We start from the raw sequence: 144,179 nt of genomic DNA, 5'->3' as shown, positions 1-144,179 counted from the left end.
CTCCCCCAAGGCCCCTCCTCCAACACTAAGAATTATAATTCAACTAGAGATTTGGGTGGGGACACAGAGCCAAGCCATATCAGACTGTGTGGTCATTTTAATGGTATTAATTGTTCTGATACATGAGCAAAGGGCGTATTTCTATTTGTCTGTGTCATCTTTAATTTCTTTGTTCACTCACTCATTATCACAAGAAAAGCAAGGAAGAAATCTGTCCCCATGATTCAATCACATCCCACAAGGCCCCTCCTCCAAAACTAAGAATTACAATTCAACATGAGATTTCGGTGGGGACACAGAGCCAAACCGTTTCAGGCTGTGTAGTCATTTTCATGGTATTAATTGTTCTGATACATGAGCAAAGGGTATATTTCTATTTGTTTGTGTCATCTTCAATTTTCTTGTTCAATGTTTAGTAATTTTTTTCTTAAAAAGATCTTTCACCTTCTTGGTTAAGTTTATTCCTGGATATCTCAGTTATCATGTAGCTGTTTTAAGTGGGATTGCCTTCTTTTTTTCTTTTTAGATGGTCCACTATTGATGCATGGAAATATTAAATAATTTTCTATGTTAATGGTATATCCAGAAATTTACTGAATTTATTTATCAGATAATTGAGTTTTCTGTTGCATTCTTTAGATATTTGTAGATATAAGATCATATTATCAGCAAAAAGAAAAATTTGACTTCCTGTTTTCTAATTTGGATGTCTGTCATTTCCTCCACTTGCCTGATTGCTCTGGCTAAAACTTAAAATACTATGTTTTATAGGAGTGCTGATAATGAGCATTCTTGTCTTGATACTGGGCATTCTTGTCTTGTTCCAGTTTTTAAAAGAAAGAATTTCAGCTTTTACCCATTCATTATGATATTTTTATGGGCTTGTCATATATGGCTTTTATTATGTTGTTATATATTCCCTTTAGTCATAATTTATTGAGTTTTTATCAGAAAAAGATGTTCAATTTTAACATTTTTTTCTGCATTTATTAAAATAATGATGTGGTTTTTCTTTTTCATTCTCTAGATGTGACATATCACATGTACTGATTTGCATATATTGAACCACCCTTGAATACCTGGGATGCATCCGACTGGATCATGATGTATAAATTTTTGATGTGCAGTTGTTTGGTTTGCTGCCATTTTATTGAGAACTTTCTTATCTATATTTATCAGGAATATTGACCTGTAGTTTCCTTTTTTTTTGGTTCGGTTTTTGCATAAATTCAGTGTCAGAATAATGCTGTCCTGACAGAATGAGTTATGGAAATTTTTCATCTCTTAAACTTTTTCAAATATTTTGATCTATTCATATTTCTTTTAAATCTTGGTAAATTGGCAGTAAAGCCATTCAGTCCTAAACTTTTGTTTGTTGGAATATTTTTTTATTGAGTCAATTTCATTACTCATTATTGTTCTGTTCAGATTTTATATTTCTTCTTAATTCAGTATTGATAGTTTTTAAATGTCCAGAAACATATCCATTTTCTTAAGGTTCTCTAGTTTGTTGATGTATTATTGTTGTTCATTATAGTCTCTAATAATCTTTTGCATTTCTCTGTCCTCAGTTGCAATTCTCCTTTTTAACTTCTGGTTCATTTAGTTGGGTCTTCTTACATTTCCTGATTAGTTTAGTAAGTGGTTTGTTAAGTTTAATTTTTCAAAACTTCAAATTCTCATATTATTGATTTTTTAATTGTTAAAGTCTCCATTTTTTTAGTACTGTCCTGATCTTTGTTACATGTTTCCTGCTACCTATTTGTGATTGGTTTGTTCTTGCTCTTCTAGTATTTTGATGTGCATAATTAGATTTTTATATTAAATGTTTTTAGCTTTTTGATGGAGGCATTTATTGCTAAGGATTTGTCTTTTTTTTTTTTTTAGTTTATAATGTTTTACTATGATTTAGGGATTATTTTTTCCCAAAAAGAACAAAAATTATAAGCATAAAAACTCAGGTATCAGAAAGACTCAAAAGGCCGTTTTTCAATTTGTTCAGAGTTTGTTTCCAGGCATTAAGGGTGTCTTACAGTTGCTGCCACTGCTGTTTTCCAAATGTCCGATGTATGCCATGACTGACAACTACTTTTTTCTGATCAATTTTTCAGTAGATTATTTTAGTTCTTACTGTGTCAGTAGCAAATGCTTCAACATCATCAGCTCCAACTTAAAGTTCTTTCTGCATTGTATCAAAAGAAATTTCTTCATTTTCCACTGCCAGGAGTAATCTGGTGGGGGCTGGGCTCTCAAATTACACTATTCTATAGCTGCTTAAGGCTCAGCAGTAGATGGTATTCTGTGTGAGCAATTTTTCTGTAACAATGCCTTCACATGATCTCCAGGCAGCTTGCTATGTTAGTCTCAGGACCTGCAGGGTTCTAGGAGCTCTCTTAAGGCTCAGAAGGTAGGAGTCTGTGGTGGGAATATGGACCACTCTCACTTACCTTTTTTCTGCTTTAGATAGCTCTCTAAATTGTCAGCCAATTCTAACTCAGCAAGCTGCCTTGATTTCCTTTTCTTCCTTGCTTTTATTGCTTTCCATCCTCTGTTGAATTTTAGTGCTCTTTCTTAGATGATCTGATCAAAGTGTGTTTACTGACTTGCTCTGTTTGCTCTTTTACATGGAAGAAGAGAGTATCATATGCATCTACTATATGAAACAATGTCATCTGGAAATAGAAAAAAATACTTCTTTTTTCTGATTCGGATGCCTTTTATTTATTTATTCTTGCCTATTAGCACCAAAACTTCTATCAGTACGTCAAATAAAAGTGGTTATAACGAACATTCTTGTCTTATTCCTGATGATACAGAAAAAGCTTTTGCCTTTTAACGATTGGTTATGAATTAGCTGTGTGATTTTTATATATGGCCTTTATTTTATTGAGTTACATTCTTCTTATAAGTAACTTGTTGAAAGCTTTTATCATGAAAGATTTTGAATTGTGCCATTTGTTTTTTTTTCTGCATTTATGGAGATAATCATATACATTTTATTATTCATTCTATTAATTTGCCTCCTTATTAATATTGAATTGCATATCTTTAAATATCCCTTAATCTCAGAGATATATCTAAGTTGGCCAGAGTATATGATCTTATTTTTGTGCTGTTAAATTTGGTTTGCTGGTTTTTTGTAAAGAATTTTATATCTATGCTCATCAGGAATATTAAACTGTACCTTTATTTTATTATACCATTATAATCTGGATTAGTATAAGGCTAATGCTGCCTTCATTGAGTTTGGAAGCATTTACTTGTCTCCAATATTTGAAAGAGCTTGAGAATTATTTGTATTAGTTTTTCCTTAAAAGTTTGGTAGATTTCTGCCATGAAACCAGCAGGCCCTGGGCTTTTCTTTGATGGAATATTTTTGTTCATTGATTCAATCTTCTTTCTCATTACTGTTCTATACAGATTTTCTGTTTCTTCATATTTCAGATGCTTCAGTTGTGTGTTTCTAAACATTTATTAATTCATTCTTTCTTTTTCAATTTTTTGCCATATATTTGCTCATAGTAGTCTTTTATGACCCTATGTACTTCTGTGGTATCAGTTGTATTCTATCCACTTTTATTTATAATTTTATTAATTTGAGGTTCCTTTCATTTTACTTGGTTAGTCTAGTTAAAGGCTTTTTAAACATTTTTTATTTTGTCAAATAATCAATCAAGCCTCAGTTTTGTCAATTTTTTAAATTATCTTTCTAGTCTCAATTTTATTTGTTTCTTCTCTAATATTTTTTTCTCTCTTTTGCAAAATTGGGGTTTTGTTCTTTTTTATTTTGTTTTTTTCTTGGTTTGTTACTTCTCCTTGATGTGTAAAAATTTTTTATGTTGAGTTTTTAAAAATATAGGTATTTATTATAATAAGCTTCTTTCTTTGTAATGCTTCTGCTTAATACCATACACAGTATTTAAAAAAAATATTATTTGTCTCAAGAAACTTTTTTGTTTTCAGTTTGATTTTGTTTTTACCCATTAATTGTTCAGTAGAGGGTAGTTTAATTTTCATATATTGGTGAATTTTCCAGAATTTCTTCTTTTTCTAGTTTTATACCATTGTTGTTTGAAAATATGTTTGATAAGATATCAATCTTTAATTTGTCAAGACTTGTTATGTGGCCAAACATATGACCCATACTGAACAATGTTGTGTGTGCACTGAGAAAAAGACATGTATTCTTTTGCTATAGTGTTTTATCAAGTTTTTCTTTTGCTTATTGATTTTGTCTGAATGATTTAACCATTTTTGTTAGCAATGTATTAAAATCCCCTATCATAATTTTATTGATGTCTATTTCTTTCTTCATTTCTGTTAAAATTTGTTTCATATATTTCCCTGCCTCAATATTGGGTGAATATAGATTTACAACTATTATATCTTCTTGGTGGATTAACCAGTTTATCATTATATAGTGACTTTTTTCTCTTCTGTAAAATATTTTGCCTAAATTTTTTATTTTTCTGATATAAATAGTCACCTGCTCCCTTTGGGTTACCATTTTCATGTTATGATTTTCCCATTCTTTTACTTTATGTGTGTCCTTAAGGCTAATCTGAGTCTCTTATGGTAGTATTTTATTGGATCTTTTTTAAAAATCTGCTCAAGCACTCTGTGTCTTCTGGTAAAAATTTTAATTAATTTATATTTAAAGCAATTATTTATAGGTAAGAGCATACTATTTCCATTTTGTTCATTGTTTTTTGACTGTTTTGCTTTTTTTGTTTGCTTAAGTCTTGCTGTCTTTTTTTTTTTTTTGATTTGTTGGTTTTTTGTAGTGGTATTATTTGATTCATTTGCCTTTACTTTTTGTGTATTTACTATAAGTTTTAAATTTGTCTATACCATGAGGCTTACATAAAACATTTTATAGTTTTTTTCCAATATAGCAAATTGAAGGCATTGCTAGCATTATCTCTCCTAATTGGAAGGACAAAATACTGTGTATAGGTTCACATTGTACACTTTTTTAAAGAAGTAACACGGTGACTCAACCAAAAAAACAGAAGGAACCTATGGACTCTTTGAAGGAAGCAGGGGGAGGCAGCATACACTATGAGTCAGGCAAAGTCCCCCAGTTGTGAGAGGGGGAGAGTTTGCCCCTGGGATATACACCCTCACTGTGGAACCAGAATATCCTGGACACAGGGAAAGGCCCTAATCCCACTCAACTCAGTAATGGGCTTGGGGAAGGCCATGGAATATAAAAATAGGAGCAGCAGTGTGAAGACCCTTACATGCACTCCCAGATTCCAATGTGGACTGAGGGCAACAATTTATTACTCTTCCTCATGGGAGACTCTCTCTAGGAAAGCCAAAAAGTTCAGGCACTGGTCAGAGGTTGAAAGAAGCTCTCAGTGGGGTTTCACAATATAACCTCAGGTAGGGATGAAGTCTCTTGGGCAGGGCTAGGGCACAAGGGAGTGAAAAGAGGGCTGTGAGTACAGGAGTTATGAATGCAGGAATTGTAAAAGCAGGATCCATGGGTGCAGGAGCCAGGTGCCTGGCTTTGCAGTGGACAGGGAGAAGTATAGCTTGAAAGCTGAGGTTGCAGTCTTCATGGGAATAGCTCATGACTCCAGGCAGTGATGTGATCTGATTACAGGCTGACTGGAACTCAGTTTTCTGCTGCCAGTGGAACACTGTGGAAATAGATCTTCCTTTCCAAGTGCATGGAAACTGTGAGGCTTACCACCACCTGGTACCCCCACTCCCTGCACAAACTCTTCTGCACAGCAGAGGCATCAATTCTCCTCTCTGGAACATCAACCTGGTGGCCTGAGACCTGCTTCCATCCTCCAACACCCACAGAGGCTGCTCTGCACATGGTGATACAGAAGGCAAACCTACCCTACTGAGCCTCACTCTGATTGATAGCTTAACACAAGGAACAGAATCTCTTGGGAGCTACACAGACCTACCATTGCCTGAGAAACCAGAGTAAGCCCTATAGGCAGCATAAGGCAAACAAAATCCCACTGCTAATTCAGCTCACACTCTTTTGCAAGTGCCACATCCTAGCTAAAAGCCAACCACCATGGTCCATTACAGTATCTCCTAGTAGAATAATACTGTACCCAGGAAGGAAAAAATGACTATGCGATCTCAGCTACACAACGGCCTGCATGAATCTGGCTAACCAGGAGGTCTTGAGTCTGTTCATGTGACCAGCTCATTATTACTAACACTGGCATTCAAGAAAGCCAACACAATAAAGCTATCAATAACCAAAAGATTTCACAGAGTCTATATCACTCCCTTGCCACCCCCATTAGAGTTTGTGTTGCTACCCACTGCTGGGAAACTTGAGGACAGCTCACATCACCAGATCATTTTCAGAAATTGCCCAACACCAGCCTGGATTGTGGCACCTTCAATGGGCAGCTAGACACAGAGGAGCAACAACACTCACAGTTGCCTAGCTCTCACAGACTCCCACTCCTAAAGAAAGAGGGAGTGCACCACATTAAGGGAACACCCTGTGGGACAAAAGGAACCCGATGAGAGGCCCTGAGCACCAGATCCTACCACTTGAGGAAAGCCTCCTTCAGCAGAGGCACAGTTTAAGTGCTAAGCTCACCAAGGAATGTCTTCAGTTATCTTCCAGCCGTCAAACAGCCCTGGTGCATGTGAAGGGCCTTGGAAAAGAGGAAGTCTTTCCCTACTTATCCACCAAAATAAGCACAGCTGTGGCTTCTCCCATGGGAGTGTGACTTGGGTGCAAATATAAACAGACTTTCTGGAACACATCAGGATGACTGCATCTTCAAAGAAGAAGCACCTTCCTGTTTCAGGTTTGCATGAGATACAGAGTCACAATTCCTCTCTATGTAGAACATTCCTATAGATGAAAAGAGGTGCTTGTCTAATTAGAATAGTCATAGCATTGTGACAGAAGCATGTCTGAGAGATGAATACATTTACTGCTGAGCTGGCAAAGGTGCTGAGCTGGCTCCAGAGCTTTTCCATGATAAGACCTTGGTGCAACTCCCTGAGAGTTCCTCCAGCCACTCTTTCAGGTCTAAGACTTCATTTACCCACATGCTAAGCCACAACCAGTTTCTATATGGGGACACCACCCCTACTGTCCTTAAGCCTAAACTATCAAACCAGTAAATACTGGGAGTAAATGAATAAAATAAAAAAGTGCACACCACAGGGGAATGAGTTAAGCTTTAAGGTGTCTCTATAATTCAAATTCCATAGGAAATAGTGAACTTGTTCATCCACCAAGCGCATTGACACTACAACCAGTATGTGAGAAAGCCATTATACAAAAACTCTCAATAAGCAAGGAACTCTTACAGAGTCTTCACCACTGAAAGCACCAAGAACCAAATTAGGGTAAAATTAACTATAGGCATTAAAGTATAATTTTTAAGGAGGAAATAAAAAAATTAAAATCAAACACACAAAAGAAACAGTCAAATCAAACATAAATTAAAAAATAATTAGAAGAAATAGTCTATCCAAATGAGAAGAAAGCAGAAAAATAACTTTGGTAATGTGACAAAACAGGGTGCTCTACCACCCCCAAAAGATCACACTGGCTCTCCAGCAATGGACCCAAACCCAGAATAAAACTGTGAAATACTGATAAGAAATTCAGAAGTTTGATTATTAAGCTACTCAAGTAGATACCAGAGAACGATAAAAACCATCACAAAGAAATTTTAAAAAGAAGTTCAGAATATGAACGAGAAAGTTTTAGAGAGATACAATCAAGGAAAAACAATGAGAACTTATGGATATGAAAGACATACTGAAAGAATTAGAAAATTGAGTGGAAAGTTCTAACAATGGGCTAGAACAAGTAGAAGAAATAATTTTAGAGTTTGAAGACAAGTCGTTTAAATTAACCAAATCAGACAAAAATAAAGAAATATCAAAAGAAATAGACAAGCTATCTAAGAAATATGGGATTGTGCAAAGCAGCCAAATCTAAGAAAAATTGGCATTCCTGAAGAAGAGAAAATAATAAGTCTGGAACACTTATTTGAGGGAATAATTGATATCTTTTCTATCCGGGCTCAAGATCTACATATCCAAATCCAAGAAGCTCAAAGAACTCCTGGGAAATGTATTGCAAAAAGAAATTTCACCAAAACATATAATCATCAGGCTATCTAAATTCAACATGAAGGCAAGAATTCTAAGAGCAGTGAGACAAAAGCATCAGGAAACCTACAAGGAAAATCCTATCAGACTCACAGCAGGCTTCTCAGAAGAAACTTTACAAGCCAGAAGGGATTGGAGTCCTATCTTCAACCTCCTTAAACAGAGAAAATATCAGCTAATAATTTTGTATCTTACAAAATTAAGTTTCATAAATGAAGGAGAAATATAGTCATTTTCAGACAAACAAATGCTGAAGGCATTTGTCACAACCAAACCAGCACTACAGGAAATGCTAAAAGGAGTTCTAAGCCCTTAAACAAAGCTTGATATGCACCAAATTAAAACTTCTTGAAAGCTTAAATCTCACAAAGCCTATAAAACAATAACACAGTTAGAAAAAAAAATCTAGGTTACAATTAACATGATGAAGAGAAGAGTACCTCATGTCTCAATATTAACATTAAATATAAATGGCCTAAATGTTCCACTTAAAAGATATGGAATGGCAGAGTAGACTTAAAAAAAAGAAAACCATCAACGAAATATCTGCTCTCTTCAAGAGACCATGTAATATAGAAAGATTCATGTTAACTCAAGTTAAAAGGGTGAAAAAAGATATTCCACAATAATGGAAACCAAAAGCTAGCAGGAGAAGTTATTCTTATGCAAAATATACTTCAAAGCAACAACAGTAAATAAAAAAGACTAAGATGCTCACTATATAATGATAAAGGAATCAATTCAACAAGAAGACATTACAATCTTAAATTTATGTCCACCAAATGCTAGAGGTCCTAGATCCATAAAACAATTAATACTAAACCTAAGAAATGAGATAGACAGCAAAACAATAATAGTGGGAGACATCAATACACCACTGACAGCACCAGATAGATCGTCAAGACTGAAACTCAACAGAGAAACAATGAACATACATGACATGCTAGAATAAATAAACTTAATTGATATTTACAGAACATTCTAACCAAGATCTGTGAAATATACATTCTTCTCATCAGTACATGGAATATTCTCCATGATAGACCATATGATAGGCCACAAAACAAATCTCAATAAATTTCAAAATATTGAAATCACAAGTATCATTCCAGAACAGAGTGAAAACAAACTAGAAATCAACTTCTAAAGGAACCCTCAAAATGATAAAAAAAGGGAAATTAAATGATCTGCTAAATTATATCCTGGTTAACAATGAAATTACGATGAAAATTTTAAAGTTCTTTGAATTGGATGATAATAATGAGACAAGTTATCAAAACTGCTGCAACACAGCAAAAGCAGTCCTAAGAGGAAAACTTACAGCACTAATCACCTGCATCAAAAAGTCTGAAAGAACACAAATTGGCAACCTAATGTCACACTTCAAGGAACTGAAAAAACAAGAACAAACTAAACCTGAAGCTAGAAGAAGAAAGTAAATAATAGAATCAGAGCAGAGAAACATGAAATTCAAAAAAAAATTTTTTTAAACTTAATTTTAAAAATATTGTTTAAGAGTAATGGCAAAAATTTTTACTTTTAAGAGTAAGCAAAAAACGTTTACTTTTAAGAGTAATGGCAAAAACTACAATGACTTTTGCAATTACTTTTGCACGAGCCTAATAGAAAAAAAAATGAATAAAAGTGATAGACCATTAGCTATATTAATCCAAAAAGAAGAGTGAAGACCCAGATAAGCTCAATTAGAAATAAAAATGGAGACATTACAACCTACACCACAGAAATACAAAATATCATTTGAGAAAACTATGAAAATCTTTACGTGCACAAACTAGAAAACCTAGACAAAATGGACAAATTCCTAGTAACATACAATCCTCCTAGATTAAATTAGGAAGATACAGAAATCTTGAACAGATCAATAACAAGCAGCAACATTAAATCAGTGAATTAAAAATTGCCAAGAAAAAGAATTCCAGGACCAGATGGATGAACAGCTGAATTCTACCAGATATTCAAAAATGAATTGGCACTAATCCTTCTAAAACTACTCCGAAAAATTGAGAAAGAAGAAATTCTTCCTAAATCATTCCATGACGCTAGTATCACACTGATACCAAAGTCAGGAAAGGACAAAACTACAACACCACAAAACTACAAATAGATTTCTCTGATGAACATTTATGCAAAAATCCACACAAAAAAATTAGCTAACTGAATCCAACAGCACTTTACCAGAATTTAAATTTTACTACAAGGCTATAATTACCGCTATAGCATGGTACTGGTATAAAAGTAGGCACACAGACCAATAAAATAGAATAGAGAACCTAGAAATAAAGTCAAATACATACAGCCAACCGATTTTCAACAAAGCATACAAAAACATAAATTGGGGAATGGTCGCTCTATTTAATAAATGGTCCTGGGAAAACTGGCAAGCCACAGCTAGAAGAATGAAACTGGATCCCTATCTCTCACCATATGCAAAAATCAACTCAAATGAATCCAAGACTTAAATATAATCTCAAATCATAAAAATTCTAGAAGACAATATTGAAAAAAATTTTCTAGACATTGACTTAGGCACAGAATTCATGACTAAGACCTCAAAAACAAATGCATCAAAAACAAAAATAAATAAATGGGACCTAATTAAACTAAAAAGCTTCTGCACAATAATAGGTATAATTAACAGAGTAAACAGACAGCCCACAGAATGGAAGAAAATATTTACAAACTATGCATCCAATAAAAGATTAGTATCCAAAATCTATAAGCAACCACAACAAATTAGGAAGATAAAACCAAATAATCCCATTAAGAAGTGGGCAAAGGACATGAGTAGACATTTCTCAAAAGAACATATACAAATGGCCAACAAACCTATGAATAAATAGTCAACATCACTAATCACCAGGGAAGTACAAATTAAAACCAAAATGTGATGCCACCTTACTCCTTCAAGAGCCATTATTAAGAAGTAAAAAAGTAAAATAAAATAAAAGATGTTGTTGTGGCTGTGGGTAACAGACAATGCTGATACACTGCTGGTGGAAATGTAAATTAGTACATCTTCTGTAGAAAACAGTATGGAAATTCCTTAAAGAGCTAAAAGTAAGTGTACCATTTGATCCATCAATCTCACTACTGAGTATCTACCCAAAGGAAAGAAGTCATTACACGAAGAAGACAATTGCACAGGTATGTTGGTAGCAGCACAATTCACAGTTGCAAAGATGTGGAATCAACCTATATACCCATTAATTAATGAGTGGATAAAAAATGTGGTATATATACACCATGAAATACTAATCAGCCATTAAAAGGAACAAAATAATGTCTTTTGCAGCAACTTGGATAGAGCTGGAGGCCATTATTCTAAGTGAAGTAACATAGGAGTGGGAAACCAAAATTCATCTGTTCTCTTATAAGTGAGAGCTAAGCTATGAGTACACAGAAGCATACAGAGTGATATAATGGGCTTTAGAGACTCAGAAGAGGTAGAGTGAGAAGGAGGCCAGAGATTTAAAAATGCAATTTAGGTACAATATACACTACTCTGGTGATAAGTGCACTAAAAGTCTCAGAATTCACCACTATATAATTCATTCATGTAACCAAAAATGACTTGTACCCCAAAAGCTGTTGAAATAGAAAAATAAACAGGCTTAAAAAAAAGTAATAAAAAAGAAATAAAACAACTTATAGCAGTGAATTTAAGCTCATAACAATTTAACTTCAATTACGTACAAAATTCTACATTTGTATTTCTCGCCCAAGCATTTTATGCTATTGATTTCACACTTTACATAATTTTATACTGTGTTTCCATTAACACAATATTATAGTTACAGTTAATTTTAATGTTGTTGCCCTTTTACTTTTTTTTTTTTTTTGAGATGGAGTCTCGCTCTGTTGCCCAGACTGGAGTGCAGCGGTGCGATCTTGGCTCACTGCAACCTCTGCCTCCCAGGTTCAAGAAATTCTCCTGCCTCAGCCTCCCTAGTAGCTGGAATTAAGGCGCCCACCACTATGCCCGACTAATCTTTGTATTTTTAGTAGAGACGGGGTTTCACCATATTGGCCAGGCTGGTCTCGAACACCTGACCTAGTGATCCACCCACCTCGGCCTCCCAAAGTGCTGGGATTACAGGGGTGAGTCACCATGCCTGGCCTGTCCTTTTACTTTCATATTAGAGTTAAAAGTGATTTACACACCACCATTAGAGTATTAGGGTATTCTGAATTTGACCATACATTTACTTTTAAGGGTGGGTTTTATAATTTTATATGTTTTCATTTTGTTACTTAATGTGCTTCTGTTTCAATTTCAATGACTATAGCATTTATTGTAAGGAAGGTGTATATAGTGATAATAAACTCTGTCATGTTTTGTTTGTCTCCTTAGTTTCTGAAGTACTGATATGTCAGGTATGGTGTTCTCAGTTGGATTTTTCCTTTATTTAGCATTTTAAAAATATTTTTCCACTTCCTCCTGGCCTGCAAAGTTTCTGCTGAGAAGTCTGCTGATAGCCTTATGGGAGTTCACTTATAAGCGATAAATCACTTTTCCCTTGATGCTTTGAAGAGTACCTCTTTGTCTTCAACTTTTGATAATTTTATTTTAAAATGTTTCAGGTTATTCTTCTTTAAATTGTTTTTACTTGAGATCTGCTGAGCTCCATTAATATAAATGTCTATATCACTTTAAAGATTTTCATATTTTCAGTCATTATTTCTTTAAATAATTTGTCTGCTCCTTTTTCTTCTTTTTGGACTCATCATATTTGCTTGATGGTTTCCCAGGGGCCCCTTATCTTTACTTGAGTCGTTTTCATCTTTATTGCTTTTCGTTCCTGTCATTGGCTAATTTCAAATAACCTGTCTTAAATTTGCTAATTCTTCCTCATGATTGAGTCTTCTGTTGAAGTTCATCTATTTGTAAATATTAGTGTTCATAAATGCTTGGAATATACTTATTGAATTTTAAAAATGCAAAAACAGTGTTACTTATGTTTCCCATCACATCCCCCCGTACACAAAACTTATGCAAATGCTTTTTATTAGTGTACTTACATTATGTTCAAAGCAACTTCTTGCTTAAATATGACTTAAAAATTATTAAAGACAAAATATAATTTTAAAAGAGTAGATAGATTTTATGGTGATTCTAGAACAGAAAATTTATTGTGTTTCCTTAAGTCATTTTGACATTGCCATAGTAATAAATTCATTTAAGGCATGTTAGTATCATTAATTGTGGTGATAATTGTCATTGAGAAAACATCACCTAATTCTTATGGCAAAATGTTGTCAGTTCGTGTCTCAGAAAATCATACTGCAATAATATCATTTCCTTCTGAGCGTTCATGTAAATAAGTTTTCCAGCATCAAACAGTTACTAATTATGTATATACTGATAGCTCAAGTACAAGTTGTATAAGCACAGCTGATTTTCATAAAATTGGTAAATGATTAGAGGAAAGTTTGGTCTCCTGATCTATCTTTGCAGCCTCAATCGTAATGGCTGCAGAGTGGGCTATGCTGTATTTCATGTAAAATACTTTGTGTTCTGGGTAGGATATTGTTTCAGATGAGAAGCAATTTAGGAGCCAAAAGTTTCAAATAGGGTTCATGTTAAAGTGAAGGAAGTTCTATCTAGGTAAAAATATTCTAAGAGGCATGTTTTTAGGTCAGTAGAAAATATAGGTACTTATTTTAATAAGGTTTCAAACTTTGCCAAATTCTAAGACAACATGTAAATTGAATAAAATTTAATCTAATGTCTAAATATCATAAAAACTAAAGAAATACCTCATCCATTTCAAATGAATTCTAAAAGCATAAGGAAAGGACTATTATTACATCAAAATTTTCACAAAATACAATAAAAAACGCTTAGGGTCAGAAAGATGTAAAATGTAGATTATTGTTGGATTTTTAAAACTTTACAGAGTATATATTGTATATTACTTAACTTCTCCACTGAGATCTGTTGCAAAATTCTATAATCAAAATGCATAAATATTTATCCAAGCTCATTAATATATTTAATAAAAATTAATGGCAACTTATGTTAGATTTTGCTACCAAATCAATTTTTTATTCACACTTATTAAAACAAAGAAAATCCAAATTTTTGTTTTCAGAGTATTTTTGGTTACAGAATTGAGAACAAAGGGCTGGAGACCTGTATATACTTTAATAATGAAGATGTCCTTGCAACCTCCACCAACTACGAATACAGGTTCTTTATCTTAGAGGGAAGAAAAGCAGTGGGGGAGAGAGTATGGAAAAAAGATCAGGAATCCACATTATATATAATACATTTTTATATATTTTTGGTTTTTAAACTCTGATAATGGGAAATATACTTGTTATGATTATTGCTACACTTTTTGTTGCCTTTTTATTCCATAAATTTGCATTTCTAAATAGTTTCTTCTAGGGTTTTTGCATAGTCATTTTACAATAAGGATTGTGATAAACAGAAATATCTGTGCTATGTTGAAATCTGCAATGAGATGCATTCTCAATCATTTGGCTCTGCATATGTCTTCAATATTTTTGTATGATTTATACATAAAAGTGACAAAGTCATTAATAGACTTATTCAGACACATTCTGGAGGAGAAATTACCAATATCCCAGCTTAAGACATTAAGGTGAACAACCACTAAGCATAACAGGGTTTCTTTACTGACCAATTATTAAAAAAAAAAAAATAAGTGAAAGTACCTCTCTCAATGTAGCTACAAGTGGGCTCCAAAAAATCATCCATGGTGGAATAGGATGTAGACATCACTAGCCTTCAAAAATATTTTTAAATTAGGAAACCGTCTTGGTTAATTCCACCCCTCCGCTTTTTCATCATTCTTATGATTTTTGGGCCATTGAAAAACTCTGTTCTGTTAAATGTATGTAAACTGATTAATACTAAACTCATATTTGAAATTTATGTAAAACATAAGATTTATATAAAGGGGGCATTTTCAACTCTTCATGGGGTGAGTTAGTTGAAGGTAAATTCAAGTTACAAAAATACATTTTTGAAGACAATCTAACAGTTAATGAAAATATGTCTATGAAATAAAGGAAATCTGAATTAAATATTTATATAGTTTAATAGAAAATATTCAATAAATGCCATGTGATGAGCCATGGGCTAGTTGCTAAGATATAAATTAGTTCAGTATTTAGAAAAAAAAAACTTAAAATGTTTGTAGGTGCATTAGTTCTGAAACCAGAGAAAAACCGAGTAATGTATGGGTGTTTCACCCTATTTACTAAAACTACTTTCATGATAAACCACAATTAAACCATTAATAGCAAACCTCACAATTTTTTACCACATGAAATGGAAATTCTATTTTTTGAAATGCTTCACCTAACTTCTATTTCAACTCCGACACATGAAGAGTTTGTAAATTTGTAAGTTGTCACTTCTGTTTTTATAATAAATAGTGGGACAAACTGAAAAGTGACAACATGTTTTGAACCACCAGACAACTGAGGTCATAGGGAAAACCACTACCTTGAGATTTGGAGAGGGAGGCACATCGAAAGATATGTATAAATTGAAATCGGCTTATCTAAATCAGAAACCACTACAGCCATAAACAAGTAGAATTACTTAAATAGTGTGATGGTTAATACTGTGTCAACTTGATTGGATTGAAGGATGCAAAGTATTGATACTGGGTGTGTCTGTGAGGGTGTTGCCAAAGGAGATTAACATTTGAGTCAGTGGGCTGGGGAAGACAGACCCACCCTTAATCTGATGGGCACAATCAAATCAGCTGACAACGAATATAAAGCAAGCAGAAAAACGTGAAAAGGCCAGACTGGCCTAGCCTCCCAGTCTACATCTTTCTCCCATGCTGGATGCTTCCTGCCCTCAAACATCAAACTCCAAGTTCTTCAGTTTTCAGACTCAAACTGGCTCACCTTCCTCCGCAAGCTTGCAGACAGCCTATTGCAGGACCTTGTGATCGTGTAAGTTAATACTTAACAAACTCCCCTTTATATATATATCCTTTTAGTTATGTCTATATATATCCTTTTAGTTATGTCTCTCTATGGAAACCTGACTAATACAAAGTGTGATCTTGATGAGTTACTGGAGGTTAAACATAGACTGGCTTGAGAGTTGAAAAAAAAAAAAAAAACAACTAGGGTGGCAGTCTTGGGAGGGCAAAATTTGGTCAGCATTTTTTCCATAGAAACCTGTCTTAATTTGTTTTGTGTTTTTATAACAGAATTCTGTAGACAGAGTAATTTATAATAAACAGAAATTTACTGGCTCAAAGTTATAGAGGCTGGAAAGTGTAAAATCAAGGTGCCAGCATCTGCCAATGGCCTTCATATTGTCATAACGTGGCAAAAGATATCACATGGCAGAAAGCAAACAGAGGATGAGAGAGAGAAAACAAGAGGGGTCAAACTTACTTGCTCAATAAAGGCATTAATCCACTTATAAGTGTGATGCCCTCAAGACCTAAATACCTCTTAAAGGTTCCACTTCTTCATAGTGTTGAAATGGCAATTACATTTCAACATGAGGTTTTGAGGGGACAAACATTTATGTAATACCAGGGCATTCCATCCCCTGATCCGCCATAACGTGTGTTCTTCTCAAGTACAAAATATTACATCCTGTCTCAATAGCTCCAAAAGTCTCATTCTATCATCAACTCCAAAGTCTAAAGTCTCATGTAAATTGGATATGGATGAAAATCAAGGCATAAGTCATCCTAAGGCAAGCTTCTCTCTAGCTGTGAACCTGGAAAATTAAAACAAAATGCTTTTATTTTACATGCTTCCAAAATACAATGGTGGGACAAGCATAGGATAGACATTTCTATTCAAAAAAAAAAAAAAAAAAAAAAAAAAGAGGCAAGGAAAAAGGAGCAATGGGTCCCAAGAAAGTCCAAAACCCAAATTGAAAAACAACACTAAACCCTAAGGCTTGCAAATCTTATTTGAGTTCAAGTTCCACCTTATAAACACATAATGAGCCTCACTTTAAAGTGTTGAAAATAACTTGGATTTTAAAGTTTAATATCCATTAAAATTTTAATGGATATTAAAAATTCTAGTGCAACCACTAAGAAAAGTAATTTTAAAGGAAGTATGATTTATTTGTTAAGAGAGGAGAGAAAATAAAAGCACGTAATGTTTTCAATTTTACCCAGAAAAGAGTGAAATGAGTAGAAGGGAAAAAAAAAGAAACAAAAAACAAAGGCACAAAATCGAAAACAGTAAGAAATATGACAGACTATAATACATTGATAATCAAGAATCACTTTAAGTGTAAATGGTCTAAATACAACAATAAAGAGACAGACTGTCAGAGTAGATAAAAACAGGATAACATTCTGTGTTGTGTACAAAACCTCAAAATATAAAGGCACAGGCAGATTAAATGTGAAGATATGGAGACATACATACTATGCTAACCCTAATAAGAAAAGAGTGAAAGTGGCTATATTGGTTTAAAACAGAGCATTGTTCAGATAAGAAAATTTATCAGAGATAAATTGGGGTATAAAATAATTATTTGAAAGGTCAGTTCTACAAGAAGACATAACACTTCTAAACGTGAATGCACCTAATAGGGGAGCATCAGTATATATGAAGCAAAATGTGGTATAACTCAAAGGAGAAATAGACATATTCACTAATCTAGTTAGAGGCTTCAGTACCCCTTTTTAAGTAATTAACAGATCCAACAGGCAGAAAATCAGTAAGAAACAATTGAATTCAAGTGCAGCATCCATTCAATTGGACATAATTTACATTTGTGGAATCCTTCAGTGGAAAAAAAAACAGAATACTTATTTTTGCTAGCACATGAGGAATGTTTAGCAAGACAAATCATACTTTAGGACACAAAATACACCTTAAGAAATATAAAACAATAGAAATCACACAAACTAGACTCTCACACCATGATAGAATTAAACTACAAACCAATAAGATAAAAATTCCTGGAAAATTCCTAAGTACTTGGAGAGTTAACACACTTTTAAGTAATACAGGGGTCAAATAATACATCTCAAAAGATATTGTAAAATATATTCAATAAAACAAATATAAATGAAACTTATTAAAATTTGCAGAATGAGTAAAAGAAGGGCTTAAACAAGACTTATACCATTGAATGCATGTAATAGAAAATAAGACAGATCCGAAATCAATAATCTAAGCTTCCATTTAAAAAACTAGAAAAAAGAGAACACATTAAATCCATTAAAAACTGGAGCAGAATTACTAACATTGAAAATAGGAAATCAAGAGAATTAAAATTAATAAAGACAAAAGATGGTTCTTTGACAACATCTATAAAATTTGTAAACTAGCCAGACTAATTAATAAAGAGGAGACACAAATTACTAATATTAAGAATAAAAGATAGTTTATCACTACTAATCATAAAAAACATAATAAAGAAACATTGTGAACAATTCTATGCCCACAAATTCAATAACCTATGTAAAATGGATCAATTCTTTTTTTTTTCTTTTTTTTTTAAATTATACTATAAGTTTTAGGGTACATGTGCACATTGTGCAGGTTAGTTACATATGTATACATGTGCCATGCTGGTGCGCTGCACCCACTAACTCGTCATCTAGCCTTAGGTATATCTCCCAATGCTATCCCTCCCCGCTCCCCCCACCCCACCACAGTCCCCAGAGTGTGATATACCCCTTCATGTGTCCATGTGATCTCATTGTTCAATTCCCACCTATGAGTGAGAATATGCGGTGTTTGGTTTTTTGTTCTAGCGATAGTTTACTGAGAATGATGATTTCCAATTTCATCCATGTCCCTACAAAGGACATGAACTCATCATTTTTTATGGCTGCATAGTATTCCATGGTGTATATGTGCCACATTTTCTTAATCCAGTCTATCATTGTTGGACATTTGGGTTGGTTCCAAGTCTTTGCTATTGTGAATAATGCCGCAATAAACATACGTGTGCATGTGTCTTTATAGCAGCATGATTTATAGTCATTTGGGTATATACCCAGTAATGGGATGGCTGGGGCAAATGGTATTTCTAGTTCTAGATCCCTGAGGAATTGCCACACTGACTTCCACAATGGTTGAACTAGTTTACAGTCCCACCAACAGTGTAAAAGTGTTCCTATTTCTCCACATCCTCTCCAGCACCTGTTGTTTCCTGACTTTTTAATGATTGCCATTCTAACTGGTGTGAGATGATATCTCATAGTGGTTTTGATTTGCATTTCTCTGATGGCCAGTGATGATGAGCATTTTTTCATGTGTTTTTTGGCTGCATAAATGTCTTCTTTTGAGAAGTGTCTGTTCATGTCCTTTGCCCACTTTTTGATGTGGTTGTTTGTTTTTTTCTTGTAAATTTGTTTGAGTTCATTGTAGATTCTGGATATTAGCCCTTTGTCAGATGAGTAGGTTGCGAAAATTTTCTCCCATGTTGTAGGTTGCCTGTTCACTCTGATGGTAGTTTCTTTTGCTGTGCAGAAGCTCTTTAGTTTAATTAGATCCCATTTGTCAATTTTGGCTTTTGTTGCCATTGCTTTTGGTGTTTTGGACATGAAGTCCTTTCCCATGCCTATGTCCTGAATGGTAATGCCTAGGTTTTCTTCTAGGGTTTTTATGGTTTTAGGTCTAACGTTTAAATCTTTAATCCATCTTGAATTGATTTTTGTATAAGATGTAAGGAAGGGATCCAGTTTCAGCTTTCTACATATGGCTAGCCAGTTTTCCCAGCACCATTTATTAAATAGGGAATCCTTTCCCCATTGCTTGTTTTTCTCAGGTTTGTCAAAGATCAGATAGTTGTAGGTATGCAGCGTTATTTCTGAGGGCTCTGTTCTGTTCCATTGATCTATATCTCTGTTTTGGTACCAGTAACATGCTGTTTTGGTTACTGTAGCCTCGTAGTATAGTTTGAAGTCAGGTAGTGTGATGCCTCCAGCTTTGTTCTTTTGGCTTAGGATTGACTTGGCTATGCGGGCTCTTTTTTGGTTCCATATGAACTTTAAAGTAGTTTTTTCCAATTCTGTGAAGAAAGTCATTGGTAGCTTGATGGGGATGGCATTGAATCTGTAAATTACCTTGGGCAGTATGGCCATTTTCACGATATTGATTCTTCCTACCCATGAGCATGGAATGTTCTTCCATTTGTTTGTATCCTCTTTTATTTCATTGAGCAGTGGTTTGTAGTTCTCCTTGAAGAGGTCCTTCACATCCCTTGTAAGTTGGATTCCTAGGTATTTTATTCTCTTTGAAGCAATTGTGAATGGGAGTTCACTCATGATTTGGCTCTCTGTTTGTCTGTTGTTGGTGTATAAGAATGCTTGTGATTTTTGTACATTGATTTTGTATCCTGAGACTTTGCTGAAGTTGCTTATCAGCTTAAGGAGATTTTGGGCTGAGACGATGGGGTTTTCTAGATAAACAATCATGTCGTCTGCAAACAGGGACAATTTGACTTCCTCTTTTCCTAATTGAATACCCTTTATTTCCTTCTCCTGCCTGATTGCCCTGGCCAGAACTTCCAACACTATGTTGAATAGGAGCGGTGAGATAGGGCATCCCTGTCTTGTGCCAGTTTTCAAAGGGAATGCTTCCAGTTTTTGCCCATTCAGTATGATATTGGCTGTGGGTTTGTCATAGATAGCTCTTATTATTTTGAAATACGTCCCATCAATACCTAATTTATTGAGAGTTTTTAGCATGAAGGGTTGTTGAATTTTGTCAAAGGCTTTTTCTGCATCTATTGAGATAATCATGTGGTTTTTGTCTTTGGCTCTGCTTATATGCTGGATTACATTTATTGATTTGCATATATTGAACCAGTCTTGCATCCAAGGGATGAAGCCCACTTGATCATGGTGGATAAGTTTTTTTATGTGCTGCTGGACTCGTTTTGCCAGTATTTTATTGAGGATTTTTGCATCAATGTTCATCAAGGATATTGGTCTAAAATTCTCTTTTTTGGTTGTGTCTCTGCCTGGCTTTGGTATCAGAATGATGCTGGCCTCATAAAATGAGTTAGGGAGGATTCCCTCTTTTTCTATTGATTGGAATAGTTTCAGAAGGAATGGTACCAGTTCCTCCTTGTACCTCTGGTAGAATTCGGCTGTGAATCCATCTGGTCCTGGACTCTTTTTGGTTGGTAAACTATTGATTATTGCCCCAATTTCAGCTCCTGTTATTGGTCTATTCAGAGATTCAACTTCTTCCTGGTTTAGTCTTGGGAGAGTGTATGTGTCGAGGAATGTAAAAATGGATCAATTCTTTGAAAGAAGCAATCTACTAAGATTCAAAAAAAATAAAAAGATAATCTGAACAGACCTATATCTATTAAATAATTTAAATCCATAATTAATAACCTTCTAAAACAGAAAGCACTAGACCCACATTGATTCACTGGTAAATTCTAATAAACATTTAAGGAAGAATAAACACTAATTTTCTACAATATCTTCCAGAAAGTAAAAAGAGCAAAGAGAATACTTCCTAACTCATTCAATGAAGCTAGCATTACTTGAATACCTAGACCAGACAATGACATTACAAGAAAAATAAACTACAGATCAATATCTCTTATGAATATGAATGCAAATATTCTCAACTAAATACCAGTAATTGAAATTTAACCACATATAAAAAGAATTATACACAATAACCAAGTGAGATTTATTCCAGGTATGCAAATATTGTTCAACATTCGAAATCAATTAATATAATCTATCACATCAATAAACTAAAGAAGAAAAATCACAAGATCATATCAATAGATGCAGAGAAAGCATTTGATAAAATACATCACTCCTTCATGATAACTAGAAATAAAGCAAATTAGAAATAAAGGGGAACAATTTCAACACGAAGGAACATCTGGAAAACCTAGAGAGTACATCAGATTTATTGTTGAAACTCTCATCTTATTGAATTAGCTAGGAGTTCCAGTACAATTATGAGTATGAATGGTGAGAGGGGATATCATTGGCTTGTCCTGATCTTAGTGGGAAAGCCTTTAATTTCAAAATTAAGAGATATAGATGATGTTGTGCTCAGCAATGACTTTTTAGATAGAGCTCTAAAAGTACGATATGTGAAAGAGAATATTAGTAAGTTGGACTTAATTAAGATTAAAAACTTCTGCTCTTCAAAATGCACTATTAAGAGAATGCAACAATAGGATACACACTGGGACAAATATTTGTAAAAATCATATCTGATAAAGGATGGGTACTCAAAATATACAAAGAAATTTTAAACCTCAACATTAAGAAAAAAATCAACCCAATTTAAAAACAGACATCTCACCAAGGAAAATACAGAGACAACAAGTAAATATAAAAATGCTCCATATAATATGTCATTAGAGGACTGCGATTTGAAAAAATGAGATACCGCTACACACCAAGTAGCTAAAAGCTAAAACACTGACAACACCAAATGGTGCAACATTTGGAAGATGTGGAACAACAGAAACACTTATTCACTGTCAGTAGAAATATAAAATAATGCAGCAACAATGAAAGACAGTTAGGCATCCTTTTACAAAACTAAATATACTCTTATAATATGGTCTAACAATCATGTTTTTTGGTGTTTACCCGAATGATTGAAAAGTCATACCCATAGATAGACCTGCACATGAATACTTACAGTGGCCAAAACTTGGAAGCAAGCAAGATGTTATTCCATAGGGGTATGGATAAACAAACTGTGGTATATTCATACAATAGAATATTATTTATGTATAAAAATAAGTGAATTATCGAAACACAAAATGCATAGCAGTAACTTAAATACACATTGTTGAATGAAAAAAAGCCAACCTGCAAAGGGCACATTCTATATGATATCATCTCTATGACATTCCAGAAAAGGCAAATCACAAAGAAAGTAAAATGACCAGTGATTACCAGGGGTTAAAGGGTGGGGTGCCGGATGAATAGGTGGAACATGAGGGATTTTTAGCGCAGTGACACTATTCTGTATAACATTGTAATGGTGAATAAATGTGATTATACATTTGTGAAAACCTGCAGAATGTACAGCAACAAGAGTGAACCCTACTGGAAAGTATGGACTTCAGTAATAATTATAGTGTATCAATATTGGTTCATTAATTGTAACAAATGTACTACCCTAAGGAAAGATATCATAAGTAGAAAAAATTATTAGTGTTGACGGTGATGGTGACAGGGTATATAAACCGTTTGAATTTTCAGCTCAATTTTTCTGTAAACCTAAAACTGCTCTAAAAATGCTACTAATTTAAAAAGGATATATTCGTAAAAAGGATTTAGAAATCAATTACCTAAGCTTCCATCTCAGGAAACTACAAGAAGAACAAATGAAACCTAAAGCGAGCTGAAAAAAAAATTTACTACAAATTCAAGCAGAAATCCATAAAATAAAAACTAGGAAACAATAGAAAAGCCAGTAAAACCAAAGGCTTGTTCTTTGAAAAAGAATGACAAAAGTTGCAAATTTCTAACCAGTTAACCAAGAAAAAGAGAGAGAAGACATAAATTATCAAAATCAATAATCAAAGAAAGGTCATCACTATTAATTACGTTGACATTAAATGGATATTAAAGAAGTACTCTGAACAACTCTATATTCACAATTCGATGATGGTACAACGGACATTTTTTAGGCTACAATAGAATATTATCAACTATAGTCCTCATGCTATGCATTAGAGCTCTAGTCTTATCCTATGTAACCATAACTTTGTACCCTTTGACCTACTTTTCATTCCCCCCACCATCCCTAACTCTTGTAATCACCTTTGTACTCTCAGTTTCTATGAATTTGTTTATTTTATTGGATTTCACAAATAAGTGAGATAATTATTTTTCTCTTTCTCTCTGTCTTATTTCGTTTAGCATATCCTCTGGTTTCAGCAATATTGTTGCAGGTGTCAGGATCTTATTTTTTTAAGACTGAATATAGGTATTTCATTGTATTATTGCATATTTTATATATATTTTATTGTATATATATATATTCTCCTTCAGCTATTTATCTGTTGACAGACACTTAGGTTGTATTCATATCTTGGCTATTATGAATAATACTGCATCAAACATGGGAGTTGCAGATCTTTATAAGGTTCTGACTTCAGTTTTTCAAGTGTATACTCAGAAGAGGAAGTGCTGGCCATATGGTAATTCTAATTGAGGTTCTTAAGGAACCTCCATATTGTTTTCTGTATTGACTATATTAATTACATTTCCACCAATAATAATAAGATTACCTCTTCTCCACATCCTCGCTAACACTCGTTATCTTTGGCATTTTTAATAGTAGCCATTCTAATGTTTGTGAGGTGATATCTAATTGTGGTTTTGATTTGCATTTCCCTGAAGATTAGTGATATTGAGCAGCTTGCATATACATCTGCTGGATATTTTAACATTGTCTTTGGATAAATAAATAACGTATTTTGAAAATTATTACCTGCAGTATTATATTAAGAATTCTGGTGCGTCGTGGGCAAGATGGCTGAATAGGAACAGCTCAGGTCTGCAGCTCCCAGCGAGATCAATGCAGAAGGGGGGTGATTTTTGCATTTCCAACTGAGGTACCCAGCTAATCTCACTGGGACTGGTTAGACTGTGGGTGTAGCCCATGGAGGGCGAGTTGAAGCAGCCTGAGGCATTGCCTCACCCAGGAAAGGCAAGGGGTTGGGGAACTCTCTCCCTTAGCCAAGGGAAGCCATGATGGACTATGACATGAGGAATGGTGCACTCTGGCCCAGGTACTACACTTTTCCCACAGTCTTCACAACCTGCAGACCAGGAGATTCCCTCGGATGCCTATGCCACCAGGGCCCTGGATTTCAAGCACAAAAGTGGGGGGCCATTTGGGCAGACACTGAGCTAGCTGCAGGAGTTTTTCTACATACCCTAGTGGTGCCTGGAATGCCAGCGAGACAGAACCATTCACTCCCCTGGAAAAGGGGCTGAAGCCAGGGAGCCAAGTGGTCTAGCTCAGGGGATCCCAACCCCATGGAGCCCAGCAAGATAAGATCCACTGGCTTGAAATTCTTGCTGCCAGTAAAGTAGTCTGAAGTCAACCTGGGACACTTGAGCTTGGTAGGGGGAGGGGCATCCACCATTATTGAGGCTTGAGTAGGCTGTTTTCCCATCATAGTGTAAACAAAGCCACCAGGAAGTTCAAACTGGGCAGAGCCCACAACAGCTCAGCAAAGCTGCTGTAGCCAGACTGCATTTCTAGATTGCTCCTCTCTGGGCAAGACATCTCTGAAAGAAAGGCGGCATCCCTAGTCAGGAGCTTATAGAAAAAACTCCCATCTCCATGGGACAGAGCACCTAGAGGAAGGGGTGGATGAGGGCACAGCTTCAGCAGACTTAAATATTCCTACCTGCCACTTCTGAAGAGAGCAACAGATCCCCCAGCACAGTGTTCAAGATCTGCTAAGGGACAGACTGCCTCCTCAAGTGGGTCCCTGACCAGATGGATTCACAGCCAAATTCTAACAGAAACACAAAGAGGAGCTGGTACCATTCCTTCTGAAACTATTCCAGACAATAGAAAAAGAGGGAATCCTCCCTAACTCATTTTATGAGTCCAGCAACAACCTGATACCAAAACCTAGCAGAGACACACACAAAAAAGAAAATTTGAGTCCAATATCCCTGATGAACATCAATGTGAAAATCCTCAATTAAACACTGGCAAGTCGAAGCCAGCAGCACATCAAAAACCTTGTCCACCATGATCAAGTCAGTTTCATCCCTGGGATGCAAGGCTGGTTCAACATACCCAAATCAATAAACACAATCCATCACATAAACAGAACCAATGACAAAAACCACATGATTATCTCAATAGATGAAGAAAAGGCCTTCAACAAAATTCAACAGCCCTTCATGCTAAAAACTCTCAATAAACTAGGTATTGATGGAATGTATCTCAAAATAATAAGAGGTATTTATGAAAAAATCACAGCCAAAATCATACTGAATGGGCAAAAACTGGAAACATTCCCTTTGAAAACTGGCACAAGAAAAGGATGCCCTCTCTCACCACTCCTATTCAACACAGTGTTGAAAGTTCTGACCAGGGCAATCAGGCAAGAGAAAGAAATAAAGGGTATTCAAATAGGAAAAGAGGAAGTCAAATTGTCCCTGTTTGTAGATGACATGATTGTATATTTAGAAAACCCCATCGACTCAGCCCAAAATCTCCTTAAGCTGATAAGCAACTTCAGCAAAGTCTCAGGATACAAAATCAATGTGCAAAAATCACAAGCATTCCTATACACCAATAACAGACAAAAAAAGAGCCAAATCATGAGTGAACTGCCATTCACAATTGCTACAAAGAGAATAAAATACCTAGGAATACAACTTATGAGGGATGTAAAGAAACTCCTCTATGAGAACTACAAACCACTGCTCATGGAAATAAAAGAGGACACAAAGAAATGGAAGAACATTCCATGCTCATGGATAGGAACAATCAATATCAGGAAAATGGCCATACTGCCCAAAGTAATTTATAGATTCAAGGCTATCCCCATCAAAATACCATTGACTTTCTTCACAGAATTGGAAAAATCTACTTTAAAGTTAATATGGAACCAATAAAGAGCCCACAAACCCAAGACAATCTTAAGCAAGAAGAACAAAGCTGGAGGCATCACACTACCTGACTTCAAACTATATTACAAGGCTATGGTAACCAAAAAAGCATGGTACTGGTACCAAAACAGATATATAGACCAAAGGAACAGAACAGAGGCCTCAGAAATAAAACCTCTCATCTTTGACCACCTGATCTTTGACAAACCTGACAACAACAAGAAATGGGAAAAGGATTCCCTATTTAATAAATGGTGTAGGGAAAAACTGGCTAACCATAAGCAGAAAGCTGAAACTGGATCCCTTCCTTACACCTTATACAAAAATTAATTCAAGATGGATTAAAGACTTAAATGTTAGACTGAAAACCATAAAAACCCTAGAAGAAAGCCTAGGCAATACCATTAAGGACATAGGCATGGGCAAGGACTTCATGACTATAACACCAAAAGCAATGGCAACAAAAGCCAAAATTGACAAATGGGATCTAATTAAACTAAAGAGCTTCTGCACAGCAAAAGAAACTACCATCAGAGTGAACAGGCAACCTACAGAATGGGAGAAAATTTTTGCAATCTACTCATCTGACAAAGGGCTAATATCCAGAATCTACAAAGAACTCAAACAAATTTACAAGAAAAAAAAACAAACAACACCATCAACAAGTGGGCAAAGGATATGAACAGACACTTCTCAAAAGAAGACATTTAGGTAGCCAAAAGACACATGAAAAAATGCTCATCATCACTGGCCATCAGAGAAATGCAAATCAAAACCACAATGAGATATCATCTCACACCAGTTAGAATGGCGATCATTAAAAAGTCAGGAAACAACAGGTGCTGGAGAGGATGTGGAGAAATAGGAACACTTTTTCACTGCTGGTGGGACTGTAAACTAGTTCAACCATTGTGGAAGAGAGTGTAGTGATTCCTCAGGGATCTAAACAAGAAATACCATTTGCCCCAGCCATCCCATTACTGGGTATATACCCAAAGGACTATAAATCATGCTGCTATAAAGACACATGCCTACGTATGCTTATTGCGGCACTACTCACAATAGCAAAGACTTGGAACCAACCCAAATGTCCAACCATGATAGACTGGATTAAGACAATGTGGCACATATACACCATGGAATACTATGCAGCCATAAAAAATGATGAGTTCGTGTCCTTTGTAAGGACATGGATGAAGCTGGAAACCATCATTCTCAGCAAACTATTGCAAGGACAAAAAACCAAACACCACATGTTCTCACTCATAGGTGGGAATTGAACAATGAGAACACGTGGACACTGGAAGGGGAACATCACATACCGGGGCCTGTTGTGGGGTGGGGGGAGCGGGGAGGGATAGCATTAGGAGATATACCTAATGTAAATGACGACTTAATGGGTGCAGCACACCAACATGGCACATTTATAGATATGTAACAAACCTGCACATGGTGCACATGTACCCTAGAACTTAAAGTATAATAAAAAATTTTAAAAAAGAAAAAATAATAAAAAAGAAAGTTTAATCCAATTTAAAAATTAACTTGTGTACTATAGTTACATATTTAGAGAATTTATTAAGTAAAAATGCCTCTCTTAGTCCAGTTAGTCTTTGTATGGAGAAACACCTGTAGTATAGCTGGATAGTTTATAAAGAAAAGTGGTTTATTTCTCTCATGATTCTGCTGGCTGGAAGACTGGACATATGTTGAAAGCCTCAGGCTGTTTCCACTTATGGTGGAAGATGAAAGGAAGCAGGCATATGCAGAGATCACGTGGCTAGAGAGAATATAAAAGAGAGAGTAGGTTCCAGCCTGCTTTTAATAACCAGACCTCATCGGAGATAACAGAGTGAGAACTCACCCCCACCTGGGGAAGGCATTATTTATTCATGAGGGATCCGTTCCCTTGACCCAACCTCCCCCCAATAAATCCCATCTTTAACATCAGGTGTCTAATTTCAACATGATGTTTGCAGGGGACAAACACACTAACTATAGCATTCCATCCCTGGGTCCCCAAATATCATGATCTTCTCATATAGCAAAATACAATCATCCATTTTCAATAGTCCCCAAAAGTCTTGTTTTAACATCAACTGAAAAGTCCAAAATCCAAAGTCTCATCTGAAACTGAAAGTATGTTTCTTTCAGCTATAAACCTGTAAGTCAGGGACCAACTGTACAGTCAAGTTGTTTTTCTTCAAATCACAATCACTATTTAATTTTAAAGAAAAAAGTCTGAAAGTATCCATAGCTGAATAATTTTTTAGTTGTTATATCGAGCAGAAATGATATTCAAAACAAAAAGGTGGCTATCTCCACTTTCAGTTGAGTTTCACAAGTCCTCTTCCTTGAGTTGGGCGTGGTACTTCCTTAGGCAGTAGCAATGCTTTGTGTGTACTTGCCGTTTCATTACATAGGATACTAAATACATATTTTTAAAAATTGGGGTGGAAGAAAATTGACATTTTTTGTTGTTCATCAAGAATATTCTTAAATGAATCTGCCTTTTAATTTTTCTGAGACTGTTTAGAGGTGGAAAATATGACTACTAGGACAATTTAATGTCACTGCCTAGGTTTGTCTTGAGGTCATCTGCAAATGTCACCACAATGAAAAAAACAATTATCTTAATATTACTATGAAATTAGGTTTGACCTTGCAGAGTACGTAGAAGTACCAGGAATACCCAGTGTACCTGGTCCAAACTTTGAGAACTTCCACTCTAGAGAAGTGCTTCTTAAAGATTAATGTGCATAAAATCACCCGGTGTCATGTTAAAATTCAACGTGTGATTCAATAGGTCTGGAATGGGGCCTGCAATTCTGAGTCTCTAATAAGTTTCCAGATAATGGCATACTACTGGTCACTGACCACAGTTTGTGTAGCAGGGCTCAAGAGTACCCGCCATTAACTATTTCAAAAGTAACTCCAATTTAGACATTTTATTTATTCCTGTGATCAAGTAGATTTAGTATTATTTTGGTGCTTGTACTGATAGTAAATCTATTCATATAGACAAAATTATACAAAAATATAAGACCCTGTTAATAATGTTGAAAATCATTTTAATAAAAATCCATTATTTTTAACTTTATATTTTCTTTAACTTGACCAAACTTTTAAATATTTTATTAATGCATTTATGTAATAATAAGTAACAATAACCATGAAAACACATTTGAGGTGTGAGTGATACTTTTGCTTTTTTTTTTTTTTTTTTTTTGAGATGGGATCTCACTCTGTCATCCAGGCTCAGTTGCAGTGGTATAATCATGACTCAAAGCAGCCTTGATTTCCTGAACCCAAGCAATCCTCTCACAACAGCCTCACAAGTAGCTGGGACTATAGGTGCACACCACAACATCTGGCTGACTTTTTCTTTCTGTGGAGATGAGGTCTTTCTATTTATCCCATATTGGTATGTAACTCCTGAGCACAAGTGATCCTCCTGCCTCAGCCTCCCAAAGTTCTGGGATTACCAACACAAATCACTGTACCCAGCCTTTTTTTTTCTAATACACATTAAATGCTTAATTGTTTAACAAACAAAACGTTGCTCAGGTATCTTCTAAAAATCATCTGTCTTACCAACAGTGGTAGACTTACCAAGTTTTGGGAACATTGAAGTATTTATTCAAGATTGTACTAAAATGTAATAAGTAAAACACAAAAAAAACTCCAATTCTATAATAAAAATCATTAGACTAAATTTGGATGAGAATTTACACTTCTGAGATAGCAGCATTTTCTAGCTAAAATCTCTTCCCATTCAAAGTGTCTACTAGTCCTATGAAAATTTATAAAATGAATGAATATTTATTTTCAATGAATGGGTCCTCTCACTACTCATTTGTCAGGTAAAAATGACAGCAAACTTTCCTCAAACCCCAGCATAAAGAATTGCCAGCCACATTATTGTGGAAAGAGGTGTGATCACTGAAATAGATTGCATTGAGACAAAACACATGGCCTGGCACCTCTCAGTGTATTAGTCCATTCTCACTCTACTATAAAGAAATCCCTGAGACCGGGTAATTTATTAAAAAAAAAATAGAGATTTGATTGGCTCATGGTTCTTTCTGCTGTATAGGAAGCATTGTGTCTTCTGCTTCTGGGGAAGGCCACAGGAAACTTCCTATCATGGCAGAAGGCAAAGGGGGAGCAAGTTACTTCACATGGCCAGAGCAGGAGGAAGTGGGAGGGAGTGGTGTTACACAATTTTAAACAACTATATCTCACAATAACTCACTCACTATCATGAGTACAGCATCAATGAGATGCTGCTAACCATTCATGAAGGACCACCCGCATGATCTAGTCACCTCCCAGTAGGCCCCACCTCCAACATTGGTGACTACAATTGAATATGAGATTTGGGTAGGGACACAAATCCAAAGTGTGTCTTACCACCACTTACCCCTCCCAAATCTCATATCCTTCTCACTTTGCAAAATATAATCATGCTTTCCAAACAGTCCACCAAAGTCTTAACTCATTTGAGCATTAACTTAAAAGTCCAAATTCCAAAGTCTCAGCTGAGACAAGGCTAGTCCCTTTCAACTATGAGCCTATAAAATCAAAAGCAAGATAGTTACTTCCAGGATACAATGGGAGTATAAGCATTGGGTAAAGACTCTTATTCTAAAAGGGATAAATCAGCCAAAAGAAAGGTGCTACAGGTCTCATAAAAGTCTGAAACCCAGCAGGGCAGCCATTAAATCTTAAAGCTCCAAATTAATCTCCTTCGAATCTGTGTCCCACATCCAGGGCACACTGATGCAACAAGTGGGCTCCCAAGACCTTGGGAAGCTCAATTTCTGTGGCTTTATAGGGTTCAACCTCTGTGGCTGTTCTCATGGGTTGGCATTGAGTGCTCATGTCTTTTCCAAGCACAAGGTGCAAGTTTCTGGTGGATCTGTCAATCTGAAGTTTGGAGGACGGTGGCCCTCTTCTCACAGGTCCATTAGGAAGTGCCAGAGTTGGGACTCTGTGTGGGGGTTCCAACCCCACATTGCCCCTCTACATTGCTCTAGTAGATGTTCTCCTTGAAGGCTCCACCCCTGCAACAGGCTTCTGCCTAGACATCAGACTTTTCCATACATCCTCTGAAATCTAGGTAGATGCTCCCAAGCTTCAACTCTTGCGTTCTGCTGTGGGAGCACCCGCAAGCTTAACACCACTTGGAAGCTTCCAAGGCTTATGACTTGTATCCTCTGAAGTAGTGGTCCAAGCTGTACCTAGGCCCCTTTGAGCCATGGGTAGAACTAGAAAGGCTGGGATGCAGGGAGTAGTGCCCAAGGCTGTGCAGGGCAGTGGGTCCCTGAGCCTGGCCCATGAAACTATTCTTCTCTCCTAGGCCTCTGGATGTGTGATGGGAGGGGCTGCCACAAAGTTCTATGAAATACCTTTGAGGCCTTTGTCACATAGTCTTGGTTATCAGCACTTGACTCCTTCTTACTTACGCAAATTTCTGCAGCCTGCTTAAAATCCTCCCCGGACAATGGGCTTTTCTTTTCTACCACAGAGCCAGGCTGCAAATTTTCCAAAATTTTACACTCTACTTCCCTTTTAAATATAAGTTCTGACTTCAGATTATTTCTTTGCTGCTTCGAAATTCCTTCCAGCAGATACTCTACCTAAATAATCTCTCAGGTTGTAAGTACCACAGATCCCTAGGGGAGGAGCATAATCTAACCAAGCTCTTTGCCAAGGTGTAACAAATATGACCATTGGTCTAGCTCCCAATAAGTTACTCATCTCCTTCTGAGACCTCATCAGCCTGGACGTCTCCAACCATATCACTATCAGCATTTTGGTCACAACCCTTCAACAAGTCTCTAGGAAGTTCCAAATTTCCCCTCTTCTTCCTGTCTTCTTCTGAGCCCTCCAAACTCTTCCAACCCCTGTACATCATCAAGTTCCAAAACTGCTTCCAAATCATCAGGTATCTTTATAGCAATGTCCCAGTCGTTGGTACCAATTTTCTGCATTAGTCCATTCTAGCATTGCTATAAAAAGATGCCTGAGACTGGATAATTTATAAAGAGGCTTAATTGGCTCTTGATTCTGCAGGCTGTACAAGAAGCATTGTGGCTCCTGCTTCTGGGGAGGCCTCAGAAAACTTCTAATCATGGAATAAAGCAAAGGGGGAGCAAGTCACTTCACATGGCTGGAGCAGGAGGAAGAGAGGAGGGGATGTGCTAGAGACAAATAACTGGATCTCAGAATAACTCATTCACTATCATGAGAACAGCACCAAGGAGATGGTGCCAAACCATTCATGAAGGACCACCCTCATGATCCAATCACCTCTTATCTGGCCTTACCTCCAACATTAGGGATAATAATTCAACATTTGATTTGAGTGGGGACTCAAATCCACACCATATCAGCCCCCATCAGATGTTTTTTAGTATCCCCACCACTGTTAAACGTCAGGATATCAACAGCTGAATACACTTGTCTGGGATTAAACCTGTTTCTTATGAGTCCCTGCAGGTGTCAGAGGAGGAGACCATAAGCTATACCTGTAAACCTCTGAAAGCCCTCACTACCTATTTAAAAGAATCAACAGTCAGCAAAAAGAGGTAACTTGATACTGCAGGTGGGCATAAGAACATTATTTTTCTTTTCTTACTGATTATGATATGTGTTTTCTGTTGCTTTAGCTAACCACCTCCTCCTAGGAAACATTTACTTTCTCCTTGTTGGGTATAAAGGTCACTCTAAGGCCAATACAGACACCATGCTGCCTCTGTTAATTATGTTTGCTCTCTCAATTAACCTAATCCTGTATGGCTAGGAACAAAGCTCTGCAGTCTGGATCTGTCATCAACATCCCCAGGATGGATAGTTTCATCTTCTGGCACATTCAGAGAATCTCATGGTCATGTTCCCAAACCTCCTAGTTAACCATAGCAATCCCAAAGTACCCAGACCCCTACTTATTATGTGGAAATCTTCCCCACTTAATCGATTCTACCTAACTTCCCCTGCCAGTGTTATCTGGACATGGGAGGTTGGGAACTTGTACCTCCATTGCATTCATGACACTATTATTTGCACCCATTGTTTTGTTAATGATGCAGAAATGGAAGTTTCCTTGAGATGCTCTGATGCAAACCTAGTGGCCATGTTCCCAAAGCTGTGGTGAGGTAAATGGGATCCCACTTGTCAGCAAGGAAACCTTACATAGTGCCTCCTCCAAAGGAATACATGCAAGGGAGAAACAACTGCCTGATCTGGGAAGGTGGAATGACTGTATCCTTCTGGAAAATAAGGGCTGTTCAATCACCCTCATTGGAGTTTGGAAAAAAATATCTCTATAAGTCCCAGATGGCAGTAGAGAATACACATCATACCCCAAGGAGCCTCCATTTGTGCCTCAAATGGACTCATTTTTGTCTATAGCCATGAGTAGGAAGAAGTTCCACCCAGTGACCACTCCTGACTCCTTGGGTAGCCCTCTATTCTTTTAGGAGTAGCTTTCCTTTTTATATCAAAAACATGGAGCAGGAGTGAATGTACATTGGCCACCATTGCTCCTCTGGGGGTCACTGTCTACAACCCCATAATAACTGAAAATACCAGAAATCAATGAGCAATAGGATTAATTCTGGTAGAAATCAAAGCAATAATAGGACTAATGGTCCCTTTGGGTGGCTTTGCCTGCCACTAGTCAACCCCAAGGAATTTGACTTAAGCCCTAGAATCATTGACCACTAACACAGGACAGGGACTAAATGGAATTCAAGAGTCCCTAGACACTTTGGCAAATATAGTCCTTGACAACAGACTAGCATTAGATTATTTGCTGGCTATTCAAGGTAGAGTTTATGTAGTTATTAATAAGATACGCTACACATATATTAAAACTCTGGAAAAGTTGAGATTAACATTCAAAAAATAATTCAACAAGCTACCTGGTTCCACAGATGTAGCCAGGGTTCTGACCCCAACTATATCTGACTATCAAAAGTGCCCTCCAAAGTCTCACCTGTTTTTTTTTTTTTTTTTTTTACCTTCCTAAGATCTTTAACAGCTATCCGGTTACTACTAATTTGAGGCCTCTGCTTATTTAAACTCCTTGTAAATTTTGTGTCTCCTAGAATGCAAAGTTCCATGTCAATATAATGCTAGTAGAAGGCTTCCAACCATCTTGCTTTCTGACCCAGAAAATGAAAACATCCTGCCTTTGAGCCCCTTAGATCAGGTACCCAGAGATTTTTACTCCTCCAATACTCACCAGAGCCAACATCCATAAAATCAGCAAAAAACAGCTACAGAAGCTAGACCTCCATGTTTCTACAATCCCTTAAGATCATGGAGGAATATATAATGTCAGAGGAGGTGATAAGACAGAAATTTGGCATGACTTGTTTCTCAAGACACAGGTCACAAAAACCCCACTGATAAAATAAAATGCAGTAAAGATGCTGGCCAAAACCAGCCAGAATCAAGACAACAATAAAAGCAACCTCTTCTTCTTACTGCTCATTATATGCTAATTATAATGCATTAGCATGCTAAAAGAAACTCATGCTAGTGTCATGACTGTTTATAAATGCCATGGTAATGTCCAGAAGTTACCCCATATGGTCTAAAAGGGGAAGCAACTCTCGGTTCTGGGAATTCCCTGCCCAATTCCTGGAAAACTCAAGAATAATCCACCCCATATTTAGCATGTAATCACATAATAACTATAAATATGGCTTGCCAGCAGCTCAGATGTCACTACTTTGGATGCACTGCCTATGGGTTAGCCCTGCTTCATGAGGTGCAGTCATTCTAGTGTACACTGCTGCTTCAGTAAATCTGCTTTCTTCCACCAGCAGCTCACTCTTGCATTGTTTTCTGAGTGAAGCCAAGAGCCTTCCTGGGCTGAGGCCCAATTTGGGGACTTGCCTGTCCTGTCTCAAAATTATAAGTAGCAGCTTCTTGTAATCATTGGTTGACACACTGTTCTCCTGTGTAACTCCTATGAAGAGAGAAGGATATTCTTTTACCTAGTTCATGGAAGATGAAGGTAGAAAGTCTTAAAAGTACAAGCAACCAAATCAGTAGTTAAGAAGCACAATTGATGTGAGAAGCTTTGATATTACCTTATCTTTAGAGGAAATATTTTACTTCCGTTATCCTTTTTTAATAGGAAAAAGGGCATACAAATGTATTTAACATGTGTACACGGTAGCCTTCAGAATGAAGACTCAACTTCCCAATGATTGAGAGAAACCTATATAATTTTGAGGTTACAGAAAGAATGGGGGCTTAGATTTTAATAAAGTAGGCTATGGGCAGGGGAGAAGAGGCTTGGCAAGCAGCGGTGGTCTTGTTATATTGATGAAGCCACCCTTAGAAAGAATAGATGGTAAATGTCTATTTTTAGACTTTTAAAGGTGTCAGACTCTCAATCTCTTCTGGATCTGGCATAGAAAGGGGAGAGGGCATGGCTGCATTAATGGAAATTCTCTACAGATGCAAATTGTTCCCACTTATGACAGCTTTGCAAGGCCACTTCTGTTAGGACGGCCAAGTGGCATTTTCAAATGCATCAGATGAATATATTTCAGAGATAAAATATTTTAATTTCCCTCAGTCCCTACCCACTTTGAAAGTTAAAATAAGTTTCACATATTAAAATCCAAGTTAACAGCCTTGGAGAGATTTGGGTTAGAGGTTGTCAGATAGAGATAAAGTATTTGAAAGACAAATTTGGGATAAATAGAAAAAAGCAATTTAAATATACAATTTCACATATTCTTTAGTCGATTTCTTATTCCTGAGAGTAGATCAGTTTAGTGAAACAGCAATGTCCAATTCCAGGAGGTGGCATGACAGATTGGCTAGGCCTCTACATACGATGCCAGCAATCAGACCTCTAATGAAATGAGTTTCTATAGAAACAGAAGAAGGACAAAGGTTAATGTTGGAGGATTCAGTCCATTTATAAACTACTTTTTCTAGAGTGTCTGAGACATCTTCATATTGCAGTGGCAATCTGACAGATTCTTTTGGATTTTAGTTGGACCAGGCATTCAAGTGAATTTTCTGAGAAGTCCATACATCAGCAGGCAAGCAGAAAAGTTTATAAGTCATTGTTATTTCCTCCTGAAGTTTAAGTTATCTAACTAGCCTGTAAGACTTTAAGAAAAGCATAGTTTTAATTTCTAGTGACTTCAAGTCAGAAAAATGGGAGGATGATAAAAATTAAAAATCCTTGTTTATGGACTTGTAGTCAGAAAAAAACTTCAGGATTAAGTCCAAATAGTAGAAAATAATAAAAACAAGAAAAAAAGGCTAGAATTTAATAAGAGTTATACCATAGTTTCTTTTGAAACATATTTTTTCTGTCTCAAATTTTCCAATTTTATTAAAGACAAACTCACAGCAGGACCAATTTATATGTAAAATAAGTTTAGTCTTATTGATGGCCTGATTACATGCATAAAGTGAAGTAAGAATAATTATTTGCCATATAGGCTCCTTTTTAAATTGGCTTTGCTACAACATATTTTGTCATAAGGAATCTCAGATTAGACATCTTAAAACCTCAAGCCCAGACAAGGACTTATCTGTGACTGCAGATATTGGTATAAATTGGGTAAAATTCCTCACTTGAGTTTCCCAAATAACTTAGGGTTCCTGGACCTGTCAGCAAGTGACATTCTCTACTTATCCAAGGTCAGAAATCTGTAAAAGAAAGAAAAGGAACCTGTAAAGTAATTGCATGGACAAGGTATGAATCCAGTTTTTTTTAAAGGTCTGTTAGCTTTATAAAGTCAATTTCAATTACTCAAAAATATCCTATTCCAGTCAAAGCCTTGGTGAAATTACCACTGTCTCCAGTTGTGTCCAGTTAGGAAAGAAAGATTTTCTTGAATTTATGCAAATGACTACATTGCCATAAATTAAGAATGCTCATGAATAGTTTCCAAATTCTAGAGAAATCAGGTTGAGAGAAAGAAACATGCTTCAAATTTTGTTCACAGGAATATAGTTTACTCAAGTGTTAAAAGCTGTTAATAGCTAAAAAGAAAAATAAAACTTTCTTAACTGTGAGAAACAGAATCAGCAACATTTTATAATTGAATAAATAAATGTTTTTATTAAAGGGTAAGTAGTTTTGTCTAGGGTTTTTTAGGATTGTTTTAAGTTAAAACCTAAGTTTTGTCCTATCTTACTTTTAACTTAAAACAATCCTAAAAAACATCTAGACCAAATTACTTACCTTTTAATAGAAACCACTGTCCCATAGCTTTTTATAATTTTTAACAAAAAATACATATTTATATACTTTGTATGTATCTAGTAGTTTTAATTATATACATTAATTGTAATGTTAATGCTTAGTAACTTATTTTTAGTGAAAAACTTAGGAGATAAGCAATTATAATCATATACCAGATGCATAGAATAGGACAGAGGATAATGTCTGGGTCTAGGCATTTTCATACACTAAAATTTCAAATTGAAAGACATATGAATTTACAGACAAGCAAATACCAGAAGCAAAGTTTCATATCTTAAAACATTTAGCAGAAACAGTGATGAATTTGGACCAAATGTCTAAATTCAAAATATGTTTTAATTTTATTTTAAAATAATTTTTAATTTAGCTTTATTTACCAAATATTACTAAAGTCATGTGACCTAAAAGGCAATAAAATTGCAACTTTTCTTGCAAAGTATTTGATTTAGGGGCTTGTTTTCTAGGCCAATTAATTAAAGCACTTTCATATATTTTGGTAGTGAAACATCATACACACATCATGTATAAATATACAGACAGACATATAGAAGCAGATCTGATAGTTAGGTGTAAGATTCTTCATTTGAGAATTTTAAAGTTTTTCTTCTCCATTTTAGAACATCATTCTCTCAACTACCCATTCCCTGACTTAAATAATTGTCAGCTAGGCAACCCTAAATTTGCATTTTTAAAAGGACAATTCTTAGCTATAACATGATAAAAAAGTGATATTGTACTCAAAGGAAAAATTGTGTGAGTAAAAGTTTAGTTAAAATGGCCAAGAAAAGCAAACACTCTTACATGTTGATATTTCCTTGAAGATAGATAGTTTCTTTAAATTGGATTACTGGATTTAGAGTGAAGCCTTTAAGAAACAGTGCCAAGAAAGCATGCAGCTTCTAGAGACTAATAAGCAGGCACAGCTGGAAGGAAGACCAGATTCCCAGAAATCAAGGATTTATTTTTACTCTAAATCCTGGGTCCCTAAAAAAAGTAAAACACAATGAGAGTTGACAGTGCTGTGTTTCTACCCTGAATTTCACTTCAAGGACCTTCACAAGAGGCTGGTGGCCAACCCAAAGCCAATTGTCCCATTCTGTATTCAGCCCATCTCTTAACCACTATACAAATCAAAGTTAAACTTCTTCATGATATAAAGTAAATTTTGGTACGCCCAAAAGCCAAAATGTCAGGTAATGAAACACAAAAGAGTGCAGAGATTTAGACCTGAAAAGAATCCACCCATAACTATTGAAACTCCACAAAGAAAACAGAAAAAACCCAAAAATGCATAAGTGGTGTCTATTCTGAGTTCTTTAAGGAGTATAAGTCATTAGAAACCTAGTCTTTTTTTTTAACTTGATACTGAAGATAGCAAAGAGGAAGGAGGAATAGGGTGGAGGATAAGTAAATGAAATAACAATTTTTAAGAAAGGAAGCAAACAGAGAAATCAAGCACATTTTTTTAAAGGTTTCACTCAATTGAAAGAAATTCCCCAAAGCAGAGCTCCAAAAGAGAAAAAGCAGAAAGTCCTTTCAAATATATATGTAGCATGCATATAAGCTTTCAATTAAGCTTACTTTTCACCATAGAGCACTTTACAAAAATCCTTTTGAATATCTTACCAAAGACAACCTCCCAAGTGAAACCAATAAGACTTAACTAAGGTTATGACTTAACCATGGAGGCACAAGGTGTCTCCAAAGTGAAAAATTCATCACAGAAAATAAGAAGCTGTACATGGAAGAAAAAAATATTAATAAATGGATCAAGCCAGAAAGAACTCATTCCTTACCCAGGAATCAAACTTAGGCCACCAAGATACAAGGGCAGGACCTTAGCTATTATAGCTTGCAATAAAATGTTGGTTTAATTTTGTCAAGAGAATTCTTAAGACTAGTTATGACATTATTATATGCTCTTTTAAAAATCTGACTTTCCTATCAGTTGTTTAGAATAAGATCTCTCTAAAATCCTTCCTATTTATCTTTCGGCTACTGAAAATTAGAATTTTCACTGGTGTACTTTATTCCAATAGAGATTCAATCCAAAAGCCTCTTTAAAGCCAAGGTGCCTAGAGAATACATAGAAGAGGTAACCTCATGATCCCCAAAGTTCACTATCAGAAATAGACTTAACATAAACAAAAGATGATAAGACCTTTTAAGATTTAAATCTCCTTAAGAGTTTGACACATTCAGTACAAAAAATGTGCTGCTTAAAAATCTAATGTGTCTCAGACTACCAGTCTTTTCGGACTGGCCAGCTGATGTGAATCCAAAAATTCATGCCATTGGGATGGCAAAGACTAAGAGAGTACCCCCACTTATTCACAAAATCAAGCTTCAAGGATATAAGAAAATACAAGGGGGAAAACTTTATCCAGTTGTTTTTTTTTTTTTTTTTTTTTTTTCAGTTACCTGCAGCAACATTTGTCTTAAGAGAAACTGCTATAGCCAGAATTGCAAAAACTAACAAATCTGCAGGGTCAGCTTGAACAACAGGCTTATAGGTGTTTTAGGCCCATGTTTCACCCTATATTACCTATATTTACAACAGAACAGAGAAAGACAAAGAAAATGGAGCAAAAGACTGCCATTTCAAAGAGGAAAAGATGTCAACAATATGAATTTGTACCATCAAGTACCAAAAGTACACCAGAGTTACTACAACTCAAGATTTGTAGAACAAATCATTTTTCCAATTAATCAAAACATTGCAGATGAGACAGTGATTTTTACCATATTCTCAACTGGAGTACAGAGAGAGAGATAGGCCAGGAGCCTGGCTGATAAGAAATTCTGACCCTTTCACCAGCAGGTCATGTTCCTGGTTTCTCTTCACTGCAGCCTCTAGAAGAGAAGAGCATCTTTGATAATTACTATGTGCCAGAACTGTGGGGACCATAGCCTCTTGGCCCTCTAATGATTCACTAAAAATCCCTGACATAAGGTGGATTGATTAATAAAAGAAAAGGCATACAAGTTTATTTAACGAGTATATATGGGAGCACTCAGAATAAAGACCCCTCATTTTAAGCATCCCTTATATTTGTTTGCAAGGTGCACTACAGCTACATACATACTACAAAATTGAAACATTAAAGAAAGCCCTTTTCATTTAGTGGGAAACTCATTTACTTTTAAAAATATTATTTGTATTAATACATAGTATTTGTACATATTTGTGGTATATATGTGACACTTTAATACATGCATACAGTGGGTAATGAATAACTCGGGATATTTAGGATATACATCACCTTGAACGTTTATCATTCCTTTGTATTGGGAATACTTTAAATTTCTAGCTGTTTGAAAATATAAAATATTTTATTGTTAACTACAGTCTGCTACAGTGCGATCAAACACTAGAACATTTTCCTTCTAACTGTATGTTTGTATCCATTAACCAACCTCTCTTCATACCCTTCTCCTCACAAATATCTTTCCCAGCATCTGGTCGCTATCATTCTACTCTTTACTTACATGAGGTCAATGTTTTACCCCCCACATATAAATGAGAACATCCAATATTTGTCTTTCTGTGCCTACCTTGTTTCACTTAACATAATATCCTCCAGCTCCATCCATGTTGTTGCAAATGGCAAGATTTCATCATTTTAATGTTTGAATAATATTTCATGGTGTATATATATTTTCTTTATTTATCCATTGATAGACATTTAGGTTGATTTCATATCTTAGCTATTGTGAATAGCACTGCAACAAACATGGTGTATTAGTCCATTTTCATACTGCTGTAAAGAAATGCCTGAGACTAGGTAATTTATAAAGAAAAAGAGGTTTAATGGACTCACAGTTCCACATAGCTGGGGAGGTCTCACAATCATGGTGGAAGGTGAAGGAGGAGCAACGGCACCTCTTACGTGATGGAAGACAAGAGAGTGTGTACAGGGGAACTGCCCTTTAAAAAACCATCAGATCTCATGAGAGTTATTCACTATCACAAGAATATCACGGGAAAAACCCCTCCTCATGATTCAATTACCTCCCACTGGGTCCCTCCCACACACATGGGGATTATGGGAGCTACAATTCAAGATGAGATTTGAGTGGGGACATAGCCAAACCATGTCACATGGGCATAAAGGTATCTCTTTGATATACTGCTTTTCTTTCTTTTGGATAAATACCCAGCACTGGGATTGTGGGATCACATGGTAGTTCTATTTTTAGTTTTTGAGAAACATCCATACTGTTTTCCATAATGGCTACACTGATTTATATTCCTATCAAAAATGTATAAGAGTCCCCTTTTCTCTGGACCTTTGCCACCATGTTATTTTTGTCCTTGAATGAACAATAATAACATGCTGGCAAGGGTCCAGAGAAAAGGGTGCATTGAAGGGATGAAATTGTTATCTCGTGGTGGTTTTAGTTTGGACTTTCCTCATGATTAGTGATAAACATTTTTTAAAATATACTGGTTGGCTGTTTGTATGTCTTCTTCTGAAACATATCTGTTCAGGTTTTTTTCTCATTTTAAAAATTAGATTGTTTTGGTTTGTTGTTGTTGTTGTTGAGTTATTCGAGTTCCCTGTGTATTCTGGATATTAGTCTCTTGGCAAATGAAGAGTCTGCAAATATTTTCTCCAGTTCAATGGTTTATCTCTTCACTGTTAATTGTTTCCATTGCTGAGAAGAAACTTTTTAGTTTAATAAAATTCCTTTTTTATATTTTTGTTTTGGTTGCTTGTGCTTTTGAGGTCTTGACCATAAAATTATATCCTAGGTCAATGTTTTGGAGCATTTTTCTTGTTTTTTACTCTAGTAGTTTCTTAGCTTTGGGATCTACCTTTAAGTCTTTAATCCATTTTGAGTTGATTTTGCATATGATATGACATAGTAGTCTATTTGCATTTTTCTGCCTATGAATTTCCAGTTCTCTTGGCACCATTTATTGAAAAGAAAGTTCTTTCCTCAGCGTATGTTTTCAGTACCTTTGTCAAAAACCAGTTGTCTGTTAATATGTGGACTTGTTTCTGGGCTCTCTATTCTGTTTTATTGATCTACATGTCTGTTTTTATACCAATACTATGCTGTTTTGGTTCTTTGGATTTGTAGTATAATTTGAAGTCAGGTAGTGTGATGTCTCCAGCTTTATTCATTTTTCTCAGGATTGCTTTGGGTATTTCAACTCTATGGTGATTCTATATAAATTTCAGAATTCTTTTTCTATTTCTGTAAAGAATGTCATTGGTATTTTAATAGGAATTGAATTGAATATGTAGATTGTTTGGGGTAGTATGGTCGTTATAGGAATATTAATTCTTTTGATCCATAAGCATGAGATGTATCTTCATTTGTTTGTGTCTGCCTCAATGTCTTTCATCAGTGTTTTGTAGATTTTCCTGTAGACATTTTTCACATACTTGGTTAAATTTATTCCTAGGTATTTTTTTCTGTAGCTATTTTGAATGTAATTTCTTTCTTTATTTTTCAGCCTGTTTATTATTGGGGTATAGGCTTTTGTATATTAATTTTATACTGATTTTTGTAGTTAATTTTGTATCCTGCAACTTTACTGAATATATTTATCAGTTTTAAGTATTTTTTTTTATGTGTGGGATCCTTAGATTTTTCTACATATAAGATCATGTCGTCTGCAAAGAGTAACAACTTGACTTTCTCTTTTCAAATTTAGATGCTTTTATTTCTTTCTCTTGCCTGATTGGTCTGGGTAGGACTTCCAGTACCATAGTAAATAGGAGCGCTGAAGATGGGCATTCTTGTCTTGTTCCCATTTTTAGATAAAATGCTTTCAGCTTCTCCCTATTCAGTGAAATGTTACCCGTGGGTTTGCCATGTATGGTCTTTCCACTGTTGAAGTGTGTTTCTTATATACCTTTTTTTTTTTTTAATTATGAAAGGGATGTTGGATTTTATTGAATGCCTTTTGTTCTGTGTTTCTTGAGCTAACCATATGTATTTTGTCCTTCATTCTGTTGATTTAATGTATTACATTTACTGATTTCTGTATGTTGAACCATACTTGAATCCCTGGGATATATTATATATCCCACTTAATCATAGCATATTTATTATTTTTTTATGTGTTTGATTCAGTTTGTTAGAATTTTCTTGAGAATTTTTGTGTCTGTGCTCATTGGGGATATTGGTCTACAGTTTGATTTTTCGTTGTGTCCTTGTCTGCTTTTGTTTCAGGGTAATATTGTCCTTGCAGAATGACTTAGAAAAAAAATCCTCTTCTTTAATTTTTTGAAACGGTTAAAGAAGAATTTGTATTAGTTCTTCTTTGCAAGTTTTGTAGAACTCAGCAGTAAAAATTTATAATTAAAAAATAATTTTTAATAAAAAAATTTAAAAATTTTTAAACTTTATGTATTCTCTTTTTTCTTGGTTAGTCTTGCCAGCGGTTTATCGATTTTTTTTAATACAACTTTTTGACTGGGCCCAGTGTCTCACACTTGTAATCCCAGCACTTTGGGAGGCCAAGGTGGGCAGATCACCTGAGGTCTGGAGTTCAAGACCAGCCTGCCCAACATGGTGAAACACCATCTCTACTAAAAATACAAAACTTAGCTGGGTGTGGTGGGAGGTGCCTGTAATCCCAGCTACTGGAGAGGCTGAGGCATGAGAATCGCTTCAACCTGGGAGGCTGAGATAGTAGTGAGCCAAGATCAAGCCATTTCACTCCAGCCTGGGTGACAGAGTGAGACTCCGTTTCAAAAAAAAATTTTTTTATTCATTTTTTTGATCATTTATGTTATCATTTAGTCTCCATTTCATTGTTTTGCTCTAATCTTTATTATTTATTGTATTTTAATAATTTTTGGTTTCATTTGTTTTTAATTTTCTATTTCCTTGAGGTACAATATTAAGTTGCTTGTTTTCTACTTTTTTGATGCAGGCATTTATTACTATAAACTTTCCTCTTAGCACTGTTTTTGCTATATCCCATAGGTTTTGGTATATTTTGTTTCCATTTTTATTTGTTTCAAGAAATTCTTGGATTTACTTCTTAAGTTTTTCATTGAACCAATGGTCATTCAGGAGCATGTTGCTTAATTTGTATGTATGTACACTTTCCAAAATTTTTCTTGTTATTGCTTTCTAATTGTAAACCATTATGTTATGAGAAGATACATATATGACTATGATTTATTTTCATTAACTTTTCCCTTAGTCTCAAGAACAGCAATTGTCATTTAAGTTCTGGTCCCTTCCCAGCAACAAATAAAAAATATTCAACTGCTTCAGAAAAATACTTTAATATGTATGTTACAGGAAGGAACATAGCGTTAGTACCATTGTTTCTCCCAACATAAAAACACAGCTTTCTATTTTCAGTTATTATGCACTTTGGAAAGAAGATAAGATGCTATGTAGTGGGTTTGTTAATAAAATAACCTGGCTGATAGAAAGTGAACAAATTGCCACAGCCAACTTGCTAGTTTTCAAAGCCTTGGTATACAATGAAATTCAATTAACACAAAAACTATACTGAGCATAATTTAATCTTGATTTTATGATTCTGAAGACACTTAAGAACTTTTAGTGTTCCAGGGTCATCATTATGAACATCGATTCTTATTGGAATGTGGAAGCACAAGGTAATATATGTTTCCAATTAACAAAAGTTTAAACAGGCAACAGAGCTCATTACATTGGTATTTAAAGAGCAGGCAGGTTTTTTTTCTATAATTTGTCCCGTGCTATACCTAAAAGGAGAATATTTTGTGAAGTACTTGGTTTTGATGGGCTAGTTAATGTCATTACTCATTCATTTATTCAAATAAATTTGGGCCGGGCGCGGTGGCTCACGCCTGTAATCCCAGCACTTTGGGAGGCCGAGACGGGCGGATCACGAAGTCAGGAGATCGAGACCATCCTGGCTAACACAGTGAAACCCCGTCTCTACTAAAAATACAAAAAATTAGCCGGGCATAGTGGCGGGTGCCTGTAGTCCCAGCTATTCGGGAGGCTGAGGCAGGAGAATGGCGTGAACCCGGGAGGCAGGGCTTGCAGTGAGCCGAGACCGCGCCACTGCACTCCAGCCTGGGAGACTGAGAGAGATTCCGTCTCCAAAAACAAACAAACAAACAAATTTATTGAGAAATTAGTATGTTGCCATTTCTGAGGTGGAAGAAAAGTGATAAAGATCAATCTTTGTAACATATGCACTCATAGATAGAAATAAGTTAAATAATATGTTGTTTAAGATACTCTTAATTTTTTTGTTTAGTCTATCCTGGGAACAAAATATATTAACTGTAATTGTACTTGGAAAAGGTCTGCCTGGTCTATGTAAATAAATGGCATTTGGAAATTATAAAACCGTAAAAATGTCTGATAAGGATAATTAGAATATCTGCCTTAGAGTGTCAAATACATTCTGTTTACTATATGATTACTTGAAATATAAATATAAAATCTAAACAGTGATGTTTTGAGATATGCTCCCAAGTTCCTTAAAACTGAAGATCGGGAAGAATTTTGACCTGTGTGACTATGAGAATAGTGTCTGCTCTCATATATCCTTGATCAGTCTCTTCCAAGTTCTTCTGATCTTTTGTGTTTTCTGTCATGATTTTCTCTTACATTATGTGTGCTGCAATTGACCTCTTTTCTATTTAATGATCCTTATACCAATTTGTAGATTTTCAATCGTTACATATGAGATTGTTTCAATCTCATTTAAAGTATATATTCTTATTATGTCTAATTTCCTGAAGATCTTGTTTCACTTTAATAGGTCTAGCAAAATGTTAGTTTCCTCCTTCCTTGATAGCTATGGAAGTAACCTGATTATTTATTGACAGGATTATAGAGCTCTCTGCATAACCCAATCACTCCTTCCTGCTTGAGACTTCTAAAGTTTGTGTTCTTCCTCAAATTTCCACAATATGAGTTTTTGAAAGTTACAATATATATATTGTGTATATATGTAAATAATATATGTTTATATATAGATATACACACACACATATATGTATGTATATATATTCTGCGCCCTTCTTGATAGAGAGCAAGCTGAAAATGGGTTCTAAACTGACAAGCGTCTTTCTATTCATTAGTGGTAAGGATTATTTTCTGTATCACAGTATTGAATATCATTTTGTAGCTCAGGAAATTCCTGTTTAACCATGTCACACTCAATACTACATAAGACTTATAAGAATAGTCCCTGCTCCCAAGAAGAAATAAGACTCATCAAATATTAATTGAAAATATCTGCTATGGTTACATACAGATAGATATAGATGTGAAACTTACTTTTACTTTCTTAAAAAGGATGGTGTGGAAATTTTCTTCAGTTTTTGAATCTGTGAAAGGGTGTATAATTCTAGCATTACTATATAGTATTATTTATCTTGGGGATAGTCAAGGTAGAGTGTGGATTAAATGTATATCTCGGGTTGACTGCTAAGTTGTGCTGTGGTAGTTAATTTAGCACTAATAATCTCAGAGGATCGTGGAAGGTTGATTAGAAGGGTATCATTCTGGTAGACCATAGATCATCCAGGATAGATCATAGGTAGATTGATAGATACAGCATATACATAGGCCCAGAATTTCACAAAACAAATTTGTTCATTAACAAATGTTGGTACTTTGCACAAGGAAAATAAAATCATAGTGACAGATATAACAGTTAAGAATTCATGTTCTGAAATCAGATATGCTTGGTTTGAATCCTAGAACTGCCACTTACTTTAGTACCTTTGATACCTTCCTGTATTCTATGTAAGAAAGAGGAAATAATATGTGCCACATAGGAGTACTATAATGATTCAATTAGTTAACATAGGCAAAGTACTCTGAACGGTGGCAAACATTTAGTCATTGCTCAATAGGTAGTAGCTCTATCATTTATATGCAGTCAAAACATAATGAGATTTAAAATTACCATAGAAAGATTAGATTACTTGGCTTTTGCTACAGACAGGAGACAAAGATATTAGGAAAAGTATGGGGAATGGCAACCAACAACAAGGGAGGGTAGTGGGACCTAAAAATTATTTCCTCCTCATTATCTGCTGAATTTTTATAAAACCAATTAATGTATGTATGTATGTATGTACCTATGTATGTATTCATTCAACAGTTATTTATTAAGCACATACTATGTGCAAATACTATGCTTGGTACAAAGACCTAGCCTATAGCAGTGACACAAGGCAGGTATTTTCTCTACTTGCATGGAACTTACAGTCTAGTGAGGAAAAATATTAGAGCTTAGAAGGACCTTAAAAGATTTGTCTTGTCCAGTACTTCCAAAAATATGCTTTATAAAATGTTATTGTCCTATGAGATATTAATAGCTATTTGATAAATAAATATGTTTCAATGATCAAATTTGATAAACAATGTATATTATATCACCCTAATTGGAGATTTATAAAACATATTGAGTACATCAAATGCTCTGAGAAGTCCTGCAATAAACTTGTTTACCTTGGTTTAATACATCATTTCTAAAATGTATTTGATTACAGAAGCCCTTTATTTTTGTACAAAATCTGTGAATGTCACATGAGACATAATAGACTTCATAGAACACAATTTGAAAAGGTCTGGTCTAATTCAATAATTTTATTTTGCAGTTGACATAAAAATCAAAGAAAATACCTAGCTTAATTAATATTGCACAGTTTCTCATTGGAAGGGTAGAGGATGAGAAGTTTGGTCCATGCTTTTTCCACCTTACCATGAAGCTTCCTAGGAACGGAATTTTCTTTGTTTTACTTTATTATAGACACTTACAAAGAGATTGTGAAGCATAATTTATTTTGTGAATGCCTACATCACAAGTTTAACTTTAGATAATTCAGAGGATAAATTACATAATCAACATAAGGTCTGTCTTGAAAGCTAGAATAATCTAAAATATAATTGTATAAATTATCAGTTATAAAGTATACATTTAGTATTTGTGTATTATACTTTGAATTATGTAAAACATTTTGTATTAGTCTGTTCTCATGCTGCTAATAATGACACACCCGAAGCTGGGTAATTTATAAAAGAAAGAAGTTGAATTTACTCACAGTTCCACGTGGCTGGGGAGGCCTCACAATCATAGTGGAAGGTGAATGAGAAGGAAAGTTACATCCTTACATGAGAAGGAAGTTACATGGCTGCAGGCAAGAGAGCATGTGCAGAGGAACTGCCCTTTTATAAAATCATCAGAACTTATGAGACTTATTCACTATCACGAGAACAGCACAGGAAAAACCTGACACCATGATTCAATTGCCTCCCACTTGGTCCCCCCATGACTCGTAGGGATTATGGGAACTACAATTCAAGGTGAGATTTGGGTGGAGACAAAGCCAAACCATATCATATTTGATAGTATAATTATAAATTATAATAACTTAATCTATAACTCCACATTGATTGTCCAAAATAGATCATCTGGCTATCTTAAAATAGGGGATTTTTAACAAAACAAAGTTTTAGTTTTATATTTTGGGGAATACAATCCCTCCTGTCCACTAGTGTGTTTGGTTATCTTGTTGAGGAATTAGCACAAATCAACCTCTCACTGTATTCCTGCAAGTGCAAAAAGAGTTTTTAGTAGAGGAATTCTGCTTTGTTTTGTTTTGCTTTTGTTTTTTATAGACAGTGGAGACAAAAAAAAATGGTAGTTATTTGGTGCAAAGGTGTACAATTAAGCAATTTGCTATTTTCTGTTTTCTGACCTCTTACAACAAATACTAGTCACAAAAGCTAACTATATTTTGATTATTTTTTTAAAAAATAAATAAAACAAACATAGAAAACAAAAAAGGGGGTGGGGATGTAAAATAGCTCAATAATAAAGAGAACAGCAGCAAACTCTCACTGCTCTTTGAAAAAAATAGTTTTAACAAAGTAAGCAGGAATCATTTTCTCTGGCTGAATGTTGATTCCCCAGCGTGCTCTCAGTAAGTAATTAGAATGGCCCACTGAATATCAGCATCAGCTTGTTTATTCTCATTATTTTATCATTTTAAAAACCCTCTAGGTGATGAGACATGCAGTATAGAACATAATTACCATTATTAGCATACTAATTGGACACAAAAATAGGCCAACTACAAGGTAGCCAACTGAATAATTTCACGTTAATCAAACACCATAGTGAATAAGCCTATTGTTAAATTGACAGCTACCATAATTGGCAATATTTTGCAGTGAAATATCAGAATTTCCTTGTAATATCTCTCCAGTGTCATATAATTTAGTAATTTCCCATGTTCCAATCTTCAAATGTGTATGTCTACCTCAGGTTCAAGAAAACATTATGATCAGAATTCTAGTCTTTTAACAACTGGCCTAAGTGTTTAAAGAGAAGCTTTTTAGCCTTCAGCAAGAGATATGAATGATAATGCAACAATACAGCTACCAATTTAGTCACTTATTGCTGAGTATCAAGTTTTATTTCTAAATATGCATTTTTCTAAACTCAAAAGACTCTTGACCACATTAACAGTATCTTGCAGATGGTATATTTTATAAAAGTGCAAATATGATACCTAGTGGTAATCATTTACTTAACATTGTAACATTTTTTATGCATTATCAGTTATAAACTCTAATTGTTTCACGCCAGCAGTATTTTTTTTCTTTTCTGCAGATAAATAAAGTTGGTCTAAACTAAAATTCTTGCTCAATAGAAGAGACTGTATATGAGGACTCAGAATGGATGGAAGATGCCCTTTTTCTGGCCTCCTGTGATAGCACTTTTATTAGATACACTGCCTATTCAAGTATCACTAATGGCCACCAGCTGCCCTCAGGAGCTGGCTCTCAATTGCGCACCATTTAAGACCTTCCACAATATGACCCCAACAGGTCTTTTACACTAATCCCCAAAATAAACCCTCTGTTCTCATCAGCCAATCTCCTCTATGCCAACCATACATGTTCTAATTCTCTTATGTACATCTCCTGCACATGTTTTCTCCTCCTGGATAACCTACACCCTTCTTTTACACTTCTAAAAATCCTCTTTTTCTCAAAGATTAAAGCAAACCCATCCTTCATGAAGAATTTCTTGACTACTGACACCAGGAATCATCTTTGCTATTTCTAAAGTTATATTATCTTTACTATTTATTTTGCACACATTTATTTACTCAGAAAACACTGAGCACCTATTAAATGCCAGCCACACTATTTGGCAACAAAAGAACAAAAATGCCTCTGACATAGTTCCTTCTTGAAGTTTCACAAGTATGGTTTTATCAATTGTAATTGCTTCAACTTCACTAACTTTCTTTCCTCCTCCATCATTCATTTTCTTTAGTAGCATCTTTGACTGATTCCTCTATAGCATGGACATCTGTTCCTATATTGGCTTCTGGACCTGGGTCTGACACTGAACTTTATTTTGTTCCTTCAATTGTCTGTACTTGTTTTCCCATTTATAAAATGAAGGAGATGAACTAGGTTAATAGTCTACATATTTAGCTGGACTTAAGAATCATTTGTGTAGCATTTTAAATTTACAAGGGGTTGGATTAGAGCAATGTTTCCCAATTTTGGCTGCACATTAAAATTCTATAGGAAGTTTTAAAAACTGTTGAGCCATCCACAAAGAACAATTTATTCAATTTCTGGGGTGTCAGTACTTTCTAAAAGGCTAACCTAGGTAAATTTAATGTGTCAGTGTTTTCTAAAAGGCTAAACCAAGTGAATTTAATGTACAGTTGAGAACAACTGAACTTTCTGATTCTGATTTGTAGGGCCTTATGGTTTAAAAAACATTAATTTATAAGACTTTAACAAGTCCATAACATTGACTATTAAGAAGGCAGTAACATTAATGTGTGGAGCAAGGCATTTTTAAAAATGTATTTCAGGACGTGGTGAAACACTAATCTATGACAATTTTGAAAAAAGAAAATGTAACATTACCTTTATGTATTATCAGGCTTAATCAAAATAACTGTTTTCTAAGTTAACACATGGCCTAATTCACTTAGGAGATTAAATAAAGATTAGACATTTAATTGTGACTTATGAAAGAGATATAGGATTCAAGAATAGGCACAAATCCCATTTCCAACAGAAAGCACTGAACTTTTGCAACATTTCACTCTTGGAGTTTAGCTTTTTGTCATCTATTTGTGTTACATTAATAAAGAGTCCTTGGATGAGTCTTTGGCCTGAACATAGCTCTGCAGCTAGATCAGACCTAACTTATAAACCTCATAGAAGAGAGCTGTGAAATGCATCTCACAGCTAGCTATAAGAAGTGTATCAGTTATGATGTTGGCCCAAATGCTATAACAGATATCTAGAATCAAAGTGATAGTCGCTTAGAGGCAATAAAATTTGTTTTATTCTCATGCAAAGTTTGTCTTTGTAATCCAGGGCTGATATGGTAACTCTAGAACTATTATAGACCCATGATACTTCAAAATTGCTGTATTTACAGCCTAAAAATGCAGCTTTCACCTTTTGGCCTGAAATGGCTGCCTCAGCTCCCACTTATTGTATTCACATCCCATCTAGCAGGAAGGAGAAAATGTGAAAACTGGGGAATATTATTTATCCTTAAGGGGAACACCTCAGCTATTGCACACATCACTTTTCTCACATCTCATGGCCAGAACTTAGCCATGTGGCCAGATGTTGCTATAAGTGAGGCTTACAAATGTGCTGTTCAGCTGAAAGGCAGTATGCTCAAATAACAATTTTGCTAGTACATAAGAAGTTGGGGAAAATTGTTAATTTCTGTCACAGGCAGAACATTGTAATAACTTGAACAATTATTTCCTTTACTCAGGTCCTTCAGTGTTCATAGCTAAGGACAGAGGACAGATTAACTATTTCCTTCCTCAGCTGGGCTCCCTACTCTCCACACCCACATTATTATCACCTATAAAGTCAACTTCACTACAGTCTCTGAAACCAATTTTATCTTTTTTTTTTTTTTTTTTTTTTTTTTGCTACTCATCAAACTCTTTTTTCTTTTGGAGCAATCCTACCTACTACTAATGAAGTTGTTGGGTCTAGGTGACTTAACTTTTCTGATTTTTGGCAGGTGGTACATGAACAAGTAGCTTAAGATCAACTAATTTGATTCTCCAACTTGAGACTATGAATATAAATCAGGTGAAATAAAGAAGTAGAAATGCTTTAGAGTTAATTTGGCATATGTCAGTGGTAACTTTTATGCTATCAGTGAAATCCAGTATTCAGTAGTGACTATAGTGATAGTGTTGCCCTAACTAGGTTTGACCTTGGCTGTATTTCTTGTTTTCTTTGGTTTCTGACCTTTTTCCTAGCTCCGTAGTGGGGAGTTACTGTTTAATGAATACAGAGTTTTAGTTTTGCAAGATGAAAAATGTTTCAAGATGGATAGTGGTGACAGTTGCTCAGTAATATAAATGTACCTAATGCTAATAAATTGTACTCATAAAAAAGGTTAAGATGGTAGAGTTTATATGTATTTTACCAATTTTTTAAGAAATACAGAAGAAATAAAAACATTTTCAGGTTTAACAAAATCTGAGGAAGATTGTTACCAACAGACCACCTTTCCACAAAAAGCTAAAGATGGACCGTAAAGTTGAAACAAAAAGTCAGTAACTAGAAGTTGTACAAAGAAATAAAAAATCTCCACTGAAAGCCAACATTACTATATTTTGGTTTATAATTGAACTTTTTATCTCTTTAATAATATAAAAGAAAAATCCATAAAAAATAATTATATTGGGCATACAATACAAAATACATGATTTGTGACATCAACATAATGGAGGAGCAGATCTTATTAGAAGCAAAATGTTTGCTAATGAAGCTAAGTTGGTCTCAATTGAATCTGGATTGTTATAAATGTAAGATGTTAATTGTGATTCCCATGGTAACCATTAGGAAAATATCTGAAAAATGCACTCAAAAGGAAATGAGAAGATAACAAATGATACATTTAACAAAATCAACTAAACATAAAAACGTATTGGAGACAATGAGAAACAAAAAAGGTATAACACACAGAGAAAATAAATAGCAAAACAGCAGAAATAAATCTTTCCTTAACATTATATTTTTGGAAATGAATTAAACTCTTAAATCAAAAGTCAGAAATTGGCAGAATTGAGTTACATTAAAACATGATCCAACCGTATGCTGTCTACAAGATTCACTTTAGATTATAACTACAAATAGGTGGAAAGTGAAAGAATAAAAAAAAAGTCATGAAAATAGCAACCAACAGAGAACTAGAGTACTATATTAATCTCAGCCAAAATAGATTTAAGGCAAGATCTATTGCAAGATCAAATAAATACATTGTATATTGTAAGAGTCACTATAGTAAGAAAATATAACAATTATAAATATATTTGCACCAAACTTCAGAGTCACAAGATACATAAAGTAAACATTGACAAATTTGAAGGCAGAAAAGAGAGTTATAATAATTGGAAACTTCAACGCCCTATTTTTCATAATGAATAGATAGTAGGTTGGGGAAGAGTTAGTGAACTTGACTAACAGTATAAACCAATCAGATCTAATAGACATATATCAAACATTCATAGTACAATAGCAGATACACAATTCTCTCAGAAGCAAATGGAATATTCTCTAGGATAAACCACATTTTAGAACACAAAACAAGCCTCTACAGATTTTAGGTAGATATCATACAGAGTATCTTCTCCGGCCACAATGGAATGAAGCTAGAAATGAATTATAGAAGTATAAGTAAAAAATTCACACATATGTCAAAATTAAACAACATAGTCTTGAACAACCAATGGGTCAAAAAAAGTATTCACAAGGGAAATTAGAAAACACTTACAGATCGAGGCCAGGTGGGGTAGCTCATGCCTATAATCCCAGCACTTTGGAAGGCTGAGGTGGGTGGGTCACTTGAGGTCAGGAGTTTAAGACCAGCTTTGCCTACATGGTGAAACCTCGTCTCTATTAAAAATACAAGCCAGGCTTGGTGGCAGGAACCTGTAATCCTAGGTACTCGGGAGGCTGAGGTGAGAGAATCTCTTGAATCCAGGAGGTGGAGGTTGCAGTGAGCCTAGATCGTGCCAGAGAAAGACCCTATTAAAAAAAAAGAAGAAGAAGAAAGAAAGAAAGAATGGAAAGAAAGAAAAAGAAATAGAAGAAAGAAGAAAGAAAGAAAGAATGAATGAAAGAAAGAAAGAAAGAGAAAGAAAGAAAAGAGAGAAAGAAAGAAGGAAAAGAAAGAGAAGAAAGAAAGAGAAAGAAATGAAAGAAAGAAAGAAAGAAAGAAAGAAAGAAAAAGAAAAAGAGAAAAAGAAAGGAAAGAGGAAAAGGAAAAGGAAAGGAAAACACTTAGAAATCAATAAAAACTAAAACAAACATATCAAAACTTATGAGATTTAGTAAAGGCAGGACTCAGAGGGAATTTTACAGCAGTAAATGCCTACATTAAGCAAAAATAAAGGTCTCAAGTTAGTACCCTAACTATGCAGATTAAGGAACTAAAAAAAATAGAAGTGCAAGTTAAACCCAAGGATAGAATAAAAAAAATTATAGCTGAGATAAGTGAAATAGGTAATGGAAAAACAATAGAGAAAATCAGTGCAACCAAAAGTTGGTTCTTTGAGAAGACCAACAAAAATGACAAATCTCTAGCTAGACTGGTTGAAAAAAAGGGAAAAAAGATACAAATGAGTAAAATAAGAAATGATGTTGGGAGCATTACTATTGGGACTCTACAGATATAAAAATCAATTGTAAGACAATACTGTGTATAACAGTATGTAAGCAAAATAGATGACCTAGATGAAGTGGACAAATTCTTAGAAAGACATAATTTGTTAAAACTGACTCGAGAAGAAATGGAAAATCTGAAGAGTCCAATAATAAATAACTGAATCAGTACTAACTCCCTTTTCTTGTTCCCAAAGTAAAGCCCAGAAACATGTGGCTTTCCTGGTAAATACTATCAAACATTTAAAGAATTATTGCCAATCCTTATTAATCTTTTGCAAATGATACAAGAGAAGGGACTACTTTCTACTTTCTAACTAATTTCATGAGGCAATCTTTTTTTTTTTTTTTTTTTTGAGACTGAGTCTCACACTATTGCCCAGGCTGGAGTGCAGTGGTGTGATCTCGGCTCACTGTAATCTCAGCCTACTGGGTTCAAGTGATTCTCCTGCCTCAGCCTCCCAAGTAGCTGGTATTATAGGCGCCTGCCACCATGCCCAGCTAATTTTTGTATTTTTAGTAGAGATGAGGTTTCACCATACTGGCCAGGCTGATCTTGAACTTCTGACCTTGTGATCTGCCCACCTTGGCCTCCCAAAATGCTGGGATTACAGGTGCGAGCCACCGCACCTGGCCAGGCTGTCATTATTCTGATGCAAAAACCAGGTAAAGTCATCACAGAAAATTACCCATCAATATCACTTATGAATATAGATACAAATTCCTCAAAATATACTTGAAAAAAGACTCAAAAGCATGTAAAGAGGATAATATCACCATAACTAAGTTAAATTTATCCCAGGAATACAAGGATGTTTTAACTTAAGAAAATTAATAGAATGAAGAACAAAAAAGCACATGATCATCCTGAGTGACAGACAACAATCATTTGACAGCATTAAACAACTTTTCATGATAAAAACACACGGAAAACTAATACTGTAAGGAAATTTTCTCAACATAATAAAGGGCTTTTTTCAAAAACCCATGGCTAACATCCTATTCAATGATGTCATACTGAAAGTTTTCCTCCTAAGATCAGGGACAAGACAAAGATGTCCATTTTTATCTCTTCCATTTAATATTGCACAGAATTTCTAGACAGAGCAATTAGGCAGGGCAATAAAAAAAATTAAAAGCTTCCAAATTATAAAGAAAGAAGTAACTTAGTGTGTCCACAAATCTTGAAATATCCACTAAAAAAAACTTTTTAATATAATTAAGAATTTATGCAAAGTTCCAGGGTACAAGATCAGTATACAAAATCAGTTCAGTTTCTATGCACCAGCAATAAACAATCCAAGAAATAAGTTTTTAAAATTTCTTTTTACAATTTAAAAAAGTTTTAAATTGTTAAAATTTAGTAACAAATGTAACTAAGACATGGAAACACTTGTATGGAAACAACAACACAACATTGCTGAAAGATGTTAAAGACCTAAATAAATGAAAAGAAATTCTGTTCTCATGGATTGAAAGACTTAATATTGTTAAGATATCAATAAAACCCAAATAAATCTATAGTCAATGTCTCTATCAACATCTCAATGCCTTTTTTTCCAAAAATGAATAAAACTGATCATTAAAATCACATAGAATTGTAAGGGTGCCTGAATAGCCAAAACAGTCTTAAGAAGGGACAGTAAAGTTGGAAGAATCACATTTCTTAATTTCAAAACATACCCCAAAGGTAACTGGCATAGGACAGACATCTAGACCTACGGACTAGAACTGACTATCCAGAATCCACTCATATATCAATTACCATTGATTTTCAACAACAATGCCAAGTTCATTCAATGGGGGAAATAACAGTGTGTTTAACAAATTTTCATAAGAGAGCTGCATATTCACTTGCCAAAGTAGACACCTATGCCACAGCAGATATAAAAATTAACTTGAAATGTATCAATGACCCAATTTTAAGAGTTAAAATAATAAAAATCCATTAGAAGAAAACATAGGGGTAAGTCTTCATGGCTTTGGATTTGGCAATGGTTTTTTAGATATGACACCAAAAGCATGAGCAACAAAAGAAACAAATAGATAATTTGGACTTTATCAAAATTTAAAAATTTGTGCATGAAAGGACATTATCAACAAAGTGAAAACCAACAGAATAAAAGAAAACATTTGTAATACCAATTAAGAATCTAGTATCAAGAATATATAAAGAAAAATAAGACAAACATTCCAATTAAAAATGGGACTAAAACATAAAAGATGCTCAATATCATTAGTCATTAGGAAAATGCAAATCAATATCACAAGCAGATACTGTTTTACTCCCATTAGGATAGCTATAAAGCAATGAAAGTAAGTGTTGACAGAAATGTGGAAAATTTGGAACACTCATACATTGCTATCAGAATGTCAAATGGTTTTCTCACTGTGGAAAATAATTTGGTAGTTCCTCCAAAAGTTGAGCATAGAATTACCACATGACCCAGTAATTCTACTTATAGCTGTACACTAAAATAATTTAAAATAGATACTCAAACAAGTGCATGTAAAGGCATCTTCATAGCAGCACTATTTACAATAGCCAAAATGTAGAAACATCCCAACTGTTTATGAATAGAACAATGAAAGACGAATTGTGTTATGTACACACAAGGGAATATTATTTAGCCATATAAGTAAGTTAATCTCTGATACCAGTTAAAGCATGGATGAATCTCCAAAACGATATGCTAAATATTAGAAGCCAGGCATAAAAGATCACATATTGTATGATTCTATTTACATGAAATATCTATTAGAGGATGAAAAAATTCATATAGAGGGCATACAAATGGTGGTTTCCAGGGCCCTGGGACAGGGGAGAATTGGGAGAAACTGCTTAATGGGTGAGGTTTTTTCCTTTGGAGTGACAGAAATATTTCAGAACTATATAGAGGTGGTGATTGCATGAAGTTGTGAATGTAATAGATGCCACTGAGTTGTTTTTAATAATGGTTAATTTTATGTTACATAAACCTCACCTCAATGAATTATTTAAAAAATAGTTTTGTACTTTAGAAGGAAGTCTTCTACCATTATTCGTAGTGAGTGCACTGAATTAAAAGAGGAAGTATCTATCTGAACATTTAATATTTTCCATGTCACTGGATAGGTAAGCAGGCAAAAAATATATAGTTATGATTTTGGCTAAAATTATTGATCCAGACACCTACTACTCAATGGTTACGGAGAAAAAATATGGTCAGAATTCAAGTGATATCTTGTATTTTTTTTCTCAAAAAAATATATGCAGTGGTAAAAGTTAATGGAAAATTACTCTAACAATTTAAGCTAACAAACCATAATGAGTAATATAAAAAGAGCAAGAACAACTTATCATTCTTTTCAGTGGCGGAGGTAGCAACATCCAGTGTTTAACAACAGTGGCAGTGATATCTTAATCATGCTGCTCAAATGGTATGGCCTAATTTGTAATTCCTGCCACCTGGCTTCTTTTGGTACTTGCCTGTTCTCCCAAGTCTGATTATCCAATTTTGCAGCCCTTTTCTGCCTATAATGATCAAAGTAACTTCCTGTCGTTTGCCACTAAGAAACCTGATTGGACAATAGTATCTGCACTCTCCCAACCTAGGCTGCCATCAAACTCCAGATTTTAGTGTTTAGCTTCCCTCTTTGCATTTCCTCTAGTCAGTTACTTTTACATCTATTACCCACTTTCCTCCTTATGTCCTTACTTTCGGAAACTCTTTGGTATGTAATGCTTAGATCATTTCTCTTCTGTCCCCCTGGTCCTATTGAGTGCTCAAAATATAGCCCCCCAGGGGGCAGGGGCAAGGCCCTGGAGAAAATGGAACAGGGTGCACTAACAGATATTGTACTTACACACACACACAAACACACTCACGACTCCACTTCCCTACATGTAGTCCTACATAATGGAAAAACTGTTGATTTATACTTCTCAATGTTCATGTATATTTAAGGACACTTTGTGCACTGCCAAATCTCTATTAAAAATGATATTAATACGTGGCTCACACCTGTAATCCCAGCACTTTGGGAGACCGAGGTGGGTGGATCACCTGAGGTCAGGAGTTCGAGACCAGCCTGGCTAATATGGTGAAACTCCATCCCTACTAAAAAAAAAAAAAATTAGCTGGGCGTGGTGGCAGGCACCTGTAGTCCCAGCTACTCGGGAGGCTGAGGCAGGAGAATGGCATGAACCTGAGAGGCAGAGCTTGCAGTGAGCCAAGATAGTGCCACTCCACTCCAGCCTGGGCGACAGAGCAAGACTCCATCTCAAAAAAAAATGATATTAATACTTCAGGTAACCATTAGTGGCAATAAAAATCTGACAATACTCTAGACACTTGGAATCCAGTAGAATAAAACCAAATCAATCAACCAAACAAACAAACAAAATAGGAAAACTTTCTGAAGCCACTTTCTCTTCCACTTACAGACAAAAACTTAAATATGGCCAACAGTTGATCAGGTCACAGAAAGGTTTCTTAAACATCTGTTGTAGCTGAAACTGTGTCTATATCAGAGTCTCTTTAAAACAGTAGTGTCTTTTGAGATATTATTAAATACCCCAAGATAAAAAGGAATTGTATTTTAAAAGCTTGAGAAATGCTGAGTTTAAAACTGTACAACAGTTGTTCTTACTCTAAAATTTATCAAAGTATTTAATATATTAGTGTGTGATATAAACACCCAGGATAGGAGTGGAATATTCAGCTGTTTCTTAAATATATTTGATGATTTTTTTTCTTACACAGTCCATTAATTGAGACCTATTGAAAACACTTGTGCTCTGATGAATATGATTTGTAAAGTCTATGTGATTTTAAACAACTACGTAGCATTTTTCCCTGCTAAAATGACTGACCCTTTTGATACTGGAGAGAAAGAATACCAGAATAATGTCTGGGATTTACCCTAAAAAAGAGAAAACAGAGCCAGGTCTTCCCCTCTGAGTACCTCCATCCATCTACTTTACTCAGAGGTTTCTGTGATGCAATTGCTGCAAAAATAAAAATAAAAAAAAATTAAAAAAAATCCATTCTGTTCTCTCGTACTCTCATGCTGTTTCGCCATTCAAGGGGTGGAGTCTATTTTCCTTTCTTCTTGATATTAGGTAGCCTTGTGACTTCCTTTGATCAACAGACTGCAGTGGAAGTGACTCTGTACCAGTTTTAAACCTAACCTGTAAGACTCTTAGTAGCTTCTGATTCCCCCTCTTAGGAGCTAGCCATCATACAAAGAAGTAGGTGTACCCTGCTAAAGAGAAAAGCTATTTTGAGAAAAACAGGTCCTGGAAAACTAGAGACTACACTGGGAAAGAGAGAGTCCAAGGTAGCCCACAATCATTCCACACAACCGAGCTGAGGCACTAAATATATGAGTAAGACCATTTTGTATCTTCCATCTAGAGTTGAGCTTCTCAAGCCAATACTATGTAGAACAGAGACTATCTGTCCCTTCTGAGCCCTACCCAAATTCCAGAATCGTGAGTAAGTAAATGACTTTTACTGTTTTAAGATAGTAAGTTTTGGGATATATTTTTATGTAGCAATAAACAGCTGAGAGAATTACTTTTCCTTTTAGAAAATTAAGTGGACTGATCAGCTCTACTCCTTTAAAATATCCACTGTTTTATCCAAAAAGTGATATTTTGCCACAAAATTACTAGAAATAAAATAATTTGAACAGTAAGATGGCTTCGTTAATAGAAAGTAACAGTATAAAATGGACGTTCATGAAAATTAAAGCAGACCTTTCCAAATTGTCTATCTGGCCAGCAAAGGATTCTTAGCTAATAGGGGAAATAAGGACTATTAAACTTGGAACCAGATAATAGTATTTCTATGACTAGCCTCATATATATAGAAAGAGAAAGCAGATGATTTCTCACACAAGGAGGAGATATGAGCCTATGAGAGATTCATCTCTTTTTATAAGCTCAGTTAATCAAATGCCTCTTGTTTGAGGTTTCTATTAATGAAAACACTCTCTGACATGGGCAATTGTCCAATATGCTTTAATACTTAACGTCTTCAAGCAAGGAACTCAAGTGATTTTTCAGACCAGTGATTTCTGTTTCACAGCGCACTTTGAGAAGCTGATAAACAATGTCAATGCACTTCCTAGAAAAATGTCCATACAGACATTCCCAATTTTGCATTTGATTGTAGAGGATTCATAGAATAGCTTAACTCCATTCGTATTGCCTCTAGTCATCCATGGAGTTTGGGGATGGTTCACAAACCACAGATTAAGGAACCCTTTCTAAGTCTGAGATAAATTTTGCTTAAATACGGTTATCTAAAATAAAGGAAAATGAGAAAAATTGAGTGTGTCAAGTGGCACAATTCTTTTGGAAGATAATTGTATAATGTACGTAGAAGGCTTTAGAATTTCCCAGTAATAATTCTACTTCAATCAGTGTTATTTGTAAGATCAGTAATTTGATTAGAATTTATATAAAAATACTGTCATCACCGGGCGCGGTGGCTCACTCCTGTAATCCCAGAACTCTGGGAGGCCGAGGTGGGTGGATCACGAGATCAGGAGAGCGAGACCATCCTGGCTAACATGGTGAAACCCCGTCTCTACTAAAAAATAATACCAAAAAAAAAAAAAAAACAATTAGCCAGGCATGGTGGCTGGTGACTGTAGTCCCAGCTACTTGGGAGGCTGAGGAAGGAGAATGGTGTGAAGCCGGGAGGTGGAGCTTGCAGTGGGCTGAGATCACACCACTGCACTCTAGGCTGGGTGACAGAGCGAGACTCAGTCTCAAAAAAAAAAAAAAATACTGTCATCACAGGCCAAAAAAATGGTAAATATTCACAAAAATAATTGGTTAAATAAATTATAAAACCTTTATACTGTGAAGTATTATGCAGCTATTAAAATGGTATTTCTGAAGCATTTTAAATGGCATGAAAAGATGTTCACACTATAATGTTAAATGAATAAAATGAGATAAAAACCTGTAAATACACTAAAAGATCCACTATGTTTTATATGCCATCTTTGTGTGTGTATTCAAATTTATATAGAGGTCTACGCAATATTGAAATTAAATATGTCAAAATATTAAAATTGATCTCTGGATGATGAGATTATGGACAATGGAATTATAGGTAATTTAAATTTAATTTTATTAGTTTTATTTCTATGTATTTTTATAAATTAATTTAGTTGTACATTTGAGTAACATTGGATTGAATAACACTGGCGTACACACACACACACATAAACATCAACACTGAGAGAGAAAGAACAAGGCCCCATCCCCAGACATTTTGATTTTATAATTCTAGAGTGGGCCCCAAACATCTGTATCAAAACAAAAAAAAAGGAAATACTTTGATTCTAATGCATAGACAAGGTTTACAAGCTTTGCTTTATGGTATTTTCTATAATTTAAGTGCATCGTTTGTATGAGAAAAATATATATATATAGTGCTCTGATCATGTTGAAAATAGGGAATATTCTCAATACCAGCCTGAGGAAAACATGCAAAAGAGGCATAAATATGTCTTTAGTATTGTTCTTAATACCCCTTTTTGAATCCTTATCTTGCTCCTGACTGTCTTTGTCACCTTTACCCATGTAATTTTCTGGAAAAATCAGGACTCCATGCTCAATACACTGTTAACAAACCATGTGAGGACTCAGCAGAGAATGTTTTATGCTGGGATTTCCCAATGTATATTGCCCAAAACATTAGCTCTGCAGGTTGTTGTTAGTGGGAATTTCATGAAAATAGGATTTCAAAACCAAATATGTTTGAGGAATACTGAGTAAAAAAAAAAGTAAACATATATATTTACTAAAACACTCCTTAAAAGATTTAATGTACTCCATACCTTGCAAGTCATGTTGAGGATCGAAGAGTGGACTATAATGTGCAAGATTTCCAAACTTATTTGGCCACGGAAACCCTTTTTATAAGGAATATATTGAGATACTAGAGTTCCAAAGAAGGCAATTAGAAAAGCAAAGCATTAATTTCTGTTTCTCCCTTTTTCTCAAAACTAATTTTATTGGAAACTCTGAAAGTCTGCAAACCTTTATATTTGAAAGGAATAAATGTGTTATGGTGCAACTTTGGTTCCTATGAGAGGTTAATGAGGGAGGTGTTGTGGAGCAGGAGACTTCCCAACTACTGTGAGAATTACACTTAGAGCCTTTCATGCTGATTCACAAGATTAGCTCTGGTGTTTGGCTTTCACCTGTAATCTAAACAACTGAGGTCAATACAGTCTGTGTCCTAATGGAATATTTGCATAGAGAAAAATGTGTTCTTGTTTGCACTCAAACCAGAGTTAAGCTGTTTAGTGCTGTGTGGTGCTATAAGGCCACAGATTGCCTCAAGCTAGCTCCCTTGTGAGTCAACCTTGAAGAATTTGCTTTCCACATAAGAAAACAGATTTTAAACATGAGGAATAGACCTGTTAGTTCTAATTCTCTGCCAAATGAATCACCCTCTGAGTAATCACGAGATCAAATGAGAATACCTCCTAACTTTCCCCCAGGGACAAATAACCACAGAAAGGAGAGAGATGCTAAAATTGAGTTCCCCTGAAAACTGTCTGAATACATGCCCTTAACAACGATTTTTGACATATTCTGTAGGTGTTTTCTAGTCTTACATGTCAACTCAGTGATATCTAGACTTGCACTGAATCAATGGAATTGGCATAAGAGTTTTCTTGAGTCCAGGTATATAGATACATGAAATATGTAGGTATTTATCCTTTTATGCTTGGCAGAGTAAGAATGGCATTCCTAATTTTTTTAATTATATTTGAAGTTCTGGGATACATGTGCAGAACATGCAGGTTTATTACATAGGTATACACGTGCTGTGGTGGTTTGCTGCACCCATCAACCCATTATCTACATTAGGTATTTCTCCTAATGCTATCCCTCACCTAGCCACCCACCCCCCAAAAGGCCCTGGTGTGCGATGTTCCCCTACCTGTTTCCATGTGTTCTCATTATTCAACTCTCGCTTATAGGTGAAAACATGCAGTGTTTGGTTTTCTGTTCCTTTGTTAGCTTGCTGAGAATGATGGTTACCAGCTTCATCCATGTCCTGGCAAAGGACATAAACTCATCCTTTTTTATGGCTGCATACTATTCCATAGTGTATATGTGCCACATTTTCTTTATCCAGTCTATCATTGATGGACATTTGGGTTGGTTCCAAGTCTTTGCTATTGTGAATAGTGTTGCAATTAACAGACGTATGCATGTGTCTTCCTAGTAGAACGATTTGTAATCCTTTGGGTGTATCCTCGGTAATGGGATTGCTGGGTCAAATGATATTTCTGGTTCTAGAACCTTGAGGAATCACCACACTGTCTTCCACAATGGTTGAACTAATTTACACTCCCACCAATGATGTAAAAGCGTTCCTCTTTCTCCACATCCTCTCCAGCATCTGTGGTTTCCTGATTTTTTAATGATTGCCATTCTAACTGGCATGAAATGGTATCTCATTGTGGTTTTAATTTGCATTTCTCTAATGACCAGTGAAGAAGAGCTTTTTTTCATATGTTTGTTGGGTGCATGAATGTCTTCTTTTTAGAAGTGTCTGTTCATATCCTTTGCCCACTTTTTGGTGGGGTTGTTTTTTCTTGTAAATTTGTTTAAGTTCCTTGTAGATTCTGGATATTAGCCCTTTGTCAGTTGGATAGATTGCAAAAATTTTCTCCCATTCTGTAGGTTGCCTGTTCACTCTGATGATAGCTCCTTTTGTTGTGCAGAAGCTCTTTGGTTTAACTAGATCCCATTTGTCAATTTTGGCTTTTGTTGTCATTGCTTTTGTTGTTTAATCATGAAGTCTTTGCCCATGCCTATGTCCTGAATGGTATTGCCTAGGTTTTCTTCTAGGGTTTTTGTGGTTTTAGGTCTTATCTTTAAGTCTTTAATCCACCTTGAGTTAATTTTTGTATAAGGTGTAAGGAAGGGATTGAGTTTCAGTTTTCTGCATATGGCTAGCCAGTTTTCCCAACACCATTTATTAAATAGGGAATCCTTTCTGCATTGCTTTTTTTTTTTTTTTGCCAGGTTAGTCAAAGACCAGATGGTTGTAGATGTGTGATGTTATTTCTGAGGTCTCTGTTCTGTTCCATTGGTCTATATCTCTGTTTTGGTACCAGTACCATGCTGTTTTGGTTACTATAGTCTTGTAGTATAGTTTGAAGTCAGGTAGCATGATGACTCCAGTTTTCTTCTTTTTGCTTAGGATTGTCTTGGCTATGTGCGCTCTTTTCTGGTTCCATATAAAATTTAAAGAAGATTTTTCTAATTATGTGAAGAAAGTCAATAGTAGCTTGATATTAGACAGATCAATGAGACAGAAAATTAACAAAGATATTCAGGACTTGAACTCAGCTCTGGATCAAGTGGACCTAATAGATATCTACAGAACTCACCACCCCAAACCAACCGAATATACATACTTCTCAGCACCACATAACACTTATTCTAAAATTGACCACATAATTGGAAGTGAAACACTCCTCAGCAAATGAAAAAGACCGGAAATCATAACAAACAATGTCTCAGACCACAGTTCAACCAAATTGAAACTCAGGATTAACAAACTCAACTCAAAACCACACAACTAAAAGGTAACTGAACAACCTGCTCCTAAATGACTAGTAGGTAAATGAGGAAATCAAGGCAAAAATAAATAAGTCATTTGAAACCAGTGAGAACAAAGACACAATGTACCAGAATCTCTGGGACACAGCTAAAGCAGTGTTTGGAAGGAAACTTATAGCACTAAATGCCCACAGGAGAAAGCGGGAAAGATGTAAAATGGACACACTAACATCAAAATTAAAACAACTAGAGAAGCAAGAGCAAACAAATTTAAAAGCTACCAGAAGACAAGAAATAACTAAGATCAGAGCAGAAATTAGGGAAATAGAGATGCAAAAAAAAAAAACCCTTCAAAAAATCAAAGAATCCAGGAGCTGTTTTTTTGAAAAGATTAACAAAATAGACCACTAGCCAGACTAATAAAGAAGAAAAGAGAGAAGAATCAAATAGACACAATAAAAAATGATAAAGGGGAGATCACTTCTGATCCTATAGAAACATAAACTACCACCAGAGAATACTATAAACACCTCTACACAAATAAACTAGAAAATCTAGAAGAAATTGATAAATTCCTGGACACATACAGCCTCCGAAGACTAAACCAGGAAGAAGTTGAACCCCTGAATAGACCAATAACAAGTTTTGAAATTGGGGCAGTGATTACTAGCCTACCAACGAATAAAAGCCCAGGACCAGATGGATTCACAGCCAAATTCTACCACAGGTACAAAGAAGAGCTGGTACCATTCCTTCTGAAACTATTCTAAACAATAGAGATAGAGGGACTCCTCTCTAACTCATTTTGTGAGGCCAGCATCAACCTGATACCATACTGGCAGAGACACAACAACAAAAGAAAAATTCAGTCCAATATCCCTGATGAACATCGATGTGAAAATCCTCAATAAAATACAGGCAAACTGAATCCAGCAACACATAGAAAAGCTTATACCACAATCAAGTCGGCTTCATCCATGGGATGCGAGGCTGGTTCCATGTACACAAATCAATAAACGTAATCCATCACATAAACTGAACCAATGACAAAAACCACATGATTATCTCTACAGATGAAGAAAAGGCCTTCAATAAAATTCAACACCCCTTCATGCTAAAAACTCTCAATAAATGAGGTATTGATGGAATGTATCTCAAAATAATAAGAGGTATTTATGACAAACCCAAAGCCAATATCATACTGAATGGGCAAAAGCTGGAAGCATTCCCTTTGAAAACTGACACAAGACAAGGATGTCCTCTCTCCACTCCTATTCAACATAGATTGGAAGTTCTGGCCAGGGCAATCAAGCAAGAGAGAGAATAAAGGGTATTCAAATAGGAAGAGAGGAAGTCAAATTGTCTCTCTTTGCAGATGACATGATTGTATATTTAGAAAACCCCATCGTCTCAGCCCAAAAACTTCTTAAGTTGATAAGCAACATCAGCAAAGTCTCAGGAAACAAAATCAATGTGCAAAAATCATTAGCATTCCTATACACCAATAATAGACTAACAGCCAAATCATGAGTGAACTTCCATTTACAATTGCTACAAAGAGAATAAAATAACTAGGAATACAGCTTACAAGGGATGCGAAGGACTTCTTCAAGAAGAACTACAAACTTTGAGGAGAACTGCTCAAGGAAATAAGAGAGGACAGAAACAAATGGAAAAACATTCCATGTTCATGGATTGAAAGAATCAATATTGTGAAAATGGCCATACTTCCCAAAGTAATTGATACATTCATTCCTAATATTATTTTTTGCTATAGCGTTACAATCATGGGTGATAACCTAAGGCAAGGGGCATGGTTGTTTATTAATATATTCTGTTATAAGCAATGTGTTTTATTTAGCAATTAAGTGAGTTTACCTTTTTCATTACTTGTTAGTAAAATACACAAAGGCTCTTAAGCCTAGAAATTTCTCTTTTTTCTATAGGAAACAAATTAATTTTAAAAATATTAAAATCTGTAAAATTAAGACACTTATTTTGAGCTATTCTTATGCATACATTTTATACACATACATGCATATATATACACCTATATATTCTAGAAAATTATGTACCATTTAAAATATATGGATGTGGTTCTGATTGCTTTCTGGATATACACAATCAATAGCTTTTTTGCTGTAATGTTATCATATACCTTTGTCTCTTACAGAAACATACATAGGAAAACAAATGCCTTAGGAAAACAAGATCAGTCTTTGTGAGGGAGGTGGTGGCAGATTGTTCAGAACCTGATGAAAGACACAAAGAACAGACAATACTGCTTGGTGTACTTTCTGACTGCAGAGACTTTCAGGGAGTTTGAGACTGAAGTATTCTGTTTTGCAGAAAGCCAGGGTGTGTCTATTTCCACTCCAACTTTGCTCCATCCTAAAATGGAGAGAGACTGGCTAAATAATCTTGTTTTCTCTTCCTTGACACAGAAAGACTACATCCCCCTATCTTCCTTGCCATAGGGCCAAGACAATTTGACCAAGTTTTGGCTTACTAAATGTCCCAGGCAATCTTTAGGATGGATGGAGGATCAGACGAAAATAATTTAAATCTCTGAGACAAGGTTTAAAAGAGTGCTAATCAAAATAACCTGTTTACCTGACGTGAGAGAGAAACAAACTGCACTATTATTAAGTCACTGAGGGGCTTGGAGCCAAGATGGCCAAATAGGAACAGCTCCAGTCTACAGCTCCCAGCATGAGCGATGCAGAAGATGGGTGATTTCTGCATTTCCATCTGAGGTACCGGGTTCATCTCACTAGGGAGTGCCAGACAGGGGGTGCAGGACAGTGGGTGCAGTGCACCATGCACGAGCCGAAGCAGGGCAAGGCATTGCCTCACTCAGGAAGGGCAAGGGGTCAGGGAGTTCCCTTTCCTAGTCAAAGAAAAGGGTGACAGACAGCACTTGGAAAATCAGGTCACTCCCACCCCAATACTGCGCTTTTCTGATGGGCTTAAAAAATGGTGCACCAGGAGATTATATCCCTCACATGGCTCAGAGGGTCCTATGCCCACGGAGTCTCGCTGATTGCTAGCACAGCAGTCTGAGATCAAACTGCAAGGCTGCAGTGAGGCTGGGGGAGGGGTGCCCGCCATTGCCCAGGCTTGCTTAGGTAAACAAAGCAGCCAGGAAGCTCGAACTGGGTGGAGCCCACCACAGCTCAAGGAAGTCTGCCTGCCTCTGTAGACTCCACCTCTGGGGGCAGGACACAGACAAACAAAAAGACAGCAGTAACCTCTGCAGACTTAAATGTCCCTGTCTGACAGCTTTGAAGAGAGAAGTGGTTCTCCTAGCACACAGCTGGAGATCTGAGAACAAGCAGACTGCCTCCTCAAGTGGGTCGCTGACACCTGACCCCCAAGCAGCCTAACTGGGAGGCACCCCCCAGTAGGGGCAGACTGACACCTCACACGGCCGGGTACTCCTCTGAGACAAAACTTCCAGAGGAAGGATCAGACAGCAGCATTCGCGGTTCACGAAAATCCAATGTTCTGCAGCCACTGCTGCTGGTACCCATGCAAACAGGTTCTGGAGTGGACCTCTAGCAAACTCCAAAAGACATGCAGCTGAGGGTCCTGTCTGTTAGAAAGAAAACCAACAGAAAGGACATCCACACCAAAACCCCATCTGTATATCACCATCATCAAAGACCAAAAGTACATAAAACCACAAAGATGGGGAAAAAACAGAGTAGAAAAACTGGAAACTCTAAAAAGCAGAGCACCTCTCCTCCTCCAAAGGAACGCAGTTCCTCACCAGCAATGGAACAAAGCTGGATGGAGAATGACTTTGATGAGTTGAGAGAAGAAGGCTTCAGAAGATCAAACTACTCCGAGCTACAGGAGGAAATTCAAACCAAAGGCAAAGAAGATGAAAACTTTGAAAAAAATTTAGATGAATGTATAACTAGAATAACCAATACAGAGAATTGCTTAAAGGAACTGATGGAGCTGAAAGCCAAGACTCGAGAAATACATGAAGAATGCAGAAGCCTCAGGAGGCGATGCGATCAACTGGAAGAAAGGGTATCAGTGATGGAAGATGAAATGAATGAAATGAAGTGAGAAGGGAAGTTTAGAGAAAAAGGAATAAAAAGAAATGAACAAAGCCTCCAAGAAATATGGGACTATGTGAAAAGACCAAATCTACGTCTGATTGGTATACCTGAAAGTGAGGGGGAGAATGGAACCAAGTTGGAAAACACTCTGCAGGATATTTTCCAGGAGAATTTCCCCAATCTAGCAAGGCAGGCCAACATTCAGATTCAGGAAATACAGAGAACGCCACAAAGATACTCCTCGAGAAGAGCAACTCCAAGACACATAATTGTCAGATTCACCAAAGTTGAAATGAAGGAAAAAATGTTAAGGGCAGCCAGAGAGAAAGGTCACGTTACCCTCAAAGGGAAGCCCATCAGACTAACAGCGGATCTCTAGGCAGAAACTCTACAAGCCAGAAGAGAGTGGGGGCCAATATTCAACATTCTTCAAGAAAAGAATTTTCAACCCAGAATTTCATATCCAGCCAAACTAAGCTTCATAAGTGAAGGAGAAATAAAATACTTTACAGACAAGCAAATACTGTGAGATTTTGTCACCACCAGGCCTGCCCTAAAAGAGGTCCTGAAGGAAGCACTAAATATGGAAAGGAACAACCAGTAACAGCCAATGGAAAATCATGCCAAATTGTAAAGACCATCAAGGCTAGGAAGAAACTGCATCAACTTATGAGCAAAATAACCAGCTAACATCATAATGACAGGATCAAATTCACACATAACAATATTAACTTTAAATGTAAATGGACTAAATGCTCCAATTAAAAGACACAGACTGGCAAATTGGATAAAGAGTCAAGACCCATCAGTGTTTTGTATTCAGGAAACCCATCTCATGTGCAGAGACACACAGAGGCTCAAAATAAAAGGATGGAGGAAGATCTACCAAGCAAATGGAAAACAAAAAAAAAGGCAGGGGTTGCAATCCTAGTCTCTGATAAAACACACTTTAAACCAACAAAGATCAAAAGAGACAAAGAAGGCCATTATATAATGGTAATGGGATCAATTCAACAAGAAGAGCTAACTATCCTAAATATACATACACCCAATACAGGAGCATCCAGATTCATAAAGCAAGTCCTGAGTGACCTACAAAGAGACTTAGACTCCCACACAATAATAATGGGAGACTTTAACACCCCACTGTCAACATTAGACAGATCAATGAGACAGAAAGTCAACAAGGATATCCAGGAATTGAACTCAGCTCTGCACCAAGCGGACATAATAGACATCTACAGAAGCCTCCACCCCAAATCAGCAGAATATACATTTTTTCAGCACCACACCACACCTATTCCAAAATTGACCACATAGTTGGAAGTAAAGCTCTCCTCAGCAAATGTAAAAGATCAGAAATTACAACAAACTGTCTCTCAGACCATAGTGCAATCAAACTAGAACTCAGGATTAAGAAACTCACTCAAAACCGCTCAACTACATGGAAACTGAACAACCTGCTCTTGAATGACTACTGGGTACATAACGAAATGAAGGCAGAAATAAAGATGTTCTTTGAAACCAATGAGAACAAAGACAAAACGTACCAGAATCTCTGGGACACATTCAAAGCAGTGTGTAGAGGGAAATTTATAGCACTAAATGCCCACAAGAGAAAGCAGGAAAGATCCAAAATTGACACCCTAACATCACAATTAAAAGAACTAGAAAAGCAAGAGCAAACACATTCAAAAACTAGCAGAAGGCAAGAAATAACTAAAATCAGAGCAGAACTGAAGGAAATAGAGACACAAAAAACCCTTTGAAAAATTAATGAATCCAGGAGCTGGTTTTTTGAAAGGATCAACAAAATTGATAGACCACTAGCAAGACTAGTAAAGAAGAAAAGAGAGAAGAATCAAATAGATGCAATAAAAAATGATAAAGGGGATATCACCACCGATCCCACAGAAATACAAACTACCATCAGAAAATACTACAAACACCTCTATGCAAATAAACTAGAAAATCTAGAAGAAATGGATAAATTCCTCGACACATACACCCTCCCAAGACTAAACCAGGAAGAAGTTGACTCTCTGAATAGACCAATAACAGGCTCTGAAATTGTGGCAATAGTCAATAGCTTACCAACCAAAAAGAGTCCAGGACCAGATGGATTCACAGCCAAATTCTACCAGAGGTACAAGGAGGAACTGGTACCATTCCTTCTGAAACTATTCCAATCAATAGAAAAAGAGGGAATCCTCCCTAACTCATTTTATGAGGCCAGCATCATCCTGATACCACAGCCGGGCAGAGACACAACCAAAAAAGAGAATTTTAGACCAATATCCTTGATGAACATTGATGCAAAAATCCTCAATAAAATACTGGCAAACCGAATCCAGTAGCACATCAAAAAGCTTATCCACCATGATCAAGTGGGCTTCATCCCTGGGATGCAAGGCTGGTTCAATATACGCAAATCAATAAATGTAATCCAGCATATAAACAGAACCAAAGACAAAAACCACATGATTATCTCAATAGATGCAGAAAAGGCCTTTGACACAATTCAACAATGCTTCATGCTAAAAACTCTCAATAAATTAGGTATTGATGGGACGTATCTCAAAATAATAAGAGCTATCTAGGACAAACCCACAGCCAATATCATACTGAATGGGCAAAAACTGGAAGCATTCCCTTGAAAACCGGCACAAGAGAGGGATTCCCTCTCTCACCACTCCTATTCAACATAGTGTTGGAAGTTCTGGCCGGGGCAATTAGGCAAGAGAAGGAAATAAAGGGTATTCAATTAGGAAAAGAGGAAGTCAAATTATCCCTGTTTGCAGATGACATGATTGTATACCTAGAAAACCCCATTGTCTCAGCCCAAAATCTCCTTAAGCTGATAAGCAACTTCAGCAAAGTCTCAGGATACAAAATCAATGTACAAAAATCACAAGCATTCTTATACACTGATAATAGACAAACAGAGAGCCAAATCATGAGTGAACTCACATTCACAATTGCTTCAAAGAGAATAAAATACCTAGGAATCCAACTTACAAGGGACGTGAAGGACCTCTTCAAGGAGAACTACAAACTGCTGCTCAATGAAATAAAAGAGGATACAAACAAATGGAAGAACATTCCATGCTCATGGGTAGGAAGAATCAATATCATGAAAATGGCCATACTGCCCAAGGTAATTTATAGATTCAATGCCATCCCCATCAAGCTACCAATGACTTTCTTCATAGAATTGGAAAAAAACTACTTTAAAGTTCATATGGAACCAAAAAAGAGCCCGCATAGCCAAGTCAATCCTAAGCCAAAAGAACAAAGCTGGAGGCATCACACTACCTGACTTCAAACTATACTACAAGGCTACAGTAACCAAAACAGCATGGTACTGGTACCAAAACAGATATATAGATCAATGGAACAGAACAGAGCCCTCAGAAATAACGCTGCATGTCTACAAGTATCTGATCTTTGACTAACCTGAGAAAAACAAGCAATGGGGGAAGGATTCCCTATTTAATAAATGGTGCTGGGAAAACTGGCTAGCCATATGTAGAAAGCCGAAAGTGGATCCCTTCTTTATACCTTATACAAAAATTAATTCAAGGTGGATTAAAGACTTAAATGTTAGACCTAAAACCATAAAAACCCTAGAAGGAATCCTAGGCATTACCATTCAGGACATAGGCATGGGCAAGGACTTCATGTCTAAAACACAAAAAGCAATGGCAACAAAAGCCCAAATTGACAAATGGGATCTAATTAAGCTAAAGAGCTTCTGCACAGCAAAATAAACTACCATCAGAGTGAACAGGCAACCTACAAAATGGGAGAAAATTTTCACAACCTACCCATCTGACAAAGGGCTAATATCCAGAATCTACAATGAACTCCAACAAATTTACAAGAAAAAAAACAAGCAACCCCATCAAAAAGTAGGTGAAGGACATGAACAGACACTTCTCAAAAGAAGACATTTATGCAGCCAAAAAACAGATGAAAAAATGCTCACCATCACTGTCCATCAGAGAAGTGCAAATCAAAACCACAATGAGATACCATCTCACACCAGTTAGAATGGCGATCATGAAAAAGTCAGGAAACAACAGGTGCTGGAGAGGATGTGGAGAAATAGGAACACTTTTACACTGTTGGTGGGACTGTAAACTAGTTCAACCCTGTGGAAGTCAGTGTGGCGATTCCTCAGGGATCTAGAACTAGAAATACCAGCCATCCCATTACTGGGTATATACCCAAAGGACTATAAATCATGCTGCTATAAAGACACATGCACACATATGTTTATTGTGGCACTATTCACAATAGCAAAGACTTGGAACCAACCCAAATGTCCAACAATGATAGACTGGATTAAGAAAATGTGGCACATATACACCATGGAATACCATGCAGCCATAAAATGATGGTTCATGTCCTTTGTAGGGACATGGATGAAATTGGAAATCATCATTCTCAGTAAACTATCACAAGAACAAAAAACCAAACACTGAATGTTTTCACTCAGAGGTGGGAATTGAACAATGAGAACACATGGACACAGGAAGGGGAACTTCACACTCTGGGTACTGTTGTGGGGTTGGGGGAGGGGGGAGGGATAGCTGTAGGAGATATACCTAATGCTAAATGATGAGTTAATGGGTGCAGCACACCAGCATGGCACGTGTATACATATGTAACTAACCTGCACATTGTGCACATGTACCCTAAAACTTAAAAGTATAATAATAATAAAATAAAATAAAAAATAAAAAGTCACTGAGAGATTTGGGGGGTTGTTTTTTACAGCAGCTAGTATTTAACTAGGATATTACATTAATTAAAGAAGGACCCAATCAAAGTCTAAGGCTAAGATGACCACCTAAATCTGAGACCTTGTTGGGTGACTGACATTGCTTGCAGTTTTTCAGCCCTTTGTGCTCACATTGGATTTAAACCGAGGCTTAGATAGTATCATACATGTTAGCAGTAGACAAATTCAGAGCTTTTGGAATTTGTTTATCATCCCCTGTATCAATTACGTAGGGTTTTCCAGAGGAACAGAATGCAGAAGATGTCTATTCATATATCTATGTCTATGTCTATATCTATCTAGAGAGAAAGATAATTATTTTAAGGAATTTGATCATATGACTGTGGAGGCTGGCAAGAATAAAATTTATAGGGAAGTCCAGCAGACTAGAAACAGGCAGGAAAGGCCAGGCACAGTGAGTCATACCTGTAATTGCAGAATTTTGACAGGACAAGGTGGAAAGATAGCTTGAGTCCCAGGAGTTTGAGACCACCTTGGGCAACATAGTGAGACCCTTTCTCTATGCAAAAGTAAAAGAAAAATTAGCCAGACATGGTAGTTGCAGATACTCAGGAAGCAGAGGTAAGAGGATTGTTTGAGCCCAGGAGGTTGAGGCTGCAGTAAACCACGATCATGCCCAGCTTGAGCGACACAACAAGACCCTATCTCAAAAAAAAAATTTTTAAATTAAAATTAAAAAATTAAAAAACTCAGGCAGGAGTTGATACTACAGACTTGAAGGAGAATTTCTCCTCAGGGAAATTTAATTTTGCTCTTTCAGCTGAGTAGATAAAGCATACCCACATTTTTTAGGGTAATCTTTACTCAGAGTGAACTGATCATACATGCTAACCACATCTACAAAATATCCTTCAGAACAACAGTTAGATTCGTGTTTGGTTAAATAACAGAGGACTGTACCCTAGTCAAATTGACACATAAAATTAAGCACCACAGAGTATCCTATGTCAACTTGGCCTCCATATGTATCTCCTTAAAACATTGGTAAAATGGCCCTGCATTTTCATTTCCTCAGTCAACTGATCATAAGGAACTCTCCATGAAGCCGTAAGGATGAGCTGGGAGAGGGAAGATAATGTAGCAGGAAGGGAAACCATAGGTGTTTGAATAACTTCTTCATGTAACTTACTTATTCATTTAGAGTATAGTTGAGCCTGAATTGGTATATACGTCCTCTATTGGATAAGGACATATTGATGTGCATGCCCACATTTATGGCTTGATGCATTAAACCATATCCAGTTCTTGGTAAGCAGCTAAAATTGCATGGTAATTTGTTGACCTGTGGTTAAGCATTTACTCTCTACTAAGGCCCCAGTAATAAGCCAAAAGCTTCTTCTCAAAAGTAGAGTAGTTATCTACAAAGGATGGCAAGACTTCACACGAGGAATGGGGTATTGCTTTAACAGAGGTCTATGCTGTGATTCAGATATAGATGACTGCCAAAAATTCCAAACAGCATCTCTATCTGCCACTGAAACTTCAAGAACAATTGGATCTGCTGGGTCACATGGCCCAAGTGGTAGAGCAGTTTGCACAGCAGTCTGGACCTGCTGCAGAGCCTTCTCTTGTTTTGGGGCCCACCCAAAACAATCAGGCTTTTTGGGGTCACATGGTAAATGAACTGGAGTAACACACCCAAATAGTGAATATATTATCTCCAAAATTCAAACCGGTCCACTAGACATTGTGCCTCTTTTTGGTTTAGAATGGGCCAGATACAACAAAGTATCTGAAACTGTAGAAGTATCTTAAACTGTGCTTTTCACTGAGCTGGAAAGCACATGAATTTTTTGTTGGATTTATTTCTCACCCTCTGACTTGTAAATGCTTATCAATAAATCTGAAAGAGTTGATCCTTCTTGTTCACTAGGCCCAATCAGCATAATATTATCAGTGTAATCGATCAGCACTGTCTTCTGGAAGGGAAATGTGATCAAGGTCTCTGAGGACTAAGTTATGATATAGACCTGGAGAGTAGATATACCCTGAGGTAGAACAGTATATTAGCTTGATAGGGCTTCCATAACAAAACAACAGAAACTGGATGGCTTAAACCAAAAAATATGTACTTTCTCATAGTTCTGGATGCTAAATACCCAGGATCAAGGTGTCAGTGGGTTTGCTTTGCTCTAAGGCCTTTCTTCTTGGCTTGCAAATTGTTGCATTTTTGCTGTGTACTTACATGGCCTTTATTTCTGTGTGTGTGCATTCTTGATGTCTATTATTGTATCCAAATTTCCTCTTCTCATAAGGACACCAGTCAGATGGGATTAGAGCCAACTCCAATGACCTCATTTTACTTTCATAAACCCTATATCCAAATATAGTCACACTCTGAGGTACTGGGGGATCAGGGCTTCAACATATAAATTTTGGGAAAACACAATCCAGCCCATATCAGATAGTTTAGGTATATTGTAAACTACTTCTTGTGGTCTTTACTAACAGGTGATGAAAAAATCATTTACTAGATGTATTACTCAGGGTTCTTTGGACAAACAGAACCAATAGAATTTAGACCACTGAGTTACATGAGCATGGGCTTATTGTTGCACTTATTTTGTTGTATTATGAATTCTTTGATCAGAAGCCATGTTGTGTGGAATACCATAATGGTAGAGAAGGCATTTTATAAGTACACAAATGGCAGTTTTTGCAGAAACATTGCCTGAAAAAACACAAATCAATATCTAGAGTAAGTATCTATTCCAGTAAGAACAAAATGCTGTCTCTTCCATAACGGAAGCTGACTAGTGTAATCAACTTGCTGATCACTCCGTAGAATGGTGTGCTAAAGGAAACTCTATATTAGTCTTAGCTGATTTCATATTGGGCACTCAGCAGTTGCTGTAACCATAAAAGCCTTGGTGAGTGAAAGTCCATGTTGCTGAACCAATGAATAATTTCCATCCCTGCTACCATGGCCACTTTGTTCATTGAGCTCATTGTGTGATGACAGAGTTGGATGACAAAAGACATTAACTGGTATCCACAGAATGGGTTATCCTGTCCACTTGCTTATTAAAATCCTTTTCATCTAAGGTCAGCTTTTGATAAGCATTCACATGAAACACAAATATTATCATGTTTTTTGCCCATTCAGAGAAAAAATATCTATCCACATATCTTTTGCCCAGATTTATATGTCACCGATTTTTCAATCGTTTCTTCTAAAATTTTTGCCATCCAGCCAAACCATGGGCCACAGCCCGGCAATCAGTGTATATTTGCACATCTGACCATTTTTCCTTCCAATCATATGAAAAAACAGATGCACCACCAGTAGCTCTGCCCACCTGGAGGATGGGAGGATGCTCCCTCATTTTTCTTAGGAGATGTCCCAGAGAGAGGCTGCAGTGCTTCAACTGCCTGCTTTCATGTGGTTCCTGCATATTGTGCAGTACCATCTGTAAACCAGGTTCAAGTCTTCTCTTCCTCTGTCAACAGATTTTAGGGAGCTCTCCATGAAACCATAGATTCAGGCTGAAAGAGAGATGACAGTATAGCAGCAGTAGGGACGATGGGCATTTGGGACACTTCATCTAACTTACCTGTTTGCACCCACAAACATATAAATTCCATTTGATGATGAAATGTTGATATGCACACTGAAATTTATGGTTTAGTGGGTCAGATTATCCCCAGTTTATCATTGGCAGCTGAGGGCAGATGGTAATTTGGTGGACCGTGGTTACGTGTTCATTCTTTAAGTGAGGCCCAGCAAGAAGTCAAAAGCTGTTTCTTAAAAGGAGAGTAGTTATCCACTGGCAGAAACTGGCAGGGATTTGCTCCCAAATCCTAAGAGTTGTTTTCACTGTGATTCACCTACATGGGCCTACCAAAGGCTCCATACAGCATACCATCTGCCACTGACACTTCAGTCACCATTAAATCTGCTTGATAATATGACCCAAGTGACAAATCAGCTTGCACAACAGCAGAGCCTTCTCTTGTTCTGGGTCCCACACAAAACTAGTAGTTTCGTGGGTAACTCAGTAAATGGGCTTGAGTAATATACACAAACAGTAAATGTCTTGTCTCCAAAAGTCAAAGAGGTTCACTAGGCATTGTGCCCCTTTTTCGGTTACAGGAAGGTTGTACCACTATATCAGGGTCCATCGAAAGATGAATGATAAATAGTAGGGTCATCTATTAGGGTCATGAATTAGGGTCATGAATTTTAGGGTCATCAATAGATGAATGAGTAAAGAAAATGGAATTTTGACACACAATGAAAAAGTATTTATACAGAATGAAGTAGTATTCAGCTGTGAAAAAGGCAACCTTGTCATTTGTGACAACATGGGTGATCTGGAGGACATTATGTTAAGTGACATAAGGTACAGAAAGACACATACTGAATAATTTCACTCATATGTGGAATCTAAAAAAAGTTGATCTGATAAAGATAGAAAGTAGAATTGTAGTTACAAGGGAGTGGAGTGGTGGTGGGGAGTGATGGTCAAAGGACACACAATTTTAGTTAGATAAGAGGAATAAGTTCAAGAAACCTACTGTAAAACTTAGTGACTACAGTTAATATCTTTTATTCCTGAGCAATGCAAACAGAGAAGATGTAAAGTGTTCTCACCACAACAATGAAAACTATGTGAGGTAAGAATATGTTAAATAGCTAGATTAAGTCATTTGGCAATGTATATATACTTCAAAACATTATATTGTACATGGTAAGTATATACTTCAAAATATTATGTTGTACATGGTAAAGTGTTCTCACCACAAAAATAAGAACTATTTGAAGTAAGAATATGTTAATTAGCTATTAGCTATATTTAGTTATTCCACATGTATATACACTCCAAAACATTATGTTGTACATGGTAAATACATATGATTTTATCTGTCACTGCAAAAAAAAAAAAAAAAAAAAAAAAACAGAGAAAACAAATACCATTACATAAGGGATTAGATTTCAACATATAAATTTAGTGGTGGGGGTGCAAACATTCAGACCATACCAAGGAGCTGGATGTAACAACTTACCCTTCACCTTAGAGGAGATATTTTGATATATCTCAAACCACTGGAGTCCTAGAACTTTCAGTGATTTGGAAGGCCCCTGAACTTTCACTGTATTCATATCACCCACTGACATACTTACCAATAAGTCTAGAATAGTTGCTACTTCTTGTTCACTAGATTCAATCAGCATAATGTAATCAATGCAATAAAAGAGTGTGATATGTTGTGGATGGGAAAGGAGATCAATATCCCTGTGAACTAAATTATGACGTAGAACTGAAGAGTTGTTATACCCTTGAGATATGACAGTGAATGTGCTTTATTGGCCTTTCCAGCTAAAGCAAACTATTTCTGATTGGCCTTATGGACAGGGATTGAGAAAAAGCACTTGCTAGATCAATAGCTTTATACTGGGTACCAGGGAATTTTTAAATTTGCTCAAGCAGGGAAACCACATGTGATAGAGCAGCTATAATTAGAGTCAACAGTTGAATAAATTTATAATTCACTGTTTTTCTTCAAGATTCATTTTTCTTCTGCACAGGCCAAATAGGAGAGTTGAATGGGGATGAGACGGTGATTGCCAACTGCATCTTTAAAACACTTGATGATGGCACTAGTCTCTGCAATCTACCCAATGATGTGGTATTGCTTTTGAATTACTACTTTCTTAGGTAGAGGTAGTTTTAGTGGCTTCCACTTGGCCTTTCCTACCATAATGGCCTTGATGCTACAGGTCAGGGAACCAGTATGGGAATTATTTCAGCTGCTAAGTGTATATGTTCCAATTATGAATTCTGCAGCTGAGGAAATAACCACAGGATGGGTTTGGGGAACCACTAGGCCCACTGTGAGATAAACCTGTGCTAAAACATTGATCATCTTACCGCAATAAGCCCTGACTCTGACTGCTGGGCTACAGTGACATTTGGTGTATCTTGGAGTTAGTGTCAGTTCAGAGACAGTTTCCAGTAACTCTTGAAGTTTTCATTACCTCCTTTTTGCCAAAGCACATTTACCCTAGTAAAATGCCATAGATCCATTTGGGGAAGGCTGGGGAAAAAACTCAATGCTGTATGTTTTTGGTAGTGTACCAGAGTTCTTCCTTTAAGAGATCTGGCCTCTCTTTAATCGAGGGATACTAAGCCTATAAACTGGTTCAAGTCTAGGAATTGATTCAGGTGTTGCAACTCGCTATTTTTATTGTTTAAGTTAGAATTTTGTTAATTTGACCTAGAACTTTTCTGCTTATACAGATGAAGTAACAATTTAGTAGGGTTTCAATTTATTTCACTTCTAAGACTATCATAATCAACTAGCTAATGCTATAGGCCTATGTAAGTCAGACTATTCTAATTACTATTTTGACTCTGCTGTCCATGGCTGTAACCAAGTCCACCTTGTCTTTGGTGGTTGAGTGCCACCACTTGGTCACTGCCATTCCAGGATCTAATTAATCTCATCGAATTTAGGTTTCCCAATTTAGTGGCTGCAGTTCCCATTGGAAAGTATGGACTACAAAGGACAATCACAGAGCTGTTCACAGAACTCTTTAGGATGCTGAGGCTCCCCTCACAAATTTATTTCCCACAGTACTTGTAAAAGACATGTCTTCTGAACCTTCCCAATGTGTGAGAGTAAGTCTAAAGACAAATTCACACTAACACTCCAATCTCCCTAGGTCTTTGGATTTCTTCTTTTGTATTAAACCAAGGAAAGCTGTGGGCAATTGTACTAGTTTGTTTTCATGCTGCTGACAAAGACATACCCGAGACTGGGCAATTTACAAAAGAAAATTATGACTTATAGTTCTACATGGTTGGGGGGGCCTCACAATCATGGTGAAAGGCAAGGAGGAGCAAGACACGTGTTACATGAATGGTGGCAGACACAAAGAGCTTGTGTAGGGAGTCTCCCCTTTTATAAAATCATCAGATCTTGTGAGACTTATTCACTATCATGAGAACAGCACAGGAAAGAACTGCCCCCATGATTCAAATACTTCCCACTGGGTCCCTCCCACAATACATGGGAATTCAAAAAGAGATTTGGGTCGGGACACAGCCCAACCATATCATTCCACCCCTGTCCCCTCCCAAATCTCACATCCTCACATTTTAAAACCATCATGCCTTCCCAACAGTCCCCCAGAATCTTAACTCAGTTCAGCATTAACTCAAAACTCTACAATTCAAACTCTCATTCAAAACAAGGCAAGTCCCTTCTACCTGTGAGCCTGTAAAATCAAAAGCAAGTTGGTTACTTCCTAGATACAATGAGGGTACAGGAATTAGGTAAATACAGCCATTCCAAATGGGAGAAATTGGCCAAAGCAAAGGAGTTACACGCCCCAATCAGGTCTAAAATCCAGCAAGGCAGTCAAATCTTAAAGCTCCAAAATGATCTCCTTTGACTTCCTGTCTCACATCTAGATCACACTGATGCAAGAGGTGGATTACCATGGTCTTGGGCATCTCTACCTCTGTGGCTTTGCAGGATACAACTTCCTTCCTGGCTGCTTTCACAGGCTGCTGTTGAGTATCTGTGGCTTTTTCACACTGTGCAAGCTGTCAGTGGATCTAGCATTCTGGGGTCTGGAGGACAGTGGCCCTCTTTTCACAGCTCCACTAGGCAGTACCCCAGTAGAGACTCTGTTTGGGGTCTTCAGCTCTACATTTCCCTTCTGCACTGCCCTAGCAGAGGTTCTTCATGAGGGCCCTGCCCCTGCAGCAGATTCCTGCCTGGGCATTCAGCCATTTCCATACATCCTATGAAATCTAAGTGGAGGTTCCCAAACCTCAATTCTTTACTTCTGTGAACCCATGGGCTCAACACCACATGGAACCTGCCAAAGCATGTGGCTTCACCCTCTGAAGCAACAGCCTGAGATGTACCTTGGCCTCTTTTAGCCATGGCTGGAGTGGCTGGAACACAGGGTACCAACTCCCTAGGCTGCACAGAGCAGGGAGGTCATGGGCCTCACTCACAAAACCATCATTTCCTCCTAGCCCTCCAAGCCTGTGATGTGAGGGTCTGCCACAAAGGTCTCTGACATGCCCTGGAGACATTTTCCCCATTGTCTTCGTGACTAATATTCAGCTCCTCATTACTTATGCAAATTTCTGCAGCTGTCTTGAGTTTCTCTTGAGAAAATGGGATTTTCTTTTCTATCACATTTTCAGGCTACAAATTTTCCAATCTTTTATGCTCTGTTTCCCTGTTAAAACTGAATGCTTTAAACAGCACTCAAGTCACCTCTTTTTTTTTAACTTCTTTTTTTATTTTTTTAATTTTTATTATTATATTTAAAGTTCTAGGGTACAAGTGCACAATGTGCAGTTTTGTTACATAGGTATACATGTGCCATGGTGGTTTGCTGCACCCATCAATGCATCATTTACATCAGGTATTTCTCCTAACACTATCCCCCGCTCAGCCCAACACCCCCAAACAGGCCCCACTGTGTGATGTTCCCCTTCCTGTGTCCATGTGTTCTCATTGTTCAACTCCCACTTATGAGTGAGAACATGCAGTGTTTGGTTTTCTGTCTTTGTGATATTTTGCTGAGAATGATGGTTTCCAGTTTCATCCATGTCCCTATAAAGGACATGAACTCATCCTTTTTTATGGCTGCATAGTATTCAATGGTATATATGTGCCACATTTTCTTAATCCAGTCTATCATTGTTGGACATTTGGGTTGGTTCCAAGTCTTTGCTATTGTGAATAGTGCTGCAATAAACATACACGTGTGTGTCTTTATAGTAGCATGGTGTATAATCCTTTGGGTATATACCCAGTAATGGGATCGTTGGGTCAAATGGTATTTCTAGTTCTAGATACCTGAGGAATTGACACACTGTCTTGCACAATGGTTGAACTAATTTACACTCCCACCAGCAGTGTAAAAGTGTTCTTATTTCTCCACATCCTCTCCAGCATCTGTTGTTTCCTGACTTTTTAATTATCTCCATTCTAACCGGCATGATATGGTATCTCATTGTGGTTTTGATTTGCATTTCTCTGATGACCAGTGATGATGAGCATTTTTTCATGTGTCTGTTGGCTACATAAATGTCTTCTGTTGAGAAGTGTCTGTTCATATCCTTCACCCACTTTTTAATGGGGTTGTTTTTTTCTTGTAAATTTCCTTAAGTTCTTTCTAGATTCTGGTTATTAGCACTTTGTCAGATGGGTAAATTTTCTCCCATTCTGTATGTTGCTTGTTCACTCTGATGATATTTGATGATATTTTGCTATGCAGAAGCTCTTTAGTTTAATTAGATCCCATTTGTCAATTTTGGATTTGTTGCCATTGTTTTTGGTGTTTTAATTATGAAGTCTTTGCCCATGCCTATGTTCTGGATGGTATTGCCTAAGTTTTCTTCCAGGGCTTTTATGGTTTTAGGTCTTACATTTAAGTCTTTAATCCATCTTGAGTTAATTTTTGTATAAGTTGTAAGGAACGGATCCCGTTTCAGCTTTCTACATATGGCTAGCCAGTTTTCTCAGCACCATTAATTAAATAGGGAATCTATTCCCCATTGCTTGTTTTTGTCAGGTTTGTAAAGATCAGATGGCTGTAGATGTATGGTGTTATTTCTGAGGGCTCTGTTCTGTTTCATTGGTCTATATATCTGTTTTGGTACCAGTACCATGCTTTTGGTTACTGTAGCCTTGTAATATAGTTTGAAGTCAGGTAGCATGATGCCACCAGCTTTGTTCTTTTTGCTTAGGAGTGTCTTGGCTATGTGGACTCCTTTTTGGTTCCATTTGAACTTTAAAGTAGTTTTTTTCCAATTCAGTGAAGAAAGCCAGTGGTAGCTTGATGAGGATAGCACTGAATCTGTAAATTATGTTGTTCAGCATGGGCATTTTCACTATATGGATTCTTCCTATCCATGAGCATGGAATGTTCTTCCACTTGTTTGTGTCCTCTTTTATTTCATTGAGCAGTGGTTTGTAGTTCTCCTTGAAGAGGTCCTTCACTTCCCTTATAAGTTGAATTCCTAAGTATTTTATTCTCTTTGTAGTAATTGTGAATGGGAGTTCACTCATGATTTGGCTCTCTGTCTGTTTTTGGTGTATAGGAATGCTTGTGATTTTTGCACATTGATTTTATATCCTGAGACTTTGCTAAAGTTGCTTGTCAGCTTAAGATTTTGGGCTGAGACGATAGAGATTTCTAAATGTACAATCATGTCATCTGCAAACAGAGACGGTTTGACTTCCTCTTTTCCTATTGAATACCCTTTATTTCTTCCTCCTGCCTGATTTCCCTGGCCAGAACTTCCAACACTATGTTGAATAGGAGTGGTGAGAGAGGGCATCCTTGTCTTGCGCCAGTTTTCAAAAGGAATGCTCCAGTTTCTGCCATTCAGTATGACATTGGCTGTGGGTTTGTCATAAATAGCTCTTATTATTTTGAGATACGTTCCATCAATACCTAGTATATTGAGAGATTTTAGCATGAAAGTCTGTTGAATTTTGTTGAAGGCCTTTTCTGCATCTATTGAGATAATCATATGGTTTTTGACGTTGGTTTGGTTTATGTGATGGATTACATTTATTGATTTGGGTATGTTGAACCAGCCTTGCATCCCAGGGATGAAGGTGACTTGATCGTGGTGGTTAAGCTTTTTGATGTGCTGCTGGATTAGGTTTGCCAGTATTTTACTGAGGATTTTCACATTGATGTTCCTCAGGGGTATTGACCTAAAATTATGTTTTTTTTTGTTGTGTCTCCACCAAGCTTTGGTATCAGGATGATGCTGGCTTCATAAAATGAGTCAGGGAGGATTCCCTCTTTTTCTATTGACTGGAATAGTTTCAGAAGGCATGTAACCAGCTACTCTTTGTACCTCCAGTAGAATTCAGCTGTGAAACCATCTGGTTCTGGACGTTTTTTGGTTGGTAGGATATTTTATTGCCTCAATTTCAGAACCTGTTATTGATCTATTCAGAGATTAAACTTATTCCTGGTTTAGTCTTGGAAGGGTGTATATGTCCAGGAATTTATCCATTTCTTCTAGATTTTCTAGTTTATTTGCATAGAGGGGTTCATAGTATTCTCTGATGGTAGATTGTATTTCTGTGGGATCAGTGGTGCTATCCCTTTATCATTTTTTATTGTGTCTATTTGATTCTTCTCTCTCTTCTTTGTTAGTCTTGCTAGTGGTCTATCTATTTTCTTGATCTTTTCAAAAAACCAGCTCCTGCATTCATTGATTTTTTCAAGGGTTTTTTGTGTCTCTATCTCCGTCAGTTCTGCTCTGATCTTAGTTACTTCTTGTCTTCTGGTAGCTTTTGAATTTGTTTGCTCTGGCTTCTCTAGTTCTTTTAATGTTGATGTTAGGGTGTTGATTTTAGATCTTTCCTGCTTTCTCTTGTAGGCCTTTAGTGCTATAAATTTCCCTCTACACACTGCTTTAAATGTGTCCCAGAGATTCTGGTACATTGTGTCTTTGTTCTCATTAGTTTCAAAGAACATGTTTATTTCTGCCTTCATTTTGTTATTTATCCAGTAGTCATTCAGGAGTAGGTTGTTCAGTTTCCTTGTAGTTGTGCAGTTTTGAGTGAGTTTCTTAAGCCCGAGTTCTAATTTGATTGCACTGTTGTCTGAGAGGCAGTTTGTTGTGATTTCTCTTCTTCTACATTTGCTGAAGAATGTTTTACTTACAAGTATGTGGTTAATTTTAGAATAAGCACAATGTGGTGCTGAGAACAATGTGTATTCTGTTGATTTGGGGTGGAGAGTTCTGTAGATGTCTATTAGGTCCACTTGGTCCAGAGCTGAGTTCAAGTCCTGGATATCCTTGTTAATTTTCTGTCTCATTGGTCAGTCTAATATTGACAGTGGGACATTAAATTCTCCCATCATCATTATGTGGGAGTCTAAGTCTCTTTGTAGGTCTCAAAGGATTTGCTTTATGAATCTGGGTTCTCCTGTATTGGGTGAATGTATATTTAGGATAGTTAGCTCTTCTTGTTGAATTGATCCCTTTACCATTATGTAATGGCCTTCTTTGTCTCTTTTGATCTTTGTTGGTTTAAAACCTCTTTTATCCAAGACTAGGACTGCAACCCCTGCTTTTTTTTTTTTTTTTTTTTTGCTTTCCACTTGCTTGGTAGACCTTCCTCCATCCCTTTATTTTGAGCCTATGTGTGTCTTTGAACGGGAGATGGGTCTCCCGTTCAAAGTGTTGAATACACTGTGTTGAATATAGCACAGTGATGGGTCTTGACTCTTTATGCAATTTGCCAATCTATGTCTTCTAATTGGGACATTTAGCCCATTTACATTTAAGGTTAGTATTGTTATGCGTGAATTTGATCCTGTCATTATGATGCTAGCTGGTTATTTTGCCCGTTAGTTGATGCAGTTTCTTCATAGCGTCAATGGTCAAATTTCCAAATTTGGCATGTTTTTTGCAGTGGCTGGTACCAGCTATTCCTTTCCATGTTTAGTGCTTCCTTCAGGAGTTCTTTCAAGGCAGGCCTGGTGGTGACAAAATCTCCCAGCATTTGCTTGTCTGTAAAGGATTTTATTTCTCCTTCACTTATGAAGCTTAGTTTAGCTAGATATGAAATTCTGGGTTGAAAATTCTTTTCTTTGAAAATGTTGAATATTGGTCCCCACTCTCTTCTGGCTTGTAGGGTTTCTGCAGAGAGATCTGCTGTTAGTCTGATGGGCTTCCATTTGTGGGTAACCTGACCTTTCTTTCTGGCTGCCCTTAACATTTTTTCCTTCATTCCAAACTTGGTGAATCTGACAATTATGTGTCTTGGGGTTGCTCTTCTCGAGGAGTAATTTTGTGGTGTTCTCTGTATTTCCTGAATTTTAATGTTGACCTGCCTTTCTAAGTTAGATTAGTTCTCCTGGATAATATCCTACAGAGTGTTTTCCAACTTGGGCCTATTCTCCCCGTCACTTTCAGGTACACCAGTCAAATGTAGATTTAGTCTTTTCACATAGTCCCATATTTCTTGGAGGCTTTGTTCATTTCTTTTCACTCTTTTCTCCAATCTTGTCTTCTCTCTTTATTTCATTCATTTGATCTTCTATCACTGATATCCTTTCGTCTGCTTGATCAAATCAGCTATTGAAGCTTGTGTATGCTTCATGAAGTTCTCATACTGTGGTTTTCAGGTCCATCTGGTCATTTAAGCTCTTCTCTACACTGGTTATTCTAGTTAGCCATTAGTCTAACCTTTTCTCAAGGTTTTTAGCTTCCTTGCAATGGGTTAGAACATGCTCTTTTAGCTCGGAGGAGTTTGTTATTACTGACCTTCTGAAGCCTACTTCTGTCAACTCATCAAACTCATTCCCCTTCCGGTTTTGTTCCCTTGCTGGCGAGCAGTTGTGTTCCTTTGGAGGAGAAGAGGTGTTCTGGTTTTTGGAATTTTCAGCCTTTCTGCTCTGGTTTCTCCCCATCTTTGTGGTTTTATCTACCTTTGGTCTTTGATGTTGGTGATCTACAGATGCAGTTTTGATGTGGATGTCCTTTTTGTTGATATTGATGCTATTCCTTTTTGTTTATTAGATTTTCTTCTAACAGGCCCCTCAGCTTCAAGTCTGTTGGAGTTTGCTGGAGGTCCACTCCAGACCCTGTTTGCCTAGGTATCACCAGCAGAGGCTGCAAAACAGCAAATATTGCCACCTGATCCTTCCTCTGGAAGCTTCATCCCAGACAGGTACCTGCCTGTATGAGGTGTCTGTTGACCCCTACTGGGAGATGTCTCCCAGTCAGGCTACACGTGGGTCAGGGACCCACTTAAGGAGGCAGTCTGTCCATTACCAGAGCTCGAACACTGTGCTGGGGGAACCACTGGTCTTTTCAGAGCTGTCAGGCTGGGATGTTTAAGTCTGGAGAAGCTCTCTGCTGCCTTTTGTTCAGATATGCCCTGGCCTCAGAAGTGGAATCTAGAGAGGCAGTAGGCCTTGCTGAGCTGTGGTGGGCTCTGCCCAGTTCAAGCTTCCCTGCCACTTTGTTTACACTGTGAGCATATAACTGCCTACTCAAGCCTCAGCAATGGTGGGCACCCCTCCCTCCGCCAAGCTCCAGCATCCCAGGTTGATCTCAGACTGCTGCACTAGCAGTGAGCAAGGCTCTGTGGGTGTGGGACCCACCAAGCCAGGCACAGGAGGGAACCTCCTGGTCGGCAGGTTGTGAAGACCGTGGGAAAAGTGCAGTATTTGGACTGGAGTGTACAATTCCTCCAGGTATAGACACTCACGGCTTCCCTTGGCTAAGAAAGGAAAATCTCCCAACCCCTTGCGCTTCCTGGGTGAGGCAATGCCCCTCTCTGCTTTGGCTCACCCTCCATGGGCTGCACCCACTGTCCAACCAGTCCCAATGAGATGAAACAGGTACCTCAGTTGGAAATGCAGAAATCACCCATCTTCTGCATCGATCTTGCTGGTAGCTGTAAACCGCAGCTGTTCCTATTTGGCCATCTTGGAAGCGACCCCAAGTCACCTCTTGAATGCTTTGCTGCTTAGAATTTTTTTCCACCAGATACCCTAAATCATCTCTCTCAAGTTCAAAGTTCCACAAATCACTGGGGCAGGGGCAAAATGTCACCAGTCTCTTTGCTAAAACATAACAAGAGTCAATTTTGTTCCAGTTCCCAACAAGTTCCTGAAACAAGAGTCACTTTTGTTCCAGTTCCCAACAAGTTCCTGATCTCCATCTCCATCTGAGACCACCACAGCCTGGACCTTATTGTTCATATCACTATCAGCATTTTTGTCAAAGCCATTCAACAAGCCTCTAGGAAGTTCCAAAATTTCTCATACTTTTCTGTCTTCTTCTGAGCCCTCCAAACTTTTTCAGTCTCTGATTGTCACCTAGTTCCAAAGTCACTTCCACATTTTTGGGTATCTTTTGGCAACACCCCACTCTACTGGTACCAATTTACTGTATTAGTCTGTTTTCATGCTGCTGATAAAGACATACATGAGACTGTGCCATTAAAAAAAAAAAGAGGTTTAGTAGAGTTACACTTCCACATGGCTGGAGAGGCCTCACAATCATGGTGGAAGGCAAGGAGGAGCAAGTCACATCTTACATGTATGGCAGCAGGCAGAAAGAGCTTTTGCAGGGAAACTCCCCTTTTTTAAAACCATCAGATCTCATGAGACTTATTCACTATCATAAAAGCGGCACAAGAAAGATGTGCCCTCATGATTTAGTTACCTCCCACCCAGTCCCTCCCACAACAACTGGGAATTCAAGATGAGATTTGGGTGGGGACACAGCCAAACCATATCAGCATTTTTTTTTTTTTTTTGTAGTATACGGCACGTCTTCATGTATCACATTTTGTACTTCACCCTTAAAGTCCTGCTGGGACTTGAGTCTAGTTACAGATCTAGAAGAAGAGAGATGGTGGAGGTTGGTCCTGAAAAGTATCAGCATTTTCTAAAATGGAAACTTCCTCAGGAGAGGCCAATACAGTTTCTCAAGGAGTCCCAGGTTAATTCAATCAGACAGAAGTAGAAAGGCAGATACCACTCTGGGTAGAAAAGCCGATATCCTTGAGAGTGTGAATGCCAATGTTCCTGAGGGTTTGGAAGGCTATTTACACTGGGGATGAGGAGCCACTTTTGCAAAGGAGGGGCTTCTTGTACTAGGGGTGGCACGACCTCTTCCAGTGGCAAAGAAGACTCATAAGAATTTAGGAGCTCAATGACCCCATATTCATCAGAGTTTTCTCACACTTACAGTATTTCAATTTATAATATCCCATTATTTCCTGATCAATGGTCTCACTTTTGCAGTACACACTTTATAAGGCTTGGAGTTCAACTTGTCTTCTACTTTATCAATTGTCACAGGATGAGATTCTGCATTTGATTTTCAGCAATTTTAGCTCTGCTGCTGTAAGTAGTAAGAATCTCCTTCAGGCACACACAGAAGTTTTTTGATTATTTATGTAATACTTGGGCTGGGAATTTAAATCCCTGAGCTCGTTTTTTTAACTACTTTGTTCAGCAACATTAGGAGTAACAGGCCAACATCATTATATTAATTAATTTTTTAAAAACATGTTTGAAGGTATTCTATAAAGAGTCATCTAGCTTCTGGCTCCTTAAAAGTGACTGATTGTTGAGTATTCAGTACAGATATTTTGTGTATCTCAGTAAATAATTTACTCCATGGACTATTGTTTCTCTCTTTACTCCTGGAAGTAGAGTTATTAGCATCTTTAAATATAATTACATTAGAGACCCAATTCCATAAACACAAAACAAATCCAAAGCCCTTATTCTTAAAATTCTGTTTCTCTAGAGCCATTCTCCACACCAAAATCTGTATTAATCAGAGTTCTTCAGAACTAATAGGATATATATAAGAGAGGAATTGGCTCACATGATTATGAAGGCTGAAAAGTTCTAGAATTTAACATCTGCAAACAGGAGACTCAAGAAAGTCACTATAGTGTAATTTTTATTCAAGTTTGGCAGCCTGAGAACTGGGGTGTGTGGGGAGGTGTTCCTGTATAAAGTCTAGTTCAAAATTATAAAATCAATGTCCCAGCTCAAACAGGCAAGCATCAAGTGAAAGGGACAAATTTACCCTTTTTCTCCCTATTTGTTTTATTCAGGTCCTCAGCATATTGGATAATGCCCATGCACACTGGGGAAAACAATCTACTTTATTGATTTCACCAGTTCAAATTCTAGTCCCATCTAGAAACGCACTCATAGACACACTCAGAAATAATGTTTAATCTGGGCACCCCGTGGTACAGTAAAGTTGATATGTAAAATTAATTATCATACCAGATCAATAGCTGCATACCAGATACCATGGCATGTGTTACTTTATTAAAGCAATGAAACTACATCTGGGACAGCAGGTACAATAGGATTCACCACCTGGTTAAGTTTATAATAATTCACTGCCATTCTCTGAAATCTATGTTTTCTGCACAAGTCAAAAAAAGAAATTGCATGGGGATGTGGTAGCAATCACTATTTCTGTATATATTTTCTGTATCCATTCCAACATTTTAATCTCCCTAAGCCTTTGGTTACCTTCATTAGCAATATAGCAAGACTGTTCTGGTACTTCAACTTCTATTCCTGTAGGTAGCCTTTTGTTTCATGTTTCAGCAAACCAAGCAAACAAACTGTTTGTTAGAACTCTTTCTACCTTCTCAACATTATTATTAAATACAGAATCTCTTCTTAGAGAGCTCCCTTCAATAATTTTAGCCGCATCCTACTTTAAGTTTCTTCTACCTTTATTCCACATGCTTAATATTCACTCTCACACATATTATCCATATTAACAGCTATATAAATTTTAAAAATTATGCAGTTCTTTTGGAGTGCAGCACACGTCTTCATGTGTCACACTTTATACCTCATCCTTTGGTTTATGCTGGGAATTCAGCTTAATTATAGGTCTAGAAGTAAAGATATATATTGTATATAGGTCCTGAGAAGAATTAGCAATATCTTTCAAGCAAATGCCTCGTGGGAGATCATTAGAGTGTCTTCAGGAAAAGCAGGATTAACTTTCTCAAACATGGTGAAAAGTATGATTCTACTGGAAAAGAAAACTCAGCAAAATTCAGGAGTTCAATATTCCCAAATGCTTCTACTCATATGCCTTCATTCTAGTGGATAGCATCCCATTCCTTCCCAATCTATGCCCTCAGTTTAATGGCCAGCACCCTTTGAAGTGAGAATTAAATTTTTATTGTAATTACCACGCACAGGATGAGACTGGGTTTGGCCTTTAGCAGTCTCAGCTGTAAGGCTACTAGAGGTAAGGGTTTCTTTTTCAGGACAGACATAGAAACTTGCAGCTCATTTTTGTAGAGCTTGAGCTGGGAATTCTAATTCTTGAGCTTATTCATTTTCTTTTCTCACATTCTCCAGGATAACTAGGAGCAACCAGCCACTCATTACATTCATTAGTTTGACAAAATGTTCTAAGATATCAACTAAACATTCTTTCAGAAACTTGCTTTTTGTAATAATCTGACTAGGAGTCAATATCAAACTGGTGATATTTTGAATATCTATATTACCACAACGTATCATGGACTATCAGCACTCTCTTTCCTAATAGAAATACAGTCATTAATGTTTTTAAATCAAATCATACTAGAGAACCAATTCCATAACCACATAACCATTTCACAAAACTTACTTTTTAGAAAATGTTTTTCCCCTAGAACCATTCTTGGTACCAAAAGCTGTATCAGTCATATTTCTTCAGAGGAAAAGAATAAATTATGTGTGTGTGCACACACACACACACACACACATATTATATTTACATTACATATACATATATCACATATACATATATTACATTTTACAATATATACACTGTCCATATCTTATTGATATCAAATTGATATACTATATTAATATCAATATAATATTAAAATATAATATACTCAGATATATATTAATATACTGATACACAATATATTTATTATATATTATTTCTATGATATACATGAAGAGAGAAAGAATAATTTTAAAGAATTCACTAACATGATTTTGGAAGCTGGCAAGTCTGAAATTTATAGGATAGGACAATAGACAAAAAACTCAGGTAGGACTTTATGATGTAGACTTGAGGCAAAATCTCTTCTTCTCTGGGAAATCTTTGGTTTTGCTTTTAAGGCCTTTCAACTGAGTGGATAAAACCACCCACATTATTAAAGGTACCTTCTTTTCTTAAAGTGAACAGATTGTAGATGTTAACTACATCTACAAAATACCTTCATAGAAACCCCTAGATTTTTGTTTGATTCAATAACTGAATACTATAGCCTAGCTAAGTTATTAATAACACACACAGACACAGACACACACACGCACACACACAAACTAAAAATCAACCATCCAACAACTTGATTTTTTTTTCATGGCCTGTGTGTATAGCTTTTAAGGAGTGGAGGAAAGAAACACTTAATTTTTTTCATGGTCTTCATTTACAGCTTTTGTAGCAGCAGAGGGAAAGCTTCACCTCTGCTTTCTGCAGGTTTCTCTGAAATAAACTGAGAATTGGCAGATTAATAAGAGAAAAGGAATACAAATTTATTAATGTGCATAAACATGGGAACCGTATATACTACAAGACTCAAAGAAGAGCCAGATGGTTGAGGTTTAATTACCTTCCTCATAGGGAAAAGGGAAGTGGGATGATGTAGGCAATTTTAGAATGGTAGTAAATAATTTTTAGTAAAAATGAATAGAACCTGCAGACAGATGCTAAATCTTTCTTTCAGAAAACTGAAAAAGGCTGGCAAATTATGAGAAGGTGAGGGGAATAACTGCATTGTGAAAAAACGTTTTCTTATTCTGTACATAAAGTTTTCCAGGAGCTGTCCTCTTGGAGCTGCCCTCAGAAAAACAGAAGAAAACTTTATCTGAGCATAGTGGTGACTTTTAATCTCTCCTCTTTTCTAGTGGTTAATTTTTCCTGGTTATTTGATGAGTTTCCCAGGGAGGACATTGATATGGTTTGGCTGTGTCCCCACCCAAATATCACTTTGAATTGTAATAATCCCCATGTGTCAAGGGTGGGGCTTGGTGGAGATAATTGAATCATGAAGACAGTTTTTCCCATACTTTTCTTGTGGTAGTGAATAAGTCTCATGAGAACTGATGGTTTTATGAGTGGGAGTTCCCCTGCACAAATTCTCTTGCCTGCCACCATGTAAGATGTGACATTGCTCCTCCTTCACCTTCCACCATGACTGTGAAGCCTCTTCAGCCATGTGGAACTGTGAACCAATTAAAATTTTTTGCTTTATAAATTACCCAGACTCAAGTATGTCTTTATTAGCAGCATGATAACAGACTAATACAGTAAATTGGTAACAGTAGAGTAGGGTGGTGCTGTAAAGAGACCCGAAAATGTGGAAGATACTTTGAAACTGGGTAACAGGCAGAGTTTGGAACAGTTTGGAGGGCTCAGAAAAAGATAAAAAATGTAGGAAAGTTTGGAACTTCTGAGAGACTTAGAGTGCTCAGAAGACAGAGAGATGTGGGAAAGTTTGACACTTTCTAGAGACTTCTTGAATGGCTTTGACCAAAATGCTGATAGTGGTATAGACAATAAAGTTCAGGTTGAGGTGGCCTCAGATGAAGATGAGGAACTTGTTGGGAACTGGAATAAAGGTTACTCTTGCTATGTTTGAGCAAAGAGACAGACGACATTTTGCCCCAGCCCTAGTGATTTGTGGAACTTTGAACTTGGGAGAGATAATTTAGGGTATTTGGTAGCGGAAATTTCTAAGCAGCAAAGCACTAAAGAGGAAGTAGAGCATAAAAGTTTTTTTTTTTTTTTTTTAATGCAGCCTGACAATTCGATAGAAAGGGAAAACCCATTTTCTGGGGAGAAATTAAAGCCAGCTGCCGAAATTTGCATAAGTTACAAGGAGCCAAATGCTAATCACCAAGATAATGGGGAAAATGTCGCCAGGGCATGTCAGAGACCTTTGCAGCATCCCCTCCCATCACAGGCCCAGAGGCCTAGGAGGAAACAACGGTTTCCTGGGCCAGGTTCAGGGCCCACCTGGGACTTGGTGCCATGCATCCCAGGTGCTCCTGCCTTGACTAAAAGGGGCCAAGGTACAGCTCCAGCCATAGCTTTAGAGGGTGCAAACCCCAAGCCTTGGCAGCTTCCATGTCATGTTGAGCCTGTGAGTGCACAGAAGTAAATAATTGAGGTTCAGAAACCTCCACCTAGATTTCAGAGGATGTATGAAAATGCCTGGATGTCCAGGCAGAAGTTTGCTGCAGGGGTGGAGGCTTCATGGGGAATCTCTCCTAGGGCAGTGCAGAAAAAAATGTGGGGTGGGAGTCCCCACACAGAGTCCACTAACAGCTTGCACCATCCACCTGGAAAAGCCACAGACACTTAATGCCAGCCCATGAAAGTAGCCAGGAGGGGTGCTGTACCCAAAAAGCCACAGGGTCAGAGCTGCACAAGACTGTGGGAGCCCACCTTTTGCATCAGCATGACCTGGATGTGAGACATGGAGTCAAAAGAGATTATTTCAGAGCTTTAATACTTGACCACCCTCTTGGATTTCGGACTTGCATGAGGCCTGTAGCCCTTTCATTTTGGCCAATTTCTCCCATTTGGAACAAGTGTATTTACTCAATGCATGTACCCCCATTGTATCTAGGAAGTAACTAACTTGTTTTTGATTTTACAGGCTCATAGGCAGAAGGGACTTCCCTTGTCTCTGATGAGACTTTGGACTGTGAACTTTGGTGTTAATGGTTAAATGAGTTAAGACTTTGGGGGACTGTTGGGAAGGCATGATTGGTTTTGAAATGTGAGGACACGAGATCTGGGAGGGGCCACAAGCAGAATGATAGAGTTTGGCTGTGTCCCCACACAAATCTTACCTTGAATTATAATAATACCCATGTGTCAAGGAAGGGGCCAGCTGGAGATAATTGGATCATGGTGGGGTGTGTTTTCCCCATATTATTCTCATGATAGTGAATAAGTTTTATGAGAACTGATAGTTTTATAAATGGGAATTCTGCTGCACAAACTCTCTTGCTTGCCACCATATAAGATGACACTTTGCTTCTCCTTTGCCTTCCACCATGATTATGAGGCCTCACAAGCCATGTGGAACTGTAAGTCAATTACACTCTTTTCTTTGTAAATTACCCAGTCTCAGGTATGTCTTTATTAGCAGCATGAGAACTGCCTGATTCAGATGTTTTATGACAGTTGCATTCATTTTAGAAAGATATTTCTTTAAGTCAGATAAGAAAATTCCAGAGAGAGTCTCTCTGTAAATATGGAAAGGACAAAATGAGACAAAATTTAAAAGTTCTTGGTTTTGAGGCAGCTTCTAAGGTCTTATATATTTTTTAGTTCAAAATTTTCAGCATGCCAAAGCAATATACTTTGGGGTATTATTTTCTGTGCTCCAACACTTTTTTTTTGAGACAAGGTCTCACTCTCTCACCCAGACTGGAGTTCAGTGACATGAACACAGCTCACTTCAGCCTAAATATCTTAGGTTCAAGCAATACTCCCACACAAGCCTACTGAGTAGCTGAAACCACAGGCACTTGCCACCATGACTGGCTAAATTTTGTAGAGATGAAGTCTCACTGTGTTACCCAGGCTTATCTCAAACTCCTAAGCTCAAGTGCCTTGGCCTCCCAAATTGCTGGGACTACAGCTGTGAGCCAATGTGCCCTTCACCTCCCAAATTGCCAGGATTACACTGTGAGCCATTGCCTTGTAATACTTTTTAAAATTACTTTTGTTTTCAAGTTATTTCAATTTAATCTACCACAAGACTTGTTCTCTCAATTTTTTTGCAAGATATTTTGGCATTCTTCATCAAATATTCAATGAAGAAACTAGAAAATTAACAAGGACCAATAAGGCTTTTAAGGATATATATCTAATTACCCTATTATGTGGAAGATTCTGATACCACTCAAAAAGAATGGAATATAATCAACAGACCTAGGTTTAAGTATGAGTACCAGCACTCATTCCTTGTGTAAATTGGGCACAATGGTTAAACTCTCTAAGCATAAGTTTTCTTATGTACAATTGCGACAGCCATGGTCAACAGTTATACTGAATTTGAATAGCATTGACCCATGTTTTCATATAATGGAGAAAATATTATTTCCCTCCATATTTCCAGGTACTCTCTTATTTCCTATGTTTCTCCTAGTCATTTCTGCCCCTGCATTTCTGCTTCTATTGAATTTTCTCAGTTCATAGATCATCTCACTTTTCTTTTTTTAAATTTTTTCTTTTTAAATTTTTGTGATTACATAGTAAAAGTGTACACTCTTTTGTGGTATGTGAGATGTTTTGATACAGGCATGCATTGTGAAATATGCATATCATGGAGAATGAAGTATCCATCCCCCCAAGCATTTATCTTTTGAGTTATAAAAAATCCAGTTTCATTCTTTAAGTTATTTAAAAATATATAATTAAGTTATTGTTGACTATGTTCACCCTATTTTGCTATCAAATAGTAGGCCATATTCATTCTTTCTATTTTTTTCCCATTGACCATCCCTACCTCCCTCCCAAACCCCACTACCCTTCCCAGCCTCTGGTAACCATCCTACTAATCTCTATGTCCATGAGTTACATTGATTTTATTTTTAGATCCCACAAATAAGTGAGAACATGCAATGTTTGCTTCTCTGAGAGAGGCTTGTTTCACTTAACATAATGATCTCCAGTTCCATCCATGTTGTAGCAAATGACTAGATCTTATTCTTTATTATGGCTAAAAAGTACTCCATTTTGTATATTTACCACGTTTTCTTTATCCATTCATCTGTTGATGGACACTCAGGTTGCTTCAAAATCTTAGCTATTGTAAACAGTACTGCAACAAATAGAGGACTGCAGATATCTTTTTGATATACTTATTTCCTTTCTTTGGCATACATATCCAGTGGTCGGATTGCTGGATCAAATGGTGGCTCAATTTCTAGTTTTTTGAAGAACCTCTAAACAGTTCTCCTTAGTAGTCATATTAATATACATTCCTACCCAACAGTTTATGAGGGTTTACTTTTTCTCCACATCATTGTCAGCATTTATTGTTGCCTGCCTTTTGGATATAAGCCATTTAACTGGGGTGAGATGATATCTTATTTTAGTTTTGATCTGCATTTTTCTATATCACATAAGCACTAAGAGTGCAAGGCAGGCTAGAATCAGTTTGTGTTTAGTAAATTGCTTGGCATTGGAGAATTTTGTGAATATGATCCTTGTGACCACATAGTATGAAGCTAAGATACATGGAGAAAGATGCAAATTTATTAGATATTACTGGTCATTCCTAAACACAATGTCCTATTTCAGACCTCCTTTGTGCCTGCTCCTTGATTTATACAATTTTTTTACCTGCCTTGTTTATGCAGAAAATTTCTACCCATCCTTTAAGAGCCAGATCTCCTATCACCACTTTGTGAACGCTTCCTCAAATCCCAGCCAGGCAGCTCAGTCCTCTAGAGTCCTCACTGTCATTTTTATGCAATTCTTGTTTAGAGTAGATCACATTTGATAATCATTTTTTTTTAATTTGTGCTTTTCTACTAAACAGTAAACTCCTTATGGGCAGAGACCATGTCTTACTCATCTTTGTACCTTCAGTGCCTATTATTATTTTTTGTACATAGTCTATAACGAATAAATTACTTATGTGCTTCAGTTTACTCATCTGTAAAACTGGAAATAAAAATAATGCCTTCCTGTTGGGGTTACTGTGATGAATAAATAAAATAATATATATGTAAATTGCTTAGAACAGTGCCTAGAATATAATAAGTGACCAATAAATCTTAATCATTATGATTATTATCACCATCGCTATGATTGTTAAATTGATGTCAAATAAGCCAGATACAGAAGGACAAATACTACATGATTCCATTTATATGAGGAAAGTAAAATAGTAAAATTCACAGAAGCGGAGAGCAGAATAGTGATTGCCAGGAACTGGGGGAGAGGGGGAAACAAGGAAATATTAACCAAAAGTTACAAAGAGTTATGCAAGATGAAGAAATTTTAGAGATCTCAGGTACAACAGAATGCTTATAGTTAACAACACAGCATTGTATACTTAAGCATTTGCTAAGAGAGTAGATATTATGTAAATATTATTATCACAAAAATAATTGTAATAAATAAATAAAGAGGATAGGAGTAAAATAAGCTAATTAATATTAAATTATATTGGAAAACTAGCATTAGAATCCAGGTTGCAAAGCCTGGTGTACATTCTATTCCTCCAGCCCTGGTTACTATGTCCTGTAGTACTTCAGCTGATTCCAGTGTTTTTAGGCAAAACATCTTGTTCAGAATCTTTTTAATTCTATTTTCTCCATTTTTCTAGCCAAACTGTCTCATTTCTTTAATATTTTCTTTCATATTAAGAAAAAAGGTTATCAATAAAGTATAATGAGGTAAAGATTAATTCTTTACTCATCATTATGGTTTCATGATTGTTTACAGTGTGTAAAATGACATAATCCAGATAAAAAGTACTATGGTTCTAGAAGGTCCTTTAGGATGGAATATCAAATAGAAAAATCACAGAATATTTACAAATTCTAGATTCTCCCAGTCTTCCAGTCCAAAGTCTTTGAATGTTTTTGAATATGAGATATAGTAAAGACATATATTTTAAACCATGACTCACTACAAAATGTACACATGCAGAGCCACCATACAATATACACATGTATACATAGCTTAAAAAAATAAAAGTTTCCCAAACTTACATATATTCTTAAACATGCTGTGCCATTTTTGACTCTATTCTATTTAAAAACACTGATCATCTCTCCTTAAAGTGACTATATGACCCTTGATTAGATGGCTGTCCATTATTCAAAAACACTACTCTTATTCAACTCCTCCAAGTTGTTATATTGATAATAAAGCTTAGTATCAAGAATTACTCAATGTCACACAACTCATAATGAAATCATAGCAAAATAATGGGATAGTAAATTCTGCTCATTTCCTAAGATCTGGGAACCCTTGTATAATACCTTGAATAAGGACCTAAATGTTGCTTCAAAGCCTAGCACAGTTGGCACTCAATACATATTTGTTGAATTAATTTGTTGAATCAATGAATAGTATGTGGGTGCCTCTACTTACAGAGTGACGCATACTCTTTAGTCTATGAAGAGAATTAAAAAAGGAGCTCCTAGAAATTTATTAAAAGAAGCAATTATGATAAGTGTGATGGAATTCAATGTGTTGGAGCCCAACTTCAATACAAGATGAATCCAGTGTGCAAAATTTGAAAGTCATCACAAAAAGCTTTATTAAGTCTTGGGAAATAGGAACCAGCTATTTAGAGAGTTAATGGAATATTTAAATGTTACATATATTTGAAGGAATTTAGAGTGCCCCAGAGGAATTGCCTCAAACACATCTCACTTTAGGTGACTCAATCACTTATGTGAACAGTTTTCTGTTTTCAGGTCTTTATGACTATTCATTTTTAATACCGCATTAGCTGCTTCTGTCTTATAAATGCTTTCCTTGTTTTGCTGCTGTTTTTTTACCACAGTGAATTATCACAGAGTTCAGGGACTGGGACCAGGTTACAAAATTTTTTATACTTAAAATATAACAATAGTGCCTGACAGGTAAGAATATTTTCCCCATTCATTTTCTTGAATTTTTATTTTATATACTTCATTTGTTTATTTTGCTGATATCAAAAATGTTTGCAACATTTCTACTTAGAAACTTAGTTGGTTAAAATAAGTAATCGCAAGATATGATCATTTTATTATTGTTTTCTTAAACATGTATCACTTTAACATAGATTAATGGAGATAAAATAAATATCTCTTAGCACTGTTAGATTATTGATTTTTTCAAAGCAATACGGCATTTGACAAACTCCCAAAAATATGAATTTATTTTAAAAATAATAAATGAAAATAATCCACTGAGAATGTTGTGCCTGAGAAAATAGCAACTTAGCCCAAATTTCCGGATGCTTCTTTATGCCAACTGCACCCAAGGAGAGCTGTTCTAATCTCCTAGTGCCTGTATGGTCTTTAACAACTTGCAATTTACCTTCTGCAGGACCAAGGAGACAGCTCAAATACTGTGAGTGCCCAAAGTGTGAAAGTAGAAAACGGGGATCATCTGCCCCCAAACACATACCCTCACTGGGGAACCTAAAGGTCCAAATTATGGGAGAAGGATTTGATCTTACCTAGAGCTGAGACAATTTAGAGAGCTCGGCAAAATACGGGAGTAGAGGAAGCAGCGGCAAGAGCCCTGTGGTCTCTCTGGGTCACCAGGGAAGCCACTTCTGACTTTGTCTCACAGGTGTCCTTGGGGAGAGCTGCCAGAGGAACTGGGAAAACACCACAAGGGAAAGAAACATCCAGATGAACATCGTAACAATTCCAACCAAACACAAAGGTTCTTGAACAAAATTCATGGGAGGGGTTGAATCCAGAGTACAGATGCAGGCAGGCAGGGAGGCATGAAACCTGAAACCCCTGCTTGCTTTCTCAGCCAGGAGGCTGGTAGCCTGGGGCAAGTTCTCAGCCCTGCTTGCCCACTGCCTGGAAATAAACTCAGGGCTGTTGGTGGTCAGGGGCATGGTGGGAGTCAGACCGGCCTTTTGGGTTGCATGGGAGCTGGCTGAGGCTTGTAACTGCCAGATTTTTATTACTTCCCTTGTGACCTGCATGACACAGCAGAGGCAGCCATAATCCTCCTGGGAACATAACTCCATTAACCTGGGAACCACACCACCATCCCGCACAGCAGCTGCAGCAAGCCCTGCCCAAGGAGAATCTGATCTCAGACATGTCTGATCCTACCCCCACATGATGGTCTTTCTCTACCCATCCTGGTAGCTGAAGACAAATGTCATATTCTCAGCCAGGTGTGGTAGCTCATGCCTGTAATCCCAGTACTTTGGGAGGTTGAGGCAGACAGATTACGAGGTCAGGAGATCGAGACCATCCTGGCTAACATGGTGAAAGCCCATCTCTACTAAAAACACAAAAAATTAACTGGGTGTGGTGGTGGGCACCTATAGTCCCAGCTACTTAGGAGGCTGAGGCAGGAGAATGGTGTGAACCCAGGAGGCACAGCTGGCAGTGAACCGAAATCACGCAACTGCACTCCAGCCTGGGTGACAGAGTGAGACTCTGTCTCAAAAAAAAAAAAAAAAAAAAGTCATATTATCTTGGGAGTTCTAGGGCCCTGCCCACTCCCTGATCCTCCCTGTACTACCCACAGCTGATGCTTTCTTAAAAACACCACCTCCTAGCAGGAGGCCAACCAGCATAAAACTAGTTCAATAAACAACAACAACAAAACTAAGGACCCTCACAGAGTCCATTTCACTGCCCTGCCATCTCCACTGAAGCAGGTGCAGCTATCCATGGCTGAGAGACTAGAAGACGGTTTACATCACAGGACTCCATGCAGACAACCCCCCCAGTACTAGCCCAAAACCCAGTAGCCCCACTGGGTGGCTATATCCAAAAGAGAAATAACAATCACTGCAGTTTGGGTCTCAGAAAGCCACATCCCTAGGAAAAAGGGGAGAGTACTACATCAAGGGAGCACCCTGTGGGACAAAATATTCTGAACAACAGCCATTGAGCCCCAGATCTTCCCTCTGACATAGCCTACCCAAAACATAAAAAACCAAAAGAACAATTATGGTAATATGACAAAACAACGTTCTTTAACACCTTCAAAAAATCATACTACCTCACCAGCAATGGATCCAAACCAAGAAGAAATTACTGATATGTCAGAAAAGGAATTCAGAAGGTCCATTATTAAGTTAATAAAGGAGGCACCAGAGAAAAGTAAAGTCTAATTTAATGAAATTAAAAAAATGATACAAGATATGAGGGGAGAAATTTTCAGTAAAATAGATAACATAAATAGAAAACCATCACAGCTTCTGGAAACCAAGGACACAGCTATAGAAATGCAAAAGGCACTGGAAAGTCTCTGCAGTAGAATTGAACAAGAAGAAGACATAACTTCAGTGCTTGAAGACAAGGTTTTTGAAATAATCCAACAAAGACAAAAAAAAAAATTTAAACTGAACAAAGCCACCAAGAAGTTAGAGATTATGTTAAATGACCAAACCTAAGAATAATTGGCATTCCTGAGGAAGAAGAGAAATCTACAAGTTTGGAAAACACATTTTGGGAAATAATTGAAGAATACTGTCCCGGCCTTGCTGGAGACTCAGACATCCAAATGCAAGAAGCTCAAAGAACACCTGGAAAATTCATTACAAAAAAAGATAATCACCTAGGCACATAGTCATCAGGTTATCTAAAGTCAAGACAAAGGAAATAATATTAACAGCTGCGAGGCAAAAGCATGAGATAAGCAGATTAATAGCAGATTTCTCAGCAGAAACCCTACAAGCAAGAAAGAATTGGGGCTCTATCCTCAGCCTCTTTAAACAAAACAATTATCACCCAAGAATTTTGTATCCAGGGAAAGTAAGCTTCATAAATGAAAGAAAGATACAGTCATTTTGAGACAAACAAATGCTGAGAGAGTATGCCACTTTCAAGCCAGCACTATAAGAACTGCTAAAAGGAGCACTAAGTCTTGAAACAAATCCTCAAAGTACATCCAAAAATACATCAAAAAAGAACCTCTTAAAAGCATAAATCTCACAGGACCTATAAAACAACACAACAAATAATATCAAAAACCAAGGTATTCAGGCAACAAATAGCATGATGAATAGAATAGTACCTCACATCTCAATACTAATGTTGAATGTAAACTGTCTAATGCTCCACTTAAAAGATATGTAATGGCAGAATGGATAAGAATTCACCAACCAAGTATCTGCTGCCTTCAAGAGACTCATCTAACACATAAGGACACAAATAAACTGAAGATAAAAGGGCAAAAAAAGACATTCCATGCAAACAAACACCAAAAGTGAGCAGGAGTAGCTATTCTTATATCAGACAAAACAAAGTTTAAAGCAACAGCAGTTAAACAAGACAAAAAGGGCCATTATATAATGATAAAAGCTGCTGTCCAACAGGAAAGTATCACAATCCTAAATATATATGCACCTAACACTGGAGCTCCCAAATTTATAAAACAATTACTACTAGACCTAAGACATGAGATAGACAGCAATACAATTATAGTGGGGGATTTCAATACTCCAATGACAGCACTAGACAGGTCATTAAGACAGAAAGTCAACCAAGAAAAAATGGATTTAAATTTTACCCTAGAACAAATGGACTTAACAGATATTTACAGAATATTCTACCAAACAAACACAGAATATACATTTTATTCATCAGTGCATGGAGCATTCTCCAAGATGGGCCATATGATAGGCCAAAAACAAATCTCAATAAATTTAAGAAAATTCAAATTATATCAAGTACTCTCTCCTACTACAGTGAACTAAAATTGGAAATCAACCCCAAAAGGAACCTTCAAAACCATGTGGATACATGGAAATTAAATAATCTGCTGTGGAATGATCATGGGGTCAACAATGAAATCAAGATGGAAATTTAAAAATTATTTGAACTGAATGATAATAATGACACAACTTATCAAAACCTCTGAGATACAGCAAAGGCAGGGCCAAGGGGTAAGTTCACAGCCTTAAATGCCTACATCAAAAGATCTGAAAGAGCACAAATAGACAATCTAAGGTCACACCTCAAGGAACTTGAGTAACAAGAACAAACCAAACCCAAACCCAGCAGAAGAAAAGAAATAATCAAGATCAGAGCAGAACTAAATAAAACTGAAAGAAACAAACAACAACAACAAAAAAAAAACAAGACAAAAGATAAATGAAACAAAAAGCTGGTTCTTTGAAAAGATAAATAAAATTGATAGACCATGAGCAACAATAACCAGGAAGAGAGAAGATCCAAATAAGTTCAATTAGAAATGAAACAGGAGATATTGCAACCAAGAAAACAAAAATACAAAAGATCATTCAAGGCTACTATCAACACCTTAATGCACATAAACTAGAAAACCTTGAGAAGATGAATAAATTCCTGGAAATACACAACTCTCCTAGCTTAAACCAGGAAAAATTAGATACCTCGAACAGACCAATAACAAGCAGTAAGATTGAAGTGATAACAAAAAATTGCCAACAACAACAACAAAAAGTCCAGGGCCAGACAGATTCATAGCTGAATTCTATCAGATATTCAAAGAAGGATTGGTACAAATCTATTTACACTGTTCCACAAGTGTAATCATTCTATGAAACCAGCATCACAAATACCAAAACCGGAAAGGACATAACAACAACAATGAAAAAACTACAGACCAATATTCCTGATGAATATAGATGCAAAAATCCTTAACAAAATATTAGCTAACAGAATCCAACAGCATATCAAAAAGATAATCCACCATGATCAAATGGGTATCATACCAGGAAAGCAGGAGCGGTTTAACATACACAAGTCAAAAAACGTGATACACCATATACACAGAATTAAAGACAATAATCTTTAATAATATCTTTAATAATTATGAGATGATAAGGATCATCTCAATAGATGCAGAAAAAGCATTGACAATTTGACAAATCCAGCATCCCCTTATGATGAAAAACCTCAGCAAAATCGGCATAGAAGGTACATACTTTAATGTAATAAATGTCATGTATGACAAACGCACAGCTAACATAATACTGAACGGGGAAAAGCAGAAAACTTTCCCTCTGAGAACTGGAACAAGACAGGGATGCCGACTCTCACCATTTCTATTCTACATAGAACTGGAAGTCCTAGTCAAAACAACCAGATAAGAGAAAGAAAGAAAAGACATCCAAATTGGTAAAGAGGAAGTCAAACACTTGCTGTTTGCTGATGATCTGACTGTGTTCCTAGAAAACCCTAAAGACTCATCTAAAAAGCTCCTAGAACTGATAAATGAATTCAACGAAGTTACAGGATACAAAATTTATGTATACACATCATTCGTTCTGCTATACACTAGCAGCAACCAAGCTGAGAATCAAATCAAGAATTCAACCACCTTTACAATAGCTGCAAAAAAATGAAATAAAATACTTAGGAGTGCACCTAACCAAGGAGGTGAAATAACTCTACAAGAAAAATTCCAAAACCCTGCTGAAAAACATCATAGATGACACAAACAAATGGAAACATGTCTCATGTTCATGGATGGGTAGTATGAATATTGTGAAAATGACAACACTGCCAAAAGCAATCTACAAATTCAATGCAATTCCTATCAAAATACCATCATCATTCTTGACAGAACTAGAAAAAACAATTATAAAATTCATCTGGAACCAAAAAAGAGCCCACATAGCCAAAGCAAGACTAAGCAAAAAGAACAAATCTGGAGACATCACATTACCTGATGTGAAACTATACTATAAGGCCATAGTCACCAAAACAGCATGGTACTGGTATAAAAATAGGCACATAGACTAATGTAACAGAGAACTTAGAAATAAAGCCAAATACTTACAGGCAACTGGTCTTTGACACAGCAAACAAAAACATAAAGTGGAGAAAGGACACTGTATTCAACACATTGTGCTGGGATAATTGGCAAGCCACATGCAGAAGAATGAAACTGGATCCTCATCACTCACCTTATTCAAAAATCATCTCAAGATACCTCAAGGACTTAAATCTAAGACCTGAAACCACAAAAATTTTAGAAGATAACATCCGAAATACCCTTCTAGACATTGGTTTAGGCAAAGACTTCATGACCAAAATCCCAAAAGCAAATGCAAAAAATAAAATAAATAAAATAAATAAATAGCTGGAACTTAATTAAACTAAATTTTCTTCACAGCAAAAGAAACAGTCAACAGAGTAAACAGACAACCCACAGAGTGGGAGAAAATCATCACAATCTATACATCTGACAAAAGAGTTATATCCAGAATCTACAAGGAACTCAAATAAATTAGCAAGAAAAACATAAACAATCCCATCAAAAAAATGGACTAAGGACGTGAATAGTCAAGTCTCAAAGGAAGATATACGCCAACAAACATATGAAAAAATGCTCAACATCACTAATGATCAGGGAAATGCAAATCAAAACCACAATGTGATACCACTTTACTCTGAAAGAATAGCCATCATCAAAAAATAAAAAAATAATAATAGATGTTGGCAGAGAAGCAGTGAAAAGGAAACATTTTTAGACTGCTGGTGGGAATGTAAACTAATACAACTGCCATGGAAAACAGTGTGGAGAGTCCTTAAAGAACTAAAAGTAGAGCTACCATTTGATCCAGCAATTCCATTACTGGGTATCTACCCAGAGGAAAAGAAGTAATTATACAAAAAAGATACTTGCACATGCATGTTCATAGCAGCACAATTTGCAATTGCAAAAATATGGAACCAGCTCATATGCCCATCAATCCATAAGTGGATAAAGAAATTGTGACATATATATATATATATATATATATATATATATATACAATAGAATATTATTTAGCCATAAAAAGGAAAAAAATAGTGGCATTCACGGAAACCTGGATGGGATAGGAGACCCATTCTAAGTGATGAAACTCAGGAATGGAAAACCAATCATTGTATGTTCTCACTCATAAGTGGGAGCTAAGCTATTAGGATGGAAAGGCATTAGAATGATACAATAGACTCTGGAGACTTAGGGGCAATAGCAGGGGTGGTGGTAAGGAATAAAAGACTACAAATTGGGTACAGTGAATACTGCTCGGGTGATGGGTGCACCAAAATCTCACAAATCACCACTAAAGAACCCACTCATGTAACCAAACCCCACTTGTTCCCCAAAAACCTATGACAATAAAAATAAAAGAAAATATTATAAAAAGTAATTTTTTAGTGAAACTGAATCTTGACCTCTGTAATTGAAGGATGGAAAATGAAGTAAAAATAATATTACTAACCAAATGAGTTTCCCTCTGTGATTCTTCAGGCCTCTGTATTTTTCCGTTAGTTTTTCTTTGCTTATAACTGTCCAGAGCTAGATTCATCTGGCTACATATTTGCAAGAGAAGAGATTAAATTGTTAGTTTCCCCAAAAATATTAATATATTTAAAAACAAATAGATTTTATACTATAATTTTGAATTATCAATGTATTATATATAAATTATTTGAGAGGGAAATTTAGAAAACTTATATTTTATATAGTTTTCAGTTTATACACACACACACACTCACACACAGGTTTTGTGTTAAAAATTGAGACAAAATAATCTTTGCATCATTTATTTTAGAATTTAATAATATGACTGTGCCTGACTGGAGATATTTGTTTCTTTAATATGTTGGAAGCAAAATTTACTTTGGCCAGGATTGATTAAACAGTAGTTGCACAGTTGTCATGTTCATCTCTAAAATTCATCACTTTCTTCAATACAGAAGCTTTCCCTATATGTCAAAGAGAATCATTCTTGATCTTAAAATCTCAATTTTAAGATTGAGAAGACAGATGCTGTTGCTATTTGTATCTTTATTGCTTCATGAATTTATATATTTAGAGTCTGGAAAAGTCTGGACATATGTTATAGTTTGAGCAAAGTAATTGTGTAAATCAAAAAAGGTTTTGCAAATTAAGTAACAGGAAGACAAAGGAAGATTAAAAATTGCAAAATTGAGAGAGAAAGAAAGTGAGACTATAAAGGAAGGAAAAACATAGACATACAGAATTAACAGAAATATAGATTAAAAAGAGGGTGGGGGAGATTAAAGGAAGTGAAAAAGAGAAGGAAGGAAGAAGGGAAGGAAAAAGGAAGGGAGGGAGAGAAAGAGAGAATGAAAAAAGAAAAAAGGAAACAGGGAAAGAACTAGAAGGGAGGAAGAATACATTAATAGATAACTTTATTTTTCATTTCATCAAACTATGCATCCAGTTCTACTATTGTATTGCCAAATAAAATCATTATTATTATTACTAAAAGTTTGTTGAATTTATATTTATCTAAAATGAATTATATTTTAAGAGTCTTATTATTGTGTGATCTTTGGTGCCACTTACAATAAACTTCTTTATAAATTAGTCTATTGTTGCAAGAAGTCAGGGACCCCAAATGGAGGGACTGGCTGAAGCTGTGGCAGAGGAACATAAATTGTGAAAGTTTCATTTTAATACGGGCATTTATCAGTACCCAAATAATACTTTTATAATTTCTTATGCCTGTCTTTACTTTAATCTCTAAACATAAATTGTGAAGGTTTCATGGACATTTATCAGTTCCCAAATAATACTTTTATAATTTCTTATGCCTGTCTTTACTTTAGTCTCTTAATCCTGTTATCTTCATAAGCTGAGTATGTATGTCACCTCAGGACCACTGTGATAATTGTGTTAACTGTACAAATTGATGGTAAAACATGTGTGTTTGAACAACATGAAATCAGTGCACCTCAAAAAAGAACAGAATAACAGCGATTTTTAGGGAACAAGGGAAGACAACCATAAGGTCTGACTGCCTGTGGGGTTGGGCAAAAAGAGCCATATTTTTCTTCTTGCAGACAGCCTATAAACAGACGTGCAAGTAGGAGAGATATCACTAAATTCTTTTCCTAGCAGGGAATATTAATATTAATACCCTGGGAAAGGAATGCATTCCTGTGGGGAGGTCTATAAACAGCTGCTCTGGGAGTGTCTGTCTTATGCGGTTGAGATAAGGACTGAAATATGCCCTGGTCTCCTGCAGTACCCTCAGGCTTATTAGGGTGGGGAAAAACTCTGCCCTGTTAAATTTGTGGTCAGACCGGCTCTCTGCTCTCAAACCCTGTTTTCTGTTGTTTAGGATGTTTATCAAGACAATACGTGCACAGCTGAACATAGTCCCTTATCAGTAGTTTTGTTTTGCCTTTTGTCCTGTTCCTTCAGAAGCATGAGACCTTTGTTCTGCTTTTTGCCCTTTGAAGCATGTGATCTTTTTACCTACTCCCTGTTTTACACCCCCTCCCCTTTTTTGAAACCCTTAATAAAAACTTGCTGGTCTGAGACTCAGGCGGGTATCACAGTCCTACCGATATATGATGTCACCCCCGGAGGCCCAGCTGTAAAATTCCTCTCTTTGTACTCTTTCTCTTTATTTCTCAGCTGGCCGACACTTATGGAAAATAGAACCTATTTTGAAATATTGGGGGTGGGTTCCCCCGATAATCTATAAGAATTGAATTTTAGGCTGTTAAAGTGGATAACTATGACTTAATTATAGAATTGGCAAGAGTTTTTAGCATTACTCAGCAACTTTCATATGAAAGGTTAGCAATAACACTATAGTTTACAACATAAAATAAGAATCTCTAAATATTCCAAAGTCAAGAGTGAGGCAAAAGCTATCAATTCAAAGGAGATATCCATTACCTTAATAAAATAATTGGCCAGGTGTGGTGGCTCAAGCCTGTAATCCCAGCACTTGGGGAGGCCAAGGCTTTTGGATCACCTGAGGTCAGGAGTTCGAGACCAGCCTGGCCAACATGGCAAAACCTTGTCTCTACTAAAAACACAAAAATTAGCTGGGCATAGAGGTGCAGGCTTGTAATCCCAGCTACTTGGGAGGTTGAGGTGGGGGGATCACTTGAGCCTGGGCGATGGAGGTTGCAGAGAACCGAGATTGTGCCACTGTACTCCAGCCTGGGTGACGGAGTGAGACCCTGTCTGAAAAATAAAATAAAATAAAATAGTTGGAATTATTTACTTTTACCTTATGGGTTTTACATTATACAGGCAAAAAGAACCACAAAGGAAGTCAGAAGATAAAAAACAAATCTGATTAAAGGACAAAGTTTCCACCTAAATTTTCAGTCTCCCTTTTCCTTTCAATTGTGATATATATGACCTCTGAGGTAAAAATTATCCTTTATTCCTATAGATTAGCAAATTTACCATTCTGGCAGTTGTTTTCTTCATTGAAATATGTCCTTGCTTCCAGCTAAAATGTATATTTAAGGAATAGCAATTTTTATGGAATATGTCATAGGAAGCATAAACAGTATTTTCAAATGCAGGCTGTAAGTTAAGTAAAACATGACACTAAAAAGGAACAGCAAAACTGTTGTTTTCTAACTGTTGGCTAACCAAGATGACTAGCTACGTAAATATATAAACATTTACATTGGAAGTAAAAACTATTTAAAAAGATATTTTATTGTGAAGCCCAAATATAAACTTGGCTTTGACTGCTGTTATAGGCAGCTCAGCTTCTATCCTGAAGGACATCTACCCTTATGTGTTTTGGCAGATCTCCAGGGTACCCTGGGAGAAAGTAATATCTCCATTTACATATCAAAGCAAATGAAGGATCCAAGCTCAGTGGAACTCTAAGGGGATGTGAAAGTATTTTATGAAACAGGAGTTTCAAAAACTTTCCTTCCTAAAGCCAGGCTACCTCCTTCTTTTTATTTCATTTCATTTATTTTACTTTAAAATCATCTTTAATATTTGTGGGTACAATGACTAGCACGCTGTAGTATCTTACTGAGAAGCAACCAAGATAAGCCTGAGAAAGAGTTAAAAGATGCTATGCAAGAGGTTTTTGAATTAAATAACTGTTTTCAGTAAAGATATAGGGAAAAGGAGAAGTCAGTTTAAGGATCTGGGCCCACTCTCACGGTTTTACTGTTTTGGACATCTACAGAATTACACACAGAAGTGATCAACAGAAGTTCTGCATTTCATGAAAAAGGACTAATCCCCCATAACCAAAAGGTACTTAACTTGATTTTTACTGTGTATTGAAGAATATTTTAAACGATCATCTTAACTTTTGTACATTTATTAAAATGCAGTTTCTGTTTAGTAAGATTCTTAGCTTTCTTCTCTTTGCACAGCCTGGAGTACACAGTACAGTATATAGAAACAAATGCTAAGCTGATGTGGAGTTAAAAATCCGGCCTATTGGAGATGTCCTCAGCAAGGTTCTCTTGGTCATTTGGCACTGAAAGCTTCCTATAAAGAAATGAAAACTAAAGGCTAAAGATATGTACGAAACAATAATATTAGGTTGTGGCAAACATTATTGTAAGAATCTCAACAAGGAGGACATAAAACATTCAGAGGTTGATGTCTTTTTGTCAGATATTTGTGTTTAAAAGTTTTCTATAAGTATTCAAATAATTTTCTTTCACAATTGAACTGTGTCATCTCTTAACTTTTAATTATTCTAAAATGGCATTTTTGCTGTATTTAATTAATAAGAAATGAAAGTCATTTTTTATTTCATCAAATCAAAACCTTGTTCTTCAATGAAATAGCAATTATAATAGTAATTATGATGATTCTTCACATTCATGAAGTGCTTTTACTTTCTCTTAAAATTCCTTTGACGAAGGAAAAGGAAGGACCAATCAGATATAGATGGAATGCTTATTTCTCCTTCCATCAAATAGTTAAATGCTTGTTAACTTTTCTCTGTCTCTCTCCCTGTCTCTCTCTCTCTCTCTTAGTTGCTCACTCACTATTGCCTTCCTTTTGTTTCTCTGTTAATATTTCTTGAATCCTTGGTATGACTCAGGTGTTTTACCCTCTTTGGGAACTTTTTCAGGGTTTCTTATTTGTCTCTTTCATTATTACTATAAAAATGTTTAGCATAAATTATGTGTAGGGCCAAGTGCTAGACACTTAAAATCACTGAAGGTTTAGGTATACTCGTAACACATTCAATATTTATGTTTCCTGTTACTGTTTCCTGTTATATGCTCTTATATTTTTGTAATTTAACACTCCACAGCCCAGAATACAATTCCAAGGCACAAAGGCATTTAAATACATCCTGGAAGTTGTTGAGAATAATTATTTTGCTTTCCTTCAACAAATGTTTGTTGAGCATCTACTATGTGCTAAGCACTGTATTATGTGCTAGAGATATAAATGAAGAATAATATAGTACCTCTTCTCAAGAGATCATAATCTTAGTGATGAAAACAGACATGACAACTGATGAATATAGAGCAATGATAAGTCTGATAATAAAGGAATAACAGAGTTTTATGGGAGGGAACGGAAAGAGCTCACAAGATTGCTTGAAGGATGAGTCAGAACAAGGCTCACAGAGGTGGGTTTTAATGATGAAGGACTTTGCCAAGCAGATGACAATTAATAGTAATAATGATAATAATAACAATGTCCTTTATTGGGCCACTACTAGGTCCCAGGCAGTAGGCTAAGTATAATGGTTATTACCTCTGTTTTGCAAATGAGATAGCTGAGGTTCAAGAAGTTAAGTAACTTCTCCAAGATCACACAGGAAGTAAATAGCGGAAACAGAATTTCAACCCCAGTTTATCTTATTCTACCTACATGGTACTACTATACTTTGCCACCATTTTATAGTTCTCCTTATAATATGGTTTTGTAAAATGTTATTTTTTTAACCTTTAATAATTTGTTTCCAAATTTTTTTTAATTTACATTTTGCTTTTTATTATGTGTGTTAATTAAAAATTAGTTTGAGTGTGTATATATAAAGTATATTCAACAGTGATTTCAGCCCTACCTATCTCTTAGGGTTTTTATGAGACTCAAATGATAGGAGACTTTTAAAAGTTCTTTGAAAATTTGACAGATAAAACAAGTACTTATTATTATTCATAATGTATCTCCAGCCACAAAAGTTTGCTCAGTTTTTGTCATTTTAAGTTTTACTTTCACTCTAAGGATTATTTCTTTATGTCTGTTGAGTTTACCTTTGCATGTCTGTGGATGTTTCCATGTTCTACTTCTTTGCAATTATATTTAATTGATTTACAGTTAGAATTGTGATTTGGCAGTAATTACTTGATCATCTGTAGATGATATCAATCTAATTATTTGTAAACTGGCTGCCATTAGTTACTTTCATTTTCCACTTTTGCATGATTTTGTACATGCATGCATGTGTATGTGGTATAGCTCTACAATATATTACAGCATTACTAAAGCCAAGTTTAACTGACTTACTTAAGCTTCATTTTAAGTCACTGTCATATGCATACCGTAAACTTCAGGTCTTTGACATTTCTTTAATGCTCAATCTGCTTGTAGCACCAGTAATTTATTCATATTTTTTAAAAATTTTGAATGCCATTTTCCAACAAGTAGTTACTTTTTGGACACGTTTCTATGATATTTACTAAGAGCTAAGCATGTGACTTTGCATTATTTGTTTTTAATAGTTTTTGTATACTTCCATTGACTTTTATCTTGAAGTATTTATTTCTGCATTTTTATTTTTTTATTTTTTTTCTGGAGATGGAGTCTTGCTCTGTCACCCAGGGCCCAGGCTGGAGTGCAGTTGTGCAATCTTGGCTCACTGCAACCTCCGCCTCCCAGGTTCAAGCAATTCTCCCGCCTCAGACTCCTGAGTAGCTGGGACTACAAGCGCGTGCCACCATGCCAGGCTAATTTTTTGTATTTCTAGTAGAGACGGGTTTCACTGTGTTAGCCAGGATGATCTCACTCTCCTGACCTCCTGATCCACCCACCTCAGCCTCCCAAAGTGCTGGGATTACAGGTGTGAGCCACCACACCCAGCCATTTCTGCATTTTTAACCAGAAACTTATTCTCAGTCTCCCAGGATCTGGATTATAAGACCTTTGAGCTACTTTATTTATTTAAAAAATAGTAAATTCAATGCTGGGCAAGGTGGCTCATGCCTGTAATCCCAGCACTTTGGGAGGTTGAGGCAGGTGTATCACCTGAGGTGGGGAGTTCGAGACCAGCCTGACCAACATGGAGAAACCCTGCCTCTACTAAAAATACAAAATTAGCCTGGTGTGGTGGTGCACACCTGTAGTCCCTGCTACTCGGGAGGCTGAGGCAGGAGAATCACTTGAACCCCGGAGGCAGAGTTTGCAGTGAGCCGAGATCACACCATTGCACTCCAGCCTGGGCAACAAGAGCAAAACTCCATCACAAAAAAAAAAAAAAAGGAAATTATTTGTGATGGTTTTAATAGTGATGAAACTGTCATTTCTCTTTATATTATATATTCAATATTTGTCTCAAATATTAATAAGGTTTATTTGTCCCAAAGATGTGGGGATTAAAAAAAAAATCATAGATAGGTTTACTGTTCACTTCTATTTTCCTCTTCATTCAAGGCTAGATCTTGGAATTTTAGAACTTCATGGAGTTGTAGACATATCTTTGATTGAATCAGCTTGACAGCAAGATAGTGACTATATTGTGCCCAGAGTGAGAATAGAATTATCCATACTTTCTGATCCTTGTATGGATTTTCATTAAGTTAATTATTTTCTAAAATTATTTTATATATTGGATATAAATATTGACTTGTATGAGAAGCTTTTTCTTTTTAAATGAATTTTATCTTATTTTATTTTTTCAACTTTTATTATAGAAACAAAGTATACATGTGCAGGTGTGTTACAAAGGTATATTGTGTGATGCTAAGGTTTGAAGTACAACTGAATCCACCACTCAAGTAGTGAGCATAGTACTCAATAGGTTGTTTCCCAACACTTGTCCCCCTCCATCTTTTCCTCCCTTATTTAATGTCTCCATAATATATCTTGGTTTAAATTAGTGTTTTTTTCCTAATTAACAGACAAAAGTAAAATAGGTAAAATGAATATCTCTTTTTCTCTGTGGATATTTTTAGTAAGATAATAGTATGATCTATGTTTGAGTAATAAGCTGGTCTAGAGACTTCAAAGCAAAAGTTTAGAATACTTTAGAAGGCTATGTAAAGTTAGGAGTATAAAGAGTCATGACATATAAAGTTCCCCCTCTTCCCCACCCTGAGATCTTAAAACTGAGCTGAGAATACAAAAACACTTTGTGGAATACAGCAATAATAAAAAGGAAAAAACAGCTCTATTTATCAAGTATTTGATAAGTAATCCCCACAATCCCTTCCACTATGTGCTGTAAATTTTCTCTAAATTAACCAGCTACAAAGCCAATTAAGGAATTGTGTCTCAGAGTTCTCACTCACAAGTGGGAGTTGAACAATAAGAACACACGGAAACAGGGAGGGGAACAACACAGGTGGGGAGCAAGGGGCGGGAGAGCATTAGGACAAAGCCTAACGCATATGGGGCTTAAATGGGTTGATAGGTGAAGCAAATCACCCTGGCACGTGTATACCTATGTAGTAAACCTGCACATTCTGCACATGTATCCCAGAACTTAAAGTAAAGTAATAATACTGATAAAAGAAATTTGTATTTTACCTTCATAGTCAATTTCCAAATTCTTATGCTGTGGAAACTCATTCCATCTCTATTGGCTATAGAATTAAATTCAACGTAAGTTATATCCACATTATACCTGTTCCAAAGGAACATACTTATTCAAATATCTGAAATCCTTCTTCATATTTTAGTCTAGCCCACATAGATGCAGTATGGAGCCTGAGGCCCACTTTTGAAGAAAGGTACAGCAGACAATTTGTTATCTTGTACTATACACTCCCAGGAAAGCTTGGATAATATCATCTCCATTTTAGCTCTATAATTGTATCATTTAAAACTATATGCAAGAGAGAAGAGCATTAATTATGCTAGTTAAACCTGAGAACAACAAAAAATGCCAATTATGCGTAAGTCCTTGATGTGTGTAACCCCATATTGTATTTTCTTAAATTTCCAGGAGAATATAAAGAGACGACAAAGGATCAGTGAACAAATTTTTTTTCTTGTGGTTTATAACAACCACATGTTATATTATCACATATACTCCCTTTTAGGTGAAATCTGAGTATATAGCCAGAGGTATGTATTACAATATTTCCAGAATAACTTCTGGGGTATCATCCTGGAACACATGTGTATAAATGGATAGTAAATAGTCTCAGGCAACTGAAAAATGGAATCTGCACCCATATTATTACTGAGAGGAAGTTGAAAATTTATCAAAAATAAGGCCCTTGTTATCAGCTAAAGTGTTAGATTGTAAAAATCAGAGCAACTAAACAATTCTTACGTCTGATACATAAGATACATTCCACATTCATTTAACTGAGATTTACTAAGTATGCACCACAGGAATAGTCCTGGGCTAGGTGCTGTTAAACACAAAGAAGTACACAGCATGAAAGCTGTACTTAAAGCATGTATACCATATGTAGAGAGACAAAATAAATGTACATTAAAGCTACTGAGTAATTCATGAGTATAAGCAATTACCACAAAGTATAAAGTTATATTAAAATGAAAGGTCAGATTTAAATGATCAGTATTGTGTGAGTTCAGAGCAGAGAACAATGTGGACTGGCTTGATCAGGGAAGGCTTTCTGAAGGAGGTGAGACTTGAGGTGGACCAAAAAGTGATTCTAGGTGGTAAGGAATTGGATAGATAGCAGTAAGGAGTGGGGGCTATTCAGTGTCTGAAGAAAAATGAATAGTAAATAAAGTCTTAAAAGCTGTACTTAATGGTTGCAGGATCCTGTTTTTGAAAGAAGCATTAGGGAAGAGCAGCAAGAGACTAGCAGCCCTAGACCCCTGGGCTGAGTCAGATGCTACCCTGGCTTGGCCAAGGATTGGTCCTGTTGTCATACATTGTGACTCCAAATTACTTTGTTGAGTGAATTTTATTATTTCCTACTCCCAACTCATCATAATTCAATCAATTGCCATGTGATCTTTTGCAAATAAATAAAAGTCTTACAGCTAAGCATATATAATATGGCACAGCAGACTTTCATCTTATTGTTTTGAACTAGCCAGACCTATATTTTAAGAAAGATCACCCACAGATTTTGGCAGAAAGAGAAGGGAAAGAGAGAGAAAGAAATCCACCCACTGTGAACACGTTGAATTATTCTTACCAGGGCATCTGTGTGAACGATGCAAGCTGTGCAAAAATATTAATTTTAAGTGTGGCATATTCTGTGCAAGTCTGTCAAAAGACAAATACAGGCCGGGCGCAGTGGCTCATGCCTATAATCCCAGCACTTTGGGAGGCCGAGGCGGGTGGATCACCTGAGGTCAGGAGTTCTAAACCAGCCTGACCAACAGGGTGAAACCTCATCTCTACTAAAAATACAAAAACTCGCTGGGCGTGGTGGCGGGCGCCTGTAATCCCAGTACTCAGGAGGCTGTGGCAGGAGAATCGCTTGAACCCAGGAGGCAGAGGTTGCAGTGAGCCAAGATCGTGCCATTGCACTCCAGCCTGGGTGACAAGAGTGAAACTTCATCTCAAAAGAAAATTTAAAAAATACAATAAAAAGACAAATACAGGCCAAGGAATTAAATATGTATGTGTGTGTGTATATATATATATGAAGATATTGGTCACCTCAGTGGTTTAAAAGTGTTCCTTCCTGGGTTATGGGCTGGGCTATTGGTAAGGTCAATTTTTACTGCCTTCAATGCCAGTGGTAAACTTTCTCCTCTTATATTGTGGTGGAAGTGGGACATATGTCCCCATAAGTTTTCCAAGCCCAGATAATTGATCTGATAATAGCTTCTTGTCTCCTGGAGTTTGCGATAAGCATTAAATAGAGGAAAGAATAGGGACAAATAGGAAGAAATTGTTCACATCTTCAGTTCCCCATATTGGAAAGGCAGATTCATTAGGTATTCATCCTTTAGCAGAGGAACCTAGGGTTTCTGAATTTCTCTAAGTGAGTTTATTTTTAATGCTAGCTGTTTCGGAAAACCCCTGACATATTCTAGGTTAGTTAAAAGGAAGGAGTTTACATCCTGAGGAAGACTAATTTGGTTGAGGTCTGCAAAAGAGTTATTTATTCTAAAGATGACTGGAAAGTGAACAGGAAACATGAAGAGAAAAAACATACATTTTGGCCTTCAAAGCATTTTTTGGATTTTGTTTCATAACCCTAATCTTTAACATCAGATTAAAAGCCTCTAAATTTTATTTTACTTTCAGCGGTTAAATAACTATTAGTAATACAATAAAGCAAACCCTTCCCAATTTAAAAATGACCTTAGAAAGGAAACAAAAGACAATGTATTGAATATTTACTATACTATAGGTTTATGCTATAGATTCTAACTTTGGCATACTGGATCCTTGAGATATTTATGTGATTCACACTAACCCTTCTTATCATTCAATTATGCCACACTTAAAAAGTAATTCCACTATCACAATGGAATGAGGTTATGGACAATTATGCCCATTTTAACAAGGTGGACCCACCCAGAATTACTATACCATTTTTACTTTTCCCAAATGTGGAAAAACACAACAGTGAGCTGCCTTCCAGAAAATACAATCTAATAGCTAAACTTCATCGAAATTTTACCTGAATACTTTGAAGAAGTCATTTCTCTCCGCCTATTTGGCTTAAAGATGACTGTTGCTTCAGTGCAGGTATATGAAAAGTAGTTTTAGAAGAGTCTTTAGTTTTTTCTGAGTGAGTCATGTAAAAGCTGTTTGTTGTTATAAACCTTTCTCAAGTATAAAGAACATTGAGTTCCAGTATTTGCTACTTCCTTCTGAGCAGATGTTTGGCATCTTTTGTTTTTGGAATCAAATCAGAAATTCTGGCTACCATGTAGGAAATCATCCACTGAATGTAGAAGTTAGCCAATATTGTGTGAGTGTGTGTGGCAGGCAGGGGGTGGGGGGGCGGGGTGGGGAGCTTTCTAACCTTCTAATCCAAACACCTGAAACTTTGCAAGTGTCATATTGACAGTTCTCCGCATTCTGTTTTGTTAATGTGCAAGTCGAATGGCATTAATTTGGGGTTAAGGAAGTTACAAAATTCCTGTCATTTGCACTTTCATTCTTATTAAAATCAGTCAACACTGAAAATTCAGAAAATCTGTGGGCTAGCTGCCTTTTCCATACTTTTCTGATGCTTGTTTAATCCAAGGAGTTGAAGAAAATATATAATATATTATATATTCAGGAGAGAGCTCCTCGGAAGTTTTTCCTCCCAGCCCTGGCTGTGAAAGGACAATTTTGCTCATTGTAATCTATGTGGACTGCTGCAGCACACATATGACTTGAATACCATTGAAACTTAGCTCAGTGGTTTTCTTGTTCCATTACACAAAACAATCAAAGGCTTTTTTCTGATCAATTGCATACATTGATTTTATGTATCATTTCTCTAGAAAATGCAGTTAAGTGTCAGGAAAAGCTTTTGGATGGATGCATCACTAATATATACATATCAGTGGCCATGAATACTGGGTTACTTAAGACACACAATCAGATGCAACAGATTGGTCTCAGCTTTACTGATTTTGCTCTTGGCCTGTTGGATATTATTCACTATCATAGCACCCAAAGATTTGGAATAGCTAAAAAACCAGAGTGAAGTTTGATTAGATCAGTTGTCGTGTACTTTCCACATTGTACAAACCCTCTTTGTACCTGTTATGGTGCTCTTCCCATAATCAGTTTGGATAGTGATGCTAAATAAATCTTTAGCTGTTTTCCTCATGAATTTTATTTACTCAAACAGTTATGTTATATAAAAAGTTTCGGTGCCACAAAAGAAATAGCACTGGAATATAAAATTTTCTTTTTAATTCTCAGCAAGGCAAGGTACTTCTATAGAAGGGTGCATCCTTACAGGTGGAGCAATGGTGAGCACACTCTTGGACAAGGGAGGGGAAGGGGTTCTTATCCCTGATGCACGTGGCCCCTGCTGCTCTGTCCTTCCCCTATTGGCTAGGGTTAGACCACACAGGCTAAACTAATTCCGACTGGCTAATTTAAAGAGAGTGACACGGTGAGTGGTTTGGCCGGAAAAATGGTCTGACAGAACAGGTAATCGGAATGAGTCAGGGTGGAGTAGCTAATCTGGTTGAGTAAGGGTGGAGCAGGTGATTGAAATGAGTCAGGGTGGAGCAGGTAATTGAAAAAGTGTGCTTTATGAGGAAGTTAAGTTCAAAAGTAGAAGGCGAAGAATTGAATATACTGACATTGATTCTTTCAAAAGAAATTTAGAACTCATATCTAACAGTTAAACAGTATGACCTGTATTGTCTGATATAACAAAAAATCCGGACATAAGATGATTCTAGGTGTAGTAAATTCAGTGTCTCAGTAATACAAAATACCAAAGTTGTTGCTAATGTTTTTCTCTGCAACTCCAAGCATTTCAGGTTGGGTCTGAATAGCAGAATTTTAATTCTGCTACTATGAGTCTTAATTTCTTTGTTATTATATGCCAAATGTTTTAACATATATTACCTTATTCAATATACACAAAATAGTTCTTATGTATTATAACAGATACTGATGATTGTATATCCAACAGAAATCCACTCCTCCCCTTCCTCTTTCTTAACAAAACACTATTTTTTACTTATGTAGTAACTTTTTCTTTAGGGCTTTGCATTTAAGATAAGTGGATGTTGTTTCTAATCCAGGGAATGAGTGTCAACTAATGTTGGCAAGATAAGTGATGTAATTTTTCTGGCCAGTGATTAGTTTTGTTACAGGCCTGGGACTCATTTCTGATCAATGAGACCAGAGAGAAAGGTTTTTGGGGAGCATTAGGAAAAACTTTACTTAATGGTTAAATAAAAAGAGAACAGATACATGCAAGAAACACCTACCTTTGTTCTTATTCTTCTGGGCTTTTTTATGTCTGAATCTGATCCCTGAAAGTGCTGCAGCTATCTTGCTCCCATGAAGATATCTGAATTGAAATGCTTGGAATGGCAGAGAAAATCCTTGGCAAGGACTTCGGTCTTTTGTGTCAATGAGCCATTGAATTAACTAAACTTAGAATAAACTTATGTCTTCATTTTTTGTTATGTCAGACAATACAGATCATATTGTTTAAGCTATTTGATTCTGTGGCTTCTGCTACTTTCAAGCAAAAAATATCTAAGTTGATCCAAGTACAAGTACTTTTTGTTGTTGTTGTTGTTGTTGTTGACAGAGTCTTGCTCTGCCTCCCAGGCTGGAGTGCAGTGGCGCTATCTTGGCTCACTGCAACCTCCACCTTCCAGGTTCAAGTGATTTTCATGCCTTAGCCTCTGGAGTAGCTGGGATTACAAGTGCGTTCCACCACATCCGGCTAATTTTTGTATTTTTTAATAGAGACAGGGTTTTGCCACGTTGGCCAGGCTGGTCTTGAACTGCTGGCCTCAAGTGATAGGACTGCCTTGGCCAAAGTGCTGGAATTACAGGCATGAGCCACCATGCCAGGCTGATCTCGAACTCCTGACCTCAGGTGATCCATCTGCCTTGGCCTCCCAAAGTGCTGGCATTACAAGTGTGAGCCACTGCACCCGACCCCAGTTCAGTTGTTCAGTTTTTGTTGTTGTTGTTGTTGTTGTTGTTTTTAGACGGAGTCTTGCTGTGTCACCCAGGCTGGGGTGTGGTGGCGCAATCTCGGGATCTCGGCTCACTGCAAGCTCTGCCTCCCGGGTTCACACCATTCTCCTGCCTCAGCCTCCCGAGTAGCTGGGACTACAGGTGCCCTCCACCACGCCTGGCTAATTTTTTGTAGTTTTAGTGGAGATGGGGTTTCACCGTGTTAAGGCAGGATGGTCTCAATCTCCTGACCTCGTGATCTGCCCGCCTTGGCCTACCAAAGTGTAGTTCAGTTTTAATTGATGCTACATTTCCCCTAACTGGATGAATGTGGTAGCATATTTAGCATTTCATTTTACACCAAGAGTCTTTCAGGTGAATAAACAATCTGTGAAAATGTGTTTTCTATTCTCTGTACAAAACCAATATGTTTTGTTACTTCCACTTCATCTTCCACACCCAATCCTTAAGATCATTTTGGGCCAATGAAGGTATTTATGACTATGAGGCTATTAGATTCTCAATTAAAAAAACACAAGCTGTAACTTATATACATGCAACACTGGAGGTGAGGGGAAAAAAGTTTGAATAAACAGTAATAACTAGTGTATCACAAAGACAAGTACAGGCCAATATAGAACAATGACATGATGTTCTTAAAAGAATAATATGGAAAGAAAACAAAAATTTTAGGCTTATTAGATATTATATTAAAATCTCTTGGCTAAACCTGTAAAATGAAGAAAAAAATAATCATTACCTAGATGAATAATTCAAAATGAGATTTTAAATTTAATACATAATAAAGTAAGGAAAGAAATCATACATACAATTTGAAAAGTAAGTCTTATTCAGTAGAATTTGATTATACCCTGGCAAAAATCATGTTGAACAAATAATACTTGATATTTTCTAAAATGTAGGTTTTAATTTTGTCAAAGAATAAATAAGTTTTAATTTTATGATGTATTTAAAAGATTGTTGAGGGTAAGACTATGTTAATTATACACTGTTCACAATAGCAAATACATGGAATCAACCTAAATACCCATCAAAGATAGAATGGATAAAGAAAATGTGGTACATATACACCATGGAATACTATGCAGCCATAAAAAAAACCAAAAAAAACAAGATCGGCTGGGTGTGGTGGCTCATGCCTGTAATCCCAGCACTTTGGGAGGGGGAGACAGGCCAATCACCTGAGGTCGGGAGTTATAGACCAGCCTGAGCAACATGGAGAAACCCCATCTCTACTAAAAATACAAAATTAGCCGGGCGTGGTGGTGCATGCCTGTAATCCCAGCTACTCGGGAGGCTGAGGCAGGAGAATCGCTTCAACCTGGGAGGCAGGGGTTGTGGTGAGGCAAGATTGCACCATTGCACTCCAGCCTAGGCAATAAGAACAAAACTCCATCTCAAAACAAACAAACAAACAAAAAAAAACAAGATCATGTCCTTTGCAGGGACATGGATGGATCTGGATGCCATTATCCTTAGCAAACTAACACAGGAACAGAAAACCAAACACCGCATATACTTACTTATAAGTCAGAACCAAATAATGAGAACACATAAACACACAGAGAGGAACAACAGACATTGGGAACTATTAAGGGTGGAGGGTGAGAGGAGGGAGAGGATCAAGAAAAATAATTAATGGGCACTAAGCTTAATACCTGCTTGAAGGCCAAGCACGGTGGCTCACGCTTGTAATCCCAGCATCTTGGGAGGCCGAGGCGGGCGGATCACAAGATCAGGAGTTTGAGATCAGCCTGGCCAACATGATGAAACCCCGTCTCTACCAAAAATAGAAAAATTAGCCGGGTGTGGTGGCCATCACCTGTAATCCCAGCTTTGGGGAGGCTGAGGCAGGAGAATTGCTTCAACCCGGGAGGTGGAGGTTGCAGTGAGGCAAGATAGCACCACTGCACTCCAGCCTGGGCGACAGAGCAAGACTCCATCTTAAAAAACAAACAAACAAACAAAAAACCAGGGTGAAGAAATAATCTGAATAACAAATCCCATGACACAAGATTACTTATGTAACAAACCTGCACATGTACCCCTAAACTTAAAACACAACTTAAAAATAAATAAATAAATAAATTAGTAAAAGTCCATTACTTTTGGTGAAAAACAACATACCTCTAATACGGATGCTATCAGGAATTTTTCTTGCATTTTTCAGAGATCTTTACATGACATTTACTTCCTGTGTGGTATTATCAATTTCTGCACTGCTTTCAGTAGTTAAGGTTAAACTCTATTTATTTTCTGTTTCACTGTGGTTTGACTATTTAACTCTTTCATGTGTTCTTATGTGCACATTACTATTTTACAAAATAAGGAATCCTGAAAATGTTTAGAGGACCTGAAATGATACTTCAATAAACAGATTTTAATTTTTATAAAAAATATTCTATGGATTTAGATCATGCATTGAAAATAGTGAAAATTACAACATAAGGCATGGGGATTTGTGTGATGAAATTAATATGTTTTATAATAACACTATTTTATAAGATGTAATTCCATTACAGTGTTTGCCCATAATTTTTGAACTAGGTGATTGCAGTTTATTGAAAAAATATGGTCACAATGTTTTGTAACTTATTTATCATGAGGTGAATCTAGTCTAAACTGCTGGAATGCAGAATCCTGAAGTAATAAATGATTGGCTTTTTTGTTTGTTTGTTTTTTGTTGTTTTGTTTTTTTGAGAAGGACTTTCACTCTTGTTGCCCAGGATGGAGTACAATGACCGGCTCACTGCAACCTCCAACTCCCAGGTTCAGGCAATTCTCCTGCCTCAGCCTCCCGAGTAGCTGGGATTATAGGCATGTGCCACCATACCCAGCTAATTTTTGCATTTTTAGTAGAGACGGGTTTTCACCATGTTGGTCAGGCTGGTCTCAAACTCCTGACCTCAGGTGATCCACCCGCCCCGGCCTCCCAAGTGCTGGAATTACAGGGGTGAGCCACCACGCCCGGCCAAAATAATTGCTGTCTTAAGTCAATAAGATTTTATTATACAAGAAAGGCTAACTAATATAATGGTTCATTGTATAATCTAAGTATCTCTTGGAAGTTAATAATGTTATTGACAATTGCAGTTACTACTATTTCAAATGAAAAGAATTTCTTCAAATTGAAACTAATGAAAAACTAGCTAGAAATTACCATGACTCAAGACATGTTGTCATATTTAGCATTGCTGCAAGCAGAACACAAATAATGTGAAAATCGTTATCATGAAAACATCATTGGTGATTTTGGTGAAATAAATGTAAGAAATATATATTTGATAAAATAAATATAACAAATTTATGAATTATTTATGTATTTATTTTATTACTCATCAAAACATTCCTGGCCAGGCGCGGTGGCTCACGCCTGTAATCCCAGCACTTTGGGAGGCTGAGGCAGGCAGATTATGAGGTCAGATCAAGACCATCCTGGCTAACACGGTGAAACTCTGTCTCTACTAAAAATACAAAAAATTAGCCAGGCATTGTGATGGGCGCCTGTAGTCCCAGCCACTCAGGAGGCTGAGGCAGGAGAATGGCGTGAACCTGGGAGATGGAGCTTGCAGTGAGCTTAGATCGCGCCACTGCACTCTAGCCTGGGCAGCAGAGCAAGACTCCGTCTCAAAACAAAAACAAAAACAAAAACAAAAACAAAATTCCTGCCTCATCAGTAGAACACCTAGAACTGCACAATAATTGTTAAATTATCTTATTTTTGGAATTTTTCCCAAACCCCACAAGTTTTAGGGAATAGCTTTTTGTTTGCCTCCACTGCCATTGACTTATTTTCAACCCTCAATTATCTCTCACCTTCATTATTTTAATATTCTTCTAACAGCTTTATATAATTTGACTATCATTTTATCAACACTACAGATATAGTTATGAAAAACTTCACATTTTATATCTTTGAGAAGCAAACATTCACAGAAGAATGTAGAGATTATTAAGAAGGAAATTCAGTAAGTGTTGTAAAGCACAGATAGGTACTAGATTCTCAAGCATTAAGATAAGTTGTATAATGTCACTGAATTAAGGTCTTTCTGAAAAACCTTTGGCTTTCAGGTCACTGAGTTAAAAATGTTTGTGTCTTAAAATACAATGAGCTTCTGACCCAAGTCAAGGAAGAAAGACAAGATGATGAAAATTTTTTGGTACCTGCTTTTGTTGGAATTTTATGTCCTGCTACATTTGTGCAGGAATCTCAGGTTACTAGGAGTAACCTAGTACAACAACCTGAAAAAGGTGTTTTTGCTTTTCAAAATGTCCTTACTTTTCCAAATCCAATTATATTACATGGTGGCTGTAGGAAATACATTTAGCATATAGGAAATGCAGGATTTATGATTAATGCATTTATTATGATTTGAAAGTGTAATATTATAAAGTCCTCTGTGAAGCATTTCAAATCTTTAAGGAAGTGTGTCTTCATGTACACAGTGATGCAAACATATAATCCCTGATGTCTGTACTTTAATTGATATGTACTATATTGCGCTTTTTGAGACTCTGGATAGTCACTTCTTCCATGTAAGTACATTTAGGGGGTGAGATTTGCGTATACCAGAAAACGTTGCGCCCTGTACTTAAAGGCGATGTCAAAGAAAATGTTCTGCCTCAACTAATGACAACAATAAAAATAACATGTACTGAGTTACAACCTAAGTTTCAGAAATCTTAAGTGACTTATCCAAGGGACACATAACTAAAAAGTGATAGAGCAAGGCCTTGAGTTCAGATCATTCTGAATCCAAGTCCATGTTCCTAACCACAATAAATCCTAGTTTCTGATTATAAGTTTCTTTTGGGACCTGACAGATGAAGAAAATCTATACAGACCTTACAGAATTTTTCTGTCAATCAGCAATATTTGTAGAACATACACTATTAATAACACATAAGCTTGAATTAAGGTGATACCATCTAAAATAATTCTTCCTTCAAGTGGATATAGAAAATAATATCTTTCACTCTAAAACAAAATAAGTTACTGTGTCATTAACATTTTAGTTTGAAGTAGTTAATCACATGCCTTTCAGATGCAACTAGCATTTATTGGGCATTTACTACATGGCAGGCACTGGGCTAGACATGTTAACTTCACAGCATTGAGGGAAAAATTATCAAATGAAAATAGCTAACATCAATTGAGTGCTTATTGTAAGCTTTAGAAATTTATGAATTTAGGAAGTTTTCATATATTTTCTTATTTAATCTTCTGAAAATCCCTGTGAGTTAGGTATTCCGAATCAATAAATGAGCCAATGGAGTATCAGAAAGATTTATAAACTTCTCTTAGGTCACAAAAACAAGGTGTTGTGGGAACTTCATTTTAATCTAAAGATCACAGTCTTATTCCGTAAACCAGGGCTATGGATCTGCATTGATGTTTTTGTTCTGACTGAGTTTCTGTATGTGTACAGTGCAGCAATTTAAAGTAGTATTAATTCAGCAGCTTTTGTCCAGCCTTTCATGAAAACACTGTATGCATTATTTTCATTTGCTGGTCTTAATCTTTATTGTAAATGATAAGGCAAAATTGTACAGGTGAGTTCCTGGTTTTTATCTTAATCCTAAAAGTGATGTCAAGCATAAAGAAAGAAATGTGTCTAATTTAATAATGTTCAGAAAAAGGGTTTTTAGAGGGACCACAGAGCATGCCAAAAAAAATGCAGCATACTTCACATTCCTGAAATTGAGTCCCTCGTCTACCAGTGACATTGCACTAAATTAGGTTTGTATTCATGTGTTGAATGAAGCACTGAAATTTCCTGGGGAAATAAAGCTTCATCTCCCTTTTTCAAAGCTTATTGTTTCTGCAAATACATTGAGCATCTCTTAAGTAATTTCAGCCTCTCATTTATTTAATACACTACAGATGGATATCTGTTTAAGTCATTATGAGTCATTTCTGCCAACAAGTAAGCCCTTCAGAATTTAACAGGAAGAAATACATGCATGCTTCATGTAGCCTTAATTTAGTATGAGAGCCTCCATCTTCTATCTCTGGAAAGCAGTTCCGTCAGCAGGATGAACTTCTCTCTGTGGAAGTAACTTGGTTTGAACATAGCAGAAAACTCACTATCCAATCATTATTGTCCCTCAATCCTGCTACAACGTGCCACAGCAAAAAAGAGAAATATTGAGTTAATGCAACTTTTAGCATGTTGCAGCAATATTTCTGACCATTCTTTTACAACTACATGCACATACAATTTTTTCCTTAAGTATTGGATGTAAGAATAATTTGTTTGTCCCCCACATTTTTCCATGTTAATGATTCTGAAGAAAGTTCACTTCGTCTACCATGTAGTTCCATGTTTCACAAATTTTATGTAAGTCTATTCTAAATAAGTGACTGAATTAGGATTCATCCATCATGGATACATTTCTATAATTGATTTTCTAATCCTTTACTAGGATAATGTATCTCTGAGATCTGAGTATGTTGTTTTGTTATGGTTTATTTAAAATTGTAGATTTTTAAGCTGGGTATTATAAAACAGCTAGAAGAAAACTTAGGAAATATATTTAAAGAATCCTGAATTAATTAAAGTTTTTTTAAAGCAATACACAAAATCTAAAAACCATTAAAATGAGATACACATAACTGCTTTATAAAACTTATAATTATATTCATTGAAACAGTACCATAAATAAAGACAAAATGCAAACAAGAGAGAACAGGATATAAAATACACTTCTGACAAGGCAGTAATTTCCTCACTTTACAAAAAAATTCTAAAAGTCGATAAGAACGAGCTAAAAACCCTACAGAAAAATAGGCAGAGCATATGTATAGACAGTTTGTAGAAAAATATAAGTGAATTTAAACATATGAACATGTGAAATGAGGTGCAACATCACTAATAGAAAAATATATATAGTAGGGGATACATTCCAAGACCCCCAACTGGATGCCTGAAATTGTGGATAGTACTAAACCTTATGAGGATTAAGCTCTGATTTTTTTTTCTTTTATCTTGCCCAAATTCCTTTCTAAGTGGTCTGGGGAGTCATGCCCTACAAACCATACATTCTCATCAGATGGGTTTTATTTAACCCTGTATATAATTACTTACTTTCCGATCTGACTCTGGCATAACAAGGAAGAAAATCAAAATGTTTTACCCAAAAATATATTTCCGTGCCATACATTGAAATTGCCCTGCAAAATCTCTTATGGGAAAAATCTACATGCCTTCCTAATATGTCTCATGCCTTCCTAAAATATATAAAACCAAGCTGTACCCCAACCACCTTGGGCACATGTTCTCGGAACCTCCTGAGGTCTGTGTCACAGGCCGTGGTCACTCATATTTGGCTCAGAATTAATCTCTTAAAATATTTTACAGAGTTTGACTCTTTTCGTCAACAATAATCTGGCACCCAAACACGTGGAGCCTCAGAGAAGACTCAGGAACCCGAAGGAGTTGTGGAAACCAGAACTAAGGTACTAGCACGGGCCCACTGAAGCCCCACCGAGTTCGAGCTTCTCCTCCAGTGGAATGGGTAAGTCTTCCTGAGCCCTGGACCTCCCTTTGGTTGAGGTCCTTAATTTATTCTAAGCTGTTTTTTCCTGGGAAGGTGTTGTTTACGGATCTTAATTCAAGTTAGGAGATGCATTTCTAAAGGGTCTTCTCAATTGCTTTTCTCTCAGAATTAGCTACGAAAAAAGTGAAAACAAGGAGAATGACCCCCTTTCGAGCACTCCTTAGGTTTTATGGCACCTCTACTTGAAGTAATATGGCCTTTGTGCACATTTTACACTAAGGAAAAAGACTGCTAAGGTCGACCTAAGGTTCTCTTTCTCTATTTTCTTTTCTTCCTGCTTTAAATCTTCTGTTACTCTTCTACTAAGATGAAAACCACTGTTCGGATCTAACAGTGTTTTCTGCAAGCTGGCAAAGTTGTACTTGTCTCATGGCTAAAGTACTGAAGTAATAGCTATGAGAACTTTGTGTGTATGTATGTATATGGGTGTATATATATAAAGGCCTTTAGAATAGATTTCTATAATTTTATGTTCAAATGGCAATTAAATTCGTTTTAATTTCCCTCTAGCACACCAGACTTTCTCCCCATACCTTATGATGTAAATTTTGCTATCTGATCTTGATCTGAGTTGTTTCCTTTAATATGCAAATTTGGGGCTATTTAGGGAATGACTGCCTAGGGTGATGCAACATGTTTTCAAGAATTTAAAAGTCTAAAATAGAAATAGAAAAAAAGAAGGAAAAAGGAAGTATCTCATGAATGTATGAAATACTTCTGTCAGCATGCCTAAATACATCTATATATTTATGTGTGTACACACAATATTTTCTTTTTTTTTTTTTTTTTTTTTGTTTGATACGGAGTTTTGCTCTTGTTGCTCAGGGTGGAGTGCAATGGCGCGATCTTGGCTCACTGTTACCTCTGCCTCATGGGTTGAAGCGATTCTCCTGCCTCAGCCTCCTGAGTAGCTGGGATTACAAGCTTGTGTCACCACTCCCCACTAATTTTGTATTTTTAGTAGAGATGGTGTTTCTCCATTTTGTTCAGGCTGGTCTCCAACTCCTGACCTCAGGGGATCCATCCAGTTTGGCCTCCCAAAATGATGGGATTACAGGCATGAGCCACCACACCCAGCCCACAATATTTTCAGGACTAAAAATATATGAAGAGCTCTAATTAATTGGCTTCGAAAAAAGAGCTTAAATCAGATACTTAAAAAAAAAAAAGGAAGACAAGTCAAATTGTAGCAGGACGAGCCACGGACAAAACCTTTCAGACACCGAGTTGTAGAAGGAAGGGCTTTATTCAGCTGGGAGCATCAGCAAGCTACTGCCTTAAAATCTGAGCTCCCCGAATGCACAATTTCTGTCCCTTTTAAGGGCTCACAACGCTAAAGATTTCACATGAAAGGGTCGTGATTGATTTGAGCAAGCAAGGGGTATGTCAAAGGGGCTGCATGCACTGGTGGTCAGAGAGAAACAGAACAGGGCAGGGAGTTTCAGTGTTCTTCTATACAATGTCTGGAATCTATGAATAACATTGGTTTCTAAGTTTTGAGTTGATTTTTAACTACTGGATTTAGGCCAGGCAGGCCCAGGCCTGGTTTCGGGCCTGGCGCCAGGCTGCCTGTCTTTGGTTTTACTTCCTTGTTGTTTTTTCTTAAAACAGGTACTGAGTATAAAACAATATAAAACAACATGAGAGGGTCTCTCTCTTCCTTCAAAATGTTTTTTTCAAGTTCACGTGACTTAAAATCTTTACTAAATAAGCTGGCTTTTTTTTTATTTATTTTTATTTTATTTTTGAGATGGAGTCTCTCTCTGTCGCCCAGGCTGGAGTGCAGTGGCGCTATCTCGGCTCACTGCAACCTCTGCCTCCCGAGTTCAAGCGATTCTCCTGCCTCAGCCTCCCAAGTAGCTGGGACTATAGGCACCCGCCAACATGCTCACTAATTTTTGTATTTTTAGTAGAGACGGAGTTTCACCTTATTGGCCAGGCTGGTCTCGAACTCCTGACCTTGTGATCCATCCACCTTGGCCTCCCAAAGTGCTGGGATTACAGGTGTGAGCCACTGTGCCCAGCAAGCTGGCTTTAAGATTATGGTAAAATAATGATGTCTTTAGAATTGTTAGCATTTTGTTTGCATCTATTGATCAAGTAGTTTCATGTTTAATTCCTGCCAAATACTATAAGACTTGCCAAGATTTGCCATAAGGATTATAAACTATAAAACCTAGCCCAAGACAGAATAATCTTTGATTGTATATGATTATGAAATATTGTTGGCTTAAATAAAAACAGCTGAATACTGAGTTATTCATAAAACTAATCATAAGCTTTGTTACTTAGGTAAATACCTGAAATCCGCAGCTATAAAAATGGTTAATAGAAAAATAACTTTAAATATTTGCTATCACAGTTTTTTTGTAAATTATCTAGGTAAACTTAAATTAATCAGGTAAAGGTAATGGAATAAATACTTGTAAACAAACTTGTCATAATTTAGGATCTAAGGTTATTAATTGATATTAAGTATCTGGGCAATTTCCAATTTAACAATTACAGGAAAACAATTTTTTAAATGTTCTTATTAAAAGTAAAATATATTTGTCTAATTCAAGGCTTATTTAAGGGTTATGTATAAAACAATATAAAGGACTCAGGAAATAAGAGATGTAAAGAAAGTTAAAGATATAAAGATGTATTTTTGGTGAAAAAAAGTAAAAGGGACACTCAGTTTATATAAGAAAAGATCTTGCATAGTAAATTTTTGTCCTAAAATAAAAATGATGGTGTTGTACAAGAAAGAGAGATATTTAAGACAAAAGAGTCTAAACACATTGCGAATGAACTATGTAAGTCATAATAACGTTAGTAAAATAAATTTTTTAAAGGGGCTGTATAATTCAGTTGGCTATAATCAAAAAGAAATCATAATAATATTCCTAGAGATGGCTATTTAATATTAAAACATACACTAGTACGAAGCTAAATAATTGTTTAAAACAAATTTTTATTACAAGTATTGATTTATTTTGAATGCAAGACGTTTTTAAATTTTTAAATTCTATAATCTGTTTCTTTAACATTCTTCAAGTTGATATCTTAAAAGTGCCACTCTTTCTTTTAAAAAGGCCTTGAACGGTGGTCCTTCACCTTTTTTTTTTTTTTGGCTCCTATGACTTTTACTAATTATCTAAAGTAAAGGAGAAAAATTGTTTTTGAAAACAGGCAAATAAAGTATCTTTTGAACATGACTTTTATTCTGCATGCCTATTATATCTCTATCTTTATATGTGTCATATAGAAGTGATATTTCACTACCAAACTACATGAAAGAGCTCTAATCAAGTAACTTAAAAAATGTAAGTGCTTATTAGATTGGTAATAGCTAGCTCGGATGCCTTTTGATTTACATAACCTTGGTAATGTTTTAAAAAATTAAATTTGGTAAATTTAATCTTAAAACATTCTTCAGTAATTTAACATCTTAAAGTCATGATAAAACCTCAGTTTTTTTCCCCACTGGAAATTTGGGTTACTAAAAGTTAAAAATAGTAGGAACATAAAAATGCTTTTGGTAAAATTTTATAAAACCAAAAGATATCAATTTTCAAAGAAATGTAAGGTTTTTGGTTAAGAAACTATTTAAGGGTTTCTTTATAATGAAGGAAATTCTACAGATAAAACTAAATTGATTTTGAAAACCAAGCTCTGGCAGCAAAAGTTGACTCTGAGCGCTGTGGTTACCAAGAAAACAGTTGATATGGGGGAAGGGCAAAACTGAGTAACTAGTTAAAACCAAAGCGTGTAATATAAAGAAATTGTTCCATTTGGTAGATCGGTGTAATTCAGCTTCTAAAAAAAAAAAAAAACCTTTACTATAGTGAATTGTAAAAATAACCACTTTAAAGACATTTAAAGAAAGACAAAATTTTTAATTTTAAATGCTACAGAATTTAAGAGCATGTTTGGATTAATGTAGGACGCACAGCTCATTACTGAACAGTCACTGAGTATATGTGATCCAAATGCACAGGGGGTTATTCCTGAAAAAGCAATCAGCCTAGTGGGCCAGATAATGCCATTATAAGGTCTGTTTGCCCTGAAAAGGAGGCTGCCCAACTCTCCCTCCAAAATACCAAGTAAAGTACCCCAGAAAAACCAGTTATTCTGTTTCTTATGCAAGCCATGTTGGAATAGCTTTATGATAACTGGGATATCATCCCACCCAATCCCACCTAATGTGTCTGTTACCCTGGTCATGGTAAATTTGGGGGTTAAGGGGGCCACTTTTACATGGGTGCCCCTCCCACAGAACCATAGGTCTTTTTAAAAGCCTTATCTAATCTGCTGTCCCTCATAGATGCAGCTCCCTGCTGGGAACCCAAACCCTTTTCACCAGAAAAGGCCAAATGGTCTGGGGGTAAAAAAAAAAGGCTTCCTGGGAACAGAACATGAAAACATACAAATTAATAAAATTATAAAATATAAGATGTTTAAACAAGCTTTATGTAGGTTAGTTGTAACCCCTTTTTGTCTTATAAAAATGGGTACTATATCTAACTGAAGGGTGGTTTTCCTTTTCTAGTACTATAAAACTGAAGACGTGTAAATCTGCTCATGTAAATCCTCCACTGGATAGCCTTTTGTGTGAAGCACTTATCAGGGCTGATAGCAAAAACTGTAAATACTTTTCAACAACAACAACTGAGGTAGAGAGGTTCTACTTGATGGTCATTTACTGCCTTGCCGTGGAATATTAACTAAAGCTACCCGTATATTAATGAAAATAATGTTTCCCAAAAAGTTCCATGATTAAATAAAAATGGTTTACATAAAATCTTGCTACCTAATAAGCAAAGAGCCTCTTTTCTAGGACTAATCCTAAGGAACTGCTAAATTCCAGAGTGCCTAATAGCTCTCCTGAGCTGTTTGGTTTGTAAATGACATTTCCAAAGTAAACAACATCTTGTCTTAAAAGCTGCTGCTCTGGTTAAAGGAGGGTCAGGAAAATCTTTTTCTTTTAAGTGATTTGGGTAAAGTATGTTTTCGTAAGCAAATTTACTTTCTGAGTTCTGCAAAATTCAAATTGCAATTTTATGACAATATAGTTACCTGCATAAGTTCAATGATAGTTTTTTTTTTTTTTAAACAACTGGAGACACTGGTTATTTTACCAAGACTGAAACTAAAACAGTCTATTTTTAGATAAAGTTTCAGCAAAACGAACTTTATAGAGAGTCTATACAGCCAATTTCTTTCTGCATTTTATGCAAATAATCAGGCAAGCATAATAAGCCAAAAACTAACCTTGCACACAAATTGTCCTTGCTGTAATATTGTCTTTAATAAAAAAGGCAACTAAAAAAATGTTTAAAGGGTAAAGTGTAACACTTCATACTAAATTTCAGCCTTAATTTTTTTTTTTTTTTTTTTTTAGGACGGAGTCTTGCTCTGTCGCCCAAGCCAGAGTGCAGTGGCACAATCTTGGTTCACTGCAATTTCTGCCTCCCCGGTTCAAGTGATTCTCCTACCTCAGCCTCCTGGGTAGCTGGAATTACAGGTGCCCGCCACCACACCCGGCTAATTTTTTTGTATTTTTCTTAGAGACGGGCTTTCACCATGTTGGCCAGGCTGGTTTCGAACTCCTGACCTCAAGTAATCTACCTGCCTAAGCCTCCCAAAAGCCCTGACTTTTTAAGTGCAGATTAAAACATTATTTCTTGGCTATAATAATCCTCTAAAAAGTACCGGATTATAATTTTTCTTCATGTTTTTAGTTGGTGTCCTAATGGAATAGGTTCCTCTTTCTGTTTTAACATACAAATTACTCTTATAACTGCCAAACAATAAATGTTATTTATCTCTTTTTGTTTTACTTCCAAGGAAACCAAAATCATGGTATTCTGAAGGCCAGAGATATGAATCTCCGTCATTTGGCATCCCACTGGGATCGGATTTGTTTCACTACTAATGCTCTGCTGCTAAAACCATACAAGTTGCCTCCCTCTAGGCCCAGGGACTACTGCGGAAGAGGTGGGTGCGTTAAGATCGTAAAGGCTGGGTTTGAGGAATAAAATTAGGACAAAATCAAACCCTCTAAATCAAGAACAGGATACTAAAAAAAAAATGCCTAAACAGCTGGTAAAACAAGTTTAGTTGCCTTCTAAAGTATGATGTGTCACTTTTGCATCCAACCCAACCATAAAAATTTTGTGCTTACTATAAAATTAAAGGAAAATGTTTGCTAACAGGATAAAATAACTTTTAACAAAGCCTCCTGGGTATAATACACCCAATTATAAGTTGTGACGATAAATATATCACGAGATATATATATCTCTATATCATTATTTATATATTATATATAATATATATATGTATTTTTGTATTTTTATATATATTTTATATTTATTTTATACTTATATATAAATATAAATAATTTATATATATAAATATATAAAAATAAATATATATTTATATGAATATATATATAAAAATATATAAATATATATATATAAATATATATAAATGTATAAATATATATTTATATATAAAAATATATTTATATATAAAAATATATAAAAATATATAAATATATATTTATATATATAAATATATAAATATATATATATAAAAATATATAAATACATAAATATATATTTATATATAAAAATATATATAAATATATAAATATATTTTTATATATAAAAATACATATTACTATATAAATATATAAAAATATATATAAATATATATTTATATATATATTAATATATATTTATAGATAAAAATATATATTAATATATCTTTATAGATAAATATATCTAAATATATCTTTATAGATAAATATATCTATAAATATATCTTTATAGATAAATATATCTATAAATATATCTTTATAGATAAATATATCTTTATAGATAAATATATCTATAAATATATCTTTATAGATAAATATATCTATAAATATATCTTTATAGATAAATATATCTTTATAGATAAATATATCTATAAATATATCTTTATAGATAAATATATCTATAAATATATCTTTATAGATAAATATATCTATAAATATATCTTTATAGATAAATATATCTATAAATATATCTTTATAGATAAATATATCTATAAATATATCTTTATAGATAAATATATCTATAAATATATTTATACTGTGCAATGGCACAGTCTCAGCTCACCGTAACCTCTGCCTCCCAGATTCAAACGATTCTCTTGCCTCAGCCACCTGACTAGCTGGGATTACAGGCATGTGCCACCACGCCCAGATAATTTTGTATTTTTAGTAGAGGTGGGGTTTCTCCATGTTGGTCAGGCTGGTCTCGAACTCCCAACCTCAGGTGATCTGCCCGCCTCAGCCTCCCAAAGTGCTGGGGTTACAGGCACGAGCCACTATGCCTGGCCTGATAAATACATATTTTTAATTATTTTTCAGAACAATGTTTATGTTTTATATAGCTAATTGCTATAAGTATGTAACAGAAACCAAGCTTACAGCTCAACACATAAAAGATAAAAATAAGTCAGTCTTGTAACTTTGCCTTTTGGTGTTTTTTTTTTTTTTTTTACTTAAAATGATAATTTTAGGAAGTAATTAATGCCTGTCTACATCTGTTCCTAGATGGCCTAGAACAATTAATTGGCTATCAGTCTTTTAACTCTTAAGGCCCTCAGCCATAGAGAGTCCTGCCTAGGAAAAATAACACTGTAGAATTACGTGGCTTCTCCTCTGACAAAACCTTTTCTCTCCCAAATACCAGTATATGGTGCAATACAAAAGTTGAGGGAGGCTGGGTGCGGTGGCTCATGCTTGTAATCCAGTACTTTGGGAGGCCGAGGCGGGTGGATCACCTGAGGTCAGGAGTTCAAGACCAGCCTGGCCAACGTGGTAAAACCCTGTCTCTACAAAAAATACAAAAAACTAGCCAGGCACAGTGGCGCGTGCCTGTAATCCCAGCTACTCGGGAGGCTGAGGCAGGAGAATTGCTTTAATTCAGGAAGTGGAGGTTGCAGTGACCCAAGATCGTGCCACTGCACTCCAGCCTGGGCTACAGAGTGAGACTCCGTCTCAAAAAAAAAAAAAAAAAGTTGGAGGAAAAAATAGATTTGTCTACTATTAACAAGTCTATAACAATTTAAACACCAAGGGCCAGGCATTTCTTGCATTTAATTTATACCCTCCTCAGGATGCTACACCTATGGAGATAAATTGGCCACAACAGAGATTAAATTTATTAAATTCTAATATAATGTTGGTCCCACAATTTTCAAATAATATTTATCACAGTGTTCAAATAACCCTTAATAGGGAGGGTAAACACATTGTATGTCTGATCAAAGAATATAGTGATGCATGCAGGGTTTTTTGTTTGTTTGTTTGTTTCTGCTGATTGGGTTGTTTACTGCCCTCAAATTCTACCTATAACCTTGGACACCCAAATCTTCGCTGTCTTTTAATGTTTGTTACTATATTTACATAAAACATTTCTTGTAAATGTTATGCCAGATATAGCAGAAAGAAAGGCAGAATTCAAGACCCGGATCATGATAGCTCAGAAAATATATCTGATCCAGGATTTTTTAGACTAAGTCCTAGGCCTGACTCCATCTCACCTCTTAAGCAATTGGCTATTATATCCGGTCAGACTATGTCTTTCCACAATTATCCAAATAGTTAATATTTGAAACTGAAAGGTGACAGTGTGCTGGCAGTCCTCAGAGCCCTCGCTTGCTCTGGGCACCTCCCCTGCCTGGGCTCCCACTTTGTGGCATTTGAGGAGCCCTTCAGCCCCCCACTGCACTGTGGGAGCCCCTTTCTGGGCTGGCCAAGGCTGGAGCCCACTCCCTCAGCTTGCAGGGAGGTGTGGAGGGAGAGGCGTGAGCGGGAACCGGGGCTGGGTGTGGCGCTTGCGGGCCAGCTGGAGTTCCGGGTGGGCGTGGGCTTGGTGGGCCCCACACACGGAGCAGCCGGCCAGCCCTGCCGGCCCTGGGCAATGAGGGACTTAGCACCCGGGCCAGCAGCTGCGGAGGGTGTACTGGGTCCCCCAGCAGTGCCAGCCCACCGGCGCTGTGCTCGATTTCTCGCCGGGCCTTAGCTGCCTTCCCTCGTGGCAGGGTTCGGGACCTGCAGCCCGCCATGCCTGAGCCTCCCACCCACTCCATGGGCTCCTGTGCGGCCCGAGCCTCCCCGATGAGCACCACCCCCTGCTCCACAGCGCCCAGTCCCATCGACCACCCAAGGGCTGAGGAATGCGAGCACACGGCACAGGACTGGCAGGCAGCTCCACCTGCAGCCCCGGTGCGGGATCCACTAGGTGAAGCCAGCTGGGCTCCTGAGTCTGGTGGGGACGTGGAGAGTCTTTATGTCTAGCTCAGGGATTGTAAATACACCAATCAGCACCCTGTGTTTAGCTCAAGGTTTTTGAGTGCACCAACTGACACTCTGTATCTAGCTGCTCTGGTGGGGACGTGGAGAGTCTTTATGTCTAGCTCAGGGATTGTAAATACACCAATCAGCACCCTGTGTTTAGCTCAAGGTTTTTGAGTGCACCAACTGACACTCTGTATCTAGCTGCTCTGGTGGGGACGTGGAGAACCTTTATGTCTAGCTCAGGGATTGTAAATGCACCAATCAGCACCCTGTGTTTAGCTCAAGGTTTGTGAGTGCACCAATCGACACTCTGTATCTAGCTGCTCTGGTGGGGCCTTGGAGAACCTTTATGTCTAGTTCAGGGATTGTAAACACACCAATCAGCACCCTGTGTTTAGCTCAAGGTTTGTGAATGCACCAATCGACACTGTGTATCTAGCTGCTCTGCTGGGGCCTTGGAGAACCTGTGTGTGGAAACTCTGTATCTAACTAATCTGATGGGGAGGTGGAGAACCTTTGTATCTAGCTCAGGGATTGTAAAGGCACCAATCTGCGCCCTGTCAAAACAGGCCACTCGGCTCCACCAATCAGCAGGATGTGGGTGGGGCCAGATAAGAGAATAAAAGTAGGCTGCCCCAGCCAGCAGTGGCAACCCGCTGGGGTCCCCTTCCACACTGTGGAAGCTTTGTTCTTTCGCTCTTGGCAATAAATCTTGCTACTGCTCACTCTTTGGGTCCACGCTGCTATTATGAGCTGTAACACTCACCGGGAAGATCTGCAGCTTCACTCCTGAGCCCAGTGAGACCACGAGCCCACCAGGAGGAACGAACAACTCCAGATGCACTGCCTTAAGAGCTGTAACACTCACCGCGAAGGTCTGCAGCTTCACTCCTGAGCCAGCGAGACCACGAACCCACCAGAAAGAAGAAACTCCGAACACATCTGAACATCAGAAGGGACGGACTCCAGACGCACCATCCTAAGAGCTGTAACACTCACCGTGAGGGTCTGCAGCTTCATTCTTGAAGTCAGTGAGACCAAGAACCCACCAATTCCGGACACAAAACTATTACCATCAAATCAGAGGACTCTAGGAACAAGCCTTCCTCGTGTCGTGGGACGTCGCCAAATGACCAGATCAAACACCTCTAGGAAAGAGCCTCCTAGAGCCATGGAACCTGTTTCTGTTTTGCTGTCCTGCATGTGCATTCTGTGGAATGCTTTTTGGCCAAGAGTGGGGACTGAGGACTAAGCTCTGATTTTTTATCTTGCCCAAATTCCTTTCCAAAAGATCTGGGGAGTCATGCCCTACAAACCATAAATTCCCATCAGATGAGTTTTATTTAATCCTGTATATCCTGACCTTGGTCTCCACAATCCTTTATCTTTAACCTGAACATTCTTTGCTATGGATGCCAGGTCTTTAGACAAACTCAACCAACTGTCAACAAGAAAATGTTTAAATTTACCTATAGCCTGGAAGCCCCCCGCTTTAAGTTGTCCCGCCTTTCTAAACCAAACGAATGTATTTCTTAAATGTATTTGATTGATGTCTCATGCCTTCCTAAAATATATAAAACCAAGCTGTACCCCAGCCACCTTGGGTAGGACCTCCTTAAGGCTGCGTCATGGGCCATGGTCACTCATATTTGGCACAGAATAAATCTCTTCAAATATTTTACAGAGTTTGACTCTTTTCATCAACACCTATATGCACTAATTTTTTTTCCAAACATGCGTACCTATAATAAACTTTATAAGTTAGTCACAATAAGAGATTAACAATAATAATTGATAATAATATAAAATTTTAACTTTATACCATAATAAAATTTCTCTCTCAAAATATCTTACTGTACTGTACTCACCCTTCTTCTTGTGATGATGTGAGATTATAAAATGCTTATGTGATAAGATGAAGTGAATGATGTAGGCAGTGTGACATAAATGGAAAATTCCAGAAATAATTCACAAGTTTTAAATTGCTTGCCTCTCTGGGTAACTTAAAATTCTCACACCACCCTGCTCCATCCCACCCAGATTGCCTTTAGGCACTTAGTAGCCATTTTAATTATCACATAACTGTTATATATCACAGTGTTTGTGTTCAACTAACCTTTATTTTACTTAATAATGGCCCAAAGCACAAGAGTAGTGATGTAGCATTTTCCGACCAAGGTTTACCATGAGTAACTGAAACCTAAGAAAGCAAAACCATGCATAAAAGGGGAGACTACTATGCAAATGAAAACTGTAAGATGCCATTTTTAGCATATAATTTTGACATTATTTTAGAATGCTCTATTACATACTGTTGTAAAGCCTGTGGAGAAATAGACACTCTGATAAGTTGATGGTAGGACTTAAAATAATACAACCTTTTTGAGAGCAACATGACAATATTTACCAAAGTAAAAAAATGTACTTACTGTGCGCCCCAGATATTTCATTTCTAGGAATTTTAACTTTTTGCCATAGATAGTTTACTGTGTTCATATAAATCATGCACAACTACATGTTTATACTTAAAATTATACTTACATATGTGTATATATGTATATACATTTATATGTATACACATATACCTGCAACTATATGAAGAAAATTATAAAATATCTTTGGACAGATACTAATACCAATGGTTGTTTTGAAGTAGAAATGTAAGCCTGAGGGGTGGGGTTGCTGGGAAACTCAGAGCCTGAAGGTCATTCATTGAAGAAAGAAATGTGATTTTCACTGGATTCCCTTTTATATTCTTTGACTTTTAGCATATGCATTATATATTCAGTAGTATATTTAATTATACAGTATGCATACATATTATCTATTATAGATATTTTAAAAACTAAAAGTGTCTGGTTTTGGTGCCTAGATATCTGAGCATCTAAACTAACAAATGAATGTTGTGTGTGAATTTAACAAATGATTTAAAAGCGATGGTCAAATTGGAAATGCAAAGATTTAAAGAAATAATTTCTTAGTCTAGGACCAGTATGATGTACAGAGGGTGGCTTTGATGAGAAAAGAGTATAGATTTAACATTCAAAAAATTATAGCCTAAACTTCTAGCTCTATTATTTACTGAGTATGTTAGTCTGACTCAAGTCACTAATCTCTATGAGCCTTACTTTCCACATCTGCAACTGGAATAAGAACACCTGCCCCATAGTGTTTTCTAAAGGATTCAATGAGACAATACGTGTAAATTGCCTAGTACAAAGCTAGTAGCATAGCAGGCACTCAATATATGTTCATTTGTAATTTTAAAAGTTATTATCAAAATATCTCTAAAGAATGACAGGGAGATGTGAGTTTATTTTTTCTTGGTATTATCCCTAACTAGGCACGGGTAAGGCAAGCCACTTATTTAAACACTCTGAACCTTATGTTTCTCGTTTGTAAAATTAGAATAATTATTCCACCTCACCTACCCCACAGAGTTTTGGAAGATTAATATGAGGTTCTGTATTGAAGAGCTTTGAGTATTAAAATACCAGAAGTATTATTATCATCCAAGAAAGATTAAATTATACTCTTTTTATACATCTCTGTTGATGAAGAAGATTTCACCAACTTCCCCTAGATGTTTTGAAGCTGTCTGTGGACTTCCATTCTGTTTATGATTCACTGGTAGAGAGATATGTTAAAGGAAGTATACAGAAAAAAATCTCTTTCCACAAAACTCAGTCTACTGCATACTTTCTCTCATTTCTCACTGCTCTTTTCAGGAACTGAAATCTGCAGAAGTTCTTGACTTCATTCTGAACTTCCTTGCATCACTCTGTTGTTTGACTGCCTAGAAGGAACTAACTGACAGAATGCAAATATTTTATCTGGTTAGGTAAAACCATTAACTCATTATAATCCACTTAGCTTAGATTACTGTGTGAATTACTAGCATCTAAAGAGAATAGAAGACTGAGGAAAAATGTAGGAAAGAAACAGAGCATGGAACCTGTCAGAAGAGGCTCTCTTCTGATGCGGTAAGGGTAGGGTTCATTGGGTAGCAAAAGGTAATGGTGGAATATCCCAGAAAAGGAATGAAATGTTGGAAAATAAAGTGGATTATCTTCACAATGTTTCCCAGAACCACACCCAAGGTCTCAGGCCTTTGAGTGCCTGAAGCCCAAAAACTTGTAAATAGGTTCAGAAGAATAATAAAGTTTTGAGACCCTACATGACCTTCCTCCAAAGTTTGAATCCTCTCTAGAAACATTTTTAACAAGTGATGGGGCTATATTTTTACTTGATTACCATCATTAACAAAGAACTCAATACATTCCCAGGCAATGAATTACGTCTTTGTTCTGTTCATGAACATTGGAAGGTTTTTCTCTTAAGTTGGGCTACGTAGTAATACAGATATTGCTATTTCATGTAAGAGTTCCTCAGCTCTCTGAAGACAGAAATCAGGGACAT

The 144,179-nt window shown here is 36.5% G+C and overlaps 2 long non-coding RNA genes and 1 pseudogene across 2 annotated transcripts, besides 1 other annotated feature; 1 reads left to right on the top strand and 2 right to left on the bottom strand.

The window, feature by feature from the left end:
- On the bottom strand, positions 1,879–2,223 carry EIF3MP1 (EIF3M pseudogene 1; annotated as a pseudogene).
- Positions 29,870–30,120: a silencer, noted in NCBI's record as "fragment chrX:82102734-82102984 (GRCh37/hg19 assembly coordinates)". NCBI's record gives its function as "represses an EF-1alpha promoter that drives an FKBP-Casp9 reporter gene in an ReSE screen in HepG2 liver carcinoma cells {active_cell/tissue: HepG2}" and the evidence as "EXISTENCE:reporter gene assay evidence [ECO:0000049][PMID:32094911]".
- Positions 77,453–119,989, bottom strand: LOC105373288 (uncharacterized). Its single transcript, XR_938457.3, has 5 exons — positions 119,862–119,989; positions 111,013–111,306; positions 108,575–108,665; positions 101,852–101,995; positions 77,453–78,607 (listed from the first exon to the last, which is right to left on the bottom strand). It is a non-coding gene; the product is annotated as an uncharacterized LOC105373288 (long non-coding RNA).
- Positions 111,922–136,671, top strand: LOC105373287 (uncharacterized). The gene is made up of 3 exons (XR_938456.3): positions 111,922–112,356; positions 130,222–130,378; positions 136,253–136,671. It is a non-coding gene; the product is annotated as an uncharacterized LOC105373287 (long non-coding RNA).
- Positions 136,672–144,179: the final 7,508 nt, after the last annotated feature.

This window comes from Homo sapiens, chromosome X (genome assembly GCF_000001405.40).
Source record: "Homo sapiens chromosome X, GRCh38.p14 Primary Assembly".
Taxonomy (NCBI): Eukaryota; Metazoa; Chordata; class Mammalia; order Primates; family Hominidae; genus Homo; species Homo sapiens.
This window is presented reverse-complemented; position numbering and strand designations above follow the sequence as displayed.